Source organism: Heptranchias perlo, unplaced genomic scaffold (assembly GCF_035084215.1).
Source record: "Heptranchias perlo isolate sHepPer1 unplaced genomic scaffold, sHepPer1.hap1 HAP1_SCAFFOLD_496, whole genome shotgun sequence".
Taxonomy (NCBI): domain Eukaryota; kingdom Metazoa; phylum Chordata; class Chondrichthyes; order Hexanchiformes; family Hexanchidae; genus Heptranchias; species Heptranchias perlo.
Window position 1 is genome coordinate 1 of NW_027139512.1, and position 142,342 is coordinate 142,342.

The following is a 142,342-nucleotide window of genomic DNA, read 5'->3' on the forward strand; positions in this document are numbered from 1 at the left end:
TGGGGACTCGGTTTGGGGTGAGGGAAGAGGGGGAGAAAGCCTGAGGTGGGGGGGACTCGGTTTGGGGTGAGGGAAGAGGGGGAGACAGGCTGAGGGTGGGGGGGACTCGGTTTGGGGGGAGGGAAGAGGGGGAGACAGGCTGAGGGTGGGGGGGACTCGGTTTGGGGTGAGGGAAGAGGGGGAGACAGGCTGAGGGTGGGGCGGACTCGGTTTGGGGTGAGGGAAGAGGGGGAGACAGGCTGAGGGTGGGGGGGACTCGGTTTGGGGGAGGGAAGAGTGGGGAGACAGGGCTGAGGGTGGGGGGACTCGGTTTGGGGTGAGGGAAGAGGGGGAGACGGGGTGAGGGAAGAGGGGGACTCGGTTTGGGGTGAGGGAAGAGGGGGAGACAGGCTGAGGGTGGGGGGGACTCGGTTTGGGGTGAGGAAGAGGGGAGACAGGCTGAGGGTGGGGGACTCGGTTTGGGTGAGGGAAGAGGGGGAGACAGGCTGAGGGTGGGGGGGACTCGGTTTGGGGTGAGGAAGAGGGGGAGACAGGCTGAGGGTGGGGGACTCGGTATGGGGTGAGGAAGAGGGGGAGACAGGCTGAGGGTGGGGGGGACTCGGTTTGGGGTGAGGGAAGAGGGGGAGACAGGCTGAGGGTGGAGGGGGACTCGGTTTGGGGTGAGGGAAGAGGGGAGACAGGCTGTGAGGGTTTCAAATCAGTAAAATAGTTCCTTGAAATGTGGCTCCTTCCAGCAGACAGGTCTCCTGGTCAAACCAGTCCTGCCCTGGGCTGTCCCTGGATTAACATGAGAATGGACAGGTCCCTGAGGGAGACACATTGAGATTCAGTCTAATATCTCAAATGATGTGGAGATGCCGGTGATGGACTGGGGTGGACAAATGTCAGGAATCTTACAACACCAGGTTATAGTCCAACAGTTTTATTTGAAAATCACAAGCTTTCAGAGGCTTTCTCCTTTGTCAGGTGAGTGTGGGATTCCATGAAAGGCACCGCTTTATAGTCAGAGCACAATGCCTGGTGATCACAGATAATCTTTCCAACTGCCCGTTGTCAAGGCAATCAAAGGAGTTGAATCGTGTTCAGACAGAGAGACACGACATACGGGACAATCAGTATATTCAGTAGTCCCGTATGTAACGTCCCTCTGTCTGAACACTATTCGAATCCTTTGATTGCCTTGACAACGGGCAGTTGGAAAGATTATCTGTAATCACCAGGCATTGTGCTCTGACTATGGAATCCCACACTCACCTGACAAAGGAGAAAGCCTCCGAGAGCTTGTGATTTTCAGATAAAACTGTTGGACTATAACCTGGTGTTGTAAGATTCCTTACAGAATATCTCAAAGGCTGAAGCAGGGAGCTCCCCGGGGGTAGGGGATGGCCGTGTGTCTCGTCCCAAACCCTCCCCAGGGGCGGGGACAATCTCTCAGTCTGCCGGGGTCCTCCAGCCTGTCCTGAGTGTATTTCTCTCTCTCTCTCTCTCCCAACTTTTCTCTCTCTTCAGATTCTCTTGTTTGTAACCGGGATTTGTGTTTCAGTGTTGGGGCTGAGGGATTGTCGGTGTAACTGGGAGAGGGAGTGGGAGGGAGGGGGGAGAGAGAGGGGGAGTGGGAGGAGAGGAAACTCTGGGCTCTTGCTGTGCCTTTTTAATCCCTTGCTTTTGTGTTGTAATCAATTCCCTCTCTCCCCTCAGGAAACTTTTCGATGAAATGCTGCAAGGAGATGATCCAGGAAAGAGACATTTTGTGAGAAGGAGGAGGATGAGGGGGAATCCTGGGCCAAGAATCGTTCTCTCTGCTGGGGACTGACTGACTGAGACCTTCACCGCAGCCTGGACCCGATGGGGGCCACGTGAGTCATGTCTGGGTTACTCTGGGGTCACTGGGACATTCTGGGGATCACTGGGACATTCTGGGGACACTGGGGGATCACTGGGACATTCTGGGGACACTGGGGGATCAATGGGACATTCTGGGGACACTGGGGGTTCACTGGGACATTGTGCAGGAGCTGACACTGAGACACACACTGACCGTCTGACAGTGCAGCGCTCCCTCAGTACCGACCGTCCAACTGAATATCACCATCTGTTCACTGCAAGTGCAACTTTTCAGAAATAACACAAAGTGGATCAAACTATTCTTCAGAGGCTGACAATGTGACATATCTCGGGTCTTAATTGAAATTAAAAGCTCTTTCAGGGAGCGTCCTGCAGCACCCAGAGGGCCCAAATGTGAAAACAGCCTCCAAATGTTTTCTTAGTTTGAAGTTTAATTTTTGAAAAGGTCACTGACAACTCAGAAAGAAATCGTGTTAATTCTCAAGCCATTTTGGGCCCCCATGTGAAATTGTATTGTAATGGAACCACACAGACACATGGGGAAGCTCGGGTGCAAACTGATTGGAATTTGAGATTTTAATCCCATATTCATTTGTGGCACAGCTCAGCTCAATTCAAACCCAATGTCTGTGCAAGGGACACGTGTCTCCTGACTGTACAGTCTGTGTGTGTGTGTGTGTGTGTGTGTGTGTGTCTCAGTCTCACTGGTCCCATAACATAACTTTAAAGCAGTAAAATTAACCAGAACCTGCTCCAAAGACAAAACCGATCCAGATCTTGAAGGTGTGATGATTTCCTCCTTCTCTCTGCTCTGTTGGTGGGAGGCTCATTTCCAGTCCCAGGTATTTGTCTATTCCCCATGTCTGATGGGTTGGTTCCTGTGAACAGTTTGTCAGAGAGTGTTTCACTGCCTCAGGGTGTTTACAGAGAGAGAGAGAGAAGCAGCTCCCATCCTGGTCGGAAAGACCCAGTCAATGAGAGATTTATAAAACAATCCAGCCCAGTGCAGTTAAACCTTGTCCCCTATTAATCCAAACACACCATATTGTGAGCAAAATTCAATATTTCACAGGGCCAGTGAGTCCCAGACACGGATTGTACCCACCTCCCTAAACTAAACTCAACTCCTTACTTTAAAAAGTGTCTGTCAAAACACAGCCCGTTTAGGGACTGAACCCCTCAAATAACCGTTACACTCAACATTGCAATCTCTCAGTGAATCGTTCCCTTTTACCCACTGTGTACTGTACATGTACAGGAGCTGACACTGAGGCACACACGGGCCGTACAGTATCAGACAGGAGTGAATCGTTCCCTTTTACCCACTGTGTGCTGCACATGTACAGGAGCTGACACTGAGACACACACGGGCCGTACAGTATCAGGCAGGAGTGAATCGTTCCCTTTTACCCACTGTGTACTGTACATGTCCAGGAGCTGACACTGAGATACACATGGGCCGTACCGTACCTGAGTACTTTTCAATCAAGAGAAATTCAGAGAGACAACAGAGAGAGAGGGGCAGAGAGAGAGAAAAGGACAGAGAGAGCGGGGGCGAGAGGCAGAGAGAGAGAAGGAGAGAGAGAGAGAGAGAGAGAGAGAAAAAGGCAGAGCGGGGAGAGAGAGAGGAGGCGAGAGGGAGAGAGCGAGGGAGAGAGCGAGGGAGAGAGCGAGGGAGAGAGCGAGGGAGAGAGCGAGGGAGAGAGCGAGGGAGAGAGCGAGGGAGAGAGCGAGGGAGAGGAGGTGAGAGGCAGAGAGAGAGAAGGCGACAGAGAGAGAGGGGGAGGGAGGCAGAGAGTGGATTGGTACTGCCTGGTGATTTACCCGATTCCCGCGAGCAGCCAGGCCTCTCTGGGCTGTTTCATGGCTTCTCACCAGCAAGGGAGGGCCCTCATCTCCCACCTCGCAATAAAGTCTTTCAATCAGATGCTTCCTCTCACCCTCACACATTACCACTGTTGCAAGCCGCACACCCACAACCCACAGGTCACACACACTGGCAGCTATTCAACCATTACAGGCACATCACCCAAACAACCACCAGGTCCCTCACCGACACACGTCCCGTTTTCTTGCAGGGAGTCCCTCTCTCTCTCACTGTCTTTTTCTCTCTCTCTGCCTCTCTCCCGCTCTCTCTCTGCCTCTCTCTCTTCCCCTCTCTCTTTGTGACTCCCTCTCTCTGTCCCCGTCTCTCCACCTGTCCCCGTCTCTCTCCGCCTGTCCCCGTCTCTCTCCGCCTGTCCCCGTCTCTCTCCGCCTGTCCCCGTCTCTCTCCGCCTGTCCCCGTCTCTCTCCGCCTGTCCCCGTCTCTCTCCGCCTGTCCCCGTCTCTCTCCGCCTGTCCCCGTCTCTCTCCGCCTGTCCCCGTCTCTCTCCGCCTGTCCCCGTCTCTCTCCGCCTGTCCCCGTCTCTCTCCGCCTGTCCCCGTCTCTCTCCGCCTGTCCCCGTCTCTCTCCGCCTGTCCCCGTCTCTCTCCGCCTGTCCCCGTCTCTCTCCGCCTGTCCCCGTCTCTCTCCGCCTGTCCCCGTCTCTCTCCGCCTGTCCCCGTCTCTCTCCGCCTGTCCCCGTCTCTCTCCGCCTGTCCCCGTCTCTCTCCGCCTGTCCCCGTCTCTCTCCGCCTGTCCCCGTCTCTCTCCGCCTGTCCCCGTCTCTCTCCGCCTGTCCCCGTCTCTCTCCGCCTGTCCCCGTCTCTCTCCGCCTGTCCCCGTCTCTCTCCGCCTGTCCCCGTCTCTCTCCGCCTGTCCCCGTCTCTCTCCGCCTGTCCCCGTCTCTCTCCGCCTGTCCCCGTCTCTCTCCGCCTGTCCCCGTCTCTCTCCGCCTGTCCCCGTCTCTCTCCGCCTGTCCCCGTCTCTCTCCGCCTGTCCCCGTCTCTCTCCGCCTGTCCCCGTCTCTCTCCGCCTGTCCCCGTCTCTCTCCGCCTGTCCCCGTCTCTCTCCGCCTGTCCCCGTCTCTCTCCGCCTGTCCCCGTCTCTCTCCGCCTGTCCCCGTCTCTCTCCGCCTGTCCCCGTCTCTCTCCGCCTGTCCCCGTCTCTCTCCGCCTGTCCCCGTCTCTCTCCGCCTGTCCCCGTCTCTCTCCGCCTGTCCCCGTCTCTCTCCGCCTGTCCCCGTCTCTCTCCGCCTGTCCCCGTCTCTCTCCGCCTGTCCCCGTCTCTCTCCGCCTGTCCCCGTCTCTCTCCGCCTGTCCCCGTCTCTCTCCGCCTGTCCCCGTCTCTCTCCGCCTGTCCCCGTCTCTCTCCGCCTGTCCCCGTCTCTCTCCGCCTGTCCCCGTCTCTCTCCGCCTGTCCCCGTCTCTCTCCGCCTGTCCCCGTCTCTCTCCGCCTGTCCCCGTCTCTCTCCGCCTGTCCCCGTCTCTCTCCGCCTGTCCCCGTCTCTCTCCGCCTGTCCCCGTCTCTCTCCGCCTGTCCCCGTCTCTCTCCGCCTGTCCCCGTCTCTCTCCGCCTGTCCCCGTCTCTCTCCGCCTGTCCCCGTCTCTCTCCGCCTGTCCCCGTCTCTCTCCGCCTGTCCCCGTCTCTCTCCGCCTGTCCCCGTCTCTCTCCGCCTGTCCCCGTCTCTCTCCGCCTGTCCCCGTCTCTCTCCGCCTGTCCCCGTCTCTCTCCGCCTGTCCCCGTCTCTCTCCGCCTGTCCCCGTCTCTCTCCGCCTGTCCCCGTCTCTCTCCGCCTGTCCCCGTCTCTCTCCGCCTGTCCCCGTCTCTCTCCGCCTGTCCCCGTCTCTCTCCGCCTGTCCCCGTCTCTCTCCGCCTGTCCCCGTCTCTCTCCGCCTGTCCCCGTCTCTCTCCGCCTGTCCCCGTCTCTCTCCGCCTGTCCCCGTCTCTCTCCGCCTGTCCCCGTCTCTCTCCGCCTGTCCCCGTCTCTCTCCGCCTGTCCCCGTCTCTCTCCGCCTGTCCCCGTCTCTCTCCGCCTGTCCCCGTCTCTCTCCGCCTGTCCCCGTCTCTCTCCGCCTGTCCCCGTCTCTCTCCGCCTGTCCCCGTCTCTCTCCGCCTGTCCCCGTCTCTCTCCGCCTGTCCCCGTCTCTCTCCGCCTGTCCCCGTCTCTCTCCGCCTGTCCCCGTCTCTCTCCGCCTGTCCCCGTCTCTCTCCGCCTGTCCCCGTCTCTCTCCGCCTGTCCCCGTCTCTCTCCGCCTGTCCCCGTCTCTCTCCGCCTGTCCCCGTCTCTCTCCGCCTGTCCCCGTCTCTCTCCGCCTGTCCCCGTCTCTCTCCGCCTGTCCCCGTCTCTCTCCGCCTGTCCCCGTCTCTCTCCGCCTGTCCCCGTCTCTCTCCGCCTGTCCCCGTCTCTCTCCGCCTGTCCCCGTCTCTCTCCGCCTGTCCCCGTCTCTCTCCGCCTGTCCCCGTCTCTCTCCGCCTGTCCCCGTCTCTCTCCGCCTGTCCCCGTCTCTCTCCGCCTGTCCCCGTCTCTCTCCGCCTGTCCCCGTCTCTCTCCGCCTGTCCCCGTCTCTCTCCGCCTGTCCCCGTCTCTCTCCGCCTGTCCCCGTCTCTCTCCGCCTGTCCCCGTCTCTCTCCGCCTGTCCCCGTCTCTCTCCGCCTGTCCCCGTCTCTCTCCGCCTGTCCCCGTCTCTCTCCGCCTGTCCCCGTCTCTCTCCGCCTGTCCCCGTCTCTCTCCGCCTGTCCCCGTCTCTCTCCGCCTGTCCCCGTCTCTCTCCGCCTGTCCCCGTCTCTCTCCGCCTGTCCCCGTCTCTCTCCGCCTGTCCCCGTCTCTCTCCGCCTGTCCCCGTCTCTCTCCGCCTGTCCCCGTCTCTCTCCGCCTGTCCCCGTCTCTCTCCGCCTGTCCCCGTCTCTCTCCGCCTGTCCCCGTCTCTCTCCGCCTGTCCCCGTCTCTCTCCGCCTGTCCCCGTCTCTCTCCGCCTGTCCCCGTCTCTCTCCGCCTGTCCCCGTCTCTCTCCGCCTGTCCCCGTCTCTCTCCGCCTGTCCCCGTCTCTCTCCGCCTGTCCCCGTCTCTCTCCGCCTGTCCCCGTCTCTCTCCGCCTGTCCCCGTCTCTCTCCGCCTGTCCCCGTCTCTCTCCGCCTGTCCCCGTCTCTCTCCGCCTGTCCCCGTCTCTCTCCGCCTGTCCCCGTCTCTCTCCGCCTGTCCCCGTCTCTCTCCGCCTGTCCCCGTCTCTCTCCGCCTGTCCCCGTCTCTCTCCGCCTGTCCCCGTCTCTCTCCGCCTGTCCCCGTCTCTCTCCGCCTGTCCCCGTCTCTCTCCGCCTGTCCCCGTCTCTCTCCGCCTGTCCCCGTCTCTCTCCGCCTGTCCCCGTCTCTCTCCGCCTGTCCCCGTCTCTCTCCGCCTGTCCCCGTCTCTCTCCGCCTGTCCCCGTCTCTCTCCGCCTGTCCCCGTCTCTCTCCGCCTGTCCCCGTCTCTCTCCGCCTGTCCCCGTCTCTCTCCGCCTGTCCCCGTCTCTCTCCGCCTGTCCCCGTCTCTCTCCGCCTGTCCCCGTCTCTCTCCGCCTGTCCCCGTCTCTCTCCGCCTGTCCCCGTCTCTCTCCGCCTGTCCCCGTCTCTCTCCGCCTGTCCCCGTCTCTCTCCGCCTGTCCCCGTCTCTCTCCGCCTGTCCCCGTCTCTCTCCGCCTGTCCCCGTCTCTCTCCGCCTGTCCCCGTCTCTCTCCGCCTGTCCCCGTCTCTCTCCGCCTGTCCCCGTCTCTCTCCGCCTGTCCCCGTCTCTCTCCGCCTGTCCCCGTCTCTCTCCGCCTGTCCCCGTCTCTCTCCGCCTGTCCCCGTCTCTCTCCGCCTGTCCCCGTCTCTCTCCGCCTGTCCCCGTCTCTCTCCGCCTGTCCCCGTCTCTCTCCGCCTGTCCCCGTCTCTCTCCGCCTGTCCCCGTCTCTCTCCGCCTGTCCCCGTCTCTCTCCGCCTGTCCCCGTCTCTCTCCGCCTGTCCCCGTCTCTCTCCGCCTGTCCCCGTCTCTCTCCGCCTGTCCCCGTCTCTCTCCGCCTGTCCCCGTCTCTCTCCGCCTGTCCCCGTCTCTCTCCGCCTGTCCCCGTCTCTCTCCGCCTGTCCCCGTCTCTCTCCGCCTGTCCCCGTCTCTCTCCGCCTGTCCCCGTCTCTCTCCGCCTGTCCCCGTCTCTCTCCGCCTGTCCCCGTCTCTCTCCGCCTGTCCCCGTCTCTCTCCGCCTGTCCCCGTCTCTCTCCGCCTGTCCCCGTCTCTCTCCGCCTGTCCCCGTCTCTCTCCGCCTGTCCCCGTCTCTCTCCGCCTGTCCCCGTCTCTCTCCGCCTGTCCCCGTCTCTCTCCGCCTGTCCCCGTCTCTCTCCGCCTGTCCCCGTCTCTCTCCGCCTGTCCCCGTCTCTCTCCGCCTGTCCCCGTCTCTCTCCGCCTGTCCCCGTCTCTCTCCGCCTGTCCCCGTCTCTCTCCGCCTGTCCCCGTCTCTCTCCGCCTGTCCCCGTCTCTCTCCGCCTGTCCCCGTCTCTCTCCGCCTGTCCCCGTCTCTCTCCGCCTGTCCCCGTCTCTCTCCGCCTGTCCCCGTCTCTCTCCGCCTGTCCCCGTCTCTCTCCGCCTGTCCCCGTCTCTCTCCGCCTGTCCCCGTCTCTCTCCGCCTGTCCCCGTCTCTCTCCGCCTGTCCCCGTCTCTCTCCGCCTGTCCCCGTCTCTCTCCGCCTGTCCCCGTCTCTCTCCGCCTGTCCCCGTCTCTCTCCGCCTGTCCCCGTCTCTCTCCGCCTGTCCCCGTCTCTCTCCGCCTGTCCCCGTCTCTCTCCGCCTGTCCCCGTCTCTCTCCGCCTGTCCCCGTCTCTCTCCGCCTGTCCCCGTCTCTCTCCGCCTGTCCCCGTCTCTCTCCGCCTGTCCCCGTCTCTCTCCGCCTGTCCCCGTCTCTCTCCGCCTGTCCCCGTCTCTCTCCGCCTGTCCCCGTCTCTCTCCGCCTGTCCCCGTCTCTCTCCGCCTGTCCCCGTCTCTCTCCGCCTGTCCCCGTCTCTCTCCGCCTGTCCCCGTCTCTCTCCGCCTGTCCCCGTCTCTCTCCGCCTGTCCCCGTCTCTCTCCGCCTGTCCCCGTCTCTCTCCGCCTGTCCCCGTCTCTCTCCGCCTGTCCCCGTCTCTCTCCGCCTGTCCCCGTCTCTCTCCGCCTGTCCCCGTCTCTCTCCGCCTGTCCCCGTCTCTCTCCGCCTGTCCCCGTCTCTCTCCGCCTGTCCCCGTCTCTCTCCGCCTGTCCCCGTCTCTCTCCGCCTGTCCCCGTCTCTCTCCGCCTGTCCCCGTCTCTCTCCGCCTGTCCCCGTCTCTCTCCGCCTGTCCCCGTCTCTCTCCGCCTGTCCCCGTCTCTCTCCGCCTGTCCCCGTCTCTCTCCGCCTGTCCCCGTCTCTCTCCGCCTGTCCCCGTCTCTCTCCGCCTGTCCCCGTCTCTCTCCGCCTGTCCCCGTCTCTCTCCGCCTGTCCCCGTCTCTCTCCGCCTGTCCCCGTCTCTCTCCGCCTGTCCCCGTCTCTCTCCGCCTGTCCCCGTCTCTCTCCGCCTGTCCCCGTCTCTCTCCGCCTGTCCCCGTCTCTCTCCGCCTGTCCCCGTCTCTCTCCGCCTGTCCCCGTCTCTCTCCGCCTGTCCCCGTCTCTCTCCGCCTGTCCCCGTCTCTCTCCGCCTGTCCCCGTCTCTCTCCGCCTGTCCCCGTCTCTCTCCGCCTGTCCCCGTCTCTCTCCGCCTGTCCCCGTCTCTCTCCGCCTGTCCCCGTCTCTCTCCGCCTGTCCCCGTCTCTCTCCGCCTGTCCCCGTCTCTCTCCGCCTGTCCCCGTCTCTCTCCGCCTGTCCCCGTCTCTCTCCGCCTGTCCCCGTCTCTCTCCGCCTGTCCCCGTCTCTCTCCGCCTGTCCCCGTCTCTCTCCGCCTGTCCCCGTCTCTCTCCGCCTGTCCCCGTCTCTCTCCGCCTGTCCCCGTCTCTCTCCGCCTGTCCCCGTCTCTCTCCGCCTGTCCCCGTCTCTCTCCGCCTGTCCCCGTCTCTCTCCGCCTGTCCCCGTCTCTCTCCGCCTGTCCCCGTCTCTCTCCGCCTGTCCCCGTCTCTCTCCGCCTGTCCCCGTCTCTCTCCGCCTGTCCCCGTCTCTCTCCGCCTGTCCCCGTCTCTCTCCGCCTGTCCCCGTCTCTCTCCGCCTGTCCCCGTCTCTCTCCGCCTGTCCCCGTCTCTCTCCGCCTGTCCCCGTCTCTCTCCGCCTGTCCCCGTCTCTCTCCGCCTGTCCCCGTCTCTCTCCGCCTGTCCCCGTCTCTCTCCGCCTGTCCCCGTCTCTCTCCGCCTGTCCCCGTCTCTCTCCGCCTGTCCCCGTCTCTCTCCGCCTGTCCCCGTCTCTCTCCGCCTGTCCCCGTCTCTCTCCGCCTGTCCCCGTCTCTCTCCGCCTGTCCCCGTCTCTCTCCGCCTGTCCCCGTCTCTCTCCGCCTGTCCCCGTCTCTCTCCGCCTGTCCCCGTCTCTCTCCGCCTGTCCCCGTCTCTCTCCGCCTGTCCCCGTCTCTCTCCGCCTGTCCCCGTCTCTCTCCGCCTGTCCCCGTCTCTCTCCGCCTGTCCCCGTCTCTCTCCGCCTGTCCCCGTCTCTCTCCGCCTGTCCCCGTCTCTCTCCGCCTGTCCCCGTCTCTCTCCGCCTGTCCCCGTCTCTCTCCGCCTGTCCCCGTCTCTCTCCGCCTGTCCCCGTCTCTCTCCGCCTGTCCCCGTCTCTCTCCGCCTGTCCCCGTCTCTCTCCGCCTGTCCCCGTCTCTCTCCGCCTGTCCCCGTCTCTCTCCGCCTGTCCCCGTCTCTCTCCGCCTGTCCCCGTCTCTCTCCGCCTGTCCCCGTCTCTCTCCGCCTGTCCCCGTCTCTCTCCGCCTGTCCCCGTCTCTCTCCGCCTGTCCCCGTCTCTCTCCGCCTGTCCCCGTCTCTCTCCGCCTGTCCCCGTCTCTCTCCGCCTGTCCCCGTCTCTCTCCGCCTGTCCCCGTCTCTCTCCGCCTGTCCCCGTCTCTCTCCGCCTGTCCCCGTCTCTCTCCGCCTGTCCCCGTCTCTCTCCGCCTGTCCCCGTCTCTCTCCGCCTGTCCCCGTCTCTCTCCGCCTGTCCCCGTCTCTCTCCGCCTGTCCCCGTCTCTCTCCGCCTGTCCCCGTCTCTCTCCGCCTGTCCCCGTCTCTCTCCGCCTGTCCCCGTCTCTCTCCGCCTGTCCCCGTCTCTCTCCGCCTGTCCCCGTCTCTCTCCGCCTGTCCCCGTCTCTCTCCGCCTGTCCCCGTCTCTCTCCGCCTGTCCCCGTCTCTCTCCGCCTGTCCCCGTCTCTCTCCGCCTGTCCCCGTCTCTCTCCGCCTGTCCCCGTCTCTCTCCGCCTGTCCCCGTCTCTCTCCGCCTGTCCCCGTCTCTCTCCGCCTGTCCCCGTCTCTCTCCGCCTGTCCCCGTCTCTCTCCGCCTGTCCCCGTCTCTCTCCGCCTGTCCCCGTCTCTCTCCGCCTGTCCCCGTCTCTCTCCGCCTGTCCCCGTCTCTCTCCGCCTGTCCCCGTCTCTCTCCGCCTGTCCCCGTCTCTCTCCGCCTGTCCCCGTCTCTCTCCGCCTGTCCCCGTCTCTCTCCGCCTGTCCCCGTCTCTCTCCGCCTGTCCCCGTCTCTCTCCGCCTGTCCCCGTCTCTCTCCGCCTGTCCCCGTCTCTCTCCGCCTGTCCCCGTCTCTCTCCGCCTGTCCCCGTCTCTCTCCGCCTGTCCCCGTCTCTCTCCGCCTGTCCCCGTCTCTCTCCGCCTGTCCCCGTCTCTCTCCGCCTGTCCCCGTCTCTCTCCGCCTGTCCCCGTCTCTCTCCGCCTGTCCCCGTCTCTCTCCGCCTGTCCCCGTCTCTCTCCGCCTGTCCCCGTCTCTCTCCGCCTGTCCCCGTCTCTCTCCGCCTGTCCCCGTCTCTCTCCGCCTGTCCCCGTCTCTCTCCGCCTGTCCCCGTCTCTCTCCGCCTGTCCCCGTCTCTCTCCGCCTGTCCCCGTCTCTCTCCGCCTGTCCCCGTCTCTCTCCGCCTGTCCCCGTCTCTCTCCGCCTGTCCCCGTCTCTCTCCGCCTGTCCCCGTCTCTCTCCGCCTGTCCCCGTCTCTCTCCGCCTGTCCCCGTCTCTCTCCGCCTGTCCCCGTCTCTCTCCGCCTGTCCCCGTCTCTCTCCGCCTGTCCCCGTCTCTCTCCGCCTGTCCCCGTCTCTCTCCGCCTGTCCCCGTCTCTCTCCGCCTGTCCCCGTCTCTCTCCGCCTGTCCCCGTCTCTCTCCGCCTGTCCCCGTCTCTCTCCGCCTGTCCCCGTCTCTCTCCGCCTGTCCCCGTCTCTCTCCGCCTGTCCCCGTCTCTCTCCGCCTGTCCCCGTCTCTCTCCGCCTGTCCCCGTCTCTCTCCGCCTGTCCCCGTCTCTCTCCGCCTGTCCCCGTCTCTCTCCGCCTGTCCCCGTCTCTCTCCGCCTGTCCCCGTCTCTCTCCGCCTGTCCCCGTCTCTCTCCGCCTGTCCCCGTCTCTCTCCGCCTGTCCCCGTCTCTCTCCGCCTGTCCCCGTCTCTCTCCGCCTGTCCCCGTCTCTCTCCGCCTGTCCCCGTCTCTCTCCGCCTGTCCCCGTCTCTCTCCGCCTGTCCCCGTCTCTCTCCGCCTGTCCCCGTCTCTCTCCGCCTGTCCCCGTCTCTCTCCGCCTGTCCCCGTCTCTCTCCGCCTGTCCCCGTCTCTCTCCGCCTGTCCCCGTCTCTCTCCGCCTGTCCCCGTCTCTCTCCGCCTGTCCCCGTCTCTCTCCGCCTGTCCCCGTCTCTCTCCGCCTGTCCCCGTCTCTCTCCGCCTGTCCCCGTCTCTCTCCGCCTGTCCCCGTCTCTCTCCGCCTGTCCCCGTCTCTCTCCGCCTGTCCCCGTCTCTCTCCGCCTGTCCCCGTCTCTCTCCGCCTGTCCCCGTCTCTCTCCGCCTGTCCCCGTCTCTCTCCGCCTGTCCCCGTCTCTCTCCGCCTGTCCCCGTCTCTCTCCGCCTGTCCCCGTCTCTCTCCGCCTGTCCCCGTCTCTCTCCGCCTGTCCCCGTCTCTCTCCGCCTGTCCCCGTCTCTCTCCGCCTGTCCCCGTCTCTCTCCGCCTGTCCCCGTCTCTCTCCGCCTGTCCCCGTCTCTCTCCGCCTGTCCCCGTCTCTCTCCGCCTGTCCCCGTCTCTCTCCGCCTGTCCCCGTCTCTCTCCGCCTGTCCCCGTCTCTCTCCGCCTGTCCCCGTCTCTCTCCGCCTGTCCCCGTCTCTCTCCGCCTGTCCCCGTCTCTCTCCGCCTGTCCCCGTCTCTCTCCGCCTGTCCCCGTCTCTCTCCGCCTGTCCCCGTCTCTCTCCGCCTGTCCCCGTCTCTCTCCGCCTGTCCCCGTCTCTCTCCGCCTGTCCCCGTCTCTCTCCGCCTGTCCCCGTCTCTCTCCGCCTGTCCCCGTCTCTCTCCGCCTGTCCCCGTCTCTCTCCGCCTGTCCCCGTCTCTCTCCGCCTGTCCCCGTCTCTCTCCGCCTGTCCCCGTCTCTCTCCGCCTGTCCCCGTCTCTCTCCGCCTGTCCCCGTCTCTCTCCGCCTGTCCCCGTCTCTCTCCGCCTGTCCCCGTCTCTCTCCGCCTGTCCCCGTCTCTCTCCGCCTGTCCCCGTCTCTCTCCGCCTGTCCCCGTCTCTCTCCGCCTGTCCCCGTCTCTCTCCGCCTGTCCCCGTCTCTCTCCGCCTGTCCCCGTCTCTCTCCGCCTGTCCCCGTCTCTCTCCGCCTGTCCCCGTCTCTCTCCGCCTGTCCCCGTCTCTCTCCGCCTGTCCCCGTCTCTCTCCGCCTGTCCCCGTCTCTCTCCGCCTGTCCCCGTCTCTCTCCGCCTGTCCCCGTCTCTCTCCGCCTGTCCCCGTCTCTCTCCGCCTGTCCCCGTCTCTCTCCGCCTGTCCCCGTCTCTCTCCGCCTGTCCCCGTCTCTCTCCGCCTGTCCCCGTCTCTCTCCGCCTGTCCCCGTCTCTCTCCGCCTGTCCCCGTCTCTCTCCGCCTGTCCCCGTCTCTCTCCGCCTGTCCCCGTCTCTCTCCGCCTGTCCCCGTCTCTCTCCGCCTGTCCCCGTCTCTCTCCGCCTGTCCCCGTCTCTCTCCGCCTGTCCCCGTCTCTCTCCGCCTGTCCCCGTCTCTCTCCGCCTGTCCCCGTCTCTCTCCGCCTGTCCCCGTCTCTCTCCGCCTGTCCCCGTCTCTCTCCGCCTGTCCCCGTCTCTCTCCGCCTGTCCCCGTCTCTCTCCGCCTGTCCCCGACTCTCTCCGCCTGTCCCCGACTCTGTCCGCCTGTCCCCGACTCTCTCTCTCTTTTTCTCTGTCACTCTGTCCCCCTCTCTCCCTCTGCCTCTTTCCCCCTCTCTTCCCCTCTCTTTCGCTGCCTCTCTTTTTCTCTCACTCTCTGTTCCTCTATCTTTCTCTGCCTCTCTCCCCTCTCCGTCATTTTCTCTCTATCTCTCTCTGCCTCTCTCTCTGTCTCTCCCCCACCCTCTGTTGTTTTCTTTCTCTCTCTCTGTCCTTTTCTCTCTCTCTGTTGTCTCTGAATTTTTCTTGATTGAAAAGTACTCTGAAATATTTCAGTCTCACTGTTTAAAGTAACAACAATTAAACAGCCCAGAGAGGCTTCTCTCCGTCCCTCTCTCTCTCCGTCCCTCTCTCTCTCCGTCCCTCTCTCTCTCCGTCCCTCTCTCTCTCTCCGTCCCTCTCTCTCTCCGTCCCTCTCTCTCTCCGTCCCTCTCTCTCTCCGTCCCTCTCTCTCTCCGTCCCTCTCTCTCTCCGTCCCTCTCTCTCTCCGTCCCTCTCTCTCTCCGTCCCTCTCCCTCTCCGTCCCTCTCTCTCTCCGTCCCTCTCTCTCTCCGTCCCTCTCTCTCTCCGTCCCTCTCTCTCTCCGTCCCTCTCTCTCTCCGTCCCTCTCTCTCTCCGTCCCTCTCTCTCTCCGTCCCTCTCTCTCTCCGTCCCTCTCTCTCTCCGTCCCTCTCTCTCTCCGTCCCTCTCTCTCTCCGTCCCTCTCTCTCTCCGTCCCTCTCTCTCTCCGTCCCTCTCTCTCTCCGTCCCTCTCTCTCTCCGTCCCTCTCTCTCTCCGTCCCTCTCTCTCTCCGTCCCTCTCTCTCTCCGTCCCTCTCTCTCTCCGTCCCTCTCTCTCTCCGTCCCTCTCTCTCTCCGTCCCTCTCTCTCTCCGTCCCTCTCTCTCTCCGTCCCTCTCTCTCTCCGTCCCTCTCTCTCTCCGTCCCTCTCTCTCTCCGTCCCTCTCTCTCTCCGTCCCTCTCTCTCTCCGTCCCTCTCTCTCTCCGTCCCTCTCTCTCTCCGTCCCTCTCTCTCTCCGTCCCTCTCTCTCTCCGTCCCTCTCTCTCTCCGTCCCTCTCTCTCTCCGTCCCTCTCTCTCTCCGTCCCTCTCTCTCTCCGTCCCTCTCTCTCTCCGTCCCTCTCTCTCTCCGTCCCTCTCTCTCTCCGTCCCTCTCTCTCTCCGTCCCTCTCTCTCTCCGTCCCTCTCTCTCTCTGTTTTTCTATCTCATTTAAACAGAGAGAGTCTGACCGAACCGATCATTTTCTCTCTCTCTGTCCCTCTTTCTCTCTCTCTCTCTCTCTCCCCCTCTCTCTCTCTTTCTATCTCATTTAAACCGATCATTTTCTCTCTCTCTCTGTCCCTCACTCTATTCACCTTTCTGCAGCATTTTTATTTATTAAAATGTTTTCTATATTAAAACTTCAATTAGAGGCTGGAAACCTGTCAGTTAAATCTCGTTTCTCAACCTTTGGATGATTTGAGTGTTTGAAATGGTGCTGTGCCCTGAGCTCGGAACCTGTTTGCCATCCAGACCCGGGGAGGTGAGAATGAGATGGAGTCCCTGCTCCCTCCACAGCTCTTTACAGTAAACACACAGAGAGAATGAAATGGTCAAACACTGTCTGAGGAACAGCAGCCATTCCAGCTCTGCAGCCCTTGTGTATTCGGAGCAGATTCCGCCCAACTTTAGTTCTTTAAATGTGGACGCCGGGCAGGGTGGGATGTGACGGAGGTCCCTGGGGTGTTTGGGTCACGAGGGGAGGGGGGAGACAGGCTGAGGGTGGGGGGGACTCGGTTTGGGGTGAGGGAAGAGGGGGAGACAGGCTGAGGGTGGGGGGGACTCGGTTTGGGGTGAGGGAAGAGGGGGAGACAGGCTGAGGGTGGGGGGGACTCGGTTTGGGGTGAGGGAAGAGGGGGAGACAGGCTGAGGGTGGGGGGGAACTCGGTTTGGGGTGAGGGAAGAGGGGGAGACAGGCTGAGGGTGGGGGAGACTCGGTTTGGGGTGAGGGGAGAGGGGGAGACAGGCTGAGGGTGGGGGGACTCGGTTTGGGGTGAGGGAAGAGGGGGAGACAGGCTGTGAGGGTTTCAAATCAGTAAAATAGGTCCTTGAAATGTGGCTCATTCCAACAGACAGGTCTCCTGGTCAAACCAGTCCTGCCCTGGGCTGTCCCTGGATTAACATGAGAACGGACAGGTCCCTGAGGGAGACCCATTGAGATTCAGTCTAATATCTCAAAGGCTGAAGCAGGGAGCTCCCCGGGGGTAGGGGATGGCCGTGTGTCTCGTCCCAAACCCTCCCCAAACCCTCCTCAGTCTGCCGGGGTCCTCCAGCCTGTCCTGAGTGTATTTCTCTCTCTGTCTCTCTCCCAACTTTTCTCCCTCTTTGGATTCTCTGGTTTGTAACCGGGATTTGTGTCTCAGTGTTGGTGCTGAGGGATTGTCGGTGTAACTGGGAGTGGGAGTGGGAGGGAGGGAGCTCTGGGCTCTTGCTGTGCCTTTTTAATCCCTTGCTTTTGTATTTTAATCAATTCCCTCTCTCTCTCTCCTCAGGAAACTTTTTGATGAAATGCTGCAAGGAGATGATCCAGAAAGAGACATTTTGTGAGAAGGAGGAGGAGGAATCCTGGGCCAAGAATCGTTCTCTCCGCTGGGGACTGACTGACTGAGACCTTCACCGCAGCCTGGACCCGATGGGGGCCACGTGAGTAATGTCTGGGTTACTCTGGGATCACTGGGGATCACTGTGACATTCTGGGGACACTGGGGGATCACTGGGATATTCTGGGGACACTGGGGGATCACTGGGATATTCTGGGGACACTGGAGGATCACTGGGACATTGTACAGGAGCTGACACTGAGACACACACTGACCATCTGACAGTGCAGCGCTCCCTCAGTACCGACCGTCCGACAGAATATCAGCATCTGTTCGAGCCCAAATTCCTCCCTTCGTTCATTGCAAGTGCAACTTTTCAGAAATAACACAAAGTGGATCAAACTATTATTCAGAGGCTGACAATGTGACATATCTCGGGTCTTAATTGAAATTAAAAGCACTTTCAGGGAGCGTCCTGCAGCACGCAGAGGGCCCAAATGTGAAAACAGCCTCCAAATGTTTTCTGAGTTTGAAGTTTAATTTTTGAAAAGGTCACTGACAACTCAGAAAGAAATCGTGTTAATTCCGAAGCCATTTTGGGCCCCCATGTGAAATTGTATTGTAATGGAACCACACAGACACATGGGGAAGCTCGGGAGCAAACTGATTGGAATTTGAGATTTTAATCCCATATTCATTTGTGGCACAGCTCAGCTCAATTCAAACCCAATGTCTGGACAAGGGACACATGTCTCCTGACTGTACAGTCTGTGTGTGTGTGTGTGTGTGTGTGTGTGTCTCAGTCTCACTGGTCCCATAACATAACTTTAAAGCAGTAAAATTAACCCGAACCTGCTCCAAAGACAAAACAGATCCAGATCTTGAAGGTGTGATGATTTCCTCCTTCTCTCTGCTCTGTTGGTGGGAGGCTCATTTCCAGTCCCAGGTATTTGTCTATTCCCCATGTCTGATGGGTTGGTTCCTGTGAACAGTTTGTCAGAGAGTGTTTCACTGCCTCAGGGTGTTTACAGAGAGAGAGAAGCAGCTCCCATCCTGGTCTGAAAGACCCAGTCAATGAGAGATTTATAAAACAATCCAGCCCAGTGGAGTTAAACCTAGTCCCCCATTAATCCAAACACACCATATTGTGAGCAAAATTCAACATTTCACAGGGCCAGTGAGTCCCAGACACGGATTGTACCCACCTCCCTAAACTAAACTCAACTCCTTCCTGTAAAAAGTGTCTGTCAAAACACAGCCCGTTTAGGGACTGAACCCCTCAAATAAACGTTACAGTCAACATTGCAATCTCTCAGTGAATCGTTCCCTTTTACCCACTCTGTGCTGTACATGTACAGGAGCTGACACTGAGACACACACGGGCCGTACAGTACCAGACAGGAGTGAATTGTTCCCTTTTACCCACTCTGTGCTGTACACGTACAGTACAGTTGTGGTGGTGGTTGTTGTGGTGGCCCAAACGCAAAGGCCGCCGCTCTGGCCTCGCTCTGGGATCCCCGGCTGCACCCTGGCCTCACTCTGGGCTGACTGGGTGCACGCTGGGACCCCGGCATCACTCTGGGGTCACTGGGACATTCTGGGGTCACTGCGGGATCACTGGGGACACTCTGTCGGCCTCTTGCCGCCATGTGACAAGATGGTGGCGGCGGCCATTTTTTCCAAGATGGCGGCCGCGCCTGCCGCCATGTTTTCCAAGATGGCGGCCGTGCTTGCTGCCATTTTTTCCAAGATGGTGGCCATGCCGGCCGCCATTTTGTCCAAGACGGACTCCGAGCTTGCCTCCATTTTGTCCAAGCTGGCTTCATTTATTATATAAATAATTGAAAAGTTTAAAATGTAATATAAATAACTCAATAGTTTAATTCATTAAATAAATAATGAATTGCTTATTTTATTATATCAATAATTAAATTGTTTTAAAGTGTTTAATTTATTATATGAATACTTCAAATGTTTCATTTATTATAAAGAGAATTCAATAGTTTAAATTATTCGATTGATTAATTTATTATATAAAAAATTCAATAGCTAAATTTATTATATAAATCATTCAATTGTTTAATATATTATAAATAATTCAAGTGTTTAATTTTTTATGTAAATTATTGAATTGTTTAATTTATTATATGAATAATTAAATTGATTAATATATTTGATAAATAATTCAGTAGTTTAATTATATAATAATTCAAGTGTATAATTTAATATATAAATAGCTCTGTTGTTTAATTTATTGTATAAATAATTCAATTTGTGAATTTATTATACAAATAAACAAGTGTTTAATTTATTAATGAAGCATTCAAGTGTATAATTTATTACATAAATAGTCATTTGTTTAATTTATTATTTAAATAATTCAACTGTTTCATTAATTATCTAAATAATTCAATAGTTTAATTTATTATATAAATAATTAAAAGGTTGTATTTATTAAATAAATAATTCAACTGTTTCATTTATTAAATAAATAATTCAATAGTTTAATTCATTCTATAAATAATCAATTGTTTAATTTCTTACATAACGACTTCAGTTGTTAAAATAAACTATTGAATTATTTTCATAATAAATTAAGCATCTAAATAATTCAATTGATGAAATTATTATACAAATAAACAATTGTTTAATTTATTATATAAATAATTCATGTTTAATTCATTATATAAATAATTCAAGTGTTTCATTTATTATCTAAAAAAATCAATTGCTAATTTATTATATAAATAACCAATTTTTTAGTTTATTATATAAATAATCCAAGTGTTAAAATTATTATATAAAGAGGTCAAGTGTTTAAATTATATAATTAATTCAAAGGTTTAACTTATCATACAAAGATTCAAGTGTTTATTTAATCATATTAATAATCCATTATTTAATTTATTGCATGAAGAATTTCAAAATGTTATTTATTATATAAATAATCAATTGTTTAATTCATTGTATTCATAATGAATTGTTTAATTGATGATATAAATAATTCAAAGGTTTAATTTATTACACATAATAAATTGTTCACTTTATTATATAAAGAAGTCTCGTGTTTAATTTATTAGACAAATCATTCAAGTGTTTAATTTATTATATAAATAATTCAACTAAATATTGAATTCTTTATATAATAAATTAAACGAAGGAAAATTTATATAATGAATTAAACTATTGAATTATTTCTACGTTAAATTAAACACTTGAATCCTTTATATAATAAATAAACACTAATTGTTTATGTAATAAATTAAACAATTGATTATTTAATGAATTGAACTATTCAATTATTTATGAAATGAATTGAACGATTGAATTATTTATATTATAAATTAAACACTTGAATTATCTGCTTCCAATGTCTTTGTTTTTCGGCCTGGAATTAAGATCATCAATGGCGGCTGCATCACCCAGCATGCAGCGCGGTTCAGATTGTGCCCTATCTGAATCAGTGGAGCCCAGCACGCAGGCGCAGTAGTGACTCATTACCGGTCAGTGTGTCCTGAGCATGCGCGGCCAGTCGAGGCTGCGGGAGGAGCGCGTTCGGTGCAGGTCAGAGGATCGGAGCAAGAGGCTCAATAAACCCCGGGGCCCGGGTCCGGGCTCAGGCCCAGGCTCAGGCTTCACAAACCCCGAGTGCGGCCCCAGACCCGAATATAAAACAGTGAACATTATCCCCCCCTCACTACCCGCCGGGAAATGAAGGGGAAATGGGGATCGGTCAGGGAGCGTCTGTAAATGAAGGGGAAATGGGGATCGGTCAGGGAGCGTCTGTAAATGAAGGGGAAATGGTGATCGGTCAGGGAGTGTCTGTAAATGAAGGAGAAATGGTGATCGGTCAGGGAGCGTCTGTAAATGAAGGAGAAATGGTGATCGGTCAGGGAGCGTCTGAAAATGAAGGAGAAATGGTGATCGGTCAGGGAGCGTCTATAAATGAAGGAGAAATGGTGATCAGTCAGGGGGCGTCTGTAAATGAAGGAGAAATGGTGATCTCTATACCTTTAGTCATCCAGGGAGCTCTCGCTTTGGATGCTGTTCCTTTCCTCCTCGTGGGAATCTGTCTACTCTGTACCCAAACCAACTCCTCCTTGAAGGCCTCCCATTGTTCAATTACTGTTCTGCCTGCCAATTTTTGATACCAATCCACCTGGACAAGATCCCTTTTTAACTCACTGGAATTAGCCCTCCTCCAGTTAAGAATTTTCACATTTGACTGTCCCCTGTCCTTTTCCATAACTGTTCTAAACCAAATGAGATTATGATCACTGCTGCCCCACTGAAACATGCTCCACCTGCCCCACTTCATTCTCCACACCCAGCCCACTACTGTACTCACACTCTCTCACACCCTCTCACACTCACTCTCTCTCTCACACCCTTTCACTTATGGTTTAGGGCCACTGAAAGATGATGCGATGGGTTTGGATTTCAGCACAGGGAGGAGGGAGAGTGTGTGGGACGGGGATTTACAGCTTTGAGTAATGAGAGAGGAAATAATGTTCCATAGAAAGTAGAGTTGTCTGATCTGAATTTCTATCCTGTAATTACAGTGATAACTTTTATAAACTCCTTTTACAGGGGAGGATTTGCAGAGGGAAACTCAAACCAAAGATCACGTCAAGATCTGACAGAGTCACTCGATTCATCAGGACCTGAATATCATCGGCCTTTGAATGTGGAAGGAGAAATGTTTGTCTGTTCTGTCTGTGGGAGATGATTTTAGACATCAGTGTGAGTGGGAAAGCACCGAGACACACACCCGAGTGAGAGTGTTCCAGTGCACTGACTGTGGAAAGAGCTTTAACCAGTTACACAGCCTGAAAAAACATCGCACCATTCACAGCGGGGAGAAACCGTACACGTGTTCTGTGTGTGGACGAGGCTTCAACTGATCATCAACCTGGAGAGACACAAGGACACCCGGACCATGGAGAAACCGTGGAAATGTGGGGACTGTGGGAAGGGATTCAATTACCCGTCCAGGCTGGAAATTCATCAACACAGTCACACTGGGGAGAGGCCGTTCACCTGCTCCGTGTGTGGGAAGGGATTCGCTCATTCATCCACCCTGCTGACACACCAGCGAGTTCACTCTGATGAGAGACCTTTTAAATGTTCTGACTGTGAGATGAGGTTTAAAAGCAAAATTAATCTGCTGATACACCAACGTACCCACACTGGGGAGAGGCCGTTCACCTGCTCCGTGTGTGGGAAGGGATTCACTATTTCATCCAGCCTCCAGACACACCAGCGAGTTCACACTGGGGAGAGACCTTTTAAATGTTCTGACTGTGAGAAGAGGTTTAAATGCAAAAAGAACCTGCTGACACACCAATGTACTCACACTGGGGAGAGGCCGTTCACCTGCTCCGTGTGTGGGAAGGGATTCACTCAGTCATCCCTCCTCCTGACACACCAGCGAGTTCACACTGGGGAGAGGCCGTTCACCTGCTCCGTGTGTGGGAAGGGATTCACTCAGTCATCCCTCCTCCTGACACACCAGCGAGTTCACACTGGAGAGAGGCCGTTCACCTGCTCTGTGTGCGGGAAGGGATACACTCGGTCATCCACCCTGCTGACACACCAGCGACTTCACTCTGATGAGAGACCTTTTAAATGTTCTGACTGTGAGAAGAGGTTTCAAAGCAAAAGTAATCTGCTGTCACACCAACGCACTCACACTGGGGAGAGACAGTTCATCTGCTCTGTGTGTGGGAAGGGATTCACTTGGTCATCTGAGCTTCTGACACACCAGCGAGTTCACACTGGGGAGAGGCCTTTTAAATGTTCTGACTGTGAGAAGAGGTTTAAAAGCAAAATTGAACTGCTGAGACACCAACGCACTCACACTGGGGAGAGACCGTTCATCTGCACCGTGTGTGGGAAGAGATTCACTCAGTCGTCCATCCTGCTGACACACCAGCGAGTTCACACTGGGGAGAGGCCATTCACCTGCTCCTTGTGTGGGAAGAGATTCACTCGGTCATCCATCCTGCTGACACACCAGCGAGTTCACTCTGATGAGAGACCTTTTAAATGTTCTGACTGTGAGAAGAGGTTTAAAAGCAAAATTAATCTGCTGATACACCAACGTACCCACACTGGGGAGAGGCCGTTCACCTGCTCCTTGTGTGGGAAGAGATTCACTCAGTCTTTCATCCTGCTGAGACACCAGCGAGTTCACTCTGATGAGAGATCTTTTAAGTGTTCTGACTGTGAGAAGAGGTTTAAAAGCAAAATTGAACTGCTGAGACACCAACGCACTCACACTGGGGAGAGACCGTTCATCTGCACCGTGTGTGGGAAGAGATTCACTCAGTCATCCAACCTGCTGAAACACCAGCGAGTTCACACTGGGGAGAGGCCGTTCACCTGCTCCTTGTGTGGGATGAGATTCACTCGGTCATTCATCCTGCTGAGACACCAGCGAGTTCACTCCGATGAGAGACCTTTTAAATGTTCTGACTGTGAGAAGAGGTTTAAAAGCAAATTTAATCTGCTGACACACCAACGCACCCACACTGGGGAGAGGCCGTTCTCCTGCTCTGTGTATGGGAAGGGATTCGCTGGGTCATCCACCCTGCTGAAACACCAGCGAGTTCACACTGGGGAGAGGCCGTTCACCTGCTCCGTATGTGGGAAGAGATTCACACGGCCATCCAACCTGCTGAGACACCAGCGAGTTCACTCCGATGAGAGACCTTTTAAATGTTCTGACTGTGAGAAGAGGTATAAAAGCAAATTTAATCTGCTGACACACCAACGCACTCACACTGGGGAGGGGCCGTTCACCTGCTCAGTGTGTGGGAAGGGATTCGCTTGGTCATCCTCCCTGCTGAAACACCAGCGAGTTCACACTGAGAGACCTTTAAATGTTCTGACTGTGGGAAGAGATTTAAAATCAGAAACGAACTGCTGAGACATCGACGCACTCACACTGGGGAGAGACTGTTCACCTGCTCCGTGTGTGGGAAGAGATTCACTCGATCATCCCACCTTCTGAAACATTAACTTGTTGACACTATTGAGTGACCTTTTAATGCAGTGACTGTGAGAAGAGCTTTAAAAGCAGAAATGAACTGCTGACACATCAACGCATGCCCATTGGTTGAGAGACTGTTCACCTGCTCCGTGTGTGGGAAGGGATTCACTCAGTCATCACACGTGCTGAGACACCAGCGAGTTCACGAAATGAGCAGGTCCAACGAGCCGGTCTGTAACACAGGCCAATGACTCAGTGCAGCTCGTGACCCAGTCACTGGGCTCCGTTATAGCCTCTCCTTTGAGTAACACACAAAGAGAAATTGTAAATCTGAAACAGAAAGTGATAATGTATAACACTTCATGTATATCAACCACCAGTTTTTCCCTCTTTCCGGCTTTTAAAACAATCTGTTTCACAGTTTGTCAAACCCGAAACAGCCTCTGGGATTTGCTGATTGAGAATTTCAGTGGAAATTGGGACCGTCATTAAGTATCGGAACAAATATCCCCGCTGAGGTTTCGGGATTGTTACTGGTTTATTTATATCAGTGAGTGACCGATTTTAAACCAGGTGAGGGTCTAAACTTAAGGTAAGAGCCTGGGATAGACAAGAGACTCTTCAATGTATCAAGTTAAATTACACTGACTCCACCAACACTGGACATCACATCCCTCAAACATTGTTACCTGTAACTGTATAAAACTGTTGAGGGTGGAAATGGGAAATAACTGAAAAAAACTTCATTGTATCAAAGTTAATTCTGATCATTATTATTATACAAACATTCGACAGCCTATCCCTTAAAAAGGACCCAATATCAAACCAGTCCCCAGTCCTTGGGCCTGTGCCTATGTTGTGATTTGCACCCGCTTCTGACTGACTTGGTATCAGACGCACTCCCGTCAACAGTAAACGGATGGAGCCGGATCCATAAGAGAAAAATGAGGACCGACCTCCGCGGTTCTCCCAGAGTGCGGGAGGCGGAGTAACAGCAGCAGACAGAGAGATCTCTCTAAACCAGCCGCTGCCGCCGGAGAGAAGCGAGTCCCGTTCCGAGCCGTGTCTGTCAGGCGCCCGCTGACCCTCTCTTCACTGAAGGGGACCGATTCAGCACCAACTCACACACCCACCATTGGATCATTGAATCACCTTCAACACCTGAATTACATCACCACTTAATCCTCTATACACGAGGAAATACAAACCTTGTCCACGCAACTTGCCCTCATAATGTAACCATTTTAGCCCCGGTATCATTCTGGTCTTTCTGCGCTGCACCTCCTGCAAGGCCAATATATCCTTCCTGAGGTCTGGTGCCCAGGACTGAATGCCGTACTCTAAATGTGGCCTTAGCAGAGTTTATAGAATTCTAACATAACTTCCACCCTTTTGAATTCCAGTTCCCTTGAGATAAAGGCCGATATTCCATTAGCCATTTTAATTATTTTTTGCACCTGTCTGCCAACTCTTCGTGATTTCCCGAAGTATCTCTGCTCACCCACAGTTCCTGGCTTCTCACCATTTCGAAAATACTCTGATTTATCTTGCTTCGGGCCAAAGTGGATGGCCTCACACTTCCCCAGATTGAAACTTTGAACACTCTGGGGCTCTTTTGTATAGAAAAGAGAAGGCTGAGGGTGACCTGATACAGGACTTTAAGATTATGCAAGGGTTTGATCGGTCAGATGTCGATAAGGTGTTTGTACTTTTGGGAGTGGGGACGTCAAAACTTCGGGCCATGAATATAATAGTCATCAATAAATCCAATCTGGCATTCAAGAGAAACATATTTATCCAGAGAGTCGTTAGAATGTGCAGCTCGCTCCCACACGGAGTAGTTGAGGAGAATCGCATGGATGCATTTACAGGGAAGCTGGATAAACACATGGAGGAGAATGGAATATTCGGGTTTGCTCATAGGGTTAGATGAAGAGGGGTTGGAGGAGGCTCGTCTGCAGCATAAACACCGGTATAGTCTAGTTGGGCCGAATTGCCTGTTTCTGTGATGTACATTCGATGTAATTCTATGTAAGCTCCATCTGACACAGTTTTACCAACTCACTGAATCTATCAATTTCCCTTTGTAACTTTATGCTCCCATCTACACTACTCACTGTGCACCCAAACTTGGTGTCGTCGACAAACCTGGATATACCGCTCTCTGTTCCTTTATCTGCCTCATTTATGCAGATCCCTGGGGGACACCACTAATCAAATCCTGTCAATTTGAGTACATACCTATTAACCCTCCTCTCTGTCCCCAACTCCAAATCAACTCCCTCCCCATGTCAATCGGTTGCTTTGAATTCCACATGTTCTCATTTCTGTTAACAGTCTCTGATGTTAAACCTTATCGAATGCCTCTGGAAGTCAATATACACATAACCCCCATAGACACTCCATCATTTACCACATTAGTTACATCTTCAAAAAGGTCAACTAGTTTTGTTAGACTTGACTTACACTTTACAAATCCATGCTGGCTCTCTCTGATCAATTCAGGTTTATCCAAGTGCTCAGTCATTCTTTCCCTAATAATGGATACTGGTAACTTCCCCACAACAGACGTCAGACTAATAGGTCTATAATTTCCTGCTTTATCTCTCCTACCCTTCGTATAAAACGGAATGACATTGGCAATTTTTTCAATCCATGGAACAATTCCTGAATCAAGAGAGTTTTGAACGATCATGACTAAAGCATGTACAATTTCCTCACCTATTCCCCTTTGTCCCATGGGATGGTCACCATCAGGTCCTGGAGATTTGTCTATCTTTAATTTAATTATTTTCTCCAATACCATTATTTTACTTACACTGAATCCCCTTGATTTATTTTCAGTTTTCCTCGTGCCTCTGGTACATTATCCTCATGATTTTCTGTGAGTATTTAGCAAGTCTGCCATTTCTTGAATTTCAATTACAATATCACCCCTATCCATCTTTAAGGGCCCACATTACTCTTCGTCACCCTTCTTTCTCTTAATATACGTGTAAAAACCTTGAAAGTTGTCCTTAATTTCACTCACAAGTTTTTCTCGTTTTCCCTCTTTGCACCTTTTACAATTTTTTTTCGTTTCAGCACCACAATAAACAACACTTCACTGTGAAATTTGCTAAATTAGTTCTTCAGTGTCAGAGCGAGAATTGTCCATCCCTAATTTATTTAAAGTAACAAACACAAGCACAAATATTCATTCGTGTATCAAAGCACTGATGGACACAGAAAGATAAACACAGCCTGAAACGCAGTCAGTATCGGGATTCACAGGAAAACGGGCAAGTGAAACAGACAAAGATCAAACAGTCTGAACCCACAACAGAATGTGACGTGTAGCTGATAGATATTAATGAGAGGAGGTGGGAAATGATCCCATGGCTTGGCTCCGAGGCTCAGTTGGTTAAAGCGCTTGGCCAGTAAACAAGAGATCCTCGGTTCAAACTCCCAGCGGTGCCTTTGTGTAATTCATGGTGTTCAGTGAATTTTAGAATGAAAAACGCACAGTGTGGTGTTTGTGTTTTGTGCAGGAGCCAATACGGAACTGATCAGGAAGTCTCTTCAAAAATGCCTTTTCATTATACAGACAGCCCTCTCATAGAATGTGTCCGTGACACGTTCTTGTTTCTGGGCTCGTTGAGGTCGGGGTATAATTCTCGATTCGAGGGTCATACCCTGGAGAAGCCCTAATTTAACCCTAGACTTTTGATCCTTGAACTGCGGTTCAAACTTTTGCAAAGAGGAAAAATAAATCCCCAAATCACTCCACCTGAATCTCACGCGGTCTCGGAAGAAGTTTAGTTCAAACAATCAGGACTTTCATTGAACGAGCTTTGCTTCCAATTGCATTCGACCTTGAAACCGCTCTGGGTTTTCATCTCACTGAAGCAGAGTGTGGCCGCTTTGTATCTGTGAGCATGTCGGTGACGAGGTTACCTCTGATATTGGTCGCTTTCAATTTTTAAGATCTCGCCAAGCTCTGGGAAAAGAAACCGCGAATCGAATTGTCCCTGTAAGCGATGAATTGAAGGGATTGGTGCTCCAAGCAGATCTGGAAAATTCACAGTGCGGTCGCTCAGGAATTCCAAATCCACCCTCTCGCCACTCGACGATCATATTAACTGAGCAGAGAATAAATGTCACACCCTTTATTTTGGAAAAGCAAAACGGTGGGGATTTTTATCATAGCCCGATGCCTTTCGTGTTGGATCAGATGTTCCCCATTGCGTTACTTTCATCTTCATCGGAGAACCGGTTCAGGCGTTCCTGTGATAAACGGCGACAATTGCCTGTTAATGTTAAATTTAAGATGCAGTCTATAAAATGATGAAATTTCATCACATGCAAAGCACAAAAATCTTATTAAAGTTTTGACTGTCTCTCGGTAACCACGTCAGCATCTCCTTCAGTCTGAAATAGAAAGTTATTGGTTGATTAATGGTGATTAAAACAGTCATTCAACTACGAACAGGGTTTAATTAGCTTCATGTAATTATTTATTAAGTTCATAACTCTTGTTAAATTTAATTCTCTGACTGGGAATGGAACCACGCGGTGATGGGAGCACTGAATTTTAACCAGCAGTCCATCGGGGAGCTCCCAGGATTGAGCACCGGACACTATGGAACTGATGAGATTTATTTTTCTTTCATTCAGCTCTGTGTTTATTCTCAGGCCTCTTATCTCCCTTCTTTTCAGCTTCTGACTGCGGATATTCCTCTGGTCAAATATGAATAATATAGAATATCTCACAGCCCCGCTATATTTGCTCCTTCTCTGCACAGTTCTGTACAAAATCAAACTGTCGGCAGATACCGACAGTGTCTCTCCCTCACTCCCCACAGGAGCAGCAGGAGATGACACTTTAAACTGCCAGTTGCTTCAAACGATGCCCGATAGACCTGCGTTGCCTTGGAGTTTTCCCAGCAGCTGCATTGATTCGATGCGTGAATTTTGGAAATGGAAACATGTCCATCAGCAGCTTGTGGGAGTATTTTCCCTCACTTTCCATTCCATGTCCATGCCTACTTGCACTTGGTGCTGTCATTGCCTGAACATCACCTTCTGTCCCGATAGTCCTTCGAACAGAAAATGCCATTTTGTGCGAGCAGCTTGTCTGGCCCGAAAATGACCTGAATTACAAAGGGGCAAGTGGGAAAGGCCGCGTTGGTCTGCTTGTTCACAGCAAAGAATTTTCAGCGTTTCCTTGTGGTCCAGTGTTTAGGATTCGGAGCTTTCATCACCACGGCAACGGTTCGATTGGTGTCTGTCTCAACATCCACATATTATCCACTCTACCATAAGTGGACTGGACTCAAATTGCTGATGTTTCACTGTGAGGGTGAAGAGACATAAATGTGTGGACATTAGTTACGAATTCATCAGCTGGGTTGCACCTTTGCTTCTCCCCCCGTCTCAGTCTTTCCATCTTTACCCTTCACTGCCGGTGTTCCAGGTTCGATCATCCGTGGCCGTTCAACAAAGCCTGAGAAGTCCATGAGGGAAAAACACAGAGAGTCAGAGACAGAGACAAGGTGGGATCAAAGTATAGGAAGAAATAGGATCAATGTCAAGTTCTGCGAACGGGCAGAATTTAAGATGGAGTTTGGGAGAGATTCCTTCACGTGTCTCGCAATTTTGCAAGAGACCATTGGGCTCCGAATTAAAAGCATAAGCCGCGCTGGAGAGTCTCTCTGAGAGAGGGAATGCGGTTCGTCAACTCCAATTCATCGTCATTTGAGCAGTAAACATAACTTTAAGAAGTAGCACTGGGAACAGGATTCGAACGTACGCAGGAAATCCCCAGGGGATTTCGAATCCAACGCCTTAACCACTCGGCCATCGCAGCTACAAACATCTGTTATGCACGGCTGTAAATCAGAATGTGATCTGTGATACAATGTTCTCTCTGACAGGTGAAAGGCCCTGATCCCTGGTCTGTGCTGATTCACTGATAGTTTACTGGGTAAAGGCCCAGATCCCTGGTCTGTGCTGATTCCCTGATAGTTTACTGGGTAAAGGCCCTGATCCCTGGTCTGTGTTGATTCTCTGATAGTTTACTGGGTAAAGGCCCTGATCCCTGGTCTGTGCTGATTCTCTGATAGTTTAGTGGGATTCATTCTGTATCTGTCAGTCTCTGGTACAGTGTGTGAACTTGGGATTGATTCTGTATCTTGTCAGCATTGTGTGTGAGAGTTTGTGATTCATTCTTTATATGCAGTCTCTCATACTGTGTGTTAGTGTGGGATTCTTTCGGTATCTGTCAGTCTCTGGTACTCCGTGTGAGTGTGGGACTCATTCTTTATATACAGTCCCCATGACTGTATGTGGGAGTTGAATTCATCCTAAATATGCAGTTACTCATACTGCATGTTAGTGTGGGATTCATACTGTACCTATCAGTCCCTGGTACTTGATGAGAGTGTGGGATTAACTCTGTGTCTGTCAGTCTCTAGTACTGTATGTGAGTTTGGGATTCCTTCTGTATCTGTGAGTGTTGGATTCATTCTGTGTCTGTGTGTCTCTGGTACTGTATCTGAATGTGAGTTTCATTCTGTATCTGTACGTAATTATTCTCTCAGATTACATTATTGCGTTCAATACTTTAGCTTTAATATCTTAATGTTTGAAGAGTTTTACTCCTTATTTAATTTGTAAATATGGACGAACTTTAGGATTTAATGTTGGAGGTTTTAATCAGATAATGTGTGTGCTTTTTGGACTACTATTAAATCTGAGTACTATTGTGGATGATAATGAATCTTTCAAACGGATAAGGTGACATTTTTGAATTGGTTTGTAATGTGTAGATCAGTCTGTAGAAATGGAATTGATACTGTATCTTTCAGTCTAATATTGTATGAGATTTTTGGACTGGTATATAATGTGTACCTCAGTCTGCACTAATAGAATTGATACTCTATCTTTAAATTTCATTCTGCGAGTGCATTCTGAACTGGTATCTAATTTGCTTCTCAGGTTTACTATCTTTCAGTATTTCTCAATCGATACTGTACGTGAGGTTTGGATTTGTAGCAAATGGTACACTTTTTGAATGGATATTTCATGTATTAAAGTCATGTGTGTGAGAGTTCTGGGCTAGTATTCAATTGGAATCTCGGGTACATTATTGGGATTCATTCTGTCCCTTTCAATCGGGTACCATGTGTGATTTCTCTCTGGTATTTAATTCGTAGCTATGTTGCCCTATTGTGAGATTGACACAGTGCCTTTCAATCTGAGAGTGTGATTTTGGACTGGGATTTTTGTATCTGCCTGTCAGCGGGACAGAGTTCGGGGGAAATGGAACAGTGTCTGCCTCACCCGCTCTGTTTGACTGTTGGATTGAAATTGTGTCTCTGGAACTTGGGATCAGTGTGGGACTGACTACTTCTGCTGTCTGAGACTGTGGAACTGATGACCTGTCTGTGTCTCTGTGCTCGGTGGGTGATAATGTACCTCCTGTGTGTGAGAAGGAGCTGGCTGCACTCCTCCTTGTGCCTCGGGTGGAGGAAACATCACATTCATTCTGGATCATTCAAGGATTCGCCTGTGGAAAGAAAATGATCTCTTGTAACCCAAGAAACGGTGAGGTTGAAAATGGAAAAGTGATCAGTTTAATATCTCTAATGATCATTTTGAATATCCACAAATGAAAACCAGTGATACAAACAGTGTCAGTGTCTGACTCCACTGCAGCACTCAGCTTCTGCACACCAGGTGTGTTGGGCTATTTTACAACAATTTAGTGACATCCAGACACAACCCAACCCCTGCACTGATCCATGAATGGGACTACCCGATGGGGCAGGGACCTTTGTACAGGTCAGGTTTCTAATCCCCTCTCCCATGGGACTAACCGTTCAACCGAAAATAAACAGCCGCTGTTTAAATTGTGTCCTTCACACTTCTCACCTGGTGCCTGCAATAGATGCTCTTTGTATAACTCCCCACTTCCTTACTGTCCGGCTCTGTTTCCACTCTTCACTGTCCAATAACAATAAACAGGGTGAGACTGGAACTAAACCAGGACCATTCACTCCTGGTTTGATGAGTGAAAGCAGCAATGGTTTTAATAGCAGGTTCTTCCCATTCTCTCTCCCTTCCCCTGGACACACCCTGTCCACACCCAGCCCGAGAATGACCTCTCCCTTCCCCCCTCTCACTCCATGTTCCGGGACCAGTTCCTGATCCACTCCGCCTCTTACAAACAGCCCCCGGACTCCCCCTGCCCTTCCCCCGGACTCAATGCCGATCTCTGAGCCCATCTGCGGACACGGTCCCGGAGCGATGAGCTGCTGTAACGAGGCTGCTCTTTGCTCCCTTCCCCCGGGGGCCGTGATCTCTCCATTCCCGCCTGTCTGAGCAAAGGAAGTGGGTCTGGGGGAAAGGTCAGAGGGAATGGGCTCCACAGGCAGTGCAGGAACAGGCACCAGAATGGGAAACAGATGGGATTCCACCAGTGCCTAACGCTGGAATCCAGACTGACTTTACAATCTCCAACTATTAAACTCGAGGTTTCCATCCCTGCTGTTTCTCTCGGGCTCTTTTGATGGGAAAGAGTCTTTCAGAGATAAAGTGAGCGGCTGTGGAATGAACCAATGGGTTCTGTTCATTCTTGGCTCCCTTACTGATAAAGTAACGTTTGACTCCGAAACTGGAGGGAGGATTCCTCAAACCAATCCTGGAGAAACGGGGGAGGAAAGTGGGAGTCGGTGTATTTGCTGGGACCGTGTAGGATTAATATCAGGCAGCAACAGTCCCAGTTTATTTCAATCGGAGTGAAACTCTCGGTCACTGAGAGTAATACAGAACGGCCCTGAGCTGCAAGATTGCAGAGGGGACAACATGCAAGAGAGGGTTAAATGTGTGACACTGTCCCTGAGAGTGGGATTAATAATGTGTCTGTCTCTGAAATAATATCAGTGAGAGATGAGACTGCATCTTCTGTCACTCCATCTTGGAATAGAAATTGGAATGGAATATTTTCCAATTTGTTACTCTGTGTCAACAGGACATTACAGGTCAGTTTCTCTCTCTCTCTCTTTTGTGCAGCATATGAAGTTGAGATACTGTTACTGAGAGTGATACAGAGACACTGATAGGAAGTGTAATTCTGATACTGTGCCTGTCTGTTTTTATATCTCTCTAGCGCTGTAAATGAAGGTGGAATATTGTTACTGAGTCTGAAACGGACACACTGATGGGAAGTGTGAGACTGATACTGTGTCTGTTTGTCTGTGTGTCTCTCTCTGTCTGTCTGTCTTTCTCTCTCCCTAGTGCTGTACAAGGAGGCGGGATACTGTTACTGAGCGTAATATAGACACACTGATAGAAAGGGAAAGACTGATTCTGTGTCTGTGAACAGACCTCCGGTGCTATTGGTGAGACGGTCACTGTCCCTTTTACTGTCTATCAACCGGTCTGACGGGGCATTCATCATTCGCCAGTCCTGTTAGGAAAGGTGGAGAGAAACCGTCTGTCACTGTTGAATTTATTCAGTAAGTAGTCGTGTCTGGGTGTTGAGAATGGGATGGAGAGGACACCAGTTACTATTATCTGACAGTCAGTCAGTTTAGGAGGAGAGAGAAACACAGAGAGACTGGAGGAGCCCAGAGCGGATAATTTGTATTTTCATCTTAACCAAACATATCACTGTGTGCGGACAATATAATAATGTAAAAGGAGGAGGACAAGGTGAGGCCCAGACAGCATTGAATCTCATTTCACTATAGACGGACGCAGGACTTGTCCCAGTTGAGGGTTTTGTGTTTAAAGATCACTTCACTAAAAACACCTTGACGATCTGGGGTTACAGACGGACATGACGGGCAGGAAAAGACCAGTTGGTTCATCAATCCTGCCCCACATGCCTGGAGCATTGTGACTGGACACTTCCTACACACACCACCAGCCCCACCCACCGGGAACATGGAATCTCCTGGGAGCGGTTACAAACCAGAAAAAAAACAGAAAAAAGGCGGAGAGTCAGCGCCCACCGCACCAGAGAGGGTCAGCACCCACCGCACCAGAGAGAGTCAGCACCCACCGCACCAGAGTCAGCACCCACCGCACCGGAGAGGGTCAGCACCCACCGCACCAGAGAGAGTCAGCACCCACCGCACCAGAGAGGGTCAGCACCCACCGCACCAGCCAGGAATACATTCCAGATGCTCACTCCTCTCTGGGAAAAGAAGAAGCTCCCAACATCCAGACGATTCTTCCCTCTTTGTGGTCGGAACACCGGTCCGCTGCTTCCCCCCAATCTGTGAAACTGGAAATAATCGATCACTGGGCAAGCTGTTCAACCATGAGATGGGAGCCATTCAACCATCGTGGGCGCTCTCCCATTGAATTATATTCTGTGCGGAGCGTTCGGTTTTTCGTGAGGTGAAGAAACTCTTGTCTCTCCTTGTGTGTAAATGTGAGGCGAGTCTCAGATGATATTCTCACAGTTGAATCCAAAATGTGAAATGTAACTTGTTTGGAGATGCCGGGGATTGAACCCGGGACCTCATACATGCAAAGCATGCGCTCTTCCACTGAGCGACATCCCCACGGGGCAAAAGGTACCTGAGAAATAAACAAGCAGACACTTTAGAAGTGAAGCCGTGAGCTTTCTGCTCCGTCTCTCCAGGACATCGAGATGCCCAGCGGTCCCGCGTGTTCACAATGTTCAACCTCTGCTTCAGTTCACGGGGTTTCTGCTCCTCTTTACTTTGAACTTTCCAAAAAAAAGTCTGTGGAAATAAAAAAACCCAATTGCTAATGGTCAGTGACAAGGCTGAAATCCAACCTCTGAATCATAAAGTGAGATGGAAGAATGACAGAGCGTCAAACAGGAACAAGAGCTGGGACTGCTCGCTCGATATTGCACCGTCACACATTCCCCTCAGTCGGCGGCTGCTTTGAGTTGAGCTGTTGAGGGGACCGTGAGATGAAGTCCCGCTCCGGGACAATTTAATGCTTGTGGAGCCTCAGAAGTTGGAACTCGCTGAGCTCAAAAAGCGTCATTCAACTTTCCGTGGGTAATTCTGGTGAAAAAATACAGGGAATTGAACCCAGGACCTCAACACATGCGAAACATGCGCTCCACCACTGGACTAAATCCCCAGATTACAGAAACCTCCAACCAAGGAAAGAAAAACTGATTATCCTCATTTTATGAGGCCACCCGTGGTGGGTGTGCACTCCGCTCACTGCATTTTACTGGAGAAATAATCAATTTATATTATGTAACTATCCCCCACTCACTGCATTTTAATGGGGAAATAATCAATTTATATAATGTAACTATCCCCCACTCTGCATTTTAATGGAGAAATAATCAATTTATATTGTGTAACTATCCCCCACCAGGTTTTAGCTGTTGTCAGAAATAGTCCCTTCGTGGTCGCCAATTGTAGAATTTAAACCACTATTTTCAGGATTATAATCTAATCCAATCTAAGGACTGGTTCCTGACAACAACAAGATCACCACTGGTACTGGTATTACGGTTAAAGGCAAAACCGATTTATTAATCACATCACAATTAGTGCAAAAAGGTGATACTGAACAAAGAGAAATAGTGAGTGTTCCTTGAAACCTCAGGAGTGTCCCTCCAAGTGACTACGGTGCGGTCTCTCTCTCTGTCTCTCTCTCTCTCTATCCCTCCAAGTGACTACGGTGCGGTCTCTCTCTCTCTCTCTGTCCCTCCAAGTGACTACAGTGCGGTCTCTCTCTCTCTCTCTTGCTGTGATCTGTTGACTGAAAAGTTCTCTTCTTCCTTGCCAGAATCTTGTTCGCCTTCCTCAGCTTTTGAGGTCTCTTCTTATTCCCTTTTTCAGTTTATGAGCAGTTCACTCTCACATCCACATCTCTCAGCCTGACCATTATTCATGTCTCTCAACCTTCAGAAGTTACATTCCAAGCATAACTCCTGGTCCCATCCGTGCCTTGTTGTTCCAGACTTAACAGAACCTTATTTAGAGTTTACATTGCGAGCCTTCACAGAACCATTTGTATAAACAGACTTCTGCTCACGAGCTTGTGGAGGCTCGAGATAGAGAGGCCTGAGCCTGAGTGACTCCTTGATTTAATGAACCTTCAGTCCCTTTATCTACATGTCTTTTAGACATTATGCTATTACAGCACATTCCTCCCTTAGGTCTGTTAATTCCCACTTTACTGTTGTCAGCATCCTTTTAGTTTTAACTGCAAACTTGACTATAATAACCATCATGCATCCTTCTCGGCCCACCAGCACTTTCTTATTGAACACACGTTACATGGTTCATTCTATATTAATACACAGTACAGTTTACATTTATAGATACATAGATTCACAGTACATTTTGTTCTACTTCTACTATTGATTATAATTATACTAAATTCTATCTGTTAATGGGTTAATCCTTACACGTTGTTCTTCCTGACTCTAAACACCATAGTTCAGTCCTGGATGTGATTAACTGCAGAATCCAACCCCTGCAGTCATATGTGAACTCGCTGGTGTCTCAGCACGTGTGATGACTGAGTGAATCCCTTCCCACACACGGAGCAGGTGAACAGTCTCTCCACTGTTGTGGGAAAATCACCACTCGGAGTCAGACTTAAAGATTCAACATGCAGTTTATTGGACAAAGCTTTGGGAGAAGAGCTTGACACTCCGCAGTGTACGCAGTCACCTTCTCAACTTTGAAATGGTCGTTGAGCTTCTTTTATACATTACTAGTACAGACATTTAGCAGCTATTACATTATTAGCCTTGCTTAGTGACACATTCGCCAATTAGGCCCCCACAGCAACAATTGACCTCCAATCACATTAAAACAACTGTTATCAACTTAAGACAGTCTGGTCTTTGTCTCTTCAGTCTGGTTCTGTGGTTTTTATCAGTTCATTGTGCTCAGTCAGCATTTTTTAATGTCTTTTCACAGGGTCCATCTTGTTTAGCAGAGTCCATTTTGTTTAGAAGTACATTAATTTGTTAATCATCATTTTTTATGTTTAAGCTTTAATTATGGGTAGTCTGGTTCGCACAAGGCACATTTCAGTGTGGTCTCGGGACAGTGACCGCAGCCACACACACACTAGTCGCCAAAAAGGTCATTTTTATCTTTAACCCAACAGCTTAAATTTTACTTTAACGCCACAAAGTGCGTGAGTTGATGTGTCAGCAGTTCATTTCTGCTTTTAAAGCTCTTCTCAAAGTTACTGCATTAAAAAGTCACTCAATAGTGTGAACAAGTTGATGTCTCAGAAGGTGGGATGAATTTGTGAATCCCTTCCCACACACGGAGCAGGTGAATAGTCTCTCCCCAGTGTCAGTGTGTTGGTGTTTCAGATCATTTGTTTTAAAGCCCTTCTCACAGTCAGAACATTTCAGAGGTCTCTTATCAGTGTGAACTCGCTGGTGTCTCAGCAGGTGTGATGACCGAGTAAATCTCTTCTTACACAGGGAGCAGGTGAACGGCCTCTCCCTGGCGTGAGTGTGTCGATGTCTTCACAATTTGTATCTGCATTTAGAGCTCTTCGTGCAGTCAGAACATTCAAAAGGTCTCTCCCCAGTGTGAACAAGTTGGTGTGTCAGCAGTTTGGATGAAATAGCGAATCCCTTCCCTCACACAGAGCAGGTGAGCGGCCTCTCCCCAGTGTGAACTCGCTGGTGTATCAGCAGGTGGGATGACCGAGTGAATCTCTTCTTACACACAGAGCAGGAGAATGGTCTCTCCCCAGTGTGAGTGCGTTGGTGTTGCAGCAGATTAATTTTGCTTTTAAAGCTCCTCTCACAGTCAGAACATTTAAAAGGTCTCTCATCAGTGTGAACAAGTTGATGTTTCAGCAGGGAGGATGAATGAGTGAATCTCTTCTGACACACGGAGCAGGTGAATGGCCTCTCCCCAGTGTGAACTCGCTGGTGTGACAAAAGTTGTGATGACAGTGTGAATCTCTTCCCGCACACGGAGCAGGTGAACGGCCTCTCCCCGGTGTCACTGCGTTGATGTCTCAGCAGTTCGTTTCTGCTTTGAAAGCTTTCCCACAGTCAGAGCATTTAAAAGGTCTCTCATCGGAGTGAACTCGCTGGTGTTTCAGCAGGTGGCATGATCGAGTAAATCTCTTCTTACACACGGAGCAGGAGAACGGCCTCTCCCCAGTGTGAACTCGCTGGTGTTTCAGCAGGGTGGATGATCGAGTGAATCCCTTCCCACACACGGAGCAGGTGAACGGCCTCTCCCCAGTGTGATTGCGTCGATGAGTTTCCAGCTCTGAAGGGTAATTGAATCCCTTCCCACAGTCCCCACATTTCCACGGTTTCTCCATGGTCCGGGTGTCCTTGTGTCTCTCCAGGTTGGACGATCAGTTGAAGCCTCGTCCACACACAGAACACGTGTACGGTTTCTCCCCGCTGTGAATGGTGCGATGTTTTTTCAGGCTGTGTAACTGGTTAAAGCTCTTTCCACAGTCAGTGCACTGGAACACTCTCACTCGGGTGTGTGTGTCTCGGTGCTTTCCCACTCACACTGATGTTTGAAATCTTCTCCCACAGATAGAACAGACAAACATTTCTCCTTCCACATTCAAAGGCCGATGATATTCAGGTCCTGATGAATCGAGTGACTCTGTCAGATCTTGACGTGCTGTTTGGTTTCAGTTTCCCTCTGCAAATCCTCCACTTCTAATACCCTATAAAGGAGTTTATAAAAGTCATCACTGTAAGTACAGGATAGAAATTCAGAACAGACAATTCTAGTTTCTACAAAACCTTCTTTCCTCTCTTGTGCCTCAAAGCTGTAAATCCCCGTCCCACACAATCTCCCTCCTCCCTCTGCTGCAATCCAAACCTATTGCATCATCTTTCAGTGGCCCTAAACCATGAGTGAAAGGTTGAGAGAGTGAAAGGGTGAGAGAGTGAATGTGAGAGAGTGAATGTGAGAGAGTGAATGTGAGTGTGAGAGAGAGAGTGTGAGAGAGTGAATGTGAGAGTGAGAGTGAGTGAGAGTGTGAATGTGAGAGAGAGTGTGAGAGAGTGAGTGTGAGAGAGTGAATGTGAGAGTGAATGTGAGTGAATGTGAGTGAGTGAGAGAGTGAATGTGAGAGAGTGTGAGATAGTGAATGTGAGAGTGAATGTGTGTGAATGTGAGTGAGTATGAAAGAGTGAATGTGAGGGAGTGAGTGTGAGAGAGAGAGTGTGAGTACAGCAGTGGGCTCGGTGTGGAGAATGAAGTGGGGCAGGTGGAGCATGTTTCAGTGGGGCAGCAGTGATCATAATCTCATTAGGTTTAGAATAGTTATGGAAAAGGACAAGGAACAGTCAAATGTGAAAATTCTTAACTGGAGGAGGGCTAATTCCAGTGAGTTAAAAAGGGATCTTTTCTGTGTGGATTGGAATCAAAAATTGGCAGGCAGAACAGTAATTGAACAGTGGGAGGCCTTCAAGGAGGAGTTGGTTTGGGTACAGAGTAGACAGATTCCAACGAGAAGGAAAGGAACAGCATCCAAAGCTCGAGCTCGGATGAATAAAGATATAGAGATCACCATTTCTCCTTCATTTACAGACGATCACTGACCGATCATCATTTCTCCTTAATTTACAGACATTCCCTGACCGATTACCGTTTCTCCTTCATTTAAAGACGTTCCCTGACCAATCACCATTTCTGCTTCATTTACAGATGCTCCCTGACCAATCACATTTCTCCGTCATTTCCAGATGCTCCCTGACCGATCGCCAGTTCTTCAATTACAGACACTCCCTGACCGATCTCCATTTCTCCTTCAATTGCAGACGCTCCCTGACCGATCTCCATTTCTCCTTCAATTACAGATGCTCCCTGACTGATCACTATTTCTCCTTCATTTACAGATGCTCCCTGACCGACCATTATTTCTCCTTCATTTACAGACGCTCCCTGACCGATCACCATTTCTCCTTCAATTGCAGACGCTCCCTGACAGATCACCATTTCTCCTTCATTTACAGATGCTCCCTGACTGATCATTATTTCTCCTTCATTTACAGACACTCCCTGACCGACCACTATTTCTCCTTCATTTACAGACGCTCCCTGACCGATCACCATTTCTTCTTCATTTACAGACACTCCCTGACTGACCACTATTTCTCCTTCATTTACAGACGCTCCCTGACCGATCACCATTTCTCCTTCATTTACAGACGCTCCCTGACCGATAACCATTTCCCCTTCATTTACAAACGCTCCCTGACCGATCACTATTTCTCCTTCATTTACAGACGCTCCCTGACTGATCACCATTTCTCCTTCATTTACAGACGCTCCCTGACTGATCACCATTTCTCCTTCATTTACGGACGCTCCCTGACCGATCACCATTTCTCCTTCATTTACAGACGCTCCCTGACCGATAACCATTTCCCCTTCATTTACAAACGCTCCCTGACCGATCACTATTTCTCCTTCATTTACAGACGCTCCCTGACCGATCCCCATTTCTCCTTCATTTACAGACGCTCCCTGACCGATCACCATTTCTCCATCATTTACAGACGCTCCCTGACCGATCCCCATTTCCCCTTCATTTCCCGGCGGGTAGTGAGGGGGGGATAATGTTCACTGTTTTATATTCGGGTCTGGGGCCGCACTCGGGGTTTGTAAAGCCTGAGCCTGGGCCTGAGCCCGGACCCGGGCCCCGGGGTTTATTGAGCCTCTTGCTCCGATCCTCTGACCTGCACCGAACGCGCTCCTCCCGCAGCCTCGACTGGCCGCGCATGCTCAGGACACACTGACCGATAATGAGTCACTACCGCGCCTGCGTGCTGGGCTCCACTGATTCAGATAGGGCACAATCTGAACCGCGCTGCATGCTGGGTGATGCAGCCGCCATTGATGATCTTACTGTCCGGCCGAAAAGCAAAGACATTGGAAGCAGGGAGAGCGCGTTTGGACCAAGGATAATAAAATAAACTGAAATCCCAGCGCTTCGAGCCATTAAAACCGGCACAAACACACAGCATTGAAGCCCCCCTCCACCCCGAATTTGGTGAACTCCAGAAAAAAAATTTTCAGTGACTTTTATTAATTTCGTTTTATTAAATGTTGCAACTGAAGGGTTCAATTAATGTTTATTTTCCAAATGCACCTCGGGACCGCCAGTCTCACCATTAATCCCGCCTGGCTATTAAGGAGAGTTCCGGACCAATAGGAGGAGCGGAAATTTATAGGCATTTCATATAAATCGTGGGGTGTTGCAGGGATCAGTACTGTGGCCTCAATTATTTACAATATATATCAATGACTTGGATGGAGGAACAGAGTGTCTTGTGGCCAGATTTGCTGATGGTACAAAGATAGGTGGAAAAGCAAGTTGCAATGAGGACACAACGTGTCTGCGAAGGGATATTGACAGGTTAAGCGAATGGGCAAAAAATTGGCAGATGGAATATAATGTGGGAAAATGTGAAGTCATTCACTTTGGGAGGAAAAAAATATTTTGCTTTTTTATTTGAATGGAGAAATACTACAAAATGCTGCAGCACGGAGGGATCTGGGTTTCCTCGTGCAAGAAAGACACAATTCAACATACAGGTGCAGCAGGTAATCCAGAAGGCAAACGGAATATTGGCTTTTATGTCTCGGGGGATGGTGCATTAAAGCAGTGAAGTGATGCTACAAATGTACAGGGTGCTGGAAATGTACAGGAACCTAAAGCAATTAAGATTAGTAAAGAAAAAGTACTGGAGGAATTAATGGGACTAAAAGCTGACAAATTCATTGGACCTGATGGCCGACATCCTCAGGTTTAAAAAGAGGTGGCTGCAGAGAAAGTGGATGCATTGGTTTTATCTTCCAGAGTTCCCATGATTCTAGAAAGGTCCCCATGGATTACAAGGTACCAAATGAAACCCCGTTATTCAAGAAAGGAGGGAGAGAGAAAACAGGGAACTACAGAACCTTTAGCCTGACAATAGTAGTAGGGAAATTGCGAGAATCTATTACTAGGGACGTGGTAACAGGGCACTGAGAAAATCATAATATGATTAGGCACATGCAACATGGTTTTATGAAAGGGAAATCGTGTTTGACAAATCTATTTGAGGTTTTGAGGGTGTTGATAGCAGGGTAGATAAGGGAGAACCAGTGGATGTAGAATATTTGGATTTTCAAAAGGTATTCGATAAGGTGCCACACAAAAGTTTGTTGAACAAGATTAGGGTTCATGGGATTCTGGGTAATATATTAGCATGGATTGGGGATTTGATGACGTAGAGAAAACAGGAAGTCGGAATAAACAGGTCATTTTGGGGTTGGCAGGTTGTAACTAGTGGGGTGCGTGAAGATCAGTGCTTGGGCCTCAGCTATTTACAATCTATATTAATGACTGAGATGAAGGGACCGAGTGTAATGTATCCAAGTTTGCTGACGATACAAAACTGGGTGGGAAAGTAAGCTTTGGTCTTTCAGCAACGTGTTGAGGAGAATCCTTGTTTCTGTTGAACATGATGTAAGAAACATGGACAGTGAACTCGTGAGTTTACAATTCTACTTATTTGTACAAAATGTCTTGTCATTCGTTAGCAGCAATTAAAAAATACACTTTACCCAATGGCTCAAAAGCTGAACTTGTTCCACACGGGAGCTGGGAAAGGCCTCTCGACATTTCAGCCGATCAACAATTGAAAGCTGAATAATTTCACCCGTTACACCGTGACACCAGGCAGCAGATTTGCCTCCCGAATTTTCCCTACACGACACTTCAAACCGATGAATCCCTGCTTCACGGAAAGAAGAATTGTGTGTTTGGTTCTTTAGATTTAAAGATGTCGTGCCGGCCGCTTTACCATTTCAGCTCTCGCCAATCGCCCCCTCTCCCTCCTATAAACAAATAAACTCTCACCTGCTATTGCAAGACGGGAGGCCCGAGGAGCCTCAGTGCCCACATGGGGACATGAAGAAGTCGATGTGTTATGGAACCGGTTGTACCTTGAACTCCAGTCAAAATGTTTAGAAGGTTCAACTACTTTAGATGGTGCTGGAGCTCACAACCCCAGCATTTCTCGAGTGTATAATTATTGTAGAAATAACGCGCGCTGACCGATTGCTCCACTGGAGCCGCGCACGGTCTGTGTCCCCAGTGCTCCCATCAAACAGCTTCATCCTCGGTCTCTCAATTATCACTTCCTGATCTTTCCCACACAGAAACCGCCAACCAAGAGGCGATTCGCTCAACATCCGCAGTGATCTTTAAAAGCTGTGAAATCTTAAACAATGCCCCTGAAGATAATAACATTTAATTATATTATTATTGACTAAAGGCCAATTTTTTCATGGTACTTTAAGGAGGATTTGGGCAAAGTGGGAGCTGAAATTATGAAACTCTCTCTGGGCTGTCGGTGATTGAAGAGATGGGAGTTATTTCATTTGAAAACCAAGGCTCGGAACTTCCTGATGAAGAAGTGTGAGAGAAGATTGTGGTTAGTGGCAGCAACTGGGGAGATCGAGAGGAGAGGGAGAAAAGTCAAAGTCACAGCTGTGACAGCTCAAGTGCTCCGCTTATCTGTAATATTTAGACAGTAATGTACAGTACAGGACAAACCAGTTTAGAATGTGACCGTGACATGTAAATGTGACGACACGTTCTTGTTTCTGGGCTCATTGAGGTGGGAGTATAATTCTCGATGCGAGGTTCATATCCCGGAGAATCCCTAATTTAGCCCGGGACTTTTGATCTTGAGCTGCGGTTCAAACTTTTGCGAAGAGGGAAAGGAAGTCCCCAAATCACTCCACCTGAATCTCAAGCGCTTTCGGAAGAAATTCAGTTCAAACAATCAGGACTTCAAAGGCACCTCAATGACCTGCACTTTCATTGATCGAGCTTTCTTTGCAATTCCATTCGACCTTGAAACCGCTCTGGGTTTTCATCTCACTGAAGCAGAGTGTGGCCGCTCTGTATCTGTGAGCATGTCGGTGACGAGGTTCGCTCTGATATTAGTCGCTTTCAATTTTTAAAATTTCACCAAACTCAGGGAAAAGAAACCGCGAATCGAATTGTCCCTGTAAGTGATGAATTGAAGGGATTGGTGCTCCAAGCAGATCTGGAAAATGCGCAGTGCGGTCGCTCAGGAATTCCAAATCCACCCTCTCGCCACTCGGCGATCATATTAACTGAGCTTTACTCTGGCCCAGTGTCACCGCGCTGAAATCGAGTATTTCTCCGGCACGTTTCTCTTAACTTCACAGTTGCTGGTTTAAGAGTGAAGACCGGCTCGTTGGATTTTCACTCCTGCAAGTTTCAACCATTCATTTTGGACTGACTGGAGACAACTGTTCTATTGGTCACTGCAATCAAAAAGTTGAGCTCAGTGAGTTACTGGTTTAGTGGGTGAATTCTTCACCTGTCTCGGTGGTGCTATCGGTTGGTGCGAAAGTTTGATGGTTCGAGCCCTAATTTTATTTTCCCTAAGGATTCATCATCTCAAAGTTCCAGGGTTTCAATGTGTGTTTTGTCTGCAAGAAAATGTACCGTGATCATTGCCGGCTGAGCAGGGCTGATATTCCACCATTTACCCTGTTGTCGGAGAGCAGGCACATGAATCATATAAAGGAATGGAACATTGGCTTCACGGAAATCACAATTCATAACCCATTTATTTTAAACGGGTTTATTTTAAATGAGTTAACACCTGCCTTAAATGGTAGACTTAGGACTGTCACACAAACAGGTTAAATCTTCATAGAGTAATTACCACGGTCATTTTTAGACTGGACGCCGCACGGTGACTTTGCTGTCAGTGAAGAGAGACGAGAAAGACCAAAGTGCCGTTTGCCCCTCTCAGTGTGGCCCTGAAGGACTGTGTCCAGGCTGAAGTTATGTTCCCACCGGACGATCCTCCCCCCAGATTGTCCTTTCTGAGCTCCAGTCAGGTGACGTTAAACACTCAGGAGGAAAAGACCAAAATCTACAACAAGGTGTTTAAAACAAAGCTGATTTATTTAACAGATATCCAGAATATTAAATTCCAGCCCAGTTATAGGGCTTATTAACATCAGAAGAAACAAACCCCAACTGTCAGAATGAACATGGTTCAGTCCTGGATGGGATTAACAGCAGAATCCAACCCCTGTAGTCACTTTTGAACTCCCTGGTGTCTCAGCACATGTGATGACTGAGTGAATCCCTTCCCACACACGGAATCATAGAATCAGAGAAAGCTACAGCACAGAAGGAAGCCATTCGGCCCATCGTGTCTGTGACGGCCGAAAAAGAGCTATCCAGCTTACTCCCACTTTCCAGGGCTTGGTCCGTAGCCCTGCAGGTTACGGCACTTCAAATGCACATCCATGCACTTTTGAAATGAGTTGAGGTTTTCTGCCTCGACCACCCTTTCAGACAGTGAGTTCAAGACCCCGACCACCCTGTCCGCTTCTGTGTATCCTCGAACTTTATCACTGCTATCCGGAGGTCGAGGAGACAACCATTCGCTCCTCTATGACATAAATCGTGAATTATACCCTGACCCCGACGAGCCCAGAAACAAGAACGTGTCCTTAAATTAAAGTGTTACAGACACATTCTATGAGAGGTCTGTCTGTGCGATGAAATGGTGTTTTTGAACAGTCATTCTGATATCGGTTTCCTCCTCAAACCTGAACAAATACCAATTCCAAAGTGTGACTTTGTCACTTAATTCCACAAATTAGGTAAAAATAATAAGTGACACAAGGCACTGCGGGGAGTTGAACCCAGGATCGCCTGTTTACAAAACAGATGTTTTAACCAACTAAACCACAGCACCAATTCACAGCACCTGTTCCCCACCTCGTCTCACTAATATCGATCAGTGACACGTTACTGTCTGTTCGAGGCACAGACCGTTTTATCTTTGTCTGTTTCCCTTGTCCGTTTACCTGTGCATCCTGATACTGCCTGCATTTCTCGCTGTGTTTATCTTTGTGTATCCATCAGTGCGTTGATACACGGATGATTAAGTGTGCTTGTGTTTCTTACATTAAATAAATTCGGGGTTCAGACAATTCTCGCTCTGACATTGGAGAACTATCGAGCTGAACTTTACAGCGAAGTCTTGTTTATTGTGGTGCTGAAACGAAAAACCCGAAGAGGTCCAAAAAGGGAAAAGGAGCAAAAACTTGTGAGGGAAAATAACGACAACAATCAAGGTATTTACAGGTATATTAAGAGAAAGAAGGGTGACTAAGAGTAATGTGGGACCCTTAAAGACAGATGGAGGTGATATTGTAATTGAAAATCAGGAAATGGCAGAGTTGCTAAATATTTACTTTGCATCGGTCTTCATGGAAAAGGATGAGGCGAACATAGCAGAGACACGAGGAAAACTGTAAATAAATCAAGGGGATTCAGTGTAAATAAAATAATGGCGATGGAGAAAATAATGAGATTGAAGATTGTCAAATCTCCAGGACCTGATGTTACCATCCCAGGGGAATAAGAGGAATAGGTAAGGAACTTGTACATGCTTACTCATGATCGATCAAAACTCTCTTGATTCAGGAATTGTTGCTTTAATTGAAACATTGTCAATGTCACTCCATTATTTCGGATGGGTCGGAGAGATAAAGTTGGAAATTCTAGGCCTCTCAGTCTGACGCCTGTTGTGGGGAAGTTACCAGTATCCGTTATTGGGGAAAGAATGACTGAGCACTTGGATAAATATGGAGTAATCAGAGAGAGCCAGCATGGATTTGTAAAGGGGAAGTCAAGTCTAACAAAGCTCGTTGAACTTTTTGAAGATGTAACTAACGTGCTCGATAATGGAGTGTCTCTGGGTGTTAGATGGACATTGACTTCCAAAGGCATCCAATAAGGGACCACATAAGAGACTGTCAACAAAAATGAGAGTGCGTGGAATTTAAGGCAACCTATTGAAATGGGTCGGGAGTTGGTTAGAAGGTGGGAGGCAGAGGCCCGGGATAATAAGGGATGTACTCAAATTGGCCGGATGTGATGAGTTCCGGAGCATCAGCTTTTTCCGATATGTATAAATGACGGAGATGAAGGAATAGAGAGCCGAACACTCACGTTTGTCGCTGACATCGAGTTAGGAGGCGCAGTGAGTAGTGTAGATGGGAGAATAAAGTTACAAAGGGAAATTGATAGATTCAGTGAGTTGGTAAAACTGTGTCAGATGGAGCTTACATAGAATTACATCGAATGTACATCACAGAAACAGGCAATTCGGCCCAACTAGACTATACCGGTGTTTATGCTGCAGACGAGCCTCCTCCAACCCCTCTTCATCTAACCCTATGAGCAAACTCTAATATTCCCTTCTCCTCAATGTGCTTATCCAGCTTCCCCGTAAATGCATCCATTCTATTCGCCTTAACTACTCCTTGTGGTGGCGAGTTGAACATTCTAACGCCTCTCTGGGTAAGTCTGTTTCTCTTGAATGCCAGATTGGATACATTAGTGACTGTATTAATGTTTCAGAAGATGGGATGATCGAGTGAATCTCTTCCCACACACGGAGCAGGTGAAAAGTCTCTCCCCAGTGTGAGTGCATCGATGTCTCAGCAGTTCGTTTCTGATTTTAAATCTCTTCCCACAGTCAGAACATTTAAAGGTCTCTCAGTGTGAACTCGCTGGTGTGACAGAAGGAGGGATGACCGAGTGAATCTCTCCTTACACACGGAGCAGGAGAACGGCCTCTCCCCAGTGTGAACTCGCTGGTGTCTCAGCAGGTTGGATGACTGAATGAATCTCTTCCCACACACAGAGCAGGAGAATGGCCTCTCCCCAGTGTGGGAGCATTGGTGCATCAGCAGGGTGGATGACCGAGTGAATCCCTTCCCACACGCAGAGCAGGTGAACGGTCTCTCCCCAGTGTGAGTGCGTTGGTGTGTCAGCAGATGAATTTTGCTTTTGAATCTCTTCTCACAGTCAGAACATTTAAAAGGTCTCTCATCGGAGTGCACTCGCTGGTGTGACAGAAGGTGTGATGACCGAGTGAATCTCTTCCCACACGCAGAGCAGGTGAACGGCCTCTCCTCAGTGTGAACTCGCTGGTGTCTCAGCAGGTTGGATGCCCAAGTGAATCCCTTCCCACAAGCAGAGCAGGTGAACGGCCCCTCTCCAGTGTGAGTGCGTTGGTGTGTCAGCAGATGAATTTTGCTTTTAAATCTCTTCTCACAGTCAGAACATTTAAAAGGTCTCTCATCAGAGTGAACTCGCTGGTGTGACAGAAGGTGTGATGACCGATTGAATCCCTTCCCACACACGGAGCAGGTGAACGGCCTCTCCCCAGTGTGAGTGCGTTGGTGTTTCAGCAGGTTACTTTTGCATTCAAACCTCTTCTCACAGTCAGAACATTTAAAAGGTCTCTCCCCAGTGTGAACTCGCTGGTGTGTCAGGAGGCCGGATGACTGACTGAATCCCTTCCCACACACGGAGCAGGTGAACGGCCTCTCCCCAGTGTGACGGCGTCGATGAGTTTCCAGCTGTGACGGGTAATTGAATCCCTTCCCACAATCCCCACATTTCCACGGTTTCTCCATGGTCTGGGTGTCCTTGTGTCTCTCCAGGTTGGACGATCAGTTGAAACCTCGTCCACACACAGAACACGTGTACGGTGTCTCCCAACTGTGAATGGTGTGATGTTTTTTCTGGCTGTGTAACTGGTTAAAGCTCTTTCCACAGTCAGTGCACTGGAACACTCTCACTCGGGTGTGTGTGTCTCGTTGCTTTTCCACTCACACTGATGTTTGAAACCTTCTCCCATGGATAGAACAGACAAACATTTCTCCTTCCACATTCAAAGGCCGATGATATTCAGGTCCTGATGAATCGAGTGACTCTGTCAGATCTTGATGTGATCTTTGGTTTGAGTTTCCCTCTGCAAATCCTCCCCTGTAAAAGGAGTTCATAAAAGTTATCAATGTAAGTACAGGATAGAAATTCAGATCAGACAACTCTACTTTCGATGGAACATTATTTCCTCTCTCATTCCTCAAAGCTGTAAATCCCCGTCCCACACACTCTCCCTCCTCCCTGTGCTGAAATCCAAACCCATCGCATCATCTTTCAGTGGCCCGAATCCATGAGTGAAAGGGTGAGAGAGGAATGTGAGAGTGAATGTGAGTGAGTGTGTGAGAGTGTGAGAGAGTGTGAGTACAGCAGTGGGCTCGGTGTGGAGAATGAAGTGGAGCAGGTGGAGCATGTTTCAGTGGGGCAGCAGTGATCATAATCTCATTCGGTTTAGAACAGTTATGGAAAAGGACAGGGGACAGTCAAATGTGAAAATTCTTAACTGGAGGAGGGCTAATTCCAGTGAGTTAAAAAGGGATCTTGTCCAGGTGGATTGGAATCAAAAATTGTCAGGCAGAACAGTAATTGAACAATGGGAGGCCTTCAAGGAGGAGTGGGTTTGGGTACAGAGTGGACAGATTCCCACGAGGTGGAAAGGAACAGCACCCAAAGCTCGAGCTCCCTGGATGACTGAAGATATGGAGATCACGATTTCTCCTTCATTTACAGACTCTCCCTGACCGATCACCATTTCTCCTTCATTTACAGACGCTCCCTGACCGATCACCATTTCTCCTTCATTTACAGACGCTCCCTGACCGATCACCATTTCTCCTTCATTTACAGACGCTCCCTGACCGATCCCCATTTCCCCTTCATTTCCCGGCGGGGAGTGAGGGGGGGATAATGTTCACTGTTTTATATTCGGGTCTGGGGCCGCACTCGGGGTTTGTAAAGCCTGAGCCTGGGCCTGAGCCCGGACCCGGGCCCCGGGGTTTATTGAGCCTCTTGCTCCGATCCTCTGACCTGCACCGAACGCGCTCCTCCCGCAGCCTCGACTGGCCGCGCATGCTCAGGACACACTGACCGATAATAAGTCAATACTGCGCCTGCGCGCTGGGCTCCACAGATTCAGATAGGGCACAATCTGTACCGCGCTGCATGCTGGGTGATGCAGCCGCCATTGATGATCATAATATCAGGCTGGAAAACAAAGACATTGGAAGCAGGAAGAGCGCGTTTGGAACAAAGATAATAAAATAAACTGAAAGCCCAGCTCTTCGTGTGATTTAAATCGGCACAAACACACAGCGCAGACGCTCCACCACTTTGGTGAACTCCAGAAATTATTTTTTCGGTAACTTTTATTAATTTCGTTTTATTAAATGTTGCAACTGGCGGGTTCAATTAATATTTATTTTCGAACTGCACCTCAGGATGTCAGTCTCAACACTAATCCCGCCCTGGTGATTAAGGAGAGTTCCGGACCAATAGGAGGAGCGGAAATTGACTTGAGGGGTGGGCGGCTGAGGGGTGAGTTGGTCCTCCAACCAATCGGAGTGTGTGAGGGGTGGGAGTTGTGGCACCGAATGGGCGGGTCGAAGCCCAGATGTCCCTCATTGTCTGAAACATAATTTTTGAAACCTAATTTATCTTAAACTCCTGGAGACAACTCGACCTTTCTGTTGCGTCTTGAAACAGATCAAATCAGATGAGGTGGAGCAAACATTTCAACATTTGTAAGAAAAACACATTAACTAAGAACAGCCAACATGGATCATTTGAGATAACTCAAGTCTACTGATCAAGTGAATGTAGTGGTTGTTGAGTCCATTGATTGTGAAAGGGTGTTTGGTAAGATGCCGGACAGGAGGCTTGTTGATAAAATTAGTACTTACCGTATTAAAAGGAATGAGGCAGTGTGGAAAGGAAGTTGTGTGAAGGGCAGAAAACAGAAAGTAGTGGTTAATGGATGTTCTCCAGACTGGAGGGATGTGAACAGTGGTGTCCCACAGGGTCAGTGTTGGGACCATTGCTAACCACAATACAGAGAATGATCTGAGCTTGGGTATGTGGGACACAAGGTGAAAATTTCTAGATGACGCCAAAATTGGCACCGGGGCAACTGTGAAGAGGAGTGTCAGAGACTTCACTGTGACGTCCACGGGTTAGTAAATGGGCCAGGTGAAATTTAATGCAGAGAAATGTGACGTGATGCATTTTGAGAGGAAGAAAAATGAGGTGAAATGTAAACTAAATGGACAAAGTTTAAAAGTAGAGAAGCAGAGAGACTTAGGGATGGAAGGTTCTAAATGATGCATTGTCTTATTAATTAACAAGTCTGAGAGTCAGCAACTTTAATACCTCATGAAGAAATATATGAGTAAATTCTCTTTCCTCTCCCATACCAGACTAAACATGCAAATCCCCCGTGTAGACGAGATCAGCCCTCTGGATAGAACCACGGACTCCCTGAGCTTGATCTCCGGTGTCTCCAGTCCCAACTGCCCCTTACATCAGTAGCCCCTCACTTTTATACCCTGTTGTGATCCATCTCTGTCACTGGAGCTGGAACTTCCCGAATCTGTGGTTTACAAGGACACATTGCTTGGTTCCCAGCAGTTATTTATCTTCAGTAGTGTTCTCATGATCCCTGAACTACCCTGCTTACTGTTAATTAGAATCATAGAATCATAGAAAATTTAGGCACAGAAGGAGGCCATTCGTCCCATCGTGTCCGCGCCAGCCGAAAATGAGCCACCCAGCCGAATCCCACTTTCCAGCACTTGGTCCATAGCCTTGTAGGTCACGGCACTTCAGGTGCATTAAGGGAGGAGCGGTGGATATCTCCAAGGTTACCCCAGCTCAAAAGGGAGTCAGATAGGAAGCAGCTGCTCAGGACTTTGTGAAGACCCTTTGTGTAGTTTCAATGTCTGGGACTTGTGTTTATTGATAAGTGTCCTCCTCAGGAATGTGAGATGTTTAATGTCATGGGACGACCCAAGGTAGCACCTGACAAATGAGTGGCAGACTATACCACCCAATGAAACCCTCTGTAGTTACGTAGACCTGTACCACATTCTACAGCAGGTGGGTGTTGCTTATTGAAAGGTATAAACATGCTTGTAGTGCTGACGTTCCTTTGAGAGTTAGTCACGAGCTTGAGGAAGCTGCCACTCTCCCTTTGTGCACAAGGTTTTCGAATAAACTTTAACTTGGTCAGCAGTTCCGTCTCCGTCTGGTTTTGATCCAAAAATTCGAGTACCTTTTAAATGAGTTGAGGGTTTCTGCCTCTACCACCCTTTCAGGCAGTGAGTTCCAGACAACGACCACCCTCTGGGTGAAAAATGTCTTCCTCAGCTCCTCAATAATCCTTCTACCAATCACTTTAAATCTATGCCCTGCCCCTTGTTTATTGACCTCTCTGCTCAGGGAAATCGGTCCTTCCTATCCAGCCTATCTAGTCCACACATAAATTTGTACACCTCAATTAAATCAATCCTCAGCCTTGTTAGACTCGAATTTTTGGATCAAAACCAGACGGAGACGGAACTGCTGACCAAGTTAAAGTTTATTAGAAAACCTTGTGCACAAAGGGAGAGTGGCAGCTTCCTCAAGCTCGTGACTAACTCTCAAAGGAACGTCAGCACTACAAGCATGTTTATACCTTTCAATAAGCAACACCCACCTGCTGTAGAATGTGGTACAGGTCTATGTAACTACAGTGGGTTTCATTGGGTGGTATAGTCTGCCACTCATTTGTCAGGTGCTACCTTGGGTCGTCCCATGACTTTAAACATCTCACATTCCTGAGGAGGACCCTTATCAATAAACACAAGTCCCAGACATTGAAACTACACAAAGGGTCTTCACAAAGTCCTGAGCAGCTGCTTCCTATCTGACTCCCTTTTGAGCTGGGGTAACCTTGGAGATATCCACCGCTCCTCCCTTAATCATCTGAAGTGAGCTAGTTAGGATAAACAATGTCGGCTTCGGCCTTGGATAAACATTCCCGAGTGTGTTCTGGAGATAAGCGAGGTGGTGGACACAAATCCAACAAACCTGCCTTTGTCAGCTTTTACAGTGTGGGTTACGAGCTGCTCCCATAATGGTCAAGTATCCCATCATGCTTTGCTGCTACCTAAATGCTGCATGTGCGATTTAACTACTTGTGTGTGAGGATAGGAGTGGCTAATCATTCTTTAATATATATATATATATATCAGGTGAGGTGAGGGGGGGCTGGAGGTTTTGGATTTCTGTTCACAAGCCTATTTTCCAGTCCAACAGTCCCCCCTCCAAACCTGGACATTGGATTATTCAGGGAAAAGCAAGAGCGCAAGTGACTGAGGTTTTGTATAATAATCAACCTAATTTACTCGCCCTCTCCCCTCTCCAGCCCACTGGCTATTCCAGGGGGATCCTCTATTGGTCACATATGATCCGACATGAGTCCTGTCCAGGCGGCCGCCTGTCGAGGCACCGGGTCTGCATCAAAAGAGGGTAATTAGTTATTTACATTAAAACCATTCCCGATTCAATCTCCTGCTGCTCTCCTCACCCACACACTTGATTTTTCCCACAAGCGGCTGAAATCGTCTGAAGCACGGGTGGGAGAGGGGCGCATACACCAGCTGTTTTAACCTCCTGTCCAGCCAGATGTTTTGCCACAGCCCGTTTACATTTCTTACATGCCATACATAGCAGAATAGAGACCAGTATTAACTGCACCATGACCAAAACATGGGAAATTAGTCGGATCCATGGGTGAATCTGTCCATTTAGTCCCCAGTCCCATAAGACATCCCACCACATGGTCACCTTGATCGCGTCTATGTCTTTCCTCAACTCCTTGCTCCCCTGTTCCATGGTATAATACACCTGCTGGGAATGTTCAACCTTCTCTCGTAACTGTCTCAGGTGTTCGGGCAATGGAGGTATTGGATATCCAAACGTGTTGATGTAGTTCCATACGTCGTTCCTAATGTCTTCAGACACTTGAAGAAAGGTCGTGTTGTCCTGGTGTATGTCCACCAGCTCCTCATGTCCAATTCGTACAGGAATTTCCGGGGTGAAGCTAAACTCCGGACTGGGGATGGCACACATTAAGTCGCGTAACTAACACATACCCACCTCGGCTATCATCCAGATAGCACGTGTGTGTACCAAACTCGTCCCGGCACCATTCTAACTCCCAGTCAGTAGCTGCCCGCCCATAAACCAGCAGTCCCAACAATCCTATCATCCCTGATACAGACCAATTCATAGTGTCAAAGTCGCCAGTGCCCCAGATTCAGGGACCAGTGCTGGGCCGGGGTAGGCGAAGAGGGGTCCGATAGACCTGGGAAAAGAGGAAGGAAACAGAGAGGAGGATGAAGAGGAGGGAAATATTCCAGCCTGGGTAACCAATAGTTGGAGAGTCAATATGTCCGGTAGCGGTGGCAGTACTGGGGCCGGCCCGTGTACCTGTAAGGCAGAGAGAGAGATACAGAACATCCTAAACAATTGACTCGATCTTCTGACCTTGGTCCTGGAAAAAAAAACAAGAAAGCTGATTCGCATTATTCTTAACGATTTATTACGCATCTGTTAACACCTCCACACGTCCTGTTCCAATCCAGTCCGATCCGTTCATGCTGCAGCAATCAGCTTGAGGAGGGAGACGCTGACATCTGGAGAGATAGTGTGCCTCCTGTAAATGCTGGACCCGGAAATGGTTAGCCTGGTTGGTCTCACTGAGCAGACGCAGGTATGTCAGGAGGGTGTTTTGGAACTGGGAGGTGTCCCCTGTGTCCAGTGGGGGTGCGTCTTGGGGTAACACCATGGCCCGTCCAGTCATTAGTTCGAATGGTCTAAAGCCGGTGCTTTTGGCTGGCGTGGCCCGTAATCGCCAAAGATTAGCGGGGAGGACGGTGTTCCACCCTTTACCGGTCTGCAGGATGATTTTACTGATGGATTGTTTTAGCGTGCGGTTCATTCCCTCTCCCATTCCAGACGACTGAGGATGGCAGGGGATGTGGAACCGCTGTCGGACCCCCAAAAGAGCCAAAGCCTGTTTCATTGTCTTGCCGGTGAAATGGGTTCCCTGATCCGAACCTATCTGGTCGGACACTCCCCAGCGAGGAATGACCTCCATGGCTAGGATTTTTGCTGCTGCTTCGGCCGTATTCCCCCTGGTCGGGAAATCCTCCACCCAGCGAGTGAAAAGGTCAATGATGACAAAAACATGGCTGTACCCGCCACTGGGAGGGAGGGGGCAATTCCCGTTTGGAGACAGGGCAAACAGAAGCGTCCGGACTCGTGGATTTCCCTGGCCAGGCCGGGCCACCACCAGGTGTCAGCTATGAGGTAGTATAATTTGCACCCTCCCAGGTGTGCGGGTTCATGGTCGGATTGTATCAGGGCTCGTCTAAGGGCTGTCGGGACCACATACCGGGTCTCATGACGCCAAAACCCCTGGGCGTCTTGATGTGCTCCCTCTTGCACCCAGAGGTGGATATTCTCGGGGGACTCAGAGAGGTACGCGGTTAGGAGGGACTCCCTTGTTACCTCGCTAGCTTGGGAACCCTTCCCTTGTGCTTCCCCTCTGCAGAATTAAGAGCCGTCACAGGGAGGGTGGAGGCAGCCTGCTTAGCGGCCAAGTCCGCAGCCCGGTTCCCTCTGATTTCCGGGGTCTCCTCCGTCTGATGGGCCCGAATCTTAATGACAGCCCCCAAGGTGGGACCATCCGCTGCTCGAATAAGCTCGGCGATCGCAGGGACCGTGCTTAATTAAGTGGCCTAAGGTAGTCAAACAGCCTCGTCGCTGCCAGAGACGCGAGTAGTCATGGACTACAGAGTAAGCATCCTGGCTGTCAGTGTATATGTTCGCCGTTGTCCCTTCTGGGGAGATGATCTGACCCAGATAGATAACCCATGGGAGCCCCACCTGGGCCTTAGTCGGATTCAGTTTAAAACCTCCGACGATTAGCGTCTCCAAGACACATGTTAGGGCGTCTAAATGATCTGAGGGTGAAGGGCTTCTGATGAGAAAGTCGTCTACATACTGGAGACAGGCGGGGGTTTGCATGCGGGCATCCACCATTGCCGGTTGGAGAGCCTTTTGCAGACTCTTGTGAAAAATAATGGGGCAATGGTGGAATCCGTGGGGCAGCCGGGTCCAGGTATATTGAGTGGACCGCACAGTGAAGGCAAAACATTCCCGGGACCCAGCGTCCAGAGGACAGGTCCAGAACCCGTTTTGGATGTCCAGTGCCGTAAATATGGACAGGCCTGGGTGGAGGCCGTTTAAAATGGTAGCGGGGTTTGCGACTGGAGCGTGGAGTTTGTCTGTGACTTTGTTCAGGGCCGTATAATCTATGGGCAGCCTCCAGGACCCATCTGGCTTTTGCACAGGCCATACGGGGAGTTGGTCCGGGAACGGGTCTCAATCACTATCCCGGTTTCAAACAAATCTCCCACTATTGACTCAACGGCACGTTGGGCCTCCGGCCGAAGGGGATACTGCCGGTGAGCCTCGTGGTAGGGTCCGTGAACCCTGACAGGGTCTATCTGTGCCCTACCGCAATCTAGCTTGTGGGTAGCCCATGCGAGAGGGTAAGCTGCGCAAACTTTCCCCCATAGCCCTTCCTCCGCCCAAGCACGCCCAATCGGTCGGAGGACCTGTACCCCACACTGTTGGGTATAATCTGCTGAAAAGGGAAACCTCCCCCTCCCGGCCCCCCTATTTGCAGTGAGTGGTCACTCAAGGCAGGTTCGCCTCTATATGGTGCAAGATGTCCATTCCCAAAATCAGACCCTGGTTATTGGGACCTTCCCAGAGCCTGGCCCGGGGGATAGCTGTAGGGGGGTTGGAATGCTCTGGCGAAGGATCACGCTCTCCCCACTAACCCCGCTGATATGTATTTTTTTGTTCACGGTAGGAAAATCTGAGTCGGTTATCGACACCGAGGCTCCCGTGTATAAAAGAGCACAATACTGCCGGCCTCCTAACAGTACGTTTAGACACGGGCGGGTGACCCCCGGTCCTCCGACGGAGGAGGCCGTGGTGTCCAATCCTTGATGAGGGGAAGATGGGAGGAGGAGAGCTCGCAGTCCCTCCAATTCACGGTCGGATAACCCCTCCCTTTGTTGGTCTTTGTGACCCCTGAGTGGTTCCCCGGGGCCCCTGTCCTTCCCTCCCCCCCCCCCTTTCCGTAACACGTGGCTTGGCTATGCCCCGGGCGCCCACGATTGGTGCATGGTTTCCTTTACACGGGGCAGTCTCGATATAAATGGCCTGTTTCCTGGCAATTAGAGTAAGCACGATCCTCTCGGGCTACTGCTACCGGTTCTGTTTTAATTTTTGGGCTAGTGTGGTGCAGGATCCACGGCAGGACGGGTAGGGTGTGGCCCTGGCGGTGAGTGTGGGTGTCTGTCAGATGGAACCCGAAAAGCTGACTAGTCCATTCCCGAAGCCCTGCCTCAGTGGCCTGTGGACTGGCCCCCATCCTAAGCGCTGTTTGTATGGTTTATCCAGTCCCCGAATTAAGCTATCTATAAATCTTGGATCGTTGTGTTTGGCGGGGATGCCGTTGGTCTGTCCCCAATGTTCATACCGTTCAATTACCCGGTCAATATCCGCACTGGGGTCTTCCCCAGGGTTTTGTCGTGGGGCCGTGAGTTCTGTCCAGGTGGCAGTGCCGTTACCCAATCCATCTTGAACCCAGGTCTTTAGAGCTTCAAATTGGGTGTCAGACTCGACCATAGTGGCTGGGACCTGCAAATCCCAAGGGGGCAACGCCCCAAAGACAGCAGAGAGGCACTTAACCTCAATGATATCTTTTATGTCCTTTATGGACAGATTAAAATGTCGGGCGGCGCTTTGTATCTTTGCCCATACGTCGACATTGGGATTATATCACTTCAGGTCGGGAATGAGAAGGATCAGGCTGGATCTCTCCTGTGGTGTTAAAGGCTGAGATTCCCCCCAATGTGCCCCTGCCTCCCATTTCCCCATTTGCTGCCCCTCCGGCTGGGTTTGGATTTACCCGGACAGGGGCCAGGGGTTTCGGCTCCCCATTTCCAGGTTGTACCGGTGCCGAAGGGCAGATACGGTTGTATTCGGGAGGCACTCAGGCTGCGGCGTTTTGTGCTGCAGAGCCTCCATTGCCTTAACCATTCCCCCCACATTCCTGTAAATCGTCGAACTCCTCCGTTGCTGGCACTTCCAGATCCAAAAGGCTGCAAACTCGAACTTTAGCCTCTTGTACAGGTCTCAAAAAGTCCTGGAGAGAAGACGGCCTCCCCCATTTGTCTCCGATTAAATATCCTGTCTGATCTGCCCAACTAGCGAGCAGAACGGTACCATAATTAATTTGTTTAGCAGCCTTGTGTCCCGCCCACCACTTTATTAGATCAACTACTGGACTCGTCTCCTTCCATCCGTTCCTGATCATTTCACTTTGATATTTTAAATTAGCCTCTTGGCACAAACGTATCACCTTATACTCTAATTTATACACACTCACTGGTCCCCGGATCACAATCCTGTGGTGGTTGTCGTTCCCTTCGCCTACTTAATCCTGGCCGTCACGTGGGACTTGGTCCTCTTAATTCAGGCTCAGGCTCGGTGTTTGAGATAAACCACCACCCTTGTCCGTGTCGATCACCACGTGACTCTCAAAATCCAACCTTATACTGTATCGGAATAACGGCATAAACTTATACTCTAAGCAAACAAACACTTACACTATATCTTATAAACCAACAGGTCTAGTCAATTCCGTCAATCCGTGGTCTCCGTGAGGAATTTTACGACGTGGATAATTTTAATACTGCGGCAAGTGCCACTGCCAATCCTGTCTCCAATAATGAGCCGAGCCGCTACCATAGGCTACCGGCCTCACCCTCGAGGGCTTTATGCAGGGGCACCCCCCATCTGGAGTACAGGGCTATCCTGTTTCACTATACCACGTACCCTCCAATACAGGATCCGTTAGCCGACCTGCAGCGCAGTATCCCACTTCTGACACCAACTGTTCGACTCGAATTTTTGGAGCAAAACCAGACGGAGACTGAACTGCTGACAAAGTTAAAGTTTATTAGAAAACTTTGTGCACAAAGGGAGAGTGGTCAGCTTCCTCAAGCTCGTGACTAACTCTCAAAGGAACATCAGCACTACAAGCATGTTTATACCTTTCAATAAGCAACACCCACCTGCTGTGAAAGGTGAGGGTACATGTTTACATAACTACAGTGGGTTTCATTGGGTGGTATAGTCTGCCACTCACTTGTCAGGGGCTACCTTGGGTCGTCCCATGACATTAAACATCTCACATTCCTGAGGAGGGCCCTTATCAGTAAACACATAAGTCCCAAACATTGAGACTGGGCGGGGGTCTTCACAAGTCCTGAGCAGCTCATCCCTCACTCCCTTTTGTGCTGGGGTGACCTTGGAGATATCCACCGCTTCTCCCTTAATCATCCCAAGTGAGTTAGTTAGGATAAACAATGTCCTTGAGTAAACATTCCTTAGTGTGTTCTGGAGATAAGCGAGGGGGTGGCCATAAATCCAACAAACCTGCCTTTGTCAGCTCTTACAGTGTGGGTTACGAACTGCTCCCATAATGGTCAAGTATCCCATCATGCTTTGCTGCTGCCTATATGCGACATGTGCGATTTAACTATCGAATTTTTGTGAGGATAGGAGTGGCTAATCATTCTTTATTATATATATATCAGGTTAGGTGAGGGGAGGCTGGAGGTTTTGGATCTGTGTTCACAAGCGTATTTTTCCAGTCCAACAACAGTGAGGAGGAGAGTGACAGGACAAAGACAGGTTGGTGGAATGGGCAGAAACATGGCAGATGAAATTTAACGCAAAGAAGTGCGAAGCGATACATTTTGGTGGAAGAACGAGGAGAGGCGAAATAAACTGAAGGGCACAATTCGAAAGGAGCTGCAGGAACCGAGAAATCTGGGGGTTCATGTGAACAAATCTTTAAAGATGGCCGGGCAGATTGAGAAAGCGGTTAAAGAAGCATACAGGATCGCGGGCTTTACAAATAGAGGCATAGAGTACATAAGGAAGGAAGTTATGATGAACCTTAATAAACCACTTGTTCGGCCACAACTGCAGTATTGTGTCCAGTTCTTGGCACCGCACTTTAGGAAGGATGTGAAGGCCTTTGAGAGGGTGCAGAACAGATTTATTAGAAAGGTTCCAGGAATGAAGGACTTCAGTTACGTGGATAGACTGGAGAAGCTGGGGTTGTTCTCCTTAGAGCAGAGAATGTTGAGAGGATATTTCGTCGATGTTTTTAAAAAGATGAAGATTCTAGACAGAGTGGATCGAGAGAAACTGCTCCCATGGGCGGAAGGGTCAAGAACCAGAGGACAAAGATTTATGGAGATTGCAAAAGAATCAAAGTCAACATGAGGAAAAACGCTTTTACACAGCAAGTGGTTAAGATCTGGAATTCACTGCCTAAGTGAGTGCTGCAGGCAGATTCAATCGTGGCTTTCAAAAGGGAATTGGATAAGTACTTGAAGGGAAAAAAATGCAGGGCTACGGGTAAACTGGGGGAGTGGGGCGGGGGGTTGTGACAAGCTGGATTGCTCTTGCAGACTGCCAGCACGGACTCGACGTGCCGAACGGTCTCCCTCCGTGCTGTCACCATTCAATGATTCTGGGATTCAAAGAGGCAGAAACAAAATAACTCAAACTTGTGAAACCCGAGATCTTTAGATCTTTATTCTAACGCCCTCCCAACTGAGCGATTTCCGTCCCACTGCAAATTGAACTTTGTGTCATTATGTTGGAAGAAAATTTAACCCCAGGAGGAATTACCCCTCCCGGTCAATCCGCACTTCACGTAAAACATCACACTCATACACACACCCCACAGTTCATATATAAACATCGCACTCATATATACACACCCACAGTTCATATATAAACATCACACTCATATATACACACCCACAGTTCATATATAAACATCACACTCATATATACACACCCACAGTTCATGTATAAACATCACACTCATATATACACACCCACAGTTCATATATAAACATCGCACTCATATATACACACCCACAGTTCATATATAAACATCGCACTCATATATACACACCCACAGTTTATAACAGAACAGCGCACTCCTCATCCACACCCAATTTATATTTACCCAAAGTCCTGTTCACAGCTCTCACCAAAGTCTGAACACTGAAAGTTGAACTGTTTTCCAGATACTGTCCGTCCTACTTTGTAATTTTAGCATCGGATTTTATGCAGACCGGCAAAGGGAGCGGAATAGCGGTCCTGGCGGTGAATGCTGCTTCGAACGGAAGTCTCGGTGTCCAGGAGCTGGCGGGGATTGGAAAGCTCTTGTGTCACACGAAGTGTCTGAAAGGCCCGGATACACCTGAAGGTTGTCAGCGCGGTGCCCACACCTCGTGCTGTAATGTTAGCGAGCCGGACATCAACTTAAAAGGCGGCGTGTTCGAAACACATTGTGGTCACAGTTTCATTCTATACATAACTGATTGAAAATTATTCTTTGCTGATTCACCATAAACAATATTTTATTATGAAATTTGATTCTCAGTTCCCCAGTGTCAGAGGGAAAATTGCATAAGTTCGAGCCAGGAAGGAGTCGAACCTACAATCTTCTGATCCGTAGTCAGACGCGTTATCCATTGCGCCACTGGCCCAGCCGATGACTCATTTGTTTGATTTCATTTTTCATTCAGAATCAACCCACAGATTGACACAGAGAGATAAACACAGCGAGAGATACAGACAGTGTCGGTCAACACAGCGAAATAGACAAGAGATATAGAAATGTACCAAACGGCCTCAAACTCCACCAGACAGTGGCGGGTATCTGACAGGTATCAGTGAGAGGAGGTGGTGAAGTTGCAGTTTGATTTGGCTCCGTGGCTGAGCTGCTCAAAGTGCCCGTTTGGTCGGGGCCTTTTGTGATATTTATCCAATTTGTGAATTAAGCAACAAAATAACACAGAGCGGTATTTGTATTAGTTCCGGAGCCAACAAGGAAAGGATTCCAGATCTGCAGTATGTAAGCGTTCCTGCATTGTACAGGCGGACCTCTCATACAATGTGTCCGAAACACCTTTTGAGGATATTGCTCCAGAGGGCTGATTGTACAAACTTCTTTACTTACAACCAGCAACCGAATCTCCATGAAGAGTTGCTGAGCGAAGCTGGTTTCGGAGCAGTTTTCGCTGTTCAGCTTTTGTAAAATTGGTTGAAACTCATTTTGAACACATCTTAGTATCAATGAGAAGGTCAGGCACAGGATTGTTGGGATGGAACCGTCTCTAACAATAAGTACAAAGAAGAATTGATTATAAAGTGAAAAAGCCAATCCAATCTCTCAGTCTCTCTCACTCTCACTTTCTCGGTGAGTGAACGTAAACCAACAGAAGAAGCTAAAACAAAGAACTGTTTCCTTTTCCTTCGGGCGAGTACAGTTGAAGAGAATGATTTCTGTTTCCTGCTGGACCAATAACTGGAATGAGCAGTGTATCTGGTTCCCATGGTACCCAGTGAAACATCCACGTTTCTATCTCCCATTTACACTGATACCTTCCTTCCTCACTAATTATAGGAAACTTTTGGTCAGGTTCAATCACACTTCAGAAGTCCAGAAGCGGAAAGCAAGGTCGACACCTCATGGTGACGTAACCTACAGGTGAGGGAGGTTTGCAGGTTTACCTGGAGCTGTAAATGTATAAACTCCTTCCAATGTACAAACTCCCCTCACCAACAGTAATTCAATTCTAACTGATCTGAGACTTTGGGCATTTATGGTGATTATACTTTGTGGAGTTAAAGCAGCAGTAAATCCGTTGTGTGTTGTATACATAGCCGTTCAGTCAATATAAAACATTGTCATCCGACTTACCATGAGCAATGCCGCAGGGGGTATGTTAGGTTACGGACAGTTCCGCCTCCAGCAGTTGTTCTCTCGGTCACACTTCCGGCATCACCTCTCGGTCTCACACTTCAGAGTCACGCCTGAATATAAACACATTTCTGTTTCAGACTTTTACATGGAGATCAACAATTCACAATTCAAGATGTAGGGAACAAACAAATCAAATATTTAAGAACGTTAACAGATAGAAAATTCACCATAAATGACTGAGGAAAAAATGAAGCAAACGGATCAAGATGAACAATTAGCAAAAGGTAACAATTAAAGAAAGGAGAAGGGGAACTGATCATATCGCCCCAAATAGTTTTTGAAAAATCCTTTCGGTTTACATCTTAGTTTCTCCGTTAAGTTGGGGATGTACAACTAGAAATATTTTTCGTAACATCATAAAGGCAATTAGAATACAACTTTCACAAAGTAGGCATTAATCTTACTTATACGATAGCGTGTTATGTGTTTGTAAAATCTGCAATTGTTTTACCATTCTTTAAGTTTAGAGGGATGCTCTGAATATATGTTCTACATTGAAATGTGAGAGGATTAATACAATAAAATGTGGAAATTTTTTTATGAACATGAAGAGTTGCTTTTCCATGTTGGATATCGCGATATATTTATTTACACAACTGTCATTTGTGAAATGATGGAATGTATTGATTTCTATATCTGTACGGGTAAGGAAATCCCCACTGGATCATTTCCAGGAACCAGTCAAGAACTTAAATTAGTTTGTCAAACCCAAAACACCCGTTGGGAATTGCTGATTGAAAATTTGAATGGAAATCGAGACCATCACAAAGCATTGGAACAAATATACCCGCTGAGGTTTCGGGGTTGTTACTGATTTATTTCTATCACTGAGTAACCTATTTTAAACAGGGTGAAACTACAAATCTAATGATAAGAGTCTGGGTTGGAGAAGGAACAGATGAAAGTATCAAATTTAATTACACTGATTCCACAAACACTGCACACCACATCCCTTAAACATTGTTAACTGTTTCTACATAAAACTGGAGAGGGTGTAAATAGAAAGTAACAGAAAAAAATCTCATTAATGTGTCAAATTTAATTTTGATATTGTTGTACAAACACTGAACATCCCATCGCTAAAACACTGTCCCGATCTAAAATCAGTCGGCAGGACCCTGAGCCACAGTGAAAATGCTGTGATTTCAACCTGGTTCAAAACACGCAACCTTCTGATGTGGAGTCAGACGCGACTGTTCTTGCACAAGGCCCACAACAAGCGGCTGGAGCCGGATCCATTGGAGGGCGATCGGTGCAGACTGCCGCCGCGGCTCTCGGAATGTGAGAGGCGGAAAGAGGAGCAGCCTGACCGCCTCAACCACAGCACAGAATCCCCACTCCCCCTTTCAGAACGTAACTGACTCTGTGGCGCAATGGACAGCGTGTTGGACTTCTACTTAATGGTTGGAGCCGATATTCAAAGGTTGTGGGTTCGAGTCCCACCAGAGTTGGATTTTAGTTCAGGGAGCTGGGAAGTGAAATTTTGCAGCAAATCCGCAACAGGATCATTAATGTCCGTCAAGGACGGGAAACTGCCCCCGACACATCATCTTACACAAGTGGCTCCAGTCACACCCGGATTTATGATTCTAAATCCACTCTGAGCTGGATTGGCGAAACACTCCCAAGGAGGAGACTCATCATCTGCTCAGACCGAAAGTCAATCTGCTGGACTTCCGGCTCTGTCAGACTGAATGTTCCTTCAGACAGGTTTCTAACTGGACACATGCATCCTGCTGCCGTGTGAGCATTGGTGCTTGAGGGGGAGAATTCTTGCTTGTAGTAATTCTATTCCTGTAAAACTAGCTCCTGAAGTGTAGGTTGGAAAGTATCCTGGCTGAGCGGTCTAAGGCGCTGGTTTAAAGCTCCAGTTAAATCCCACGATTTGTAGATGGATCAAAATCATAGTTTGTGTCTCCAAAACCGCAGCCTCCCTCCTGTAAACAAGGAATACTGAACATCTCATCTGCTATTGCAACAGCGCAGTCCGGAGGAACCACATGGCAATTCAGATAAGTAGATGCATTTTGGAACAAACCAATTGTACCTTCAACTCCGGTCGAAATGTTCACAAGAAAAAGGATGGTTTGATCTCGGTGAAACTCGAATTAACAACCTCGGTATTTCCCGACCCTGTTCTGTCAGATAAGGACCGCGCACTGACCGATTGCGCCGCTGGAGCCCGGTCACTCTGATCACCTGTCCCGCTCTGCTGGAAAGAATCTTAAGGTGAGAGACCCGAACCTGTGGAAACGTGTCCAGTCACTGTGATGAAACTAATATCTGCACTTCCACTTTCAGCTTCTTTCACATCCTCTGCTCCATCGCACGACAATCGGGTTTTCTGCGAACAGGTCAAAATGAACATTGTCAGAAATTCTATCAGATGTGAGATTTTAACCCAGCGCCCACGCAGTGATTGGATTTATTGTCTTAAAGCAGTGAGCTCCGTTCACACAACGCCTCGCCAGTCTTTCACGTTTTATTTAATGCCCAAATAAATAAATTGGAGCTAATTGACCGCATTTACCCCGTGCTGGGGTTGTTCTCCTCAGAGCAGAGAAGGTTCAGAGGAGATTTGATAGAAGTGTTCAAAGTCATGAAGGGTTCAGATAAAGTTAATAAAGAGAAGCTGTTCCCATTGGCGGAAGTGTCGAGAACCAGAGGACACAGATTTGAGGTGATTGGCAAAAGAACCAAAGGCGACATGAGGAAAATCTTTTTTACGCAGCGAATGGTTATGATCTGGAATGTGCTGCCTGAAAGGGCGGTGGAAGCAGATTCAATCGTGGCTTTCAAAAAGGAATTTGATAAATACTTGAAGGGGAAAATGCAGGGCCCCGGGGAAAGGGACGGGGAATGGGACCAATGGGATTGGTCTTACAAAAGGCAGGTAAGGGATTGATGGGTTGAATGGCCTCCTTCTGTGGTGTGTTCATTCTGTGATAAATATTATTTTACACACAGTGAACAGACCATCCCTGAAAGACTGCCCCGCGATAAAACAGAGTGACACTGAAACGTTGTGAAAATGCAATGACCCCGACGTGATTCGAACACGCATCCTTCTGATCTGGAGTCAGACGCGCTACCGTTGCGCCACGAGGTCCACAGCGCCCACCTGGAGCCGGATCCATAGGAGGGAGATCGGTACCGACCGCCACAGGGTCTCGAAGAGGCGGAAGCAGCAGCAGCAACACCGCAGGAGCCCCGCTCTCCAATCCAGCCGTTCCCAGCGGAGAGCTGCCAGTCCCGGCCTGAGCCCTGTCTGGGAGCCGCCTGCCATTCAGTCTTTACAGAACGGGACCGATCCAGTTTCAGCTCACACACAAGCTCAGGAATCCCACTCCTGACAGATTCACTTATTTAAACCTTGTTTAGATTCAGTGAATTGGGATTTAATTCAATCCTCATCTGCCCGCCGCTCTGTCAGTTCAGGACTTTATTTAAACCGACACTTGGAGCTCTGTTTTCAGGGTGCCGGCTGTTAAAGCATTTCTCAGTCCCACCACGAACACTTTTTGCTGCTAACTTCTGCTTCATACAAAGTTCCCAGGAACGAGGGAATTTCTCCTGGGTACTGAGTTCGAGTTAAGGAACAACCGAGGTGCGATTACACTACTTGGTGTATTCTATAGGCCACCAGCTCGTGGGACCGATACAGAGGAGCAAATTTGCAGGGAAATTACAGAGAGGTGCATCAGCCATAGAGTAGTGATAACAGGGGATTTCAACTATCCTAATATAGACTGGGATAACAATAACATAATGCGCAAAGAAGGGGAAGAATTTTTGAAATGTGTTCAGGATAACTTTCTCGACCAGTACGTTTCTGGCCCACTGAGGAAGGAGGCATTGCTGGACTTGGTGCAAGGGAATGAGGCGGGCCAAGTGGAGCAAGTGTCAGTGGGGGAGCATTTAGGGAGCAGCGATCAGTATCATAAGGATTAGAATAGCTATGGAAATGGACTCTGTCCACTCTAAAGTAAAAGTACTCAATTGGATGAGGGTCAATTTCAGTGGGATGAGATCAGATCTGGCCCCGGTAAATTGGAATTAAAGATTGTCAGGCAAAACTATAATTGGACAGTGGGCGGCTTTTGAAAAGATGATTCGGGTATAGAGAAGGTACATTCCAACGAGGTCGAAAGGTGGGGCAACTAAAGCCAGAGCTCCCTGGATAATAAGAGCGATAGAGAGTAAGATGAAGCGGGAAACATAAAAGCGAATCAAAAAGTCTTCTACAGACATGTTAACAGTAAACGGGTAGGAAGAGGAGGGGCGGGGACGATTAGGGACCATAAAGGAGATCGACTCACGAGGCAGTGGGCATGGCCTGAGGTACTCGATGAGTACTTTGCATTGTTCTTTACCAAGGAAGGAGATGCTGCCAGATTCTCGGTAAAGGAAGATATAGTTAAGATACTGGATGGGCTAAAAAATGAGAAAGAAGAGGTACGAGAAAGGCTTGCTGTACTTAATATAGATAAGTCAACTAGTCTGGATGGGATGCAACCGAGGATGCTGAGGGAAGCAAAGGGGGAAATTGGAGAGGTACTGGCAGTAATCTTCCAGACATCCTTAGATATGGGGATGGTGCCAGAGGACTGGAGAATTGCAAAGGTTACAACCTTGTTCAAAAAAAGGGTGCAATGATAAACCCAGCAACTATAGGCCAGTCAGTTTAACCTCGGTGATGGGGAAAGTTTTGGAAATGACAAGAATCGAATCCGTGATCATGATATTACGGTAAACTCGATGCAAATGAACTAACCGGCTGTCCGAACGGCACATTCGGCTGTTTAATTAATTTTTGTTCCTGTACGCTGGTTGGTAGCGGTTTCTGTACATGGACCCCTAAATCTCTCTGCTCCTCCACAGTTCCTAGTTTCTCACCATTGAGAAAATACACTGATTGATCTTAGATTTAAAGTGGATGACCTCGCTCTCCCCCACATTGAACTCTATTTGCTGCAGTTTTGCCCACTCACTTAATTTATCAATTCCGACTTTTCAACTTCCTGCTTCTATCAACATTATTTATTCCGCCACCAGAAGGCTGAGTGTTCAAATCACGGGGTAACAGTTGCTTTTCGAGCTGATCGGATTCTGGATCGTTCCGGGATGAATGTTTTATCTGCTTTTTCTCAATAAACAGAACCTTGCACTCAAATCTGCTTCTCTGGTTCTCAATTTTCAGGAAGGCGTCTCATTCTGCCCTCGAATTTTGATCTTGAACTGTGGTTGAAGATTTTGCAAAGAGGGAAAAGAAGTCCCCAAATCGCCCCACGTGACTCTCAAACGCTTTGGGAAGAAGTTCAGTTCAAACAATCAGGACTTTAAAGGCCCCTCAATGACCTGCACTTTCATTGATTGAGTTTTGTTCGCCATTGTATTCGACCGTGAAATCGCTCTCCGCTTTCATCTCACTGGTGAAGAGTGTGACGGCCTTGTATCTGTCAGCGTGTAAGTGACGAGTTTGGTGTCGGTATGGGCTGCTTTCAATTTTGAAATCTCACCAAGCACCAGAGAAAAGAAAATTAGAATCAAACTGTCCCTGTCAGTGATGAATTGAAGTGAATATCGCTCCAAGCAGATCTGGACAAAGCGCAGCGCAGCCGCACAGGAGTTCCAAATCCACCCTCTCCCCACTCGGCAATCACATTAACTGAACTTTACTCTGACCCAGTGTCACCGCGCTGAAATCAAGTCTTTCTCGGCCACATACTTTCTTAACATCATAGTTCCTGGTTTAAGAGTGAAAACTGCCGTCCGCTTTACTGTAAGTGCAAGAGACAACTTTGTAGACACCGTGTAGTGTCACAGACCTGCTCGTTGGACCTGCTCATTTCATCTGATCTCATTTTCTGCAATATTGGAACAGAGAATGGTGAATCACAGCTCGAAAAATCAATCCTCTCTCCGACTGGGGGACCGAGTCTTCCAACATACAGGCATTTAGGGGCAAGGGGAGTTTGATGTTCAGAAATAAGACGGCACCGATTTTCACTCGTGCAAACTGCACACCCTTTATTTTGGAAAAGTAAACTGATGGTAAGACAGCTGTTACATTGAGCGCTGCAAGCTGAAACGGTAGCTCGGTGAGTTAGTGGCTCAAGAAAGCCGCTGCTGTGTGCACTGTGGTGCAATTGGTTCGCTCGTTCAGCTATTAACTGTAACGGTTGGTGGTTCGAGCCCACCCGGGAACAATAGGGAGCTTTTACCTTAAAATTCGTTGTTTCGCATTTCCAGGTTTCAAATGTGTGTTCTGTTTTCAGAAAAATGTACAGTAAACATTGCCAGCTGAGCGCGGCTGATATTCCACCTGCCGCTGGATAACAGGTATCTGAACAATATCCAAAAAACCGAGAATGGCTTGAAGGTGATCGAAATACTTCTTGACACAAAAGGTTCAAGGCTCACGATTAAAGTGAAATATTATTCACCTTCCGACAGGTTTCAGTTTATTTGTGAGAGATCGTTAAAGGATCCTGCAGCGCTTCCTCAGTTAACAAAAGCAGTTCTCAGCCGCATTTTTGACGCAGCATCAAACCCATCAGTTTTTCGCTGTTCCCCAGCTCCCCGAGTGAGTGAGGCCGTGACAGCAGCGACATTGTCCGGCCCCGCTCTCTCCAATCACCCGCTGCCGGCGGAAAGCAGCGAATGCAGCCTCAGACAGCGCATTACTGTCCATCCCTGGGAAACAATTTCCAACTGAAACAGATTGGAGTTGTGCTGAGCTTTGAGTCTGTAGCGTGTCCGTGACGAGTTTCAGGTTGATATCATCCATTCATTTTTTTATATCTCAGAAGCGCACCAGGAGAAAACAGGAACTGAGAATCAAATTGTCCCTGTAGGTGATGAATTCAAGGGAATATCGCTCCAAGCAGATCTGTGAAAGTCACAGTGCAACCGCACAGAAGTTCCAAATTCTCCCTCTCGCCACTCGGCAAACATTAACTGACCTTTGCTCTGGCCTGGTGTCGCCTCGATCAAACCGTCTCTTTCGCGTATGATTTTTTTACGAGTGCAAAGCGTCCCCCGCTTCAGTGAAGCTGCAATCGACATTTTCTTCTAGATGCCATGTCATGGGCCAAATAAAGGATGTGAACAGTTACTGCTGAGAACAAATTAAAAAGTAGCAGAAGTTCATCAAAGTTGCACCATTGAAAGTCCTGGGTGGAGGTTTAGAGGCTGCGATTGTGGGAAGAGTTTTGTTGCGATTCTAACAGACCTTCGAGTGAATTTCCGGGATGTCCAGAGCACCGAAATAACTCAGTCAGACTGAAGATCTAAAGGGTTCAGTCTCGGGTTTCAGGAGCGTTTTCTCTCCCTCTCTGTTATCTTGATACCTCCTCCGTGCCCTTTCCATTTTCTGATACTCTCGGAGGGCCCCTTACCCACTGACACACCCTGACTCTCCCTGATAACATCTGGCAGTCCCTTGCCCTCCCTGATAACATCTGGCAGTCCCTTGCCCTCCCTGATAACATCTGGCAGTCCCTTGCCCTCCCTGATAACTTCTGAGAGTGCCGTAAACTCTTTGATACCTCATAGCCTCACACCCCTTGATAACCCCTGAGAAGCCCTTTGATTCCCGTTGCCCCACCGGATCCACACTAATAAACCCTTAGACTCCCTGATTCATTATCAGGAGCCATTAACCTCTCTGCTACCCAAGTGCGATTTAATTCCACATGTGGATCTGCCAGTCTGTGTTAAGGATCAGATCCACGGTTTGTTCGCTCTCATTACTCCGAAGCACTCTGTTCACCGAGAGGGAAATCGCATCAACGTTTATGTGATTTTCAAAGAAAAATAAAACATTGCATGTACAGAAAACAGAAATAGCTCAGATGGGGTAGCGTTAGAATTAAAATCCACAGATCCTTTGTTCAATCTCCGCTTAAGGCGGCCTTTTTTCCTCTTTCTCTGTTGGCGGAATGCATAATGAGGGGGCTTAATCTTGAAATTAGTGCTCGATTAATGAGGCGAGAAATCAGGAATCACTTTCGCAAACAAAATCCGGCCGAAAGCTGGAACTCTCTCGGCCAAAAGGATGTGGATTGAGGCTCAATTCAAATTTTCAATCTGATATTCATCGATCTTTTTTCTGTTCGGGTCCCATGGGATTTGAGTCCAAGGCAGGGAAACAGAGTTGAATTACTGATCACTTCATGATCTAATTGAATGGGACACGAGGTTCGAGGGGCTGAATGGTCTTCTCCAGTCCCGATGTTCGTCTCCTGCTCAGTGCGGGGCTGGACGACTGGTAAGAGGCATCAGACCGACTCCAGAATGAAAAGCGGGTGTTCAGATTCAGCCACCTTGGGATTGTCGGACAAACTGAACCCCGACAGCAACCTCACCACCCGCCTCTCTGCAATAATAGGATGGGAAGGAGCCCTGCCGCTGGCCCGGCTAGCTCAGTCGGTAAAGCACGAAATTCCTAATCTCAGGGGCGTGGGTTTAAACCACACATTGGGCGTTTTGTGTTCTATTTTTCACAGTGGGTGATGAAAGGTTCAAAGTGCAACCTGTTATCTCCAGTTCAAGAAATCCAGTTATATAAACAGACACAACACTGAGCTGTGTGAAAGGAAACCGTGAGCGTTGCCAAATATCCAGTCCCTCCCGATTCTATCTTCTCATTCCCTCCACATGGGACACGGCAGATACCGTTTCAATAGGCTTCATTTTTGCTGTTATTAAAAATGTTGATGGTTAGGAAGTGTAATATTTAGAAGATGCCAACTCTGGATCCATTCGCCTCTCTGATACCTCCTGAGCCCACCTTACCCTCTTTGATTCTCCCTGAGCTCCTTATCTTCTCTGATACCCTCAGAGAGTCCATTATCCTCTTTGAACCTTGTCAGCGCCCTTTACACTCTCTGACACCCGCTGAGTGCCCCTCACCCACTGATACGCCCTGAGCGTCCTTACACTCTCTGATACCCTCTGGCAGTGCTTCCCCTGTGCGAGATCTCAATATACTCTCTGATACCCTCTGACTGCCCCTTCCCCTCTCTGAGCCCCGTTACACTCTCTGGTGCCCTCTGACTGCCCCTTCCCCTCTCTGAGCCCCGTTACACTCTCTGATACCCTCTGACTGTCCCTTCCCCTCTCTGAGCCCCGTTACACTCTCTGATGCCCTCTGACTGTCCCTTCCCCTCTCTGAGCCCCGTTACACTCTCTGATGCCCTCTGACTGTCCCTTCCCCTCTCTGAGCCCCGTTACAGTCTCTGATGCCCTCTGACTGTCCCTTCCCCTCTCTGAGATGTCCTTGCCCCAAAGCATCGCCACTAAGAAGCCATTAGACGCCCTGATGCCTTCTCAGAACCCGTTACCGTCCCTGCGAACAAAGTGCGGTGTAACTTCACAGGTGGATCTACCGGTCTGTGTTAAGGATGAGATCCAGAGTTTGTTCGGTCGCTGTTGCTTCCGCCTCTCCAACTCTGAGAGCTCCATTGGCGGTCGGTACCGATCTTCCTCCTACAAACTGGGTGTGGATCTATGAGTGCGCTGCTGATTTATAAACTTTGTGAGTTTATGTATGACAGCGATTTTTAGAAACCAACTGTGGGTTTGTATATATGTGTGCGATATTTATAGATGACCTGTGGGAGTGTATCGATGAGTGTGAATTTTATATATGAACCGTGGGTGCATCTCCATGAGTGCGATGTTTTTATATGAATTGAGGAATAAACAGGAGGGGCAATTCCACCTGGGGTTATATTTTCTTCCAAGACAATGAAATAAAGGAACTTTTTGATATGGGGCCGAAATAGCTCAGTTGGGAGAGCGTTAGACTGAAGATCTAAAGGTCCTTGGTTCAATCCCGAGTTTCGGCAGTTTTTGGTTGTTTCGTTTCTTCTTCCTCGCTTCGATTCTCGCATTTATTTACAGTGAAATTTGATCCCCGCCACTGAAGGATTGGGGATGGAATAGAGAGACATCAAGGATGGGAAATATTTCTATCGTCTGTATTTGGTTTTTATTTCTCTGTTACCTTCTGCCTTTTTCTCTTGGTTTTGTCTCTCGGTGCCGGGTGACTATTTGATTTGATGCCTTTTCCACATCTCGGGGCGGTCAGACCCGCTCTGTCTGTCTGTTGCTGCTGCTGATCATTCATGGGAACAGGCTGCGAGTTAAACATTTACCTGCAAACCGGAGAAAGACAAATAAAAAGAAAGACGTGTTTCTCCGGCCCAGGGGCAAAGTTATAATGGATGTTATTCAATAAACTGTCCCCGTGAATTTGTCTGTGGACCTGTTTGTGAAGCTTCGATTTAAAAGTTAAAAAACCCGAAATAAATAAAGTAAATTACAAGAATCGAATCCGTGATCATGATATTACGGTAAACTCGATGCAAATGAACTAACCGGCTGTCCGAATGGCACATTCGGCTGTTTAATTAATTTTCGTACCTGTGCGCCGGTTGGTAGCGGTTTCTGTACATGGACCAAAAATCTCTCTATTCCTCCACAGTTCCTCGTTTATCACCATTTAGAAAATACACTGATTTATCGTAGATTTAAAGTGGATGACCTCGCTCTCCCCCACATTGAGCTATATTTGCCACAGTTTTACCCACTCACTTAATTTATCAATTCCGACTTTTCAACTTCCTGCTTCTGTCTACATTATTTATTCCGCCACCAGAAGGCTGAGTGTCCAAATCACGGGGTAACCGTTGCTGTTCGAGCTGATCGGATTCTGGATCGTTCCGGAATGAATGTTTCATCTGCTTTTTCTCAAATCTGCTTCTCTGGTTCCCAATTTTCAGGAAGGCGTCTCATTCTGCCCTCGACTTTTGATCTTGAACTGTGGTTGAAGATTTTGCAAAGAGGGAAAAGAAGTCCCCAAATCGCCCCACGTGACTCTCAAACGCTTTGGGAAGAAGTTCAGTTCAAACAATCAGGACTTTAAAGGCCCCTCAATGACCTGCACTTTCATTGATTGAGTTTTGTTCCCCATTGTATTCGACCGTGAAATCGCTCTCCGCTTTCATCTCACTGGTGAAGAGTGTGAGGGCCTTGTATCTGTCAGATTGCAAGTGACGAGTTTGGGGTCGGTATGGGCCGCTTTCAATTTTGAAATCTCACCAAGCACCAGAAAAAAGAAACTTAGAATCAAACTGTCCCTGTAAGTGATGAATTGAAGTGAATATCGCTCCAAGCAGATCTGGACAATGCGCAGCGCAGCCGCACAGGAGTTCCAAATCCACCCTCTCCCCACTCGGCAATCACAACTTTACTCTGGCCCAGTGTCACCGCGCTGAAATCAAGTCTTTCTCGGCCACACACTTTCTTAACATCATAGTTCCTGGTTTAAGAGTGAAAACTGCCGTCCGCTTTACTGTAAGTGCAAGAGACAACTTCGTAGACACCGTGTCGTGTCACAGACCTGCTCGTTGGACCTGCTCATTTCATCTCATCTCATTTTCTGCAATACTGGAATAGAGAATGGTGAATCACAGCTCGAAAAATCAATCCTCTCTCCGACTGGGGGAGCGAGTCTTCCAACATACAGGCATTTAGGGGCAAGGGGAGTTTGATGTTCAGAAAGAAGACGGCACCGATTTTCACTCGTGCAAACTGCACACCCTTTATTTTGGAAAAGTAAACTGATGGTAAGACAGCTGTTTCATTGATCGCTGCAAGCTGAAACGGTAGCTCGGTGAGTTAATGGCTCAAGATGGCCACTGTGGTGCAATTGGTTAGCGCGTTTGGTTATTAACTGTAAAGTTTGGTGGTTCGAGCCCACCCGGGGACAATAGGGAGCTTTTACCTTAAAATTCGTTGTTTCGCATTTCCAGGTTTCGAATGTGTGTTCTGTTTACAGAAAAATGTACCGGAAACATTGCCAGCTGAGCGCGGCTGATATTCCACCTGCCGCTGGATAACAGGTATCTGAACAATATCCAAAAAACCGAGAATGGCTTGATGGTGATCGAAATACTTCTTGACAGACAAGGTTCAAAAGGAGGGCTCACGATTAAAGTGAAATATTATTCACCTTCCGACAGGTTTCAGTTTATTTGTGAGAGATCGTTAAAGGATCCTGCAGCGCTTCCTCAGTTAACAAAAGCAGTTCTCAGCCGCATTTTTGACGCAGCATCAAACCCATCAGTTTTTCGCTGTTTCCCCAGCTCCCAGAGTGAGTGAGGCCGTGACAGCAGCGACATTGTCCGGCCCCGCTCTCTCCAATCACCCGCTGCCGGTGGAAAGCAGCGAATGCAGCCTCAGACAGCGCATTACTGTCCATCCCTGGGAAACAATTTCCAACTGAAACAGATTGGAGTTGTGCTGAGCTTTGAGTCTGTAGCGTGGACGTGACGAGGTTCAGGTTGATATCATCCATTCATTTTTTTATATCTCAGAAACGCACCAGGAGAAAACCGGAACTGAGAATCAAATTGTCCCTGTAGGTGATGAATTCAAGGGAATATCGCTCCAAGCAGATCTGTGAAAGTCACAGTGCAACCGCACAGAAGTTCCAAATTCTCCCTCTCGCCACTCGGCAAACATTAACTGACCTTTGCTCTGGCCTGGTGTCACCTCGCTCAAACCGTCTCTTTCGCGTATGATTTTTTTACGAGTGCAAAGCGTCCCCGCTTCAGTGAAGCTGCAATCGACATTTTCTTCTAGATGCCATGTCATGGGCCAGATAAAGGATGTGAACAGTTACTGCTGAGAACAAATTAAAAAGTAGCAGAAGTTCATCAAAGTTGCACCATTGAAAGTCCTGGGTGGAGGTTTAGAGGCTGCGATTGTGGGAAGAGTTTTGTTGCGATTCTAACAGATCTTCGAGTGAATTTCCGGGATGTCCAGAGCAGCGAAATAACTCAGTCAGACTGAAGATCTAAAGGGTTCAGTCCCGGGTTTCAGGAGCGTTTTCTCTCCCTCTCTGTTATCTTGATACCTCCTCCGTGCCCTTTCCATTTTCTGATACGCTCGGAGGGCCCCTTACCCACTGACACACCCTGACTCTCCCTGATAACATCTGGCAGTCCCTTGCCCTCTCTGATAACATCTGGCAGTCCCTTGCCCTCTCTGATAACATCTGGCAGTCCCTTGCCCTCTCTGATAACATCTGGCAGTCCCTTGCCCTCTCTGATAACTTCTGAGAGTGCCGTAAACTCTTTGATACCTCATAGCCTCACACCCCTTGATAACCCCTGAGAAGCCCTTTGATTCCCTGACAGCCTCTGGGATCCCGTTGCCCCACCGGATCCACACTAATAAACCCTTAGACTCCCTGGTTCATTCTCAGGAGCCATTAACCTCTCTGCTACCCAAGTGCGATTTAATTCCACATGTGGATCTACCAGTCTGTGTTAAGGATCAGATCCACGGTTTGTTCGCTCTCATTACTCCGAAGCACTCTGTTCACCGAGAGGGAAATCGCATCTACGTTTATGTGATTTTCAAAGAAAAATAAAACATTGCATGTACAGAATACAGAAATAGCTCAGATGGGGTAGCGTTAGAATTAAAATCCACAGATCCTTTGGCGGCCTTTTTTCCTCTTTCTCTGTTGGCGGAATGCATAATGAGGGGGCTTAATCTTGAAATTAGTGCTCGATTAATGAGGCGAGAAATCAGGAATCACTTTCGCAAACAAAATACGGCCGAAAGCTGGAACTCTCTCGGCCAAAAGGATGTGGATTGAGGCTCAATTCAAATTTACAAGACTGATATTGACAGATCTTTTTTCGGTTCGGGTCCCAAGGGATATGTTTCCAATGCGGGGAAATAGAGTTGAGTTACAGACCACCTCATGATCTAATTGAATGGCACAGCAGGAAGAGGGGCTGAGTGGCCCTCTCCTGTCTCGATGTTCCTCTCCTGCTCAGCGCGGTGCTGGAGGACGGGGAAAAGGCATCAGACTGACTCCAGAATGAAAAGCGAGTGTGCAGAAGGAGCGACGCTGGGATTGTCAGACAAACTGAACCCCTGCAGCAAAATCAACAGCTGCCTCTCTACAATAATAGGATGGGAAAAGACATTGAAGGCGGCCTGACTAGCTCAGTCTGGTAGAGCATGAGACTCTTAATCTCAGGGTCGTGGGTTCGAGCCCCACGCTGGGCGTTTTGTGTTTTATTTCTCAAACTGGGTGATAAAAGGTCCAAAGTGCGACCTCTTATCTCCAGTTCATGAAATCCAGTTATATGAACAGACACAACACTGAGCTGTGTGAAAGGAAACCGTGAGCGTTGCCAAATATCCAGCCCCTCCCGATTCTCCCTTCTCATTCCCTCCACATGGGACACGGACAGATTATCGGTTCAACCGGCTTCATTTTTCGCTGTTATTAAATGTGTTGATGCCTACAAAATGTAAGATTTAGAAGATGACAACTCTGGATCCATTCGCCTCTCTGATACCTCCGGAGACCCCCTTACCTGATTTGATTCTCCCTGAGCTCCTCATCTTCTCCGATATGGTCCGAGAGTCCATTATCCTTTTTGAACCTTGTCAGCGCCCTTTACACTCTCTGATACCCGCAAAATGCTCCTTACCCACTGTTACGCCCTGAGTCCTCTTACGCTCTCTGATACCCTCTAACACTCCCTTCCCCTCTCTGAGATCCACTTACGCTCTCTGATACTCTCTGACACTCCCTTCCCCTCTCTGAGATCCACTTACGCTCTATGATACCCTCTGACAGTCCTTTCCTCTCTCTGAGATCCCCTTACACTCTCTGATACCCTCCGACAGTCCTTTCCCCTCTCTGAGATCCCCTTGCACTCTCTGATATCCTCCGACAGTTCCATCCCCTCTCTGAGATCCACTTACACTGTCTGATACCCTCTGACACTCCCTTCCCTTCTCTGAGATCCTGTTACACTGTCTGATACCTTCTGACACTCCCTTCCCCTCTCTGAGCCCTCTTACGCTCTCTGATATCCTCTGAGATACCCTTACACTCTGTGATACTCTCTGACAGTTCCATCCCCTCTCTGTGATCCCGTTACACTCTCTGATACCCTCTGAAAGTCCCTTCGCCTCTCTAAGATCCCCTTACACTCTCTGATACCCTCTGACACTCCCTTCCCTTCTCTGAGATCCCCTTACACTCTCTGATACCCTCTGACAATCCCTTCCCCTCTCTGCGATCCCCTTACACTCTTTGATACCCTCTGACACTCCCTTCCCTTCTCTGAGATCCTGTTACACTGTCCGATACCCTCTGACAATCCCTTCCCCTCTCTAAGATCCCCTTACACTCTCTGATACCCTCTGACACTCCCTTCCCCTCTCTGAGATCCCCTTACACTGTCTGATACCCTCTGACACTCCCTCCCCTCTCTGAGCCCTCCTACGCTCTCTGATACCCTCTGACAGTCCCTTCGCCTCTCTAAGATCCCCTTACACTCTCTGATACGCTCTAATAGTCTCTTCCCCTCTCTGGGATCCCCTTGCCCCACCGGATCGCCACTAAGAAGCCATTAGACTCCCTGAACCCTTCTCAGAGCCCATTACCCTTCCTCATACCCAAGTACGATGTAATTTCACAGGATGATCTATCGGCTTGTGTTCAGAATGAGATCCACAGTTTGTACGGCCCATGCTGCTTCCGCCTCTCCCACTCCGAGAGCCCAAGAGGCGGTCGGAACCAATCTCCCTCCCATAAACTCGGAGTGTAAGGATGAGTGCGCTGTTGTTTCATAAACTGTGGGTGTGTATATATGAGTGTGATGTTTATATATGAACTGTGGGTGTGTATATATGAGTGTGATGTTTATATATGAACTGTGGGTGTGTATATATGAGTGCGATGTTTATATATGAACTGTTGGTGTGTATATATGTGTGTGATGTTTATATATGAACTGTGGGTGTGTATGTATGTGTGTGATGTTTATATATGAACTGTGGGTGTGTATATATGAGTGCGATGTTTATCTATGAAGTACGGTAATGAACAGGAGGAGCAGGGCTTCGGAGGGGTTATATTTTCTTGGAAGACAATGGCGCAAAGTTGCATTTGCTCTGGGGTCCAAATACTCAGTTGGAATTCAATTGAACTGAAGATTTAAAGGTCTTTGGTTTAATCCCGAGTTTCGGCAGTTTTTGGTTGTTCAGTTTCTTCTTCTTTGGGTCGATTCTCACATTTATTTACAGTGAAATTTGATCCCCGCCACTGAAGGATTGGGGATTGAATAGAGAGACATCAAGGATGGGAAATATTTATATCGTCTGTATTTGGTTTTTATTTCTCTGTTACCTTCTGCCTTTTTCTCTTGGTTTTGTCTCTCTCGGTGCCGGGTGACTATTTGATTTGATGCATTTGTCCTAAACTGATGCCTTTTCCACATCTCGGGGCGGTCAGACCCGCTCTGTCTGTCTGTTGCTGCTGATGATCATTAATGGGAACAGGCCGCGAGTTAAACGTTTCTCTGCAAACCGGAGAAAGGCAAATAAAAAGAAAGACGTGTTTCTCCGGCCCAGGGGCACAGTTACAATGGATGTTATTCAATAAACTGTCCCCGTGAATTTGTCTGTGAATCTGTTTGTAAAGCTTTGATTTAAAAGTTCCGAAAATCCAAAATAAAGCCCCTTAACAGCCCATACAGGAATCAAACCCACGATTACAACATTATGGTGTGTTTTAAGCAAGTCAGCTGACCAGCCGTAACGAACATCCCAATCATCGTTTTTTTTTACCTATACTAGTTTGAAGTGATTTCTGTACACGGACCCCTAAATCTCTCTGGCCCTCCACAGTTCCCAGCTTCTCACCATTTAGAAAGTACCCTGATCTATCCTTTTTTGATCCAAAGTGGATGACCTCCAGAAAAAGTGACTAAAGTAGTGGACAGGGGAATGTCAATGGATGTTATTTATATGGACTTCCAGAAGGCATTTGATAAGGTCCCACATAATAGACTGTTAGCAAAGATAGAAGCCCATGGAATCGAGGGAAAAGTACGGACTTGGTTAGGTAGTTGGCTGAGCGAAAGGCGACAGAGAGTAGGGAGAATGGGTAGGTACTCACATTGGCAGGATGTGACTAGTGGTGACCCGCGGGGATTTGTCTTGGGGCCTCAATTATTCACAATATTTATTAACGACTCAGATGAAGGCATAGAAAGTCTCATATCCAAGTTTGCCAATCACACGACGATTGGTGGCATTGTAAGCAGTGTGGATGAAAACATAAAATTACAAAGTGATATTGATAGATAAGGTGAATGGGCAAAACTGTGGCAACTCATGGACCAGCATATTCCTCACTCTACCATTACCAACAAGCCAGGGGATCAACCCTGGTTAAATGAGGAGTGTAGAAGAGCATGCCAGGAGCAGCACCAGGCGTACCTAAAAATGAGGTGCCAACCTGGTGAAGCTACAACTCAGGACTACATGTGTGCTAAACAGCGGAAGCAACATGCTATACACAGATTTAAGCGATTCCACAACCAACGGATCAGATCAAAGCTCTGCAGTCCTGCCACATCCAGTCGTGAATGGTGGTGGACAATTTAACAACTAACGGGAGGAGGAAGCTCTGCAAAAATCCCCATCCTCAATGATGGCGGAGTCCAGCACTTGAGTGCAAAAGACAAGGCTGAAGCGTTTGCAACCATCTTCAGCCAGAAGTGCCGAGTGGATGATCCATCTCAGCCTCCTCCCGATATCCCCACCATCACGGAAGCCAGTCTTCAGCCAATTCGATTCACTCCACGTGACATCAAGAAACGGCTGAGTGCACTGGATACAGCAAAGGCTATCCCAGCTGTAGTGCTGAAGGCTTGTGCTCCAGAACGAGCTGCGCCTCCAGCCAAGCTGTTCCAGTACAGCTACAACACTGGCATCTACCCGACAATGTGGAAAATTGCCCAGGTATGTCCTGTCCACAAAAAGCAGGACAAATCCAATCCGGCCAATTACCGCCCCATCAGTCTACTCTCAATCATCAGCAAAGTGATGGAAGGTGTCGTCGACAGTGCTATCAAGCGGCACTTACTCACCAATAACCTGCCCCCCCTCTCTCTCTCTCTCCCCCCCCCCCCCCCCTCTCTCTCTCCCCCCCCCCCCCCCCCTCTCTCCCCCTCTCTCCCTCTCCCCCCCCCTTGAGGTGGGGGCGGGCGGCCGGCTGTTCGCTCAGCTCGGACTCTCCGCTCACCAGCCTGTCCTTGTGGATCTCCTCCCGCAGACACTTCCTGGCGTTGGACGGCAGCTGGAAGGAGATGGCGCCGGCGGCCAGCAGCTGGTTCAGGGCGGCGAGGGGCAGGAGCAGGGCGGGGGGAGGAGGTGAGGGCCTGAGGCCGGGGACTGGGAGTCGGGGAGGGGCCTGAGGCCGGGGACTGGGAGTCGGGGAGGGGCCTGAGGCCGGGGACTGGGAGTCGGGGAGGGGCCTGAGGCCGGGGACTGGGAGTCGGGGAGGGGCCTGAGGCCGGGGACTAGGAGTCGGGCCTGAGGCCGGGGACTGGGAGTCGGGGAGGGCCTGAGGCCGGGGACTGGGAGTCGGGGAGGGGCCTGAGGCCGGGGACTGGGAGTCGGGGAGGGGCCTGGGGCCGGGGACTGGGAGTCGGGGAGGGCCTGAGGCCGGGGACTGGGAGTCGGGGAGGGGCCTGAGGCCGGGGACTGGGAGTCGGGGAGGGGCCTGGGGCCGGGGACTGGGAGTCGGGGAGGGGCCTGAGGCCGGGGACTGGGAGTCGGGGAGGGCCTGAGGCCGGGGACTGGGAGTCGGGGAGGGGCCTGAGGCCGGGGACTGGGAGTCGGGGAGGGCCTGAGGCCGGGGACTGGGAGTCGGGGAGGGGCCTGAGGCCGGGGACTGGGAGTCGGGGAGGGGCCTGAGGCCGGGGACTGGGAGTCGGGGAGGGCCTGAGGCCGGGGACTGGGAGTCGGGGAGGGCCTGAGGCCGGGGACTGGGAGTCGGGCCTGAGGCCGCTCTCGGGTCGCTCGGTTCCTGCGCGGTTTCCAGGGGCAACGGATTCCGGGCCCAGGCCCAGCGACCGTTACTATGGGCGGCCTGGTATTATGGGATGGAGGGAGAGGCCTGTCCCCAACTTTAGTTCTTTAAATGTGGACGCCGGGCAGGGTGGGATGTGTCGGAGGTCCCCGGGGTGTTTGGGTCACGAGGGGAGGGGGGAGACAGGCTGAGGGTGGAGGGGGACTCGGTTTGGGGTGAGGGAAGAGGGGGAGACAGGCTGAGGGTGGGGGGGACTCGGTTTGGGGTGAGGGAAGAGGGGGAGACAGGCTGAGGGTGGGGGGGACTCGGTTTGGGGTGAGGGAAGAGGGGGAGACAGGCTGAGGGTGGGGGGGACTCGGTTTGGGGTGAGGGAAGAGGGGGAGACAGGCTGAGGGTGGGGGGGACTCGGTTTGGGGTGAGGGAAGAGGGGGAGACAGGCTGAGGGTGGGAGGGACTCGGTTTGGGGTGAGGGAAGAGGGGGAGACAGGCTGAGGGTGGGGGGGACTCGGTTTGGGGTGAGGGAAGAGGGGGAGACAGGCTGAGGGTGGGGGGGACTCGGTTTGGGGTGAGGGAAGAGGGGGAGACAGGCTGAGGGTGGGGGGGACTCGGTTTGGGGTGAGGGAAGAGGGGGAGACAGGCTGAGGGTTTCAAATCAGTAAAATAGGTCCTTGAAATGTGGCTCGTTCCAACAGACAGGTCTCCTGGTCAAACCAGTCCTGCCCTGGGCTGTCCCTGGATTAACATGAGAACGGACAGGTCCCTGAGGGAGACACATTGAGATTCAGTCTAATATCTCAAAGGCTGAAGCAGGGAGCTCCCCGGGGGTAGGGGATGGCCGTGTGTCTCGTCCCAAACCCTCCCCAGGGGCGGGGACAATCTCTCAGTCTGCCGGGGTCCTCCAGCCTGTCCTGAGCGTATTTCTCTCTCTGCCTCTCTCCCAACTTTTCTCTTTGGATTCTCTGGTTTGTAATCGGGATTTGTGTTTCAGTGTTGGGGCTGAGGGATTGTCGGTGTAACTGGGAGAGGGAATGGGAGGGAGGGAGCTCTGGGCTCTTGCTGTGCCTTTTTAATCCCATGCTTTTGTATTTTAATCAATTCCCTCTCTCTCTCCTCAGGAAACTTTTCGATGAAATGCTGCAAGGAGATGATCCAGAAAGAGACATTTTGTGAGAAGGAGGAGGAGGAGGAATCCTGGGCCAAGAATCGTTCTCTCCGCTGGGGACTGACTGACTGAGACCTTCACCGCAGCCTGGACCCGATGGGGGCCACGTGAGTAATGTCTGGGTTACTCTGGGATCACTGGGACATTCTGGGGACACTGGGGGATCACTGGGACATTCTGGGGACACTGGAGGATCACTGGGACATTCTGGGGACACTGGGGGATCACTGGGACATTCTGGGGACACTGGACGATCACTGGGACATTGTACAGGAGCTGACACTGAGACACACACTGACTGTCTGACAGTGCAGCGCTCCCTCAGTACCGAGTGTCTGACAGAATATCACCATCTGTTCGATCCCAAATTCCTCCCTTCGTTCATTGCAAGTGCAACTTTTCAGAAATAACACAAAGTGGATCAAACTATTATTCAGAGGCTGACAATGTGACATATCTCGGGTCTTAATTGAAATTAAAAGCACTTTCAGGGAGCGTCCTGCAGCACGCAGAGGGCCCAAATGTGAAAACAGCCTCCAAATGTTTTCTGAGTTTGAAGTTTAATTTTTGAAAAGGTCACTGACAACTCAGAAAGAAATCGTGTTAATTCCGAAGCCATTTTGGGCCCCCATGTGAAATTGTATTGTAATGGAACCACACAGACACATGGGGAAGCTCGGGAGCAAACTGATTGGAATTTGAGATTTTAATCCCATATTCATTTGTGGCACAGCTCAGCTCAATTCAAACCCAATGTCTGGACAAGGGACACGTGTCTCCTGACTGTACAGTCTGTGTGTGTGTGTGTGTGTGTGTGTCTCAGTCTCACTGGTCCCATAACATAACTTCAAAGCAGTAAAATTAACCCGAACCTGCTCCAATGACAAAACCAATCCATGATGTGGAGATGCCGGTGATGGACTGGGGTTGACAATTGTAAACAATTTTACAACGCCAAGTTATAGTCCAGCAATTTTATTTTAAATTCACAAGCTTTCGGAGATTTTCTCCTTCCTCAGGCAAATGTTTCAAGATCTCCTTGAAGCCTACGCATTTATACATATTGAACAATGATAAATGGTGTTTACAGACTGCCCCTGCAACTGCCCGTTGCCAAGGCAATCACCGTGTTCAGACAGAGAGGTGTTACCTGCAGAACCTCCGAATACACATTCAATAAAAAAACAAACAGGGAAAAAAAAACAGAGAAAAAAAAAACACAGAGAGAGGCAGAAACATCCGGAAGGCAGAGAGAGCCAGCAAATGACCCATTATATTAAAAACAGATAACATTTGTTCGCTGGTGGGGTAACGTGTAGCGTGACATGAACCCAAGATCCCGGTTGAGGCCGTCCTCATGGGTGCGGAACTTGGCTATCAATTTCTGCTCGACGATTTTGCGTTGTCGTGTGTCTCGAAGGCCGCCTTGGAGTACGCTTACCCGAAGGTCGGTGGATGAATGTGACTCAGCCAACGTTGTCTACCTCATACGTTGCAGGAAAGGATGCCCCAGAGCATGGTACATTGGCGAGACCATGCAGACGCTGCGACAACGGATGAACGGACACCGCGCAACAATCGCCAAACAGGAGGGTTCCCTCCCAGTCGGGGAACACTTCAGCAGTCATGGACATTCATCCACCGACCTTCGGGTAAGCGTACTCCAAGGCGGCCTTCGAGACACACGACAACGCAAAATCGTCGAGCAGAAATTGATAGCCAAGTTCCGCACCCATGAGGACGGCCTCAACCGGGATCTTGGGTTCATGTCACGCTACACGTTACCCCACCAGCGAACAAATGTTATCTGTTTTTAATATAATGGGTCATTTGCTGGCTCTCTCTGCCTTCCGGATGTTTCTGCCTCTCTCTGTGTTTTTTTTTTCTCTGTTTTTTTTTCCCTGTTTGTTTTTTTATTGAATGTGTATTCGGAGGTTCTGCAGGTAACACCTCTCTGTCTGAACACGGTGATTGCCTTGGCAACGGGCAGTTGCAGGGGCAGTCTGTAAACACCATTTATCATTGTTCAATATGTATAAATGCGTAGGCTTCAAGGAGATCTTGAAACATTTGCCTGAGGAAGGAGAAAATCTCCGAAAGCTTGTGAATTTAAAATAAAATTGCTGGACTATAACTTGGTGTTGTAAAATTGTTTACAATTGTCAACCCCAGTCCATCACCGGCATCTCCACATCATGACTACCATCGACACCACAAACTGCCGGCTCACAGTGGAAAGGATATCCAAGAAGATCGCGCATTTAGACACAGACATCAAGTTTTTACAGAGCTGCAAGAAAGCAGACAAGATCCCGAAAGGACTCCAGATCACGAACCCACTCAAGTCCACATACAACTCGGATTACGCTGAGAGACTCTGCCGCCGTACCTCTCGCACACTCCGCAACCATCTCATACACCAACTCTACAGCAGACGCCACAACCTCGAAACCAAGATAGAGTCCATACTCTCAACCTGTACTCAGGACACAGCAGACCAGCTACGTTATACCGCCAAACAGACGAGGCAACGGAACTACGCTGCCTACATGAAAACCAAGAGCAGGAAGCTTGAGAAACTCGGCATCACCACCAGCAACGACCAAGCTTCCCCTGGTACCACGGTTGCAACCACAGGGAAGTCTATTGTCAATTTATCCGACCACACCCTTCAACCAGACGAAATCGAAGTTCTCAGCCGAGGGCTCAATTTCTGCCCCACTACCAAAATGGACCCCACTAGTCTCGCGGCGGACACAGAGGAATTCATCAGGAGAATGAGGCTCCGGGAATTCTACCACAAACCCCAAGATTTCAGCAGCGAACCCAATGAGACAATCGACGATCCGGAACAGCAGACAGAGGGATCCGCGGTACAGCAACCGAAGAGGAAAGAGTCAAACTGGACTCCTCCGGAGGGTCGCTGCCCTCAGCTGGACATGTATGCTCAAGCTGTCAGGAAATGCGTCAATGCCAGATTCATCAGCCGCACTCAGAAGACAGTCCAGAATGTCACCCGAGCACAACGCAACGCCATCAACGCTCTCAAGACCAACCGCAACATCGTCATCAAACCAGCGGACAAAGGAGGAGCCATAGTCATACAGAACAGAACAGACTATTGCAAAGAAGCATACCGACAACTGGACAACCAGGAACACTACAGACGGTTACCCGCAGATCCGACCAAAGAACACACCCACCAGCTCAACAAACTGATCAAGACCTTCGATCCAGACCTTCAAAGCATCCTACGCATTCTCATCCCACGTAATCCCCGCGTGGGAGACTTCTACTGCCTCCCAAAGATACACAAAGCCAACACACCCGGACGTCCCATCGTATCAGGCAACGGAACCCTGTGTGAGAACCTCTCTGGATACATCGAGGGCATCCTGAAACCCATCGTACAGGGAACCCCCAGCTTCTGTCGTGACACTACAGACTTCCTACAAAAACTCAGTACCCACGGACCAGTTGAACCAGGAACACTTCTCACCACGATGGACGTCTCGGCACTATACACCAGTATCCCCCACGATGACGGCATCGCTGCGACAGCATCAATACTCAACACCAACAACAGCCAATCTCCGGAAGCCATCCTACAACTCATCCGCTTCATCCTGGATCACAATGTCTTCACCTTCGATAACCAGTTCTTTACCCAAACACACGGAACAGCCATGGGGACCAAATTCGCACCCCAATACGCCAACATTTTCATGCACAAGTTCGAGCAGGACTTCTTCACTACACAAGACCTCCAACCAACACTATACACCAGATACATCGACGACATTTTCTTTCTATGGACCCACGGCAAGGAATCACTAAAGAGACTACACGATAACATCAACAAGTTCCATCCCACCATCAAGCTCACCATGGACTACTCCTCAGAATCAGTTTCTTTCTTGGACACACGAATCTCCATCAAAGACGGGCACCTCAGCACCTCACTCTACCGCAAGCCCACGGACAACCTCACGATGCTCCACTTTTCCAGCTTCCACCCTAACCACGTCAAAGAGGCCATCCCCTATGGACAGGCCCTGCGAATACACAGGGTCTGCTCAGACGAGGAGGAACGCGATGGACACCTACAGACGTTGAAAGACGCCCTAGTAAGAACGGGATATGACGCTCGACTCATCGATCGACAGTTCCGACGGGCCACAGCAAAAAATCGCATAGACCTCCTCAGGAGACTAACACGGGACGCAACCAACAGAGTACCCTTTGTCGTCCAGTACTTCCCCGGAGCGGAGAAACTACGCCATGTTCTCCGCAGCCTTCAACATGTCATCAATGAGGACAAACACCTCGCTATGGCCATCCCCACACCTCCACTACTCGCCTTTAAACAGCCACCCAACCTCAAACAGACCATCGTTCGCAGCAAACTACCTAGCTTTCAAGAGAACAGCGTCCACGACGCCACACAACCCTGCCACGGTAACCTCTGCAAGACATGCCAGATCATCGACACAGATACCACCATCACACGAGATGACACCACCCACCAGGTGCATGGTTCATACTCCTGTGACTCAGCCAACGTTGTCTACCTCATACGTTGCAGGAAAGGATGCCCCAGAGCATGGTACATTGGCGAGACCATGCAGACGCTGCGACAACGGATGAACGGACACCGCGCAACAATCGCCAAACAGGAGGGTTCCCTCCCAGTCGGGGAACACTTCAGCAGTCATGGACATTCATCCACCGACCTTCGGGTAAGCGTACTCCAAGGCGGCCTTCGAGACACACGACAACGCAAAATCGTCGAGCAGAAATTGATAGCCAAGTTCCGCACCCATGAGGACGGCCTCAACCGGGATCTTGGGTTCATGTCACGCTACACGTTACCCCACCAGCGAACAAATGTTATCTGTTTTTAATATAATGGGTCATTTGCTGGCTCTCTCTGCCTTCCGGATGTTTCTGCCTCTCTCTGTGTTTTTTTTTTCTCTGTTTTTTTTTCCCTGTTTGTTTTTTTATTGAATGTGTATTCGGAGGTTCTGCAGGTAACACCTCTCTGTCTGAACACGGTGATTGCCTTGGCAACGGGCAGTTGCAGGGGCAGTCTGTAAACACCATTTATCATTGTTCAATATGTATAAATGCGTAGGCTTCAAGGAGATCTTGAAACATTTGCCTGAGGAAGGAGAAAATCTCCGAAAGCTTGTGAATTTAAAATAAAATTGCTGGACTATAACTTGGTGTTGTAAAATTGTTTACAAAAACCAATCCAGATCTTGAAGGTGTGATGATTTCCTCCTTCTCTCTGCTCTGTTGGTGGGAGGCTCATTTCCAGTCCCAGGTATTTGTCTATTCCCCATGTCTGATGGGTTGATTCCTGTGAACAGTTTGTCAGAGAGTGTTTCACTGCCTCAGGGTGTTAACAGAGAGAGAGAGAGAGAGAGAGAAGCAGCTCCCATCCTGGTCTGAAAGACCCAGTCAATGAGAGATTTATAAAAACAATCCAGCCCAGTGCAGTTAAACCTTGTCCCCTATTAATCCAAACACACCATATTGTGAGCAAAATTCAATATTTCACAGGGCCAGTGAGTCCCAGACACGGATTGTACCCACCTCCCTAAACTAAACTCAACTCCTTACTGGAAAAAGTGTCTGTCAAAACACAGCCCGTTTAGGGACTGAACCCCTCAAATAACCGTTGCACTCAACATTGCAATCTCTCAGTGAATCGTTCCCTTTGACCCACAGTGTACTGTACATGTACAGGAGCTGACACTGAGACACACACGGGCCGTACAGTACCAGACAGGAGTGAATCGTTCCCTTTTACCCACTGTGTGCTGTACATGTACAGGAGCTGACACTGAGACACACACGGGCCGTACCGTACCTGAGTACTTTTCAATCAAGAGAAATTCAGAAAGACAAGAGAGAGAGGGGGCGAGAGGCAGAGAGAGAGAGAGAGAAAAAGGCAGAGCGGGGAGAGAGTCAGAGAGAGAAAGACAGAGAGGGTGAGAGAGAGAGGAGGCGAGAGGCAGAAGGAGAGAGGGGGACAGAGAGAAAGAAAAAGAGAGAGAGGGGCAGAGAGTGTGGTAGAGAGGCAGAGAGTGGATTGGTCCTGCCTGGTGATTTACCCGATTCCCGCGAGCAGCCAGGCCTCTCTGGGCTGTTTAATGGCTTCTCACCAGCAAGGTGGGGCCCCCATCTCCCACCCACCAATAAACTCTTTCAATCAGATGCTTCCTCTCACCCTCACACATTACCAATGTTGCAAGCTGCACACCCACAACTCACAGGTCACACACACTGGCAGCTATTCAACCATGACAGGCACATCACCCAAACAACCACCAGGTCCCTCACCGACACACGTCCCGTTTTCTTGCAGGGAGTCCCTCTCTCTCTCTCTGTTCCCCCCTCTATCCATCCCTCTCTCTCTGTCCCCATCTCTCTCTTTCTTTTTCTCTCCACCTGTCCCCCTCTCTCTCTCCCCCCCCCCCTCTCTCTGCCGCTCTTCCTCTCTCTGTCCCTATCTCTCTCCCCCTGTCTCTCTCTCTCTCTCTCGCTGCCTCTCTCCCCTCTCTGTCTTTTTCTCTCTCTCTCTCTCTCTCTCTCTCTATCTTTTTCTCTGTCTCTCTGTCCCTCTCTCTCCCTCTGCCTCTTTGCCCCTCTCTCTCTGTCTCTCTCTCTCTGTCTTTTTCTCTCTCTCTTTCCCTCTCACCCCTCTCTCTTTCTCTCTCACCCCTCCCACTCTGTCTTTTTCTATCTCTCTGTGTCTCTCCCCCCTCTCTCTCACCCCCCCTCTCTCTGCCTCGCTCCCGCTCTCACTCTGTCTCTCTCTTTTCCCCTCTCTTTCGCTGCCTCTCTTCCTCTCTCTGCCTTTTTCTCTCTCTCTCTATCTCTCTCTGCCTCTCTCTCTGTCTTATTCTCTGTCTCTCCCCCATCCTCTGTCGTTTTCACTCTCTCTCTCTCTCTGCCTCTTTCCCCCTCTTCCTCTGTGTCTCTCTCTCTCTCTGTCTTTTTCTCTGTCTCTCTGTCCCTCTCTCTCCCTCTGCCTCTTTCCCCCTCTCTCTCTGTTTCTCTCTTACTCTGTGTGTGTCTCTCTCTCTGCCTCTCTCCCCCGTCTCTCCGTCCTTTTCTCTCTCTCTATCCCTCTCTCTCTGTCTTTTTCTCTCTCTATCCCTCTCTCCATCATTCTCTCTCTCTCTCTGCCTCTCTCCTCCACTCTCTCTGTCCCTCCCTCTCTCAGCCTCTCCTCCTCTCTCTGACCTTTTCTCTCTCTCTCTCTCTTCCCCCTCTCTCTCTCTCTTTTACTCTCTATCTATCTGTCCCCCTCGCTTTCTCGCTGCCTATCTCCCCCTCTCCCTCTGTCTTTTTCTCTCTCTCTGTCCTTCTCTCTCTCTCTCTCTCCCCCTCTCTCTCTCTGTCCATTTCTCTCTCTCTCCCCCTCTCTCTCGGCCTCTCACACCCTCTGGCACTGAGACACACACGGGCCGTACAATACCAGACAGGAGTGAATCGTTCCCTTTTACCCACTGTGTACTGTACATGTGCAGGAGCTGACACTGAGACACACACGGGCCGTACCGTACCTGAGTACTTTCCTAACAAGAGAAATTCGGAAAGACAACAGAGAGAGAGGGACAGAGAGAGAGGGGGTGAGAGGCAGAGAGAGAGAGAGAAAAAGATGGAGACAGGGCGAGAGAGAGGCAGAGAGTGGATTGGTCCTGCCTGGTGATTTACCCGATTCCTGCGAGCAGCCAGGCCTCTCTGGGCTGTTTAATTGCTTCTCACCAGCAAGGGGGGGCCCCCATCTCCCACCCACCAATAAACTCTTTCAATCAGATGCTTCCTCTCACCCTCACACATTACCACTGTTGCAAGCCGCACACCCACAACTCATAGGTCACACACACTGGCAGCTAGTCAACCATGATAGGCACATCACCCAAACACCCTGCAGGACCCTCACTGACTCACGTCCCGCTTTCTGGCAGGAGACCCCCTCACACTCTCTCTCCCCCTCTGTCTTTTTCTCTCGCTCTCTGTTCCTCTGTCTTTCTCTGCTTCTCTCCCCTCTCTGTCATTTTCTCTCTCTCTCTTTCTCTCTCTCTCTCTCTGCCTCCCTCTGTTATTCTCTCTCTCTCCCCCCACTCTCTGTCTTTTTCTGTCTCTGCCTCTCTCCCCTTCTCTCTCTGTCCCTCTCTCTCCCTCTGCCTCTTTACCCCTCTCTCTGTCTCTCTCTCTCTGCCTCTCTCGCCCTGTCTTTGCCTTTTTCTCTGTCTCTCTCTCGCTCTCTTTCTATCTCTCTCTCCATCATTCTCTCTCTCTCTCTCCTCCACTCTCTCTCTATCCCCCTCTCTCTCTCTATCCCCCTTTCTCTCTCTCGGCCTCTCTTCCCCTCTCTCTCTGACTTTTTTTCTCTCTCTCTCTCTCCCCCTCGCTCTCTTTCTCTCTCTCTCTGTTTTTCTCACGACCTATCTGTCCCCCTCGCTGTCTCTCTGCCTATCTCCCACTCTCCCGCTGTGTTTTTCGCAATCTCTGTCTCTCTCTCCCTCTCTCTCTCTCTCTCGCTGTTACTCTCTCTCTCTCTATCTCTGTCACCCTCTCTCTGTCTCGGCCTCTCACACCTTTGACACTGAGACACACACGGGCCGTACAGTACCAGACAGGAGTGAATCGTTCCCTTTTACCCACTGTGTACTGTACATGTACAGGAGCTCACACTGAGGCACACACGGGCCGTACAGTCCCAGACAGGAGTGAATCGTTCCCTTTAACCCACCATGTGCTGTACATGTACAGGAGCTGACACTGAGACACACAGTAACAAACTTTATATGGTATCAGGAGTTAACCCCTTACATGCTGTTTCAAGCAATACAAAAATATAAGTTAAATTCGATGGTGGGGAGGGCAGGAATGCTGTGGACCCAATCGCTCATCTCTGCCCAGCTCCGTCATGCCAGAATATCAGCATCTGTTCGAGCCCAAATTCCTCCCTTCGTTCATTGCAAGTGCAACTTTTCAGAAATAACACAAAGTGGATCAAACTATTATTCAGAGGCTGACAATGTGACATATCTCGGGTCTTAATTGAAATTAAAAACTCTTTCAGGGAGCGTCCTGCAGCACCCAGAGGGCCCAAATGTGAAAACAGCCTCCAAATGTTTTCTTAGTTTGAAGTTTAATTTTTGAAAAGGTCACTGACAACTCAGAAAGAAATCGTGTTAATTCCGAAGCCATTTTGGGCCCCCATGTGAAATTGTATTGTAATGGAACCACACAGACACATGGGGAAGCTCGGGAGCAAACTGATTGGAATTTGAGATTTTAATCCCATATTCATTTGTGGCACAGCTCAGCTCAATTCAAACCCAATGTCTGTGCAAGGGACACGTGTCTCCTGACTGTACAGTCTGTGTGTGTGTGTGTGTGTTTGTTTGTGTCTCAGTCTCACTGGTCCCATAACATAACTTCAAAGCAGTAAAATTAACCCGAACCTGCTCCAATGACAAAACCAATCCAGATCTTGAAGGTGTGATGATTTCCTCCTTCTCTCTGCTCTGTTGGTGGGAGGCTCATTTCCAGTCCCAGGTATTTGTCTATTCCCCATGTCTGATGGGTTGATTCCTGTGAACAGTTTGTCAGAGAGTGTTTCACTGCCTCAGGGTGTTAACAGAGAGAGAGAGAGAGAGAAGCAGCTCCCATCCTGGTCTGAAAGACCCAGTCAATGAGAGATTTATAAAAACAATCCAGCCCAGTGCAGTTAAACCTTGTCCCCTATTAATCCAAACACACCATATTGTGAGCAAAATTCAATATTTCACAGGGCCAGTGAGTCCCAGACACGGATTGTACCCACCTCCCTAAACTAAACTCAACTCCTTACTGGAAAAAGTGTCTGTCAAAACACAGCCCGTTTAGGGACTGAACCCCTCAAATAACCGTTGCACTCAACATTGCAATCTCTCAGTGAATCGTTCCCTTTGACCCACAGTGTACTGTACATGTACAGGAGCTGACACTGAGACACACACGGGCCGTACAGTACCAGACAGGAGTGAATCGTTCCCTTTTACCCACTGTGTGCTGTACACGTACAGGAGCTGACACTGAGACACACACGGGCCGTACAGTACCAGACAGGAGTGAATCGTTCCCTTTTACCCACTGTGTACTGTACATGTCCAGGAGCTGACACTGAGACACACACGGGCCGTACAGTACCAGACAGGAGTGAATCGTTCCCTTTTACCCACTCTGTACTGTACACGTACAGTACAGTTGTGGTGGTGGTTGTTGTGGTGGCCCAAACGCAAAGGCCGCCGCTCTGGCATCGCTCTGGGATCCCCGGCTGCACCCTGGCCTCACTCTGGGCTGACTGGGTGCACTCTGGGATCCCTGGCACATTCTGGGGTCACTGGGACATTCTGGGGTCACTGCGGGATCACTGGGACATTCTGGGGTCACTGCGGGATCACTGGGGACACTCTGTCGGCCGCTTGCCGCCATCTGATAAGATGGCGGCGGCGGCCATTTTTCCCAAGTTGGTGGCTGCGCCTGCCGCCATATTATCCAAGATGGCGGCTGCGCCTGCCGCCATGTTTTCCAAGATGGCGGCCGTGCTTGCTGCCATTTTTTCCAAGATGGTGGCCGCGCCTGCCGCCATTTTGTCCAAGACGGACTCTGCGCTTGCCTCCATTTTGTCCAAGCTGGCTTCATTTATTATATAAATAATTGAAAAGTTTAAAATGTAATATAAATAACTCAATAGTTTAATTCGTTAAATAAAAAATGAATTGCTTATTTTATTATATCAATAATTAAATTGTTTTCAAGTGTTTAATTTATTATGTGAATACTTCAAATGTTTCATTTATTATAAAGAGAATTCAATAGTTTAAATTATTTGATTGATTAATTTATTCTGTAAATAACCAAGAGTTTAATTTATTGTATAAAAAATTCAATAGCTAAATTTATTATGTAAATAGTTCAATTGTTTAATATTTTATAAATAATTCAAGTGTTTAATTTTTATGTAAATTATTGAATTGTTTAATTTATTATATGAATAATTAAATTGATATATTTGATAAATAATTCAGTAGTTTAATTATATAATAATTGAAGTGTATAATTTACGAAATAAATAGCTCCGTTGTTTAATTTATTGTATAAATGATTCAATTTGTGAATTTATTATACAAATAAACAAGTGTTTAATTTATTATATGAAGCATTCAAGTGTATAATTTATTACGTAAATACTTCATTTGTTTAAATTATTATTTAAATAATTCAACTGTTTCATTTATTATCCAAATAATTCAACTGTTTCATTTATTATATAAATAATTCAATAGTTTAATTCATTATATAAATAATCAATTGTTTAATTTCTTACATAACTACGTCAGTTGTTAAATTAAACTATTGAATTATTTTCATAATAAATTAAGTATCCAAATAATTCAATAGTTTAATTTATTATATAATAATGCATGTCCAATTTATTATATAAAAAATCAATTGTTTAATTTATTATATAAATAATCCAAGTGTTAAAATTATTATATAAAGAGGTCGTGTTTAAATTATATAATTAATTCACAGGTTTAAGTTATCATACAAAGATTCAATTGTTTATTTAATCATATTAATATTCCATTATTTAATTTATTGAATGAAGAAATTCAAAACGTTATTTATTATATAAATAATCAAGTGTTTCATTTATTATATAAATAATCAAGTGTTTCATTTATATAAATAATCAAGTGTTTCATTTATATAAATAATCAAGTGTTTCATTTATTATATAAATAATCAAGTGTTTCATTTATTATAAATAATTCATTGAATTATTTCTATGATAAATGAAACACTAATTGTTTATGTAATAAATTGAACAATTGATTATTTAATGAATTGAACTATTCAATTACTTATGAAATGAATTGAACGATTGAATTATTTAGAAAATAAATTAAACACTTGAATTATCTGCTTCCAATGTTTTTGTTTTTCGGCCTGATATTAAGCATCAATGGCGGCTGCATCACCCAGCATGCAGCGCGGTTCAGATTGTGCCCTATCTGAATCAATGGAGCCCAGCACGCAGGCGCAGTAGTGACTCATTATCGGTCAGTGTGTCCTGAGCATGCGCGGCCAGTCGAGGCTGCGGGAGGAGCGCGTTCGGTGCAGGTCAGAGGATCGGAGCAAGAGGCTCAATAAACCCCGGGGCCCGGGTCCGGGCTCAGGCCCAGGCTCAGGCTTTACAAACCCCGAGTGCGGCCCCAGACCCGAATATAAAACAGTGAACATTATCCCCCCCTCACTACCCGCCGGGAAATGAAGGGGAAATGGGGATCGGTCAGGGAGCGTCTGTAAATGAAGGAGAAATGGTGATCGGTCAGGGAGCGTCTGTAAATGAAGGAGAAATGGTGATCCGTCAGGGAGCGTCTGTAAATGAAGGAGAAATGGTGATCGGTCAGGGAGCGTCTGTAAATGAAGGAAAAATGGTGATCTGTCAGGGAGCGTCTGTAAATGAAGGAGAAATGGGGATCGGTCAGGGAGCGCCTGTAAATGAAGGAGAAATGGTGATCGGTGAGGGAGCATCTGTAAATGAAGGAGAAATGGTGATCGGTCAGGGAGCGCCTGTAAATGAAGGAGAAATGGTGATCGGTCAGGCAGCGTCTATTAATGAAGCTGAAATGGTGATCGGTCAAGGAGTGTCTCTCAATGAAGAAGAAATCGTGATCGGTCAGGGAGCGTCTGTAAATGAAGAAGGAATGGTGATCAGTCAGGGAGTGTCTGTAAATCAAGGAGAAATGGTGATTGGTCAGGGAGCATTTGTAAATTAAGGAGAAATGATGATCAGTCAAGGGAGCATCTGTAAATGATGGAGAAATGGTGATCGGTCAGAGATCATCTGCAAATGAGGGAGAAATGGTGATTGGTCAGGGAGCATCTGGAAATGAAGGAGAAATGGTAATCGGTCAGGGAGCATCTGTAAATGAAGGAGAAATGGTGATCGGTCAGGGAGCATCTGTAAATGAAGGAGAAATGGTGATCGGTCGGGGAAGGTTTGTAAATGAAGGAGAATTGATGATCGGTCAGCGAGCATCGACAAATGAATGAGGAATGGTAATTGGTCAGGGAGCGTCTGTGAATGAAGGAGAAATGGTGATCTCTATATCTTCAGTCATCCAGGGAGCTCGAGCTTTGGATGCTGTTCCTTTCCTCCTCGTGGGAATCTGTCTACTCTGTACCCAAACCCACTCCTCCTTGAAGGCCTCCCACTGTTCGATTACTGTTCTGCCTGCCAATTTTTGATTCCAATCCTCCAGGACAAGATCCCTTTTTAACTCACTGGAATTAGCCCTCCTCCAGTTAAGAATTTTCGTATTTGACTGTCCCCTGTCCTTTTCCATAAATATTCAAAACCTAATGAGATTATGATCACTGCTGCCCCACTGAAACATGCTCCACCTGCCCCACTTCATTCTCCACAACGAGCCCATTGCTGTACTCACATTCACTCTCTCACACTCTCTTATATTCAATCTCTCACATTCACTGTCTGACATTCACTCTCTGGCATTCACTGTGTCACATTAACTCTCACGCTCTCTCACATTCATTCTCTCACTCTCTCTCACCCTTTCACTCATGGTTTCGGGTCACTGAAAGATGACACGATGGTTTGGATTTCAGCACAGGGAGGAGGGAGATTGTGTGGGATGGAGATTTACATCTTTGGAGGAACAAGAGAGGAAAGAATGTTCCATAGAAACTAGAAATGTCTATTCTGAATTTCTATCCTGTACTTACAGTAATGACTTTTCTGAACTCCTTTTGCAGGGTATTGGAAGGGGAGAATTTGGAGAGGGAAATTCAAATCAAAAATCACGTCCGATCTGACAGAGTCACTCGATTCATCAGGACCTGAATATCATCGGCCTTTGAATGTGGAAGGAGAAATGTTTGTCTGTTCTGTCTGTGGGAGAAGATTTCAAACATCAGTGTGAGTGGGAAAGCACCGAGACACACACACCCGAGTGAGAGTGTTCCAGTGCACTGACTGTGGAAAGAGCTTTAACCAGTTACACAGCCTGAAAAAACATCGCACCATTCACAGCGGGGAGACACCGTACACGTGTTCTGTGCTTGGACGAGGCTTCAACTGATCGTCCAACCTGGAGAGACACAAGGACACCCGGACCACGGAGAAACCGTGGAAATGTGGGGACTGTGGGAAGGGATTCAATTACCCTTCAGAGCTGGAAACTGATCGACACTCTCACACTGGGGAGAGGCCGTTCACCTGCTCCGTGTGTGGGAAGGGATTTACTCGGTCATCCAACCTGCTGAAACACCAGCGAGTTCACACTGGGGAGAGGCCGTTCTCCTGCTCTGTGTGTGGGAAGAGATTCACTCAGTCTTCCAACCTGCTGACACACCAGCTTGTTCACTCCGATGAGAGACCTTTTAAATGCTCTCACTGTGAGAAGAGCTTTAAAAGCAGAAAGGAACTGTTGAGACATCAACGCAGTGACACGGGGGAGAGGCCGTTCATCTGCTCTGTGTGTAAGAAGAGATTCACTCAGTCCTCCATCCTGCTGAGACACCAGCAACTTCACTCCGGCGAGAGACCTTTTAAATGTTCTGACTGTGAGAAGAGGTTTAAAAGCAAAATTAATCTGCTGACACACCAACGCACTCACACTGGGGAGAGGCCGTTCTCCTGCTCCGTGTGTGGGAAGAGATTCACTCAGACTTTCAACCTGCTGATACACCAGCGAGTTCACTCCGATGAGAGAAGTTTTAAATGTTCTGACTGTGAGATGAGGTTTAAAAGCAAAATTAATCTGCTGACACACCAACGCATTCACACTGGGGAGAGGCCGTTCCCCTGCTCCCTGTGTAAGAGGAGATTTACTCGGTCATCCCACCTGCTGAGACATCAGCGAGTTCACTCTGATAAGAGACCGATTAAAGTTCCGACTGTGGGAAGAGATTTAAAAGCAAAAGGAATCTGCTGACACACCAACGCACTCACACTGGGGAGAGACCGTTCACCTGCTCCGTGTGAGGGAAGGGATTCACTATTTCATCCAAACTGCTGATGCACCAATTTGTTCACACTGGGGAGAGACCTTTTTAATGTTCTGACTGTGAGAAGACCTGTAAAAGCAGATACCAACTATGGAGACATCGACGCATTCACACTGGGGAGAGGCCGTTCACCTGCTCCATGTGCAGGAAGAGATTTACTCGGTCATCACACCTTCTATCACACCAGCGAGTTCACACTGGGGAGAGACCTTTAAAATGTTCTGACTGTGGGAAGAGATATAAAAACAACAGGAATCTACTGAGACACCAACGTACTCACCCTGGGGAGAGACTATTTAAATGTTCTCACAAATGCTCTGCTGAAACACCAACACACTGACACTGGGGAGAGACTGTTCACCTGCTCCGTGTGTGGGAAGAGATTCACTAATTCATCCCACCTTCTGAAACATCCACTTGTTGACACTATTGAGTGACCTTTTAATGCAGTGACTGTGAGAAGAGCTTTCAAAGCAGAAATGAACTGCTGACACATCAACTCACGCCCATTGGTTGAGAGACTGTTCACCTGCTCCGTGTGTGGGAAGGGATTCACTCAGTCATCACATGTGCTGAGACTCCAGCGAGTTCACATCTGATTACAGGGGTTGGATTCTGCTGTTAATCCCATCCAGGACTGAACCATGTTCATTCTGACAGTTGGGGTTTGTTTCTCCTGATGTTAATAACCCCTATAACTGGGCTGGAGTTTAATATTCAGGATATTTGTGAAATAAATCAGCTTTGTTTCAAACACCTTGTTGTAGATTTTGGCCTTTCCCACCTGAGTGTTCAGCATCACCTGACTGGAGCTCAGAAAGGACAATCTGGGGGGAGGATCGTCCGGTGGGAACATAACTTCAGCCTGGACACAGTCCTTCAGGGCCACACTGAGAGGGGCAAACGGCACTTTGGTCTTTCTCGTCTCTCTTCACTGACAGCAAAATCTCCGTGTGGGTTAATCTTGAGGCGTGTAAGAAATGTGCCCCAGCCGCTCTCTTCCATGGTTCAGAGCTTCTCGGAACGGAACAGAAGGGTCCTGTACAACGGTGTTTAGAGACAGGAAGAACAATGTGTCAGGATTAACCCATTAACAGATATAATTTAGTATAATTATAATCAATAGTGGAAGTAGAATCAAATGTACTGTGAATCTATGTATCTATAAATGTAAACTGTACTGTGTATTAATATAGAATGAACCATGTAACGTGTGTTCAATAAGAAAGTGCTGGTGGGCCGAGAAGGATGCATGATGGTTATTATAGTCAAGTTTGCAGTTAAAACTAAAAGGATGCTGACAACAGTAAAGTGGGAATGAACAGACCTAAGGGAGGAATGTGCTGTAATAGCATAATGTCTAAAAGACATGTAGATAAAGGGACTGAAGGTTCATTAAATCAAGGAGTCACTCAGGCTCAGGCCTCTCTATCTCGAGCCTCCACAAGCCAGTGAGCAGAAGTCTGTTTTCCACACGGTTCTGTGAAGACTGGCAATGTAAACTCTAAATAAGGTTCTGTTAAGTCTGTAACAACAAGGCACGGATGGGACCAGGAGTTATGCTTGGAATGTAACTTCTGAAGGTTGAGAGACATGAATAATGGTCAGGCTGAGAGATGTGGATGTGAGAGTGAACTGCTCATAAACTGAAAAAGGGAATAAGAAAAGACCTCAAAAACTGAGGAAGGCGCACAAGATTCTGGCAAGGAAGAAGAGAACTTTTCAGTCAACAGATCACAGCGAGAGAGAGAGAGAGAGAGACCGCACTGTAGTCACTTGGAGGGATAGAGAGAGAGAGAGAGAGAGAGAGACCGCACCGTAGTCACTTGGAGGGAGAGAGAGAGAGAGAGACCGCACCGTAGTCACTTGGAGGGACAGAGAGAGAGAGAGAGAGAGACCGCACCGTAGTCACTTGGAGGGACAGAGAGAGAGAGAGAGAGAGACCGCACCGTAGTCACTTGGAGGGACAGAGAGAGAGAGAGAGAGAGACCGCACCGTAGTCACTTGGAGGGACAGAGAGAGAGAGAGAGAGACCGCACCGTAGTCACTTGGAGGGATAGAGAGAGAGAGAGAGAGAGAGACCGCACCGTAGTCACTTGGAGGGATAGAGAGAGAGAGAGAGAGAGACCGCACCGTAGTCACTTGGAGGGAGAGAGAGAGAGAGAGAGACCGCACCGTAGTCACTTGGAGGGACAGACAGAGAGAGAGAGAGAGAGACCGCACCGTAGACACTTGGAGGGATAGGGATAGAGAGAGAGAGAGAGACTGCACCGTAGTCACTTGGAGGGACAGAGAGAGAGACCGCACCGTAGACACTTGGAGGGACAGAGAGAGAGAGAGAGAGACCGCACCGTAGTCACTTGGAGGGACAGAGAGAGAGAGAGAGAGAGACCGCACCGTAGTCACTTGGAGGGACAGAGAGAGAGAGAGAGAGACCGCACCGTAGTCACTTGGAGGGATAGAGAGAGAGAGAGAGAGAGACTGCACCGTAGACACTTGGAGGGATAGAGAGAGAGAGAGAGAGAGACTGCACCGTAGTCACTTGGAGGGACAGAGAGAGAGAGAGAGAGACCGCACCGTAGACACTTGGAGGGATAGAGAGAGAGAGAGAGAGAGAGACTGCACCGTAGTCACTTGGAGGGACAGAGAGAGAGAGAGAGAGACCGCACCATAGTCACTTGGAGGGACAGAGAGAGAGAGAGAGAGACCGCACCGTAGTCACTTGGAGGGACAGAGAGAGAGAGAGAGAGAGACCGCACCGTAGTCACTTGGAGGGACAGAGAGAGAGAGAGAGAGACCGCACCGTAGTCACTTGGAGGGACAGAGAGAGAGAGAGAGAGACCGCACCGTAGTCACTTGGAGGGACAGAGAGAGAGAGAGAGAGACCGCACCGTAGTCACTTGGAGGGACAGAGAGAGAGAGAGAGAGAGACCGCACCGTAGTCACTTGGAGGGATAGAGAGAGAGAGAGAGAGAGACCGCACCGTAGTCACTTGGAGGGACAGAGAGAGAGAGAGAGAGAGACCGCACCGTAGTCACTTGGAGGGACAGAGAGAGAGAGAGAGAGACCGCACCGTAGTCACTTGGAGGGACACTCCTGAGGTTTCAAGGAACACTCACTATTTCTCTTTGTTAAGTATCACCTTTTTGCACTAATTGTGATGTGATTAATAAATCGGTTTTGCCTTTAACCGTAATACCAGTACCAGTGGTGATCTTGTTGTTGTCAGGAACCAGTCCTTAGATTGGATCAGATTATAATCCTGAAAATAGTGGTTTAAATCCTACAATTGGCGACCACGAAGGGACTATTTCTGACAACAGCTAAAACCTGGTGGGGGATAGTTACAGAATATAAATTGATTATTTCTCCAGTAAAATGAAGTGAGTGGGGGATAGTTACATAATATAAATTGATTATTTCTCCAGTAAAATGTAGTGAGTGGAGGATAGTTACATAATATAAATTGATTATTTCTCCATTAAAATGCAGTGAGTGGGGGATAGTTACAGAATATAAATTGATTATTTCTCCAGTAAAATGCAGTGAGCGGAGTGCACACCCACCACGGGTGGCCTCACAAAATGAGGACAATCAGTTCTTCTTTCCTTGGTGAGAGGTTTCTATAATCTGGGGATTTAGTTCAGTGATCGAGCGCATGTTTCGCATGTGTTGAGGTCCTGGGTTCAACTCTTAGCATCTCCCTAAATAATTTTCCACCAGAATTCCCCACGGAAAGTTGAATGACGCTTTTTGAGCTCAGCGAGTTCCAACTTCTGAGGCTCCACAAGCATTAAATTGTCCCGGAGCGGGACTTCATCTCACGGTCCCCTCAACAGCTCAACTCAAAGCAGCCGCCGACTGAGGGGAATGTGTGACGGTGCAATATCGAGCGAGCAGTCCCAGCTCTTGTTCCTGTTTGACGCTCTGTCATTCTTCCATCTCACTTTATGATTCAGAGGTTGGATTTCAGCCTTGTCACTGACCATTAGCGATTGGGTTTTTTTTATTTCCACAGACTTTTTTTTGGAAAGTTCAAAGTAAAGAGGAGCAGAAACCCCGTGAACTGAAGCAGAGGTTGAACATTGTGAACACGCGGGACCGCTGGGCATCTCGATGTCCTGGAGAGACGGAGCAGAAAGCTCACGGCTTCACTTCTAAAGTGTCTGCTTGTTTATTTCTCAGGTACCTTTTGACCCGTGGGGATGTCGCTCAGTGGAAGAGCGCATGCTTTGCATGTATGAGGTCCCGGGTTCAATCCCCGGCATCTCCAAACAAGTTACATTTCAAATTTTAGATTCAACTGTGAGAATATCATCTGAGACTCGCCTCACATTTGCACACAAGGAGAGACAAGAGTTTCTTCACCTCGCGAAAAACCGAACGCTCCGCACAGAATATAATTCAATGGGAGAGCGCCCACGGTGTTTCAATGGCTCCCATCTCATGGTTGAACAGCTTGCCCAGTGATGGATTATTTCCAGTTTCACAGATTGGGGGGAAGCAGCGGACCGGCGTTCCGACCACAAAGAGGGAAGAATAGTCTGGATGTTGGGAGCTTCATCTTTTCCCAGAAAGTACTGAGCATCTAGAATGTATTCCCGGCTGGTGTGGTGGGTGCTGACTCTCTCTGGTGCGGTGGGTGCCGACCCTCTCTGGTGTGGTGCGTGCTGACCCTCTCTGGTGTGGTGGGTGCTGACCCTCTCTGGTGCGGTGGGTGCTGACCCTCTCTGGTGCGGTGGGTGCTGACTCTCTCTGGTGCGGTGGGTGCTGACTCTCTCTGGTGCGGTGGGTGCTGACTCTCTCTGGTCCGGTGGGTGCTGACTCTCTCTGGTGCGGTGGGTGCTGACTCTCTCTGGTGCGGTGGGTGCTGACCCTCTCTGGTGTGGTGGGTGCTGACCCTCTCTGGTGCGGTGGGTGCTGACCCTCTCTGGTGCGGTGGGTGCTGACTCTCTCTGGTGCGGTGGGTGCTGACTCTCTCTGGTGCGGTGGGTGCTGACTCTCTCTGGTCCGGTGGGTGCTGACTCTCTCTGGTGCGGTGGGTGCTGACCCTCTCTGGTGTGGTGGGTGCTGACCCTCTCTGGTGCGGTGGGTGCTGACCCTCTCTGGTGCGGTGGGTGCTGACTCTCTCTGGTGCGGTGGGTGCTGACCCTCTCTGGTGTGGTGGGTGCTGACTCTCTCTGGTGCGGTGGGTGCTGACCCTCTCTGGTGCGGTGGGTGCTGACTCTCTCTGGTCCGGTGGGCGCTGACTCTCTCTGGTCCGGTGGGTGCTGACCCTCTCTGGTGCGGTGGGTGCTGACTCTCTCTGGTGTGGTGGGTGCTGACCCTCTCCGGTGCGGTGGGTGCTGACCCTCTCCGGTGCGGTGGGTGCTGACTCTCTCTGGTCCGGTGGGTGCTGACCCTCTCTGGTGCGGTGGGTGCTGACCCTCTCTGGTGCGGTGGGTGCTGACTCTCTCTGGTGCGGTGGGTGCTGACTCTCTCTCCGCCTTTCTTCTGGATTTTTTTCTGGTTTGCAACCGCTCCCAGGAGATTCCATGTTCCCGGTGGGTGGGGCTGGTGGTGTGTGTAGGAAGTGTCCAGTCACGATGCTCCAGGCATGTGGGGCAGGATTGATGAACGAGCTGGTCATTTCCTGCCCGTCATGTCCGTCTGTAACCCCAGATCGTCAAGGTGTTTTTAGTGAAGTGATCTTTAAACACAAAATCCTCACCTGGGGCAAGTCCTGCGTCCGTCTGTAGTGAAATGAGATTCAATGCTGTCTGGGCCTCACCTTGTCCTCCTCCTTTTACATTATTATATTGTCCGCACACAGTGATATGTTTGGTTAAGATGAAAATACAAATTATCCGCTCTGGGCTCCTCCAGTCTCTCTGTGTTTCTCTCTCCTCCTAAACTGACTGACTGTCGGATAATAGTAACTGGTGTCCTCTCCATCCCGTTCTCAACACCCAGACACGACTACTTACTGAATAAATTCAACACTCACAGACAGTCCAGTGTCAGACAGTTACAGACGGTTTCTCTCCACCTTTCCTTACAGGACTGGCGAATGATGAATGCCCCGTCAGACCGGTTGATTTACAGTAAAAGGGACAGTGACCGTCTCACCAATAGCACTGGAGGTCTGTTCACAGACACAGAATCAGTCTTTCCCTTTCTATCAGTGTGTCTATATTACGCTCAGTAACAGTATCCCGCCTCCTTGTACAGCACGAGGGAGAGAGAAAGACAGACAGACAGAGAGAGACACACAGACAAACAGACACAGTATCAGTCTCACACTTCCCATCAGTGTGTCCGTTTCACACTCAGTAACAATATTCCACCTTCATGTACAGCGCTAGAGAGAGATAAAAACAGACAGGCACAGTATCAGAATTACACTTCCTATCGGTGTCTCTGTATCACTCTCAGTCACAGTATCTCAACTTCATATGCTGCACAAAAGAGAGAGAGAGAGAGAGACTGACCTGTAATGTCCTGTTTACACAGAGTAACAAATTGGAAAATATTTCATTCCAATTGCTATTCCAAGGTGGAGTGACAGAAGATGCAGTCTCATCTCTCACTGATATTATTTCAGAGACAGACACATTATTAATCCCACTCTCAGGGACAGTGTCACACATTTAACCCTCTCTTGCATGTTGTCCCCTCTGCAATCTTGCAGCTCAGGGCCGTTCTGTATTACTCTCAGTGACCGAGAGTTTCACTCCGATTGAAATAAACTGGGACTGTTGCTGCCTGATATTAATCCTACACGGTCCCAGCAAATACACCGACTCCCACTTTCCTCCCCCGTTTCTCCAGGATTGGTTTGAGGAATCCTCCCTCCAGTTTCGGAGTCAAACGTTACTTTATCAGTCAGGGAGCCAAGAATGAACAGAACCCATTGGCTCATTCCACAGCCGCTCACTTTATCTCTGAAAGACTCTTTCCCATCAAAAGAGCCCGAGAGAAACAGCAGGGATGGAAACCTCGAGTTTAATAGTTGGAGATTGTAAAGTCAGTCTGGATTCCAGCGTTAGGCACTGGTGGAATCCCATCTGTTTCCCATTCTGGTGCCTGTTCCTGCACTGCCTGTGGAGCCCATTCCCTCTGACCTTTCCCCCAGACCCACTTCCTTTGCTCAGACAGGCGGGAATGGAGAGATCACGGCCCCCGGGGGAAGGGAGCAAAGAGCAGCCTCGTTACAGCAGCTCATCGCTCCGGGACCGTGTCCGCAGATGGGCTCAGAGATCGGCATTGAGTCCGGGGGAAGGGCAGGGGGAGTCCGGGGGCTGTTTGTAAGAGGCGGAGTGGATCAGGAACTGGTCCCGGAACATGGAGTGAGAGGGGGGAAGGGAGAGGTCATTCTCGGGCTGGGTGTGGACAGGGTGTGTCCAGGGGAAGGGAGAGAGAATGGGAAGAACCTGCTATTAAAACCATTGCTGCTTTCACTCCCCAAACCAGGAGTGAATGGTCCTGGTTTAGTTCCAGTCTCACCCTGTTTATTGTTATTGGACAGTGAAGAGTGGAAACAGAGCCGGACAGTAAGGATGTGGGGAGTTATACAAAGAGCATCTATTGCAGGCATCAGGTGAGAAGTGTGAAGGACACAATTTAAACAGCGGCTGTTTAGTTTCGGTTGAACGGTTCGTCCCATGGGAGAGGGGATTAGAAACCTGACCTGGACAAAGGTCCCTGCCCCATCGGGTAGTCCCATTCATGGATCAGTGCAGGGGTTGGGTTGTGTCTGGATGTCACTAAATTGTTGTAAAACAGCCCAACACACCTGGTGTGCAGAAGCTGAGTGCTGCAGTGGAGTCAGACACTGACACTGTTTGTATCACTGGTTTTCATTTGTGGATATTCAAAATGATTGTTAACAGATATTAAACTGATAACTACCTCACATGTTCTTGAGTAACGAGAGATAATTTTCTTTCCACAGGCGAATCCTTGAATGATCCAGAATGAATGTGATGTTTCCTCCACCCGAGGCACAAAGAGGAGTGCAGCCAGCTCCTTCTCACACACAGGAGGTACATTATCACCCACAGAGCACAGAGACACAGACAGGTCATCAGTTCCACAGTCTCAGACAGGAGAAGTAGTCAGTCCCACACTGATCCCAAGTTCCAGAGACACAATTTCAATCCAACATTCAAACAGAGCGGGTGAGGCAGATTCTGTTCCATTTCCCCCAAACTCTGTCCCGCTGACAGGTAGATACAAAAATCCCAGTCCAGAATCACACTCTCAGATTGAAAGGCACTGTGTCAATCTCACAATAGGGCAACATAGCTACGAATTAAATACCAGAGAGAAATCACACATGGTATCCGATTGAAAGGGACAGAATGAATCCCAATAATGTACCTGAGATTCCAATTGAATACTATCCCAGAACTCTCACACACATGACTTTAATACATGAAATATCCATTCGAAAAGTGAACCATTTGCTACAAATTGCAAACAAATCCAAACCTCACGTACAGTATCGATTGAGAAATACTGAAAGATAGTAAACCTGAGAAGCAAATTAGATACCTGTTCAGAATGCACTCGTTGAATGAAATTTAAAGATAGAGTATCAATTCTATTCGTGCAGACTGAGATACACATTATATACCAGTCCAAAAATCTCATACAATATTAGACTGAAAGATACAGTATCAATTCCATTTCTACAGACTGATCTACACATTACAAACCAATTCAAAAATGTTCCCTTATCCACAATAGTACTCACAGAGATACAGATTTAATAGTAGTCCAAAAAGCACACAAATTATCTGATTAAAACCTCCAACATTAAATCCTAAAGTGTGTCCATATTTACCAATTAAATTAGGAGTAAAACTCTTCAAACATTAAGATATTAAAGCTGAAGTATTGAACGCAATAATGTAATCTGAGAGAATAATTATGTACAGATACAGAATGAAACTCATATTCAGATACAGTACCAGAGACACACAGACACAGAATGAATCCAACACTCACAGATACAGAAGGAATCCCAAACTCACATACAGTACTAGAGACTGACAGACACAGAGTTAATCCCACACTCTCATCAAGTACCAGGGACTGATAGGTACAGTATGAATCCCACACTAACATGCAGTATGAGTAACTGCATATTTAGGATGAATTCAACTCCCACATACAGTACTGGGGACTGTATATACAGAATGAGTCCCACACTCACATGGAGAAACAGAGACTGACAGATACCAAAAGAATCCCACACTAACACACAGTATGAGAGACTGCAGATAAAGAATGAATCACAAACTCTCACACACACTGCTGACAAGATACAGAATCAATCCCAAGTTCACACACAGTATCAGAGACTGACAGATACAGAATGAATCCCACACTCACACACAGTACCAGAGTTTGAGAGATACAGAATGAATCCCACACTCACACACAGTATCAGAGAATGACAGATACAGAATGAATCCCACACTCGCACACTGTACCAGAGACTGAGAGATACAGAATGAATCCCACACTCACACACTGTACCAGAGAATGACAGATACAGAATGAATCCCACATTCACACACAGTACCAGAGATTGAGAGATACAGAATGAATCCCACACTCTCACACAGTACCAGAGAATGACAGATACAGAATGAATCCCACACTCGCACACTGTACCAGAGACTGAGAGATACAGAATGAATCCCACACTCGCACACTGTACCAGAGAATGACAGATACAGAATGAATCCCACATTCACACACAGTACCAGAGATTGAGATACAGAATTAATCCCACACTCTCACACAGTACCAGAGACTGAGAGATACAGAATGAATCCCACACTCTCACACAGTACCAGAGACTGAGAGATACAGAATGAATCCCACTAAACTATCAGAGAATCAGCACAGACCAGGGATCAGGGCCTTTACCCAGTAAACTATCAGAGAATCAGCACAGACCAGGGATCAGGGCCTTTACCCAGTAAACTATCAGAGAATCAGCACAGACCAGGGATCAGGGCCTTTACCCAGTAAACTATCAGAGAGTCAGCACAGACCAGGGATCAGGGCCTTTACCCAGTAAACTATCAGAGAATCAGCACAGACCAGGGATCAGGGCCTTTACCCAGTAAACTATCAGAGAGTCAGCACAGACCAGGGATCAGGGCCTTTACCCAGTAAACTATCAGAGAATCAGCACAGACCAGGGATCAGGGCCTTTACCCAGTAAACTATCAGAGAATCAGCACAGACCAGGGATCAGGGCCTTTACCCAGTAAACTATCAGAGAGTCAGCACAGACCAGGGATCAGGGCCTTTCACCTGTCGGAGAGAACATTGTATCACAGATCGCTTGTGATAAACCGACACATTCTGATTTACAGCCGTGCATAACAGATGTTTGTAGCTGCGATCGCCGAGTGGTTAAGGCGTTGGACTCGGAATCCCCTGGGGTTTTCCTGCGTACGTTCGAATCCTCCTCGCAGCGCGACTTCTTAAAGTTATGTTTACTGCTCAAATAACGATGAACTGGAGTTGACGAACCGCATTCCCTCTCTCAGAGACTCTCCAGCGCGGCTTATGCTTTTAATTCGGAGCCCAATGGTCTCTTGCAAAATTGCAAGACACGTGAAGGAATCTCTCCCAAGCTCCATCTTAAATTCTGCCCGTTCGCAGAACTTGACATTGATCCTATTTCTTCCTGTACTTTGATCCCACCTTGTCTCTGTCTCTGACTCTCTGTGTTTTTCCCTCATGGACTTCTCAGGCTTCGTTGAACGGCCACGGATGATCGAACCTGGAACACCGGCAGTGAAGGGTAAAGATGGAAAGACTGAGACGGGGGGAGAAGCAAAGGTGCAACCCAGCTGATGAATTCGTAGCTAATGTCCACACATTTATGTCTCTTCACCCTCACAGTGAAACATCAGCAATTTGAGTCCAGTCCACTTATGGTAGAGTGGATAATATGCAGATGTTGAGACAGACACCAATCGAACCGTTGCCGTGGTGATGAAAGCTCCGAATCCTAAACACTGAACCACAAGGAAACGCTGAAAATTCTTTGCTGTGAACAAGCAGACCAACGCGGCCTTTCCCACTCGCCCCTTTGTAATTCAGGTCATTTTCGTGTCAGACAAGCTGCTCGCACAAAATGGCATTTTCTGTTCGAACTACTATCGAGACAGAAGGTGATGTTCAGGCAATGACAGCACCAAGTGCAAGTCGGCATGGACATGGAATGGAAAGTGAGGTAAAATACTCCCACAAGCTGCTGATGGACATGTTTCCATTTCCAAAATTCACGCATCGAATCAATGCAGCTGCTGGGAAAACTCCAAGGCAACGCAGGTCTATCGGGCATCGTTTGAAGCAACTGGCAGTTTAAAGTGTCATCTCCTGCTGCTCCTGTGGGGAGTGAGGGAGAGACACTGTCGGTATCTGCGTACAGTTTGATTTTGTACAAAACTGTACAGAGAAAGAGCAAATATACCAGGGCTGTGAGATATTCTATATTATTCATATTTGACCAGAGGAATATCCGCAGTCAGAAGCTGAAAAGAAGGGAAGAGATAAGAGGCCTGAGAATAAACACAGAGCTGAATGAATCACGGAAGAGTGAAAGAAAAATAAATGTTATCAGTTCCACTTTATCTCGTGCTCAATCCTGGGAGCTCCCCGATGGACTGCTGGTTAAAATTCAGTGCTCCCATCACCGCGTGGTTCCATTCCCAGTCAGAGAATTAACTTTAACAAGAGTTATGAACTTAATAAATAATTACATGAAGCTAATTAAACCCTGTTCATAGTTGAATGACTGTTTTGATCACCATTAATCAACCAATAACGTTCTGTTTCAGACTGAAGGAGATGCCGACATGGTTACCGAGAGACAGACAGACAAAACTTTAATAAGATTTTTGTGCTTTGCATGTGATGAAATTTCATCATTTTACAGACTGGATCTTAAGAGTGCGATTAAAAGCTCAGTGCAGCCGTTGTTAAATTTAACATTAACAGGCAATTGTCGCCGTTTATCACAGGAACGCCCGAACCGGTTCTCCGATGAAGATGAAAGTAACGCAACGAGGAACATCTGATACGACACGAAAGGCATCGGGCTATGACAAAAATCCCCACCGTTTTGCTTTTCCAAAATAAAGGGTGTGACATTTATTCTCTGAAAATAGAAACAGTCTGGTCTCACTCACTACAGTAATCTCTCTGTCACAGTGAACCAGCTCTCCTACTGCGAGTGTGACCTCCCTTCGGGCCTTTCGGGGGCTTGTCTCAAGATGAATTGTGATTTCCGTGAAGCCAATGTTCCATTCCTTTATATGATTCATGTGCCTGATTTCCGACCGCAGGGTAAATGGTGGAATATCAGCCCTGCTCAGCCGGCAATGATCACGGTACATTTTCTTGCAGACAAAACACACATTGAAACCCTGGAATTTTGATACGATGAATCCTGAGGAAAAATAAAATAAGGACTCGAATCATCAAACTTTTGCGCCAACCGATTGCGCCACCGAGTCAGGTGGAAAAATCATCCGCTAAATCAGTAATTCACTGAGCTAAACCTTGAGGCTGCAGTGACCAATATAACAGCTGTCTACTGTCAGTTTACTTTTACAAAATCAAGAGTTGGAGCTTGCAGGAGTGAAAATCCAACAAGCCGGTCTTCACTCTTAAAGCAGCAACTGTGAAGTTAAGAGAAACGTGCCGGAGAAATACTCGATTTCAGCGCGGTGACACTGGGCCAGAGTAAAGTTCAGTTAATATGATCGCCGAGTGGCCAGAGGGTGGATTTGGAATTCCTGACCGACCGCACTGTGAATTTTCCAGATCTGCTTGGAGCACCAATCCCTTCAATTCATCACTTACAGGGACAATTCGATTCTCGGTTTCTTTTCCCTGAGCTTGGCGAGATCTTAAAAATTGAAAGCGACCAATATCAGAGCTAACCTCGTCACCGACATGCTCACAGATACAGAGCGGCCACACTCTGCTTCAGTGAGATGAAAGCCCAGAGCGGTTTCAAGGTCGAATGCAATGAAAGTGCAGGTCATTGAGGTGCCTTTAAATTCCTGATTCTTTGAACTGAACTTCTTCCGAAAGTGCTTGAGATTCAGGTGGAGTGATTTGGGGATTTATTTTTCTCTTTGCAAAGTTTGAACCGCACGTCAAGATCAAAAGTCTAGGGTTAAATTAGGGATTCTCCAGGGTATGAACCTCGAATCGAGAATTATACCCCGAACTCAACGAGCCCAGAAACAAGAACGTGTTACGGACACATTCTATGAGAGGGCTGTCTGTATAATGAAAAGGCATTTTTGAAGAGACTTCCTGATCAGTTCCGTGTTGGCTCCTGAACAAAACACAAACACCATACTGTGCGTTTTTCCTTCCAAAATTCACTGAACACCATGAATTAAACAAAGGCACCGCTGGGAGTTTGAACCCAGGACCTCTTGTTTCCTGGACAAGTGCTTTAACCAACTGAGCCACAGAGCCAAGTCATGGGATCATTTCCCACCTCCTCTCATTAATATCTATCAGCTACACGTCACATTCTGTTGTGGGTTCAGACTGTTTGATCTTTGTCTGTTTCACTTGCCAGTTTCCCTGTGAATCCCGATAGTGACTGCGTTTCAAGCTGTGTTTATCTTTCTGTGTCCATCAGTGCTTTGATACACAAATGAATATTTGTGCTTGTGTTTGTTACTTTAAATAAATTAGGGATGGACAATTCTCGCTCTGACACTGAAGAACTAATTGAGCAAATTTCACAGTGAAGAGTTGTTTATTGTGGTGCTGAAACGAAAAAAAAATTGTAAAAGGTGCAAAGAGGGAAAACGAGAAAAACTTGTGAGTGAAATTAAGGACAACTTTCAAGGTTTTTACACGTATATTAAGAGAAAGAAGGGTGACGAAGAGTAATGTGGGCCCTTAAAGATGGATAGGGGTGATATTGTAATTGAAATTCAAGAAATGGCAGACTTGCTAAATACTCACAGAAAATCATGAGGATAATGTACCAGAGGCACGAGGAAAACTGAAAATAAATCAAGGGGATTCAGTGTAAGTAAAATAATGGTATTGGAGAAAATAATTAGATTAAGATAGACAAATCTCCAGGGCCTGATGGTGACCATCCCAGGGGACTAAGGGGAATAGGTGAGGAAATTGGACATGCTTTAGTCATGATCGTTCAAAACTCTCTTGATTCAGGAATTGTTCCATGGATTGAAAAAATTGCCAATGTCATTCCGTTTTATACGAAGGGTAGGAGAGATAAAGCAGGAAATTATAGACCTATTAGTCTGACGTCTGTTGTGGGGAAGTTACCAGTATCTGTTATTAGGGAAAGAATGACTGAGCACTTGGATAAACCTGAATTGATCAGAGAGAGCCAGCATGGATTTGTAAAGTGCAAGTCAAGTCTAACAAAACTAGTTGACCTTTTTGAAGATGTAACTAATGTGGTAAATAATGGAGTGTCTGTGGGGGTTATGTGTATATTGACTTCCAGAGGCATTCGATAAGGTTTAACATCAGAGACTGTTAACAGAAATGAGAACATGTGGAATTCAAAGCAACCCATTGACATGGGGAGGGAGTTGATTTGGAGTTGGGGACAGAGAGGAGGGTTAATGGGGATGTACTCAAATTGACAGGATTTGATTAGTGGTGTCCCCCAGGGATCTGCATAAATGAGGCAGATAAAGGAACAGAGAGCGGTATATCCAGGTTTGTCGACGACACCAAGTTTGGCGCAGTGAGTAGTGTGGATGGGAGCATAAAGTTATAAAAGGAAATTGATAGATTCAGTGAGTTGGTAAAACTGTGTCAGATGGAGCTTACATAGAATTACATAGAATGTACATCACAGAAACAGGCAATTCGGCCCAACTAGACTATACCGGTGTTTATGCTGCAGACGAGCCTCCTCCAACCCCTCTTCATCTAACCCGATGAGCAAACCTGAATATTCCTTTCTCCTCCATGTGTTTATCCAGCTTCACCGTAAATGCATCCATGCGATTCGCCTTAACTACTCCTTGTGGGAGCGAGCTGCACATTCTAACGACTCTCTGGATAAATATGTTTCTCTTGAATGCCAGATTGGATTTATTGATGACTATTATATTCATGGCCCTAAGTTCTGACGTCCCCACTCCCAAAAGTACAAACACCTTATCGACATCTGACCGATCAAACCCTTGCATAATCTTAAAGTCCTGTATCAGGTCACCCTCAGCCTTCTCTTTTCTATACAAAAGAGCCCCAGACTGTTCAAAGTTTCAATCTGGGGAAGTGTGAGGCCATCCACTTTGGCCCGAAGCAAGATAAATCAGAGTATTTTCGAAATGGTGAGAAGCCAGGAACTGTGGGTGAGCAGAGATACTTCGGGACATCACGAAGAGTTGGCAGACAGGTGCAAAAAATAATTAAAATGGCTAATGGAATATCGGCCTTTATCTCAAGGGAACTGGAATTCAAAAGGGTGGAATTTATGTTACAATTCTATAAACTCTGTTGAGGCCACATTTAGAGCACGGCATTCAGTCCTGGGCACCAGACCTCAGGAAGGATATATTGGCCTTGCAGGAGGTGCAGCGCAGAAAGACCAGAATGATACCGGGGCTAAAATGGTTACATTATGAGGACAGGTTGCGTGGACAAGGTTTGTATTTCCTCGTGTACAGAGGATTAAGTGGTGATGTAATTCAGGTGTTGAAGGTGATTCAATGATCCAATGGTGGGTGTGTGAGTTGGTGCTGAATCGGTCCCCTTCAGTGAAGAGAGGGTCAGCGGGCGCCTGACAGACACGGCTCGGAACGGGACTCGCTTCTCTCCGGCGGCAGCGGCTGGTTTAGAGAGATCTCTCTGTCTGCTGCTGTTACTCCGCCTCCCGCACTCTGGGAGAACCGCGGAGGTCGGTCCTCATTTTTCTCTTGTGGATCCGGCTCCATCCGTTTACTGTTGACGGGAGTGCGTCTGATACCAAGTCAGTCAGAAGCGGGTGCAAATCACAACATAGGCACAGGCCCAAGGACTGGGGACTGGTTTGATATTGGGTCCTTTTTAAGGGACCGGCTGTAGAATGTTTGTATAATAATAATGATCAGAATTAACTTTGATACAATGAAGTTTTTTGCAGTTTTTTCCCATTTCCACCCTCACCAGTTTTATACAGTAACAGGTAACAATGTTTGAGGGATGTGATGTCCAGTGTTGGTGGAATCAGTGTAATTTAACTTGATACATTGAAGAATCTCTTGTCCATCCCAGGCTCTTACCTTAGGTTTAGACCCTCACCTAGTTTAAAATTGGTCACTCACTGATATAAATAAACCAGTAACAATCCCGAAACCTCAGCGGGGATATTTGTTCCGATACTTCGTGACGGTCCCAATTTCCACGGAAATTCTCAATCAGCAAATCCCAGAGGCTGTTTCGGGTTTGACAAACTGTGAGATTGTTTTAAAAGCCGGAAAGAGGGAAAAACTGGTGGTTGATATGAAGTGTTATACATTATCTCTTTCTGTTTCAGATTTACAATTTCTCTTTGTGTGTTACTGACAGGAGAGGCTATAACGGAGCCCAGTGACTGGGTAACGAGCTGCACTGAGTCATTGGCCTGTGTTACAGACCGGCTCGTTGGACCTGCTCATTTCGTGAACTCGCTGGTGTCTCAGCACGTGTGATGACTGAGTGAATCTCTTCCCACACACAGAGCAGGTGAACGGCCTCTCCCCAGTGTGAACTCGCTGGTGTGTCAGCAGGTTGGATGACTGAGTGAATCTCTTCCTACACACGGTGCAGATGAACGGCCTCTCCCCAGTGTGAACTCGCTGGTGTGTCAGAAGCTCAGATGACCGAGTGAATCCCTTCCCACACACAGAGCAGATGAACGGCCTCTCCCCAGTGTGGGTGCGTTGGTGTTTCAGCAGTTCAATTTTGCTTTTAAACCTCTTCTCACAGTCAGAACATTTAAAAGGTCTCTCATTAGTGTGAACTGGCTGGTGTGTCAGGAGGTGAGATGACCGAGTGAATCCCTTCCCACACACAGAGCAGATGAACGGTCTCTCCCCAGTGTGAGTGCGTTGGTGCATCAGCAGATTACTTTTGCTTTTAAACCTCTTCTCACAGTCAGAACATTTAAAAGGCCTCTCCCCAGTGTGAACTCGCTGGTGTGTCAGAAGCTCAGATGACTGAGTGAATCCCTTCCCACACACAGAGCAGATGAACGGTCTCTCCCCAGTGTGAGTGCGTTGGTGTGTCAGCAGATTACTTTTGCTTTTAAACCTCTTCTCACAGTCAGAACATTTAAAAGATCTCTCATCAGAGTGAACTCGCTGGTGTGTCTGGAGGCTGGATGACCGAGTGTATCCGTTCCCACACGTGGAGCAGGTGAACGGCCTCTCCCCTGTGTGAACTCGCTGGTGTGTCAGGAGGACGGATGACTGAGTGAATCCCTTCCCACACACGGAGCAGGTGAACGGGCTCTCCCCAGTGTGAACTCGCTGGTGTGTCAGCAGGGTGGATGACTGAGTGAATCCCTTCCCACACACGGAGCAGGAGAACGGCCTCTCCCCAGTGTGGGTACATTGGTGTGTCAGCAGATTCCTTTTGCATTTAAACCTTTTCTCACAGTCAGAACATTTAAAAGGCCTCTCCCCAGTGTGAACTCGCTGGTGTGTCTGGAGGCTGGATGAAATAGTGAATCCCTTCCCACACACGGAGCAGGTGAACGGCCTCTCCCCAGTGTGAGTGCGTTGGTGTATCAGCAGATTAATTTTGCTTTTAAACCTCATCTCACAGTCAGAACATTTAAAAGGTCTCTCATCAGAGTGAACTCGCTGGTGTGTCAGCAGGGTGGATGACTGAGCGAATCCCTTCCCACACACGGAGCAGGTGAACGGCCTCTCCCCGGTGTGACTGTGTCGATGAGTTTCCAGCTCTGAAGGGTAATTGAATCCCTTCCCACAGTCCCCACATTTCCACGGTTTCTCCATGGTCCGGGTGTCCTTGTGTCTCTCCAGGTTGGACGATCAGTTGAAACCTCGTCCACACACAGAACACGTGTACGGTTTCTCCCCGCTGTGAACGGTGCGATGTTTTTTCAGGCTGTGTAACTGGTTAAAGCTCTTTCCACAGTCAGTGCACTGGAACACTCTCACTCGGGTGTGTGTGTCTCGGTGCTTTTCCACTCACACTGATGTTTGAAATCTTCTCCCACGGATAGAACAGACAAACATTTCTCCTTCAACATTCAAAGGCCGATGATATTCAGGTCCTGATGAATCGAGTGACTCTGTCAGATCTTGACGTGATCTTTGGTTTGAGTTTCCCTCTGCAAATCCTCCCCTGTAAAAGGAGTTTATAAAAGTTATCACTGTAATTACAGGATAGAAATTCAGATCAGATAGCTCTACTTTCTATGGAACATTCTTTCCTCTCTCATTCCTCAAAGCTGTAAATCCCCGTCCCACACACTCTCCCTCCTCCCTGTGCTGAAATCCAAACCCATCGCATCATCTTTCAGTGGCCCGAAACCATGAGTGAAAGGGTGAGAGAGTGAGTGAGTGTGAGAGAGTGAGTGAGTGTGAGAGAGTGAGTGAGTGTGAGAGAGTGAGTGAGTGTGAGAGCAGCAGTGGGCTCGGTGTGGAGAATGAAGTGGGGCAGGTGGAGCATGTTTCAGTGGGGCAGCAATGATCATAATCTCATTAGGTTTAGAACAGTTATGGAAAAGGACAGGGGACAGTCAAATGTGAAAATTCTTAACTGGAGGAGGGCTAATTCCAGTGAGTTAAAAAGGGATCTTGTCCAGGTGGATTGGAATCAAAAATTGTCAGGCAGAACAGTAATTGAACAGTGGGAGGCCTTCAAGGAGGAGTGGGTTTGGGTACAGAGTGGACAGATTCCCACGAGGAGGAAAGGAACAGCATCCAAAGCTGGAGCTCCCTGGATGACTGAAGATATCGAGATCACCATTTCTCCTTCATTGACAGACGCTCCCTGACCGATCCCCATTTCTCCTTCATTGACAGACGCTCCCTGACCGATCAACATTTCTCCTTCATTTACAGACGCTCCCCGACCGATTACAATTTCTCCTTCATTTACAGACGCTCCCTGACCAATCACAATTTACCCTTCATTTACAGACGCTCCCTGACCGATCCCCATTTCTCCTTCATTTACAGACGCTCCCTGACCGATCACCATTTCTCCTTCATTTACAGACGCTCCCTGACCGATCACCATTTCTCCTTCATTTACAGACGCTCCCTGACCGATCACCATTTCCCCTTCATTTACAGACGCTCCCTGACCGATCCCCATTTCCCCTTCATTTACAGACGCTCCCTGACCGATCACTATTTCTCCTTCATTTCCAGACGCTCCCTGACCGATCACCATTTCTCCTTCATTTACAGACGCTCCCTGACCGATCCCCATTTCCCCTTCATTTCCCGGCGGGTAGTGAGGGGGGGATAATGTTCACTGTTTTATATTCGGGTCTGGGGCCGCACTCGGGGTTTGTAAAGCCTGAGCCTGGGCCTGAGCCCGGACCCGGGCCCCGGGGTTTATTGAGCCTCTTGCTCCGATCCTCTGACCTGCACCGAACGCGCTCCTCCCGCAGCCTCGACTGGCCGCGCATGCTCAGGACACACTGACCGATAATGAGTCACTACTGCGCCTGCGCACTGGGCTCCACTGATTCAGATAGGGCACAATCTGTACCGCGCTGCATGCTGGGTGATGCAGCCGCCATTGATGATCTTAATACCAGGCCGAAAAACAAAAACATTGGAAGCATATAATTCAAGTGTTTAATTTATTTTCTAAATAATTCAATCGTTCAATTCATTTCATAAATAATTGAATAGTTCAATTCATTAAATAATCAATTGTTTAATTTATTACATAAACAATTAGTGTTTCATTTATCATAGAAATAATTCAATGAATTATTTATAATAAATGAAACACTTGATTATTTATATAATAAATGAAACACTTGATTATTTATATAATAAATGAAACACTTGATTATTTATATAAATGAAACACTTGATTATTTATATAATAAATGAAACACTTGATTATTTATATAATAAATGAAACACTTGATTATTTATATAATAAATGAAACACTTGATTATTTATATAATAAATGAAACACTTGATTATTTATATAATAAATGAAACACTTGATTATTTATATAATAAATGAAACACTTGATTATTTATATAATAAATGAAACACTTGATTATTTATATAAATGAAACACTTGATTATTTATATAAATGAAACACTTGATTATTTATATAATAAATGAAACACTTGATTATTTATATAATAAATGAAACACTTGATTATTTATATAATAAATGAAACACTTGATTATTTATATAATAAATAACGTTTTGAAATTCTTCATTCAATAAATTAAATAATGGAATATTAATATGATTAAATAAACACTTGAATCTTTGTATGATAAGTTAAACCTGTGAATTAATTATATAATTTAAACACAACCTCTTTATATAATAATTTTAACACTTGGATTATTTATATAATAAATTAAACAATTGATTTTTTATATAATAAATTAGACATGCATTATTATATAATAAATTAAACTATTGAATTATTTGGATACTTAATTTATTATGAAAATAATTCAATAGTTTAATTTAACAACTGACGTAGTTATGTAAGAAATTAAACAATTGATTATTTATATAATGAATTAAACTATTGAATTATTTATATAATAAATGAAACAGTTGAATTATTTAGATAATAAATGAAACAGTTGAATTATTTAAATAGTAAATTAAACAAATGAAGTATTTACGTAATAAATTATACACTTGAATGCTTCATATAATAAATTAAACACTTGTTTATTTGTATAATAAATTCACAAATTGAATTATTTATACAATAAATTAAACAACGGAGCTATTTATTTCGTAAATTATACACTTCAATTATTATATAATTAAACTACTGAATTATTTATCAAATATATCAATTTAATTATTCATATAATAAATTAAACAATTCAATAATTTACATAAAAATTAAACACTTTAATTATTTATAAAATATTAAACAATTGAACTATTTACATAATAAATTTAGCTATTGAATTTTTTATACAATAAATTAAACTCTTGGTTATTTACAGAATAAATTAATCAATCAAATAATTTAAACTATTGAATTCTCTTTATAATAAATGAAACATTTGAAGTATTCATATAATAAATTAAACACTTGAAAACAATTTAATTATTGATATAATAAAATAAGCAATTCATTATTTATTTAATGAATTAAACTATTGAGTTATTTATATTACATTTTAAACTTTTCAATTATTTATATAATAAATGAAGCCAGCTTGGACAAAATGGAGGCAAGCGCAGAGTCCGTCTTGGACAAAATGGCGGCAGGCGCGGCCACCATCTTGGAAAAAATGGCAGCAAGCACGGCCGCCATCTTGGGCAAAATGGCGGCAAGCGCGGCCACAATCTTGGAAAAAATGGCCGCCGCCGCCATCTTGTCACATGGCGGCAAGAGGCCGACAGAGTGTCGCCAGTGATCCCGCAGTGACCCCAGAATGTCCCAGTGACCCCAGAGTGATGCCGGGGTCCCAGAGTGCACCCAGTCAGCCCAGAGTGAGGCCAGGGTGCAGCCGGGGATCCCAGAGCGAGGCCAGAGCGGCGGCCTTTGCGTTTGGGCCACCACAACAACCACCACCACAACTGTACTGTACGTGTACAGCACACAGTGGGTAAAAGGGAACGATTCACTCCTGTCTGGTAATCCGTGTCTGGGACTCACTGGCCCTGTGAAATGTTGAATTTTGCTCACAATATGGTGTGTTTGGATTAATGGGGGACAAGGTTTAACTCCACTGGGCTGGATTGTTTTATAAATCTCTCATTGACTGGGTCTTTCAGACCAGGATGGGAGCTGCTTCTCTCTCTCTGTAAACACCCTGAGGCAGTGAAACACTCTCTGACAAACTGTTCACAGGAACCAACCCATCAGACATGGGGAATAGACAAATACCTGGGACTGGAAATGAGCCTCCCACCAACAGAGCAGAGAGAAGGAGGAAATCATCACACCTTCAAGATCTGGATCTGTTTTGTCTTTGGAGCAGGTTCTGGTTAATTTTACTGCTTTAAAGTGATGTTATGGGACCAGTGAGACTGAGACACACACACACACACACACACACACACACAGACTGTACAGTCAGGAGACACGTGTCCCTTGTCCAGACATTGGGTTTGAATTGAGCTGAGCTGTGCCACAAATGAATATGGGATTAAAATCTCAAATTCCAATCAGTTTGCTCCCGAGCTTCCCCATGTGTCTGTGTGGTTCCATTACAATACAATTTCACATGGGGGCCCAAAATGGCTTCGGAATTAACACTATTTCTTTCTGAGTTGTCAGTGACCTTTTCAAAAATTAAACTTCAAACTCAGAAAACATTTGGAGGCTGTTTTCACATTTGGGCTCTCTGCGTGCTGCAGGACGCTTCCTGAAAGTGCTTTTAATTTCAATTAAGACCCGAGATATGTCACATTGTCAGCCTCTGAATAATAGTTTGATCCACTTTGTGTTATTTCTGAAAAGTTGCACTTGCAATGAACGAAGGGAGGAATTTGGGATCGAACAGATGGTGATATTCTGTCAGACACTCGGTACTGAGGGAGCGCTGCACTGTCAGACGGTCAGTGTGTGTCTCAGTATCAGCTCCTGTACAATGTCCCAGTGATCCTCCAGTGTCCCCAGAATGTCCCAGTGATCCCCCAGAGTAACCCAGACATTACTCACGTGGCCCCCATCGGGTCCAGGCTGCGGTGAAGGTCTCAGTCAGTCAGTCCCCAGCGGAGAGAACGATTCTTGGCCCAGGATTCCTCCTCCTCCTTCTCACAAAATGTCTCTTACTGGATCATCTCCTTGCAGCATTTCATCGAAAAGTTTCCTGAGGAGAGAGAGAGAGGGAATTGATTAAAATACAAAAGCATGGGATTAAAAAGGCACAGCAAGAGCCCAGAGCTTCCTCTCCTCCCACTCCCCCTCTCTCTCCCCCCTCCCTCCCACTCCCTCTCCCAGTAACACCGACAATCCCTCAGCACCAACACTGAGACACAAATCCCGGTTACAAACCAGAGAATCTAAAGAGGGAGAAAAGTTGGGAGAGAGACAGAGAGAGAAATACACTCAGGACAGGCTGGAGGACCCCGGCAGACTGAGAGATTGTCCCCGCCCCTGGGGAGGGTTTGGGACGAGACTCACGGCCATCCCCTACCCCCGGGGAGCTCCCTGCTTCAGCCTTTGAGATATTAGACTGAATCTCAATGGGTCTCCCTCAGGGACCTGTCCATTCTCATGTTAATCCAGGGACAGCCCAGGGCAGGACTGGTTTGACCAGGAGACCTGTCTGCTGGAATGAGCCACATTTCAAGGACCTATTTTACTGATTTGAAACCCTCACAGCCTGTCTCCCCCTCTTCCCTCACCCCAAACCGAGTCCCCCCACCCTCAGCCTGTCTCCCCCTCTTCCCTCACCCCAAACCGAGTCCCCCCCACCCTCAGCCTGTCTCCCCCTCTTCCCTCACCCCAAACCGAGTCCCCCCCACCCTCAGCCTGTCTCCCCCTCTTCCCTCACCCCAAACCGAGTCCCCCCCCACCCTCAGCCTGTCTCCCCCCTCCCCTCGTGACCCAAACACCCCGGGGACCTCCGTCACATCCCACCCTGCCCGGCGTCCACATTTAAAGAACTAATGTTGGGCGGAATCTGCTCCGAATACACAAGGGCTGCAGAGCTGGAATGGCTGCTGTTTCTCAGACAGTGTTTGACCATTTCATTCTCTCTGTGTGTTTACTGTAAAGAGCTGTGGAGGGAGCAGGGACTCCATCTCATTCTCACCTCCCCGGGTCTGGATGGCAAACAGGTTCCGAGCTCAGGGCACAGCACCATTTCAAACACTCAAATCATCCAAAGGTTGAGAAACGAGATTTAACTGACAGGTTTCCAGCCTCTAATTGAAGTTTTAATATAGAAATCATTTTAATAAATAAAAATGCTGCAGAAAGGTGAATAGAGTGAGGGACAGAGAGAGAGAGAGAAAATGATCGGTTTAAATGAGATAGAAAGACAGAGAGAGGGGGGGAGAGAGAGAGAGAGAGAGAGAGAGAAAGAGGGACAGAGAGAGAGAAAATGATCGGTTCGGTCAGACTCTCTCTGTTTAAATGAGATAGAAAAACAGAGAGAGAGGGACGGAGAGAGAGAGGGACGGAGAGAGAGAGGGACGGAGAGAGAGAGGGACGGAGAGAGAGAGGGACGGAGAGAGAGAGGGACGGAGAGAGAGAGGGACGGAGAGAGAGAGGGACGGAGAGAGAGAGGGACGGAGAGAGAGAGGGACGGAGAGAGAGAGGGACGGAGAGAGAGAGGGACGGAGAGAGAGAGGGACGGAGAGAGAGAGGGACGGAGAGAGAGAGGGACGGAGAGAGAGAGGGACGGAGAGAGAGAGGGACGGAGAGAGAGAGGGACGGAGAGAGAGAGGGACGGAGAGAGAGAGGGACGGAGAGAGAGAGGGACGGAGAGAAGCCTCTCTGGGCTGTTTAATTGTTGTTACTTTAAACAGTGAGACTGAAATATTTCAGAGAACTTTTCAATCAAGAAAAATTCAGAGACAACAGAGAGAGAGAAAAGGACAGAGAGGGGGAGAGGCAGAGAGAGAGAGAGAATGATGGAGAGAGAGATCGAGAAAAAGACAGAGAGAGCGGGAGAGAGCCAGAGGGAGAGAGAGAGGGACGGAGAGAGAGAAAAGGACGGAGAGACGGGGAGAGAGGGAGAGAGAGAGACACACACAGAGAAAGAGAGAGGGGGAAAGAGGCAGAGGGAGAGAGAGGGACAGAGAGACAGAGAGAGAGACAGAGGGAGAGGGGGTAAGAGGCAGAGAGAGAGAGAGAGGAAGAAAACAACAGAGGGTGGGGGAGAGACAGAGAGAGAGGCAGAGAGAGATAGAGAGAAAATGACGGAGTGGGGAGAGAGGCAGAGAAAGATAGAGGAACAGAGAGTGAGAGAAAAAGAGAGGCAGCGAAAGAGAGGGGAAAAGAGGGGGAAAGAGGCAGAGGGAGAGAGGGGGACAGAGTGACAGAGAAAAAGAGAGAGAGAGAGAGAGAAAAAGACAGAGAGGACGGGACAGGGGGAGAGAGGACGGGACAGGGGGAGAGAGGACGGGACAGGGGGAGAGAGGACGGGACAGGGGGAGAGAGGACGGGACAGGGGGAGAGAGGACGGGACAGGGGGAGAGAGGACGGGACAGGGGGAGAGAGGACGGGACAGGGGGAGAGAGGACGGGACAGGGGGAGAGAGGACGGGACAGGGGGAGAGAGGACGGGACAGGGGGAGAGAGGACGGGACAGGGGGAGAGAGGACGGGACAGGGGGAGAGAGGAAGGGACAGGGGGAGAGAGGACGGGACAGGGGGAGAGAGGACGGGACAGGGGGAGAGAGGACGGGACAGGGGGAGAGAGGACGGGACAGGGGGAGAGAGGACGGGACAGGGGGAGAGAGGACGGGACAGGGGGAGAGAGGACGGGACAGGGGGAGAGAGGACGGGACAGGGGGAGAGAGGACGGGACAGGGGGAGAGAGGACGGGACAGGGGGAGAGAGGACGGGACAGGGGGAGAGAGGACGGGACAGGGGGAGAGAGGACGGGACAGGGGGAGAGAGGACGGGACAGGGGGAGAGAGGACGGGACAGGGGGAGAGAGGACGGGACAGGGGGAGAGAGGACGGGACAGGGGGAGAGAGGACGGGACAGGGGGAGAGAGGACGGGACAGGGGGAGAGAGGACGGGACAGGGGGAGAGAGGACGGGACAGGGGGAGAGAGGACGGGACAGGGGGAGAGAGGACGGGACAGGGGGAGAGAGGACGGGAGAGGGGGAGAGAGGACGGGACAGGGGGAGAGAGGACGGGACAGGGGGAGAGAGGACGGGACAGGGGGAGAGAGGACGGGACAGGGGGAGAGAGGACGGGACAGGGGGAGAGAGGACGGGACAGGGGGAGAGAGGACGGGACAGGGGGAGAGAGGACGGGACAGGGGGAGAGAGGACGGGACAGGGGGAGAGAGGACGGGACAGGGGGAGAGAGGACGGGACAGGGGGAGAGAGGACGGGACAGGGGGAGAGAGGACGGGACAGGGGGAGAGAGGACGGGACAGGGGGAGAGAGGACGGGACAGGGGGAGAGAGGACGGGACAGGGGGAGAGAGGACGGGACAGGGGGAGAGAGGACGGGACAGGGGGAGAGAGGACGGGACAGGGGGAGAGAGGACGGGACAGGGGGAGAGAGGACGGGACAGGGGGAGAGAGGACGGGACAGGGGGAGAGAGGACGGGACAGGGGGAGAGAGGACGGGACAGGGGGAGAGAGGACGGGACAGGGGGAGAGAGGACGGGACAGGGGGAGAGAGGACGGGACAGGGGGAGAGAGGACGGGACAGGGGGAGAGAGGACGGGACAGGGGGAGAGAGGACGGGACAGGGGGAGAGAGGACGGGACAGGGGGAGAGAGGACGGGACAGGGGGAGAGAGGACGGGACAGGGGGAGAGAGGACGGGACAGGGGGAGAGAGGACGGGACAGGGGGAGAGAGGACGGGACAGGGGGAGAGAGGACGGGACAGGGGGAGAGAGGACGGGACAGGGGGAGAGAGGACGGGACAGGGGGAGAGAGGACGGGACAGGGGGAGAGAGGACGGGACAGGGGGAGAGAGGACGGGACAGGGGGAGAGAGGACGGGACAGGGGGAGAGAGGACGGGACAGGGGGAGAGAGGACGGGACAGGGGGAGAGAGGACGGGACAGGGGGAGAGAGGACGGGACAGGGGGAGAGAGGACGGGACAGGGGGAGAGAGGACGGGACAGGGGGAGAGAGGACGGGACAGGGGGAGAGAGGACGGGACAGGGGGAGAGAGGACGGGACAGGGGGAGAGAGGACGGGACAGGGGGAGAGAGGACGGGACAGGGGGAGAGAGGACGGGACAGGGGGAGAGAGGACGGGACAGGGGGAGAGAGGACGGGACAGGGGGAGAGAGGACGGGACAGGGGGAGAGAGGACGGGACAGGGGGAGAGAGGACGGGACAGGGGGAGAGAGGACGGGACAGGGGGAGAGAGGACGGGACAGGGGGAGAGAGGACGGGACAGGGGGAGAGAGGACGGGACAGGGGGAGAGAGGACGGGACAGGGGGAGAGAGGACGGGACAGGGGGAGAGAGGACGGGACAGGGGGAGAGAGGACGGGACAGGGGGAGAGAGGACGGGACAGGGGGAGAGAGGACGGGACAGGGGGAGAGAGGACGGGACAGGGGGAGAGAGGACGGGACAGGGGGAGAGAGGACGGGACAGGGGGAGAGAGGACGGGACAGGGGGAGAGAGGACGGGACAGGTGGAGAGAGGACGGGGCAGGGGGAGAGAGGACGGGACAGGGGGAGAGAGGAAGGGACAGGTGGAGAGAGGAAGGGACAGGGGGAGAGAGGACGGGACAGGTGGAGAGACGGGGACAGGTGGAGAGACGGGGACAGAGAGAGATGGGGACAGAGAGAGGGAGTCACAAAGAGAGAGGGGAAGAGAGAGGGGAAGAGAGAGAGGCAGAGAGAGAGAGGCAGAGAGAGAGAAAAAGACAGTGAGAGGGCTGAGGGAGAGAGAGAGAGAGTGACAGAGAGAGGGGAGAGAGAGAGAGAGAGGGACTCCCTGCAAGAAAACGGGACGTGTGTCGGTGAGGGACCTGGTGGTTGTTTGGGTGATGTGCCTGTCATGGTTGAATAGGTGCCAGTGTGTGTGACCTGTGGGTTGTGGGTGTGCGGCTTGCAACAGTGGTAATGTGTGAGGGTGAGAGGAAGCATCTGATTGAAAGAGTTTATTGCGAGGTGGGAGATGAGGGCCCTCCCTTGCTGGTGAGAAGCCATGAAACAGCCCAGAGAGGCCTGGCTGCTCGCGGGAATCGGGTAAATCACCAGGCAGGACCAATCCACTCTCTGCCTCTCTCCCCATCTCTCTCTGTCCCCTTCTCTCTCTCTGCCTCTCACCGCCTCTCACCTCCTCTCTCTCTCTCTCTCTCTCTCCCTCGCTCTCTCTGTCTTTTTCTCTCTCTCTGTCCCCCTCTCTCCTTCTGCCTCTCGCCTCCTCTCTCTCTCCCCGCTCTGCCTTTTTCTCTCTCTCTCACTCTCTCTCCTCTCTCTCTGCCTCTCGCCCCCCCCTCTCTCTGTCCTTTTCTCTCTCTCTGCCCCTCTCTCTCTGTTGTCTCTCTGAATTTCTCTTGATTGAAAAGTACTCAGGTACGGTACGGCCCATGTGTATCTCAGTGTCAGCTCCTGGACATGTACAGTACACAGTGGGTAAAAGGGAACGATTCACTCCTGCCTGGTACTGTACGGCCCGTGTGTATCTCAGTGTCAGCTCCTGGACATGTGCAGCACACAGTGGGTAAAAGGGAACGATTCACTCCTGTCTGATACTGTACGGCCCGTGTGTGTCTCAGTGTCAGCTCCTGCACATGTACAGTACACAGCGGGTAAAAGGGAACGATTCACTGAGAGATTGCAATGTTGAGTGTAACGGTTATTTGAGGGGTTCAGTCCCTAAACGGGCTGTGTTTTGACAGACACTTTTTACAGTAAGGAGTTGAGTTTAGTTTCGGGAGGTGGGTACAATCCGTGTCTGGGACTCACTGGCCCTGTGAAATATTGAATTTTGCTCACAATATGGTGTGTTTGGATTAATGGGGGACAAGGTTTAACTGCACTGGGCTGGATTGTTTTATAAATCTCTCATTGACTGGGTCTTTCAGACCAGGATGGGAGCTGCTTCTCTCTCTCTCTCTCTGTAAACACCCTGAGGCAGTGAAACACTCTCTGACAAACTGTTCACAGGAACCAACCCATCAGACATGGGGAATAGACAAATACCTGGGACTGGAAATGAGCCTCCCACCAACAGAGCAGAGAGAAGGAAATCATCACACCTTCAAGATCTGGATCTGTTTTGTCTTTGGAGCAGGTTCTGGTTAATTTTACTGCTTTCAAGTTATGTTATGGGACCAGTGAGACTGAGACACACACACAGACTGTACAGTCAGGAGACACGTGTCCCATGCACAGACATTGGGTTTGAATTGAGCTGAGCTGTGCCACAAATGAATATGGGATTAAAATCTCAAATTCCAATCAGTTTGCTCCCGAGCTTCCCCATGTGTCTGTGTGGTTCCATTACAATACAATTTCACATGGGGGCCCAAAATGGCTTCGGAATTAACACTATTTCTTTCTGAGTTGTCAGTGACCTTTTCAAAAATTAAACTTCAAACTAAGAAAACATTTGGAGGCTGTTTTCACATTTGGGCTCTCTGGGTGCTGCAGGACGCTCCCTGAAAGAGCTTTTAATTTCAATTAAGACCCGAGATATGTCACATTGTCAGCCTCTGAATAATAGTTTGATCCACTTTGTGTTATTTCTGAAAAGTTGCACTTGCAATGAACGAAGGGAGGAATTTGGGCTCGAACAGATGGTAATATTCTGTTGGACGGTCGGTACTGAGGGAGCGCTGCACTGTCAGACGGTCAGTGTGTGTCTCAGAGTCAGCTCCTGTTAAATGTCCCAGTGATCGTCCAGTGTCCCCAGAATGTCCCAGTGATCCCCCAATGTCCCCTGAATATCCCAGTGATCCCAGAGTAACCCAGACATTACTCACGTGACCCCCATCGGGTCCAGGCCGCGGTGAAGGTCTCAGTCAGTCAGCCCCCAGCGGAGAGAACGATTCTTGGCCCAGGATTCCCCCTCATCCTCCTCCTTCTCACAAAATGTCTCTTTCCTGGATCATCTCCTTGCAGCATTTCATCGAAAAGTTTCCTGAGGGGAGAGAGAGAGGGAATTGATTTCAACACAAAAGCAAGGGATTAAAAAGGCACAGCAAGAGCCCAGAGCTTCCTCTCCTCCCACTCCCCCTCTCTCTCCCCCCTCCCTCCCACTCCCTCTCCCAGTTACACCTACAATCCCTCAGCCCCAATACTGAAACACAAATCCCGGTTACAAACAAGAGAATCTGAAGAGAGAGAAAAGTTGGGAGAGAGACAGAGAGAGAAATACACTCAGGACAGGCTGGAGGACCCCGGCAGACTGAGAGATTGTCCCCGCCCCTGGGGAGGGTTTGGGACGAGACACACGGCCATCCCCTACCCCCGGGGAGCTCCCTGCTTCAGCCTTTCAGATATTATGTAAGGAATCTTACAACACCAGGTTATAGTCCAACAGTTTTATTTGAAAATCACAAGCTCTCGGAGGCTTTCTCCTTTGTCAGGTGAGTGTGGGATTCCATAGTCAGAGCACAATGCCTGGTGATTACAGATAATCTTTCCAACTGCCCGTTGTCAAGGCAATCAAAGGATTCGAATAGTGTTCAGACAGAGAGACGTTACATACGGGACTACTGAATATACTGATTGTCCCGTATGTAGTGTCTCTCTGTCTGAACACTATTCGACTCCTTTGATTGCCTTGACTACGGGCAGTTGGAAAGATTATCTGTAATCACCAGGCATTGTGCTCTGACTATAAAGCGGTGCCTTTCATGGAATCCCACACTCACCTGACAAAGGAGAAAACCTCCGAAAGCTTGTGATTTTCAAATAAAACTGTTGGACTATAACCTGGTGTTGTAAGATTCCTGACATTTGTCCACCCCAGTCCATCACCGGCATCTCCACATCATTTGAGATATTAGACTGAATCTCAATGTGTCTCCCTCAGGACCTGTCCATTCTCATGTTAATCCAGGGACAGCCCAGGACAGGACTGGTTTGACCAGGAGACCTGTCTGCTGGAATGAGCCACATTTCAAGGACCTATTTTACTGATTTGAAACCCTCACAGCCTGTCTCCCCCTCTTCCCTCACCCCAAACCGAGTCCCCTCCACCCTCAGCCTGTCTCCCCCTCTTCCCTCACCCCAAACCGAGTCCCCTCCACCCTCAGCCTGTCTCCCCCTCTTCCCTCACCCCAAACCGAGTCTCCCCACCCTCAGCCTGTCTCCCCCTCTTCCCTCACCCCAAACCGAGTCCCCCCACCCTCAGCCTGTCTCCCCCTCTTCCCTCACCCCAAACCGAGTCCCCCCCCACCCTCAGTCTGTCTCCCCCTCTTCCCTCACCCCAAACCGAGTCCCCCCACCCTCAGCCTGTCTCCCCCTCTTCCCTCACCCCAAACCGAGTCCCCCCCCCCTCAGCCTGTCTCCCCCCTCCCTCACCCCAAACCGAGTCCCCCCCCCACCCTCAGCCTGTCTCCCCCCTCCCCTCACCCCAAACCGAGTCCCCCCCACCCTCAGCCTGTCTCCCCCCTCCCCCCGTGACCCAAACACCCCGGGGACCTCCGTCACATCCCACCCTGCCCGGCGTCCACATTGAAAGAACTAAAGTTGGAGACAGGCCTCTCCCTCCATCCCATAATACCAGGCCGCCCATAGTAACGGTCGCTGGGCCTGGGCCCGGAATCCGTTGCCCCTGGAAACCGCGCAGGAACCGAGCGACCCGAGAGCGGCCTCAGGCCCGACTCCCAGTCCCCGGCCTCAGGCCCTCCCCGACTCCCAGTCCCCGGCCTCAGGCCCCTCCCCGACTCCCAGTCCCCGGCCTCAGGCCCCTCCCCGACTCCCAGTCCCCGGCCTCAGGCCCCTCCCGACTCCCAGTCCCCGGCCTCAGGCCCCTCCCCGACTCCCAGTCCCCGGCCTCAGGCCCCTCCCCGACTCCCAGTCCCCGGCCTCAGGCCCTCCCCGACTCCCAGTCCCCGGCCTCAGGCCCCTCCCCGACTCCCAGTCCCCGGCCTCAGGCCCTCCCCGACTCCCAGTCCCCGGCCTCAGGCCCCTCCCCGACTCCCAGTCCCCGGCCTCAGGCCCCTCCCCGACTCCCAGTCCCCGGCCTCAGGCCCCTCCCCGACTCCCAGTCCCCGGCCTCAGGCCCCTCCCCGACTCCCAGTCCCCGGCCTCAGGCCCCTCCCGACTCCCAGTCCCCGGCCTCAGGCCCGACTCCCAGTCCCCGGCCTCAGGCCCCTCCCCGACTCCCAGTCCCCGGCCTCAGGCCCCTCACCGACTCCCAGTCCCCGGCCTCAGGCCCCTCCCCGACTCCCAGTCCCCGGCCTCAGGCCCCTCCCCGACTCCCAGTCCCCGGCCTCAGGCCCCTCCCCGACTCCCAGTCCCCGGCCTCAGGCCCCTCCCCGACTCCCAGTCCCCGGCCTCAGGCCCTCACCTCCTCCCCCCGCCCTGCTCCTGCCCCTCGCCGCCCTGAACCAGCTGCTGGCCGCCGGCGCCATCTCCTTCCAGCTGCCGTCCAACGCCAGGAAGTGTCTGCGGGAGGAGATCCACAAGGACAGGCTGGTGAGCGGAGAGTCCGAGCTGAGCGAACAGCCGGCCGCCCGCCCCCACCTCAAGGGGGGAGAGAGAGGGGGGGGGGGGGAGAGAGAGGGGGAGAGGGGGAGGGGGGAGGGGGAGGGGGGGGGGGGGGGGGGAGAGACCATGTCCCCCATTCAGTCCGACCATGTCCCCCCATTCAGTCCGACCTTGTCCCCCATTCAGTCCGACCATGTCTGATTTGTATTTCACTCCATTTCCCCCCTTGGTTCCATTCCCTTTAATCCCCTCACCCAACAAAAATCCATCAATCTCAGTTTTGAAATTTTCAATTGACCCCCGGCCTCCCCCTTTTCCGGGGGAGAGAGTTCCAGATTCCCACTCCCCTTTGTGTGAAGAAATGCTTCCTGACATCACCCCTGAACGGCCGGGCTCTAATTTTAAGATTATTCCCCCTTGTTCTGGACTCCCCCCACCAGAGGAAATAGTTTCTCTCTATCGACCCCATCAAATCCTTTAATCATCTTAAACCCCTCGATTCGATCACCCCTTAATCTTCTGCACTCGAGGGAATACAAGACTCGTCTCTGCAACCTGTCCTCGTAATTTAACCCTTTTAGCCCCGGTGTTATTCTGGTGAATCTGCACTGCACCCCCTCCGAGGCCGATATATCCTTCCTGAGGGGACGGTGCCCAGAACTGGACGCAGTGTCTCCAGATGGGGTCTGACCAGAGCTCTGTCCAGCTGTAATATAACTTCCACCTCTTTGTATTCCAGCCCTCGAGATAAAGGCCAACGTTCCATTATCCTTTTTAATGATCTTTTTGTACCTTTCCACCATTGGGAGGGTGGTGTGGGGAGGGAGCTGTGGGGGACAGTTCCGGGCTGGAGCCAGGGTGTAACCTCTCTGTTTCCCCTCCCCCAGGTGACGGACTCCTCCGGCCACATCCTGTACTCGAAGGAGGAGGCAACTAAGGGCAAATTCGCCTTCACCACTGACGACTACGACATGTTCGAGATCTGCTTCGAGAGCCGCCTGCCCCCGGGTGAGTGAGTCCGAGGGGGGGGTCCTGGGGTACGGGGAGGGCTCGGGCAGAAATAATAATAAAAGTGAAAATAGCTCACTGATAAGAAAAAGGGATGAGAACAAAGTCCAGGTCACAAATAGTGTCACAGGTAATATAAATACTTCAGGTTCATCAAAAAATACAGGAAATAATAAAATAACTGATTAAAAAATAATACAGCAGTGATAAAAAACAAGTGTGATATTTTTAAGAAGTGAGAAAAACAGCATCAGAACCTACGAATTAAGAGCAGGAGGAGGCCATTCGGCCCCTCTGCCATTTGATAAGATCGTGGCTGATCTGATTGTGACCTCAACCCTACTTTCCTGTCCATCTACTGTAACCTTTGACTCCCCTGTTAATCAGGAATCGATCTAACTCAGCCTTAAAAATATTCACTGACCCTGCCTCCACCGCTCTCTGGGGAAGGGAGTTCCACAGACTCACCACCCTCTGAGAGAAAAAGTTTCTCCTCATCTCCGTCTTAAATGGGAGACCATTTATTTTTAAACTGTGGTCCCCGAGTTCTCGTCTCTCCCACAAGGGGAAACATCCTCTCAGCATCTACCCCTTCTGGTCTCCTCAGGATCTGAAATGTTTCAATAAGATCACCTCTCATTCTTCTAAACTCCAGTGTATACAGGCCCAACTTGTCCAACCTTTCCTCATAAAATAACCCCCTCATCCCAGGAATCAGTCGAGTGAACCTTCTCTGAAACGCCTCCAAAGCAAGTATGTCCTTCCTTAAATAAGGAGACCAAAACTGCACACAGTATATTCTAGATGTGGTCTAGTCGGTCTGTTGCCCAAATAAGAGTTCTATACACAAGTGCAGATAGCATAAGGAATAAAACAAGTGAATCAGACAGTTAAAACAAGTATAAAAGGACTGTTAGCAACATCGCTGCCAGACTGGGCCTGCGGCAGGTGGTGAGCAAACCAACACAAGGGGAAAAACCTACTTGACTTTGCCCTCACCAATCTACCTGTCACAGATGCATCTGTCCATGACAGTATTGGTAGGAGTGACCACCGCACAGTCCTCGTAGAGACGAAGTCCCGTCTTCGCACTGAGGACACCATCCAACGTGTTGTGTGGCAGTACCACCGTGCTGAATGGGATAGATTCAGAACAGATCTAGCAGCTCAAAACTGGGCATCCATGAGGCGCTGTGGGCCATCAGCAGCAGCAGAATTGTATTCCAGCACAATCTGTAACCTCATGGCCCGATATTTTCCTCACTCCACCATTACCAACAAGCCAGGGGGTCAACCCTGGTTCAATGAGGAGTGTAGAAGAGCATGCCAGGAGCACCACCAGATGTATCTAAAAATGAGGTGCCAATCTGGTGAAGCTACAACTCAGGACAACATGCATGGTAAACAGTGGAAGCAACATGCTATAGACAGAGCTAAGTGATTCCACAACCAACGGATCAGATCAAAGCTCTGCAGTCCTGCCACATCCAGTCGTGAATGGTGGTGGACAATTAAACAACTAACGGGAGGAGGAGGCTCTGTAAACATCCCCATCCTCAATGATGGCGGAGTCCAGCGTGAGGGCAAAAGACAAGGCTGAAGTGTTTGCAACCATCTTCAGCCAGAAGTGCCAAGTGGATGATCCGTCTCAGCCTCCTCCCGATATCCCCACCATCACAGAAGCCAGTCTTCAGCCAATTTGATTCACTCCACGTGATATCAAGAAACAAGATTGGGAGTGTTAAGAACCTCGCCCCTCTCTACAACTCCTCCCCGCGCCTCCAGTGCTTCAATATCCTTTCTGTAGTGTGGGTCTCTCATGTCAACAATGGATTTACTACATCTTTGTCCGATCTTACAGACCGTCTCTCTCTCTCTCTCTCTCTCTCCCTGCCCAGATCGCCAAGGCGGAGAAGCTGAAGCCACTTGAGGTGGAGCTGCGACGATTGGAGGATCTGTCAGAGTCGATCGTCAATGACTTTGCCTACATGAAGCAGCGAGAGGAAGAGATGAGGGACACCAATGGTAGGAGCACCCAGCACAGGCTTCAGTCTGCAACACCCACCCCTTCTCCACTTACTGCTCTCGGTCTCGGGGACCCTGTCTCGTTCCTCGTTCAGCGTCACTCACCCCTCCGAGTCAGAAGTTTGTGGGTTTTAGCTCCCTCCACCTCCCGGGACATAAGCCCCTCTCCCCTTCTCTCCCCCAGAGCACGAGCCTCAGCTTCATACGGTTATCCAGTCGTCCTGTGAAAGATGCAGTGGGCTCTGCTTCAGGCACTTTGTGGCAAAGCATCCCTTGCCCCAACTGCCCTCCACGAGCCCTCGGAGTAAAGAGGGGTGGTCTAGGGCTTGGGTACCGGGGGCCAGGGGTTAAAAGGACTGCAGGACTGATCCCCAGTGTCAAAGGGACTTAGTTTTTTAAAAAAACGTACATTTATTTCGCCCCTTCCACGACCTCGGGATGTCCCAAAGGACTTTATAGCCAATAATGTACTATTTTGAAGTGTAGTCACTGTTGCAATTTAGGAAACGGGCAGCAAGATCCGCACAGCAAGATCCCACAAACAGCGTTGTGATAATGACCAGATAATCTGTGTTTTAGTGGCGTTGGTTGAGGGATAAATATTGGCCAGAACACCCAGGGGAGAATTCTGCTCTTCTCCCATTAGTGGCCGTGGGATCTTTTACATCCACCTGAGAGGGGCAGGCAGGGACTCAGTTTAACGTCTCAGCGGAAAGACGGCACCTCAGACAGTGCGGCACTCCCTCAGTACTGCACTGGGAGTGTCGGCCTGGATTAGGTGCTCGAGTCTCTGGAGTGGGGCTCGAACCCACGACCTTCTGACAAGGGGGCCTTGTAGAGGCAGATAAGATTCTGCATATTTTCATTCCAAGTTTGACTGCAGGATAAGGGAACGTGTGTACAAACTGGGGCGAGTGTGGGCAGGATGGAACACCCGGAGGGGAGGCTCTCAGTCGGGTAGCGGAGGGAAAACACAGAGTCCTTTCATGGGCCGTTAGATGGGGTGCTCCATGGGCTGGAGGCCTCCACTCATCTAAACCAGGGAGTTGGAGTCAGTGGGCTGGGACCTTTCTACACCAGAGGGCAGAGTTGTGGAATAAGTTTTTGGGGAAGGACGGTATAAACGGGGTCCAGAGACAGAAGGGATCATTTGAAGCCCCTGGGATTAAAGGGACAGTGGCTGCATGGTTACAAAATTGGCTAAAGGACAGAAAGCAGAGAGTCGTGGTGAACGGTTGTTTTTCAGACTGGAGGGAAATATACAGTGGTGTTCCCCAGGGGTCAGTATTAGGACCACTGCTCTTTTTGATATATATTAATGACTTGCACTTGGGTATTCAGGGTATTTCAAACTTTGCAGATGACACGAAACTCAGAAATGTAGTAAACAATGTGGAGGATAGTAACAGACTTCAGGAGGACATAGACTGGTGGAATGGGCAGACACATGGCAGATGAAATTTAACACAGAGAAGTGGGAAGTGATACATTTTGGCAGGAAGAATGAGGAGAGGCAATATAAACTAAATGGTACAATTTTAAAGGGAATGCAGGAACAGAGAGACCTGGGGAGTGCACAGACACAAATCCTTGAAGGTGGCAAATTGAGAAGGCTGTTAAAAAAAAAAGCATACAGGATCCTGGGCTTTATTAATAGAGGCATCGAGTACGAAAGCAAGGAAGTTATACTAAACCTTTATAAAACACTGGTTAGGCCTCAGCTGGAGTATTGTGTCCAATTCTGGGCACCACACTTTAGGAAGGATGTCAAGGCCTTGGAGAGGGTGCAGAGGAGATTTACTAGAATGGTACCAGGGATGAGGGATTTCAGTTATGTAGAGAAACTGGGATTGTTCTCTTTAGAGCAGAGAAGATTACGGGGAGATTTAATAGAGGTGTTCAAAATTATGAAGGGTTTTAATAGATTAACTAAAGAGAAACTATTTCCAGTGGCAGAAGGGTCGGTAACCAGAGGACACAGATTTAAGGTAATTGGCAAAAGAACCAGATGGCGATGAGGGTTTTATTTTACGCAGCGAGTTATGATCTGGAATGCACTGCCTGAAAGGGCGGTGGAAGCAGATTTAATAATAACTTTCAAAAGGGAATTGGATAAACACTGAAAGGAAACATTTACAGGGCTATGGGGAAAGGGCAGGGCAGTGGGACTAATGGGACAGCTCTTTCAAAGAGCCAGCACAGGCACGATGGGCCGAGAGGCCTCCTGTGCTGTAAGATTCCAGGTGATAGGATTGACCTGTTAGAAAGGGACAGGGTGTCAGTTGTGGACAGAGTGACGCTCCCATGAAAGGCCTGCCATGTCCCTGCTCTCACCTGAGCTGTTTCGCGAGAGAGGATCCAGGATGGGGATTCAGGGGAGGGAGTGACCCCAGGCATCGACCAAAGGCCAGACTCGGAGCAGCAGTGACCCAGGAGCAGGGAAACGGTGCTCGGGGCAGCAAGGTGAAAGGAAGAGGGAGGGCTGCCTTCAGTGAAGTGATCTTAGTGCAGATTGAATCCACTCCTCCAACCTGTTTGATGGGCCCCCCTCTCTCTCTCTCTCTCCCTCCCTCCGTGCAGAGTCCACCAGTGCTCGTGTCCTGTATTTCAGCATCTTCTCCATGTGCTGCCTCGTCGGCCTGGCCACCTGGCAGGTCTTCCACCTGCGACGCTTCTTCAAAGCCAAGAAGCTCATTGAGTAACGACGATGTGTGTGTGTGTGTGTGTGTAAAACGTTGGCCCATGTGTGTCTGTCTGTGCCTGGAGAGTGTTCAGTGGGTGGGGTTAATTTACAATAATGTCTCTTTATATTAAATGGGGTGCTTTGAATGTTTAAACTGTAGGTTGTGTTTTAATTCGTAGCATTGCAGTCAGTAATTGGCCCACGGTCGGTGTTTCAGACCAGTCTGAGGGAGTCCTGGAAACAATCAGTATCCTCAGACATGCCCTGGATCAGGAGGTGGGACCAATAGTGTTCGCTGCCCTGAGCTTTCGATGATTGATTGATTGTTTTCGGAAGGTACTGGGATTAATTCCACCCGGCCCCGTTGCTCCCCAGGAGAGAGAGAGACAAACGTCCGAACTTCTTTGGGAAAAATCTAACGTTTGTAGAAGTTCCTCTCCAACTCATTTGCCGGTGTGATGCTGCACAGTGTCGAGTGGATTCCTGGAGGAATGCTGCAGGGAGGGAGAGTGCACTGGGGGCTGCATTTCCTTCACTGTGTTGGACTTCACCTGATGGTCATCAGGCAGAGCTGGTGACAGCCGCTCCACCCTGACCCCGCTGCACCTTGAACCTCATAGGATCTTACAGCACAGGAGGAGGCCGTTCAGCCCATCGTGCCTGTGCCGGCTCTTTGAAACAGCTCTCCAATTAGTCCCACTCCCCCCTGCTCTTTCCCCGCGGTCCTGCAGATTTCTCCCCTTCAAATATTTGTCCAGTTCCCTTTTGAAAGTTATTACTCAATCTGCCTCCACCGCCCTTTCAGGCCGCGCATTCCAGATCAGAACAACTCGCTGTGTAAAGAGAGAATTCTCCTCCTCTCCCATCTGGTTCTTTCCAAAATTACAGTAAATCTGTGTCCTCTGATCGAACCCTGCGCCCCTCTCACCCTCGCCCTCCCCTCGACTGCCCCCCGGGCCTGCCCCTCGATCCCCGGGCCTGCCCCTCGCCCCCCCCCCCCGGGCCGACCCCTCAATCCCCCCCCCAGGCCTGGGCCCTCGCCCCCCGGACCTGCCCCTCGATCCCACCCAGGCCTGGCCCCTCGCACCCCCACCTTAGGCTAACATTCTGCGGGCCGCGATTATCCCCGCTATCAAACCTCGCATCATCCGAGGGCCCCCGGTGGTCCTGCACCCCCTGGGTGAGGCCACAGCAGCTCGACTGGTTATTTAAGGCAGGGCCGTGTCCTTGTGACAGTCAGTCCAGAATAGTTTCAGTGAGCAAAATGGGGTTCACTTTTCCCCTCTGTGTTGATCCACCAGCACCAAGTTAAATGGCTGCACCAAACACTCTGTGAGAATGTGATGTGAGGGTTCTGGACTGTTTTGACAATGAATCCGGGTGGGTAATTTGGGGCCTGTATCTGACATTGGAGACTCCAGTTTGATCAGTGCCCGTTCACAGTCTGTCCAACACCCTGATTTAAATGTGCTGCTCGTGTGAAGGTTGCCAGTCAGACCTGCTGTGTGATGCCCATCTTGACCAGGGGCTTTACGTGCTTTTAATAAGTTCCCTGCAGCGAGCAAGTGCAGCTCTCCCCGTGTCTTTCAACACCGCATGGCGTGGGCCCACTGCAGGCCCAGGGGAGGTGCGGAGCCCGAGCAGTTCGACCCTCGGAGGTTCGAGGCAGGGACAGAGTGAAACTTGGACCGTTTGGGCGGCTCAAACTTCGAAAACTCGCCTCTCCTCCTCCTGCTTCCTGCGTGAGTGGCCAGAGACTGCGGCCTCTCCCTGTCCCTGTCTAAACCATTCCAGTCTTTGGGAATCTTTACAAACTCGTTCCAAGAATAAAATTAATTTTCAATTGAAAGCTGGAGTCGGGAGTGTGTTGTGTCAGAACAGGGCTCGGACAGCCCGGGCAGCTCACCCGGCCCCTGCCGGGTAGGTGGGGACAGGGCTCGGACAGCCCGGGCAGCTCACCCAGCCCCTGCCGGGTAGGTGGGGACAGGGCTCGGACAGCCCGGGCAGCTCACCCGGCCCCTGCCGGGTAGGTGGGGACAGGGCTCGGACAGCCCGGGCAGCTCACCCGGCCCCTGCCGGGTAGGTGGGCACAGGGCTCAGACAGCCCGGGCAGCTCACCCGGCCCCTGCCGGGGAGGTGGGGGAGAGGAGCGGGGTTGGGGGGGAGCGGGGGGTCCTGGGCTCCCGGCACATTTCCCTTCTCCCTGAGGCCTCTCCTTGGGCCTGGGGCAGGAGGCCCGATGCCTTTCACATCCTCGCATGCTGCAGCAACAGCGACAAGTTCCCCGGGGGCCGCTGGGCTGCTGCTCGCCGGTGGAATTTCCATCAGGGGCCGGGGCCCACCATGACTAATGGCCGCTGACCCAGGAAACTGGGTAATGACCATGGTGCGGTCAGGGGGCGATGGGCAGAATTCCCGCCCTCACCCTGTTGCCGGAAAGTCCAGGCATTGTGTGCACCGGTGACATCTCCATCCCCTGTGCTGTTAACCTGGTATTCTGATTTTGGACGCCTTATAACCGCCAGGGAAAGCACAGTGCCTCCTCCTCAGCGTGGGCAACGCAGGTCTAACTGGTGCCCAGGCCTGGCACCAGTGACCTGATAGAAGCTGTTCGACCTCACGGCCCAGGAAAGGTCGGGAGAGAAAGGCAAAAGGGTCAAATTTTCTTCCCTTTCGACAAGAAACGGCGTCTCTGAGAAATTATTTTGGAAAAACAAAACGGTTTATTGTTTCAAGGCACAATCTCTGTTCCTTGCGAGTCCAGGCCTGGTTTATTCCTGTCGAACCTTTACAGCCTCCGCTGCTCTTAAATTAAAGTGGCTGCTTTTTGAATTAACAGTTAATTCAAATTGAAATCATTTCTTAATTCCCACCACCGGATAGTTGAGCAGAAGTCAACTGTGAACTAACAGGAGGTGAGTGAGGACCCTGGGGATGAAAGAACTTTAAGGGGAATGTGAGACACAAAGAAACTCATTTTAATAATGTGTATTTTCAAAAAAAAGATACTGAATTTATACAGAGTCCAAAATGAAACACTTCTCATGTAATCCAGTGCAAGTTCACATTCTGTATTTCCCATCTTTTCACACCACGATCAGTCTGAAAGCTGGATCATTAATAAAAACTTTCCCTGCACTGGACCGAGGCAAAATTCAGGAATAAGAAACGAGATTCCCGAAGGCCGGGCTTAAGCACTTTGCGGAGGGTGAGAGAGAGAGAGAGAGTCACCAGAGCCGCGCTCGTCAAATCGCTCTCCGCTTTGACGGACAAGTTCTCAGTCCCAACATCACTCGCAATATCGACAAGACGCCACTCGTCCATCTGATGTGACCCCCGTGATAATCCCAGTCCCAACTGCTCCATGTTTTTTTGCATCTGTTTTCACTCTGGAGAAGGACGACGTAGACATAGAAATACGGCAGGGGGACTGTGATATACTCGAACATATTAACATCGAGCGGGAGGAGGTATTGGCGGTTTTAGCGGGCCTAAAAATGGATAAATCCCCAGGCCGGGACGAAATGTATCCCAGGCTACTGTGTGAGGCAAAGGAGGAGATTGCGGGGGCTCTGACGCATATATTCAGAACCTCTCTGGCCACAGGGGATGTGCCAGAGGACTGGAGAACCGCTAATGTAATACCATTATTCAAGAAGGGGAGTAGGGAAAAACCGGGGAACTACAGGCCAGTGAGCCTAACATCAGTGGTAGGAAAATTATTGGAAAAAATTCTGAAGGACAAAATTAGTCTCCACTTGGAGAAGCAAGGATTAATCAGGGATAGTCAACATGGCTTTGTCAAGGGAAGATCATGTCTGACTAATTTGATTGAATTTTTTGAGGGGGTGACTAGGCGTGTGGATGAGGGTAACGCAGTGGATGTGGTATACATGGATTTCAGTCAGGCCTTCGATAAAGTCCCCCACAGGAGACTGGTCAAGAAGGTACGAGCCCATGGAATCCAGGGTGCCTTGGCACTTTGGATACAAAACTGGCTTAGTGGCAGAAGGCAGAGGGTGATGGTCGAAGGTTGTTTTTGTGACTGGAAGCCTGTGGCCAGTGGGGTACCACAGGGATCGGTGCTGGGTCCCTTGCTGTTTGTGGTCTACATTAATGACTTGGATATGAATGTAAAAGGTATGATCAGTAAGTTCGCTGATGATACAAAGATTGGTAGGGTGGTAAATAGTGAGGAGGATAGCCTCAGTCTGCAGGACGATATAGATGGGTTGGTCAGATGGGCGGAACAGTGGCAAATGGAATTTAACCCGGAAAAGTGCGAGGTGATGCACTTTGGAGGGACTAACAAGGCAAGGGAATACACAATGAATGGGAGGACCCTAGGCAAGACAGAGGGTCAGAGGGATCTTGGTGTGCAAGTTCACAGATCCCTGAAGGCGGCGGAACAGGTAGATAAGGTGGTAAAGAAGGCATATGGGATACTTGCCTTTATTAGCCGAGGCATAGAATACAAGAGCAAGGAGGTTATGATGGAGCTGTATAAAACACTGGTTAGGCCACAGCTGGAGTACTGTGTGCAGTTCTGGTCGCCACACTACAGGAAGGATGTGATCGCTTTGGAGAGGGTGCAGAGGAGATTCACCAGGATGTTACCAGGGCTGGAGCGCTTCAGCTATGAAGAGAGACTGGGAAGATTGGGTTTGTTTTCCTTGGAGCAGAGGAGGCTGAGGGGGGACATGATTGAGGTGTACAAAATTATGAGGGGCACAGATAGGATGGATACTAAGGAGCTTTTGCCTTTCGTTGAGGGTTCTATAACAAGGGGACATAGATTCAAGGTAAAAGGCAGGAGGTTTAGAGGGGATTTGAGAAAGAACTTTTTCATCCAGAGGGTGGTTGGAGTCTGGAACTCACTGCCTGAAAGGGTTGTGGAGGCAGGAACCCTCACAACATTCAAGAAGCATTTGGATGAGCACTTGAAATGCCATAGCATACAAGGCTACGGACCAAATGCTGGAATATGGGATTAGATTAGACAGGGCTGATGGCCGGCGCGGACACGATGGGCCGAAGGGCCTCTATCCGTGCTGTATGACTCTATGACTCTATGTCCGTGTGTTTCCCAAACTCGCCCAGCATGATGCTGGAACAGGACTGACCGTTCCTCCCCGGGAGGGGGGCAGGAGCTATTTTCAGATCGGCCTCCAGCTGCCTGCATTCCAGAGTATTGGGAATAGCGAAAAAAATAACTAGTTTGTTTGGTGGGCTGTGCGTGTTTGAATCTCCAAACTGAGATACTGATAACCAGGCGCAGGTTGGATCCAAAATTGGCTCAGTGGCCGGAAGAAAAGGGTAATGATCAACGAGTGTTTTTTTGACTGGAAGGCTGTTTCCAGTGGGATTCCGCAGAGCTCAGTACTCGGTCCCTTGCTTTTTGTGATGTTAATGATTTGGACTTAAATGTAGGGGGCTTGATCAAGAAGTTTGCAGATGATACAAAATTGGCCGCATGGTTGATAGTGAGGAGGAAAGCTGTAGAGTGCAGGAAGATATCAATGGACTGGTCAGGTGGGCAGAAAAATGGTAAATGGAATTTAATCCGGAGAAGTGTGAGGTAATGCATTTGGGGCTGGCAAATAAGGCAAGGGAGCACACAATAAATGGGAGGATACTGAAAGGTGTAGAAGAAGTGAGGGACCTTGGAATACATGTCCACAGATCCCTGAAGGTAGCAGGACAGGTAGATAAGGTGGTTAACAAGGCAAATGGAATTCTTTCCTTCATTAGCCACGGCATAGAATATAAGAGCAGGGAGGTTATGCTGGAACTGTATAAAACAATGGTTAGGCCCACAACTTGAGTACTGCGTACAGTTCTGGTCACCACATTACAGGAAGGGTGTAATTGCACTAGAGAGGGTACAGGGGAGATTTACGAGGATGTTGCCAGGACTGGATAATTTTAGCTATGAAGAAAGATTGATAGGCTCGGATTGTTCTCTTTGAAACAGAGGAGGCTGAGGATTGCTTTAATTGAGGTGTACAAATTTATGTGTGGCCGAGATAGGCTGGATAGGAAGGACCGATTTCCCCGAGCAGAGAGGTCAATAAACAAGGAGCAGTGCATAGATTTAAAGAGATTGGTAGAAGGATTATTGAGGAGCTGAGGAAAACATTTTTCACCCAGAGGCTGGTAGGTGTCTGGAACTCACTGCCTGAAAGGGTGATAGAGGCAGAAACCCTCAACTCATTTAAAAGGTACCCGGATATGCACCTGAAGTGCTGTGACCTACAAGGCTATGGACCAAGTGCTGGAAAGTGGGATTAGGCTGGGTTGCTCATTTTCGGCTGGCGCGGACACAATGGACTGAATGGCCTCCTTCTGTGCTGTAAATTTTCTATGATTCTATGATTCTAATTAACACTAAGCAGGGTAGTTTAGGGGTCATGAGAACACGACTGAAGAAAAGTAACTGCTGGGAACCAAGCAATGTGTCCTTGTAAACCACAGATTAGGGAACTTCCAGCTTCAGTGACAGAGATGGATCACAACAGGGTATAAAAGTGAGGGGCTACTGATGTGAGGGGCAGTTGGGACTGGAGACACCGGAGATCAAGCTCAGGGAGTCCGTGGTTCCATCCAGAGGGCTGATCTCGTCTACACGGGGGATTTGCATGTTTAGTCTGGTATGGTAGAGGAAAGAGAATTTGCTCATATATTTCTTAATGAGGTATT

General features: G+C 49.4%; 3 protein-coding genes and 9 non-coding genes across 18 annotated transcripts; 6 read left to right on the top strand and 6 right to left on the bottom strand.

The window, feature by feature from the left end:
- Positions 1–676: 676 nt before the first annotated feature.
- LOC137313971 (zinc finger protein 268-like) lies at positions 677–84,478 on the top strand. Of its 3 annotated transcripts, none has more exons than XM_067979658.1 (4): positions 677–905; positions 1,699–1,856; positions 16,488–16,638; positions 21,126–28,007. In XM_067979658.1, the coding sequence occupies exon 4, from the start codon at positions 21,475–21,477 to the stop codon at positions 23,464–23,466; it is 1,992 nt and encodes a 663-aa protein (XP_067835759.1). In that variant the 5' UTR covers positions 677–905; positions 1,699–1,856; positions 16,488–16,638; positions 21,126–21,474; the 3' UTR covers positions 23,467–28,007. The 3 variants fall into 3 exon arrangements, 2 of the variants coding, with proteins under 2 accessions (XP_067835759.1, XP_067835760.1); XM_067979659.1 differs by having other exon boundaries at positions 677–883; XR_010961159.1 differs by lacking the exons at positions 677–905; positions 21,126–28,007 and adding exons at positions 82,298–82,451; positions 83,843–84,478 and having other exon boundaries at positions 1,270–1,856.
- Positions 34,014–34,085, bottom strand: trnaa-ugc (transfer RNA alanine (anticodon UGC)). The gene has a single exon. It is a non-coding gene; the product is annotated as a tRNA-Ala (tRNA).
- trnat-ugu (transfer RNA threonine (anticodon UGU)) lies at positions 45,213–45,286 on the bottom strand. Its single transcript has one exon. It is a non-coding gene; the product is annotated as a tRNA-Thr (tRNA).
- Positions 60,902–60,974, bottom strand: trnar-acg (transfer RNA arginine (anticodon ACG)). Its single transcript has one exon. It is a non-coding gene; the product is annotated as a tRNA-Arg (tRNA).
- trnar-ucu (transfer RNA arginine (anticodon UCU)) lies at positions 63,614–63,705 on the top strand. The gene is given in 2 exon segments: positions 63,614–63,650; positions 63,670–63,705. It is a non-coding gene; the product is annotated as a tRNA-Arg (tRNA).
- On the bottom strand, positions 65,292–65,363 carry trnaw-cca (transfer RNA tryptophan (anticodon CCA)). Its single transcript has one exon. It is a non-coding gene; the product is annotated as a tRNA-Trp (tRNA).
- trnaf-gaa (transfer RNA phenylalanine (anticodon GAA)) lies at positions 72,036–72,108 on the top strand. The gene has a single exon. It is a non-coding gene; the product is annotated as a tRNA-Phe (tRNA).
- Positions 76,278–76,351, top strand: trnak-cuu (transfer RNA lysine (anticodon CUU)). Its single transcript has one exon. It is a non-coding gene; the product is annotated as a tRNA-Lys (tRNA).
- A 17,175-nt stretch (positions 84,479–101,653) lies between the features above and the next one.
- trnaa-ugc (transfer RNA alanine (anticodon UGC)) lies at positions 101,654–101,725 on the top strand. Its single transcript has one exon. It is a non-coding gene; the product is annotated as a tRNA-Ala (tRNA).
- Positions 101,726–109,326: 7,601 nt separating this feature from the next.
- LOC137313973 (zinc finger protein 84-like) lies at positions 109,327–129,979 on the bottom strand. 5 transcript variants are annotated; one of them, XM_067979661.1, is made up of 4 exons: positions 129,788–129,979; positions 127,251–127,408; positions 120,329–120,479; positions 109,327–115,821 (listed from the first exon to the last, which is right to left on the bottom strand). In XM_067979661.1, exon 4 carries the CDS (start codon positions 115,467–115,469, stop codon positions 114,084–114,086), a length of 1,386 nt encoding a protein of 461 aa, XP_067835762.1. In that variant the 5' UTR covers positions 115,470–115,821; positions 120,329–120,479; positions 127,251–127,408; positions 129,788–129,979; the 3' UTR covers positions 109,327–114,083. The 5 variants fall into 5 exon arrangements, with proteins under 5 accessions (XP_067835762.1, XP_067835765.1, XP_067835764.1 ...); XM_067979664.1 differs by lacking the exon at positions 129,788–129,979 and adding an exon at positions 128,999–129,177; XM_067979663.1 differs by lacking the exon at positions 129,788–129,979 and adding an exon at positions 128,206–128,294.
- trnap-agg (transfer RNA proline (anticodon AGG)) lies at positions 110,887–110,961 on the bottom strand. The gene has a single exon. It is a non-coding gene; the product is annotated as a tRNA-Pro (tRNA).
- Positions 118,887–135,797, top strand: LOC137313974 (uncharacterized). Its single transcript, XM_067979667.1, has 5 exons — positions 118,887–119,074; positions 129,543–129,915; positions 130,815–130,935; positions 132,834–132,960; positions 135,541–135,797. Exons 1-4 carry the CDS (start codon positions 118,887–118,889, stop codon positions 132,863–132,865), a joined length of 714 nt encoding a protein of 237 aa, XP_067835768.1. The 3' UTR covers positions 132,866–132,960; positions 135,541–135,797.
- Positions 135,798–142,342: the final 6,545 nt, after the last annotated feature.

Bases quoted from the DNA above. Each gene is read 5' to 3' on its own strand.
- LOC137313971 (XM_067979658.1), top strand. From the start codon at position 21,475: ATGGAGAAACCGTGGAAATGTGGGGACTGTGGGAAGGGATTCAATTAC.
- LOC137313973 (XM_067979662.1), bottom strand. From the start codon at position 115,469: ATGGAGAAACCGTGGAAATGTGGGGACTGTGGGAAGGGATTCAATTAC.
- LOC137313974 (XM_067979667.1), top strand. From the start codon at position 118,887: ATGGAGGCAAGCGCAGAGTCCGTCTTGGACAAAATGGCGGCAGGCGCG. The intron at 129,916-130,814 runs GTGAGCGGAGAG...CCCCTCCCCCAG, and splicing joins AGATCCACAAGGACAGGCTG to GTGACGGACTCCTCCGGCCA. The intron at 130,936-132,833 runs GTGAGTGAGTCC...CTCCCTGCCCAG, and splicing joins CGAGAGCCGCCTGCCCCCGG to ATCGCCAAGGCGGAGAAGCT.